This window comes from Zootoca vivipara, chromosome 4, assembly GCF_965207765.1.
Source record: "Zootoca vivipara chromosome 4, rZooViv2.hap1.1, whole genome shotgun sequence".
NCBI lineage: Eukaryota > Metazoa > Chordata > Lepidosauria > Squamata > Lacertidae > Zootoca > Zootoca vivipara.
Genome location: NC_142587.1, coordinates 56,814,257 through 56,958,435, shown reverse-complemented (window position 1 = coordinate 56,958,435; position 144,179 = coordinate 56,814,257). Strand labels below are relative to the sequence as shown.

Here is a 144,179-nt window from a genome sequence, read left to right as displayed (position 1 = left end):
AATAAATAGGTGAAACATTAGGTATAAAGTTACAGGAGCTGTAATTTTGTAGTTTCACTTCCAAAATTAAACTCATTTAAAACGTTTCAGAATAATTATGAATAACCGCAGTAAATCTCTTCCCTTCATTATTCAGGTTATACCCCACAGCAGTTCTTCTCTTATAGATGAATATTGATCTATATTTAAGGGGCTTATGGATCCTTCTCTAGGATCTGCATAACAAATAAATCAAGTCAAATTAAATTAAAAAACTGAAACATTTACCATGTCAATGTGAGGGAAATGGGACCATTTTCCTGTGACAAGAAAATACAACCATAAGTCTTGTAGTATCTGCAAAGTTCTATTTAGAAATATGGGTAGGGAAATTTTGTCCCCTTCCCCCTTTCACCGTGATACTGCTAATATTTGATGCCTAGTCCTTGGGTCAGTGATGTGCAATGTACTTCCTTAAGTTTCTTTGGTAAGACCAGTGTTCTTTCTCCCACCCCATGCACAATAGTTTGGTTAATGGGTGCTTTTCATGGGTGCTGAAAATGTTTCCAACAGATTGGCTACTTTTAACATGTGACTGATCATCTGTCTGGAGCATATGGAGAACTGGGTTTCCAACAGGATACAACCACAGTGTTTCAGGACTAGTCCTATCATATAACAAGCTGGGGGGCTGCTTCGGGTGGCAGAGTTTGGGGGCTCCTTTTTCAGGCCAGTGCTCTCACAGGACAGCAGCCGTTTTTAAAGTTCGGCTCCTTAAAAACCACTGTCCTCCAAATGTATAAAATATAGGAAAATGAGAACTGATGTCTGGCAAGTGTTAGCCCTTCCACGGTGGCTTCTGGCACTGACTATGTAGTACAGGTGTAGGCAACATCCACAGATGTTGTGGACCATGGATTCCAGCATCTCTGGGCATCATCTATCTTGGTTGGGGCTGTTGGGAGTTGTAGTCCACAACATCTGGAATGCATCATGTTGACTATTACTGATGCAGTCACAAGAAAACCAAAAGGAAACACACACACAACAACAACAACAACAACAACAACAACAACAACAACCATGAAGCATCCAGCGACGTAAACAAAAAAAATAAATGTATCTCAAAGATGCTGGAAAGGATGGATGTTTATTCTTATGAAGTTAGCCCATTTAGCTAATTTAATAACAGACACTAATTCTTTCCAGCAACATTTCTCTTTCTTTGTAGTGCAGAGTGTAGAGAAAAGATACATAGATAAACCCGAATTCCTCGATCAGCAGTAGGAAATGATCTTGGGTTATAGCTGCCATCAGCTATAGCCAATATGGCAACAGTCAGGGAAGATGGGAGCTGTGTACAAACATAATCTGGGGGGCACCACATTAGCTATCCCTGTAGATGGATGGGCTGTGGGGAGGTAGGCTGAAATATCAGCACATTTTAGGCACAATAGCCTGGATTTCTTGTGTTGCTAGTACTATCTATCTGGAGAAGCAAAAGCAGGGGAGGCAAGCATGGGGTGAGGTTGTCAATTGCAAGATGGTTCAGTTCCATCTGAATGCAGATGTCTGTCAGGGAAAAGGAGGAAGTTAAAATTATAGTATGCCTGGGCTCCAGTTACCCTCTCAGTGAACCTGTTCAAAGTAATTACTTATTTTAAAAATAGTCTGTTGGGATCTGCTTAGCAAACAGCGGCTGAAGCCTCTCCTCCCCTGATTGTAAAACTGTCTGTACAGAATGGTCTCTACTAATGAGGTGCTTATGTGAAAAAAGGTGAATGATGAGGTCTGTTCCCTTTGCTTGTTAAAAGAGATCCTTGGACATCAATCAACACTCCCATTGTTTGGCTTGTGGGCTATTTTTAGCTGTATCTCTGAAATGGTCAAGCATGATGTAAAACAGAAGGTGAATAAGTATGCAGAAGGATGCTACTTTTGATAGCAAGTTATAGCTATCAAATGGGACACGGGTGGTGCTGTGGTCTAAACCACAGAGCCTAGGGCTTGCCGATTAGAAGGTTGGCAGTTCGAATCCCCGCAACGGGGTGAGCTCCTGTTGCTTGGTCCCTGCTCCTGCCAACCTAGCAGTTTGAAAGCACATCAAAGTGCAAGTAGATAAATAGTTATTGCTCCGGCGGGAAGGTAAACAGTGTTTCAGTGTGCTGCTCTGGTTCGCCAGTAGTGGCTTTGTCATGATGGCCACATAACCCAGAAGCTGTCTGAGGACAAACGCCAGCTCCCTCAGCCAGTAAAGCGAGATGAGCACCGCAACCCCAGAGTCAACCGCGAGTGGCCCTAATGGCCAGGGGTCCCCTTTACCTTTACCTTATATCTTGATAGGGTATCCTATCCTATCATGAAGGAACTTTTATTTGCATGTAGGTGATTTGAATAGGAACATTAATATAATGCTTTTGAACAAAATTGCATAGTGAACTGTCCCAGGCTGGCTACCAAACACCCCTCTCTGTCCTCATCTAGTTCTCACCGTTTGTGAGAGGGTCCCTCTTTTATACAGACACAACTCTATCAAGTGTGCTCTAGCAGTCTGCTGCTGTAATGGAGGCTAACGTACCAGAGTTACATTGTATTATCAGGGTTCAAGGGCATGCTCCAGCCAGGCAAAAATATTTCCCACCAGTTTAATATTTATTCCATATCATGAAAGTGCACACATGGAAGGCATGGCTTCCAAGAGCTTGGGCCTAGAGTTATGATGGACCATGGAGTTATTGCCAGGTACACCAATACAGGGGGCGGACAGTGGAGAACAACAATAGGACAGAGACTCTAACTTGGATAAAAATGAATAAATAAAGCTTTGTATTTATTGAAAAACACAGAAGCAGTTAGTAGATAGTTACAGATATACATGCCAAGATTTCATCCTGATAACATTCTGCCGGGACAACCTGACTAGTTCTATGGAGAAGAGGAGAGAGAGAGAGAGAAGTGTGTGTGTGTGTGTGTGTGTGTGTGTGTGTGTGTGGGATTACTCTTGTCCTATAGGAAGAGGGGAGGGTGCTAGGAATCCAGCAGACTAATGAAGACTCAAAATGTAAATAACTTGGGTATAGGCCAAACAAGGTTTGAATGGTGAGATCAAGAAAATGAGAAAGAGAACTGGACAGACTGCAATGCCAATAAACTGGGCTTCAGGTTCCCTTTAGGTTCTTAGCTCAGACAGAAATGAAAAGAAAGAAAAGAAATGGAAAGCAGACAAGAGTACAGGGCCATGGGTTTGCCGAATGAAAAGGTAGAGGGGCATCATTCGTAGAACTGAGCACGGAGCCTAAATTCACATTGATCTTAACCATTAGCATCTGTCTAATGCAAAAGTACTTAGAGCAAAAGGGTTCTTAATTCATACCTGACAAGGAAAATCCTCAGGAAATGCAGATATGTTGACTGAATATAGTGGAGGTGGGGACAGTGCTTGTTGGAAGTGCTTTTGCTCTTTGGAGGGCTGATAAATGACCAACCAGGAGAAGATACTTGTGGTGGCTGTGTACAAAAGGAGTAGGGTGCAGAGTAAGTCACTCACATATCTCTGGATTTCTTGAACTTTGTAGAAAAGAAGGGTAGGTGTACTCCAGCCACCTTATCCAAGAGGAATAAACCATGTCATGTTGGGCTGTTATAATATGTAGAATGAAATGTCAGGAGACTATTTTAATTAGCAGATGATTATTATTAATGATTGTCTTTATATCCCACACATTTCCTCCAAGGAGCTCAAGGTAGCATCCATGGTCTTTCCCTGCCCCCCCCCCAATTTCATAGTCACAACAATCCCAAGAGGTATGTTATGTTGAGAGATAATGACTGACACAAGCTCACCTAATAAGCTTCATGGCTCAGTGCAGATTTGATATTGGGTCTCTTCAGTCCTGCCACTGTATCTCAGCTGTGATCCGGCTAGTAAGAAATGGCCTGGTCTTCTCCTTTTCCTTTAGATCAATTAGCAGCCGATTGATCTGTGGATATCAGCAGACAAAGCTTTTCATGGCACAAATAATACACATTATTACCACCTCCACACAATGCACACACGATGGAGGTCCACAAATAAGGCAGGGAACAAGGGAATGATGCTGGAAATCCTGCCTGAGATTTCATGCAGAATTCATACGCCTTTCCTTTTATTGTCAGGGAAAGATTTTTCTCTAATGCCGCATTGGAGCATAAATGAAAATGCATATGAAAAATTATAGCCTCCAGGTCCTTTATTAAGACCACCAATTTATTAGGTTCACCAATCACTATCCTGTATTGATTTTGGATGATCTTGCACCAGCGCAGTGCCTAGTGTACTCATAACTAAACATATTAAAAATAATTTATCAATTTTAAAAGAAATTTATATTGATTAATCTTCAATCGTGTCAGCAACTTTATTCATATTGGAGTCAGCCTTACACTTTGTTACTCCAAGCAAATCTTTGATGGGTCTAGGCCTCTCAAAACGCTGTCCCACAGTTTAGTAAGCCGCTTCCGCGCCTGCGACGGAAGCGGCGTTGTGGGCCGACCGACTGCACCACCGCGTAGGGGCTGCGAGTTCAGCCCCTACGCGATGGTGGCTTCCCGCCTGCGTCATCCCCGACCAGCCAATGAGAATGGTCGGGGCGGAGCCGGCAGTTTTAAAGCTCCCCGCAGGCGGGAAGCCGACCTCTTTTCTCCCTTGTTCGCCGGAGCGAACAGTTCAGCGTTGCGTTGTTGCGGCTTTGTTTTTCCCCTTTCGTTTTTCCTTTGTTTCAGCTAGCCTTGTTTTCGGCTAGCGTTGTGGAGGTTCGTGTTTTTGATCGCAGTTTTTGTTTTTCCTTGGTGCCTCGCTGTTTTTTCTTTCTTACTTAAGTACGAAGCCGCCCATCAGCTGTTCTCCGCTCTGCTCCACTTCCGGGTGCGGAGAAGCGGCCAGCGACCTAGCAGGCTCGGGAGCAGCGCAGGGGCATCGCGGAGCCGTGCCGAGGGCTCAAGCGTCTCTCCGCCGATCAGCGGATCGTGCTTTGTCCGCTCACCAGCTGTTGACGGAGGGCAGCGCCGGGGATACACGCCACGCAGCTGCAGCCTTTAAAAGCAGTTTGGAGCACCCCATTCACCTTACCGCCGCGGGAGCGCTGAGGCTACCGCCCATCCACCGCGGAGTCCTGCACACGGTCGCCTTTTTTGCCTGCTGGCAAGCTCGCCCTGTGGGTTTCGGCTGGGAGTGGAGGCGGCTGCCCCCCTCTCCCCGCCCTCGTGCTTGGGACCTATTTTCATCTCGGTGGAACTGGGTGAGTGAACTTGGCCCCCCCTTTTTTTGTGAAGCTTGGCGGTTCCTTGCCTCATCCCCTTTAAGTCGGGTGGAGGGTGTCTCAATCAGGGTTTGGTTATTTTGCTAAGGTTGTGGTTAGTTACCCTGTGCTTATTGTTGCGCTTGTTGTTTTGCCGGACACGTGTACCCTGTCCGGCAGCCATTTTGGGTGTGGGCTAGCACTGTCCCTCCTGCGGCAGCCATCTTGAGAGTGGCCGCGTGCGTACCCTGTCCGGCAGCCATTTTGGGTGTGGGCAAGCACTGTCCCTTCTGCGGCGGCCATCTTGAGTGTGGCCACGTGCGGTTCTCCTGCCGGCAGCCATTTTAGGTGTGGGTAATCCCTCTGTCCCTTCTGCGGCAGCCATCTTGAGAGTGGCCTTGTGCGGCCTGGCTGCATTTACTGCTATATAAGTTTTGTCCCTTCTGCGGCAGCCAGTTTGAGAGTGGCCACTTGTGCTGCCCGGCCACATTTACGGCTATATAATTCTGTGGCAATTGCTGAACTGGTGCATCCTATCGGCTGGCTGGGCTTTAGTGGTTAATACTCACTGTAAACAATTGAGTTACCATAGGAGAGTTAATCGCAAAGATAATAAGCCAGTTGATGATTTATAGGGAATAATTGAAGTTGATAGGTGATCGGTTGCATTTGGCGGCCAGCGCTGGTGGCCAGTGGTATATCCACAAACAACGATTAGAATCTTAGAATCATAGAATCATAGGGTTGGAGGAGACCACAGAGGCCATCCAGTCCAACCCCCCGCTAAGCATTAGCTGTGTGCGGGCCAGTGGCGTATCTAGGAGCAACTAATTAGGATCATAGAATCATAGAGTTGGAAGAGACCACAAGGGTCATCCGGTCCAACCCGCTGCCGTGGCATTATAGGTGATCTGTTCAGCGGGGGGCAAAAAGTTTTGCTGAGCTGAGTTACTTGGGACTTGTCTTTTGCTTATATAAATAGCTCATTCGTCCCCCTGTGGTGAGGCATAGCAATAATACATTATAATAGCAATAAATCGGTAACCTTACAATTATAAGCCCGTATATATATATATATCTAAAATAAACAAAGATATAAATAAAATAATTAAATAATTATAATTAATAATATATATAGATAAACAGGGTAATAATAATAAATAAATAAGCAAATTATAAATAATAATAATAATAATACTGAATAATTGAATAAATAACCAGGAGGACAGGTGATAAGCAAAATACATAACTCTGTTTAGCTGCAATCTGATAATGGCACCCAAGCGTGTGCGAGGTTCGGCCCCCTCCAAGAGTCCTGCAGCACAGGACAAGACTGAGGCCTTGGTACGTGTGGTCTCCACTCTTCAGAAGACCCAGCTTGATGTTTGCAAACAGCTGGCGGCCATTGCAAAATCTCTGGCCCCCGCGGCTGAGGCCGCACAGGATGATCCTCGTGAGTCGCAGGTCGAGCCTGCCGAGTCTCAGGATTGTATCCTAGATACTTATTTTTCAGAGGGCGGGTCGCCGGGCACCTCGGCTTCCTTATTTGCCAGCTCTAGCTCCGAGCCGGGAAGCTTTGCGAGCCAGGCCCCACGGACACGGGGGCAGAAGGCGCGATCTAATGCTCCCAACGCCCAAAGCCTGGGGGCCGGGGCTCAAGCAGCAGGCTCGCCCGGGCAGTCCTCACAGTCTATTGCAGGTCTCCAAGGGGCCCAGCCCGCGCAACCAGTGGTGCAAAGGGAAGCTGGGGGTTCCGATACATCAGGGGACGATGACAACTCCAGGCCGGCGAGAAGTGGCGAAGCGGCGTCGCGGGACGGAGAAGAGCGTCATCGGAGCGGAAAGGCGAAGAAGAAAACCGACAAGCGTAAGAGAGCTAGGGATGACGACTCCTATGACTCAGGTACGTCTGATTCAGATGGTGAGATCCCAATGGAGGATTATTGGGGGATTGCAGAGGATCAGATGGGTCTTCCTTTGTGGGTGCATAAGAGGAGAGCCAGCACCCACCGTAAGGGTTTCAAGGGGACGTTAGAATGGAGGGACGGTGCTTTGATACCGGACTCAAAGTATTCTACCAACTCAGACACGGATATCATTCTAGGATCCCATTTATCAAATAAAACAAGGGAAAAAATCTTGAATGGCGATTTTATAGACATTTTCACCCTCTTACCATTGTCCCATACGCTGGGAAAGGGCGAAAAGAGAAAGGAGTATGGCAGGCGCAGACATAGGACACCGCGGGCTGACCGCACATTCGAAAATTGGCTGGATGGAATGCATATTTGGATTGCAGTGATAACAGCTGCTTATCCAAAAAGGGCAATGCACCTTATGGCCTACATAGCTGATGTTAGGATGGCCTACAGGATGGCCGGGGAGGCGGCTGCACTGAATTACGATGAAGACTTCCGTAGGAATGCTTCGCAAAACCCAAAAACCAGGTGGGATCAGCGCCACCAGCATTTTTGGAGCAATCACGTAGTCCCATATGTAGAAAGGAAACATACGGATCCACCTAGGTCCACCAGGTTTGAACCCAAGAGGGACCCGCGACGCAGGGTTTGCTGGGAATATAACAAGGGCCTTTGTCAGCGACCCAACTGTAAGTACTCCCACGAATGCGAAAAGTGTTTGGGTCAGCACCCGGGAGTTTCGTGTTTTAAAGGGAGGCAGTCCTTTCGGGGCGCCAGGGGCAACTCGCACCAGGGCCCCAGAAATACCTCAGGTACCCCCCAGGGATCAATCTCGGGGACTAACAAATATTAATAGATCACTTGCTCTGGCCCACTCTCCTGTAAAGCTTCACCCTCTGAAAGTACTGCTTGACTGTTACCCCGATAGAGATGCAGCTAAATACCTTTGGGAAGGGTTTTCAACAGGTTTCCGAATTCCCGTGCGTACCCCACCTAGCACGGGTGAACCACCCAATCAAAAATCTATTAGGAAAAGACCAGACATAGCCATTAAGAAAATTAACAAGGAAATCTCGGCAGGACGCGTGGCTGGCCCGTTCGCGTCGCCACCAATACCTGATCTCCACATCTCCCCATTGGGAATAGTCCCTAAGAAGGCGCCCGGGGAATTCAGGCTCATACACAATCTCTCCCACCCGATAGGCAGGTCAGTCAATGATGGAATACCCCAGGAGCTATGCACGGTGAAATATGCCTCATTCGATCAGGCGGTGAAGTTGGTAAGGCAATTTGGCAAGGGGGCGTTAATGGCTAAATGTGACATTGAATCAGCATTTCGCCTACTCCCAGTTCACCCGCAGGACTATAAATGGTTGGGTTTCAGATTCAATGAGGCATATTTCATCGACAAGGCCATGCCGATGGGTTGCTCCGTGGCATGTGCCGCGTTTGAGACCTTTAGCACATTCCTGGACTGGGCCCTGCGCTTTAGGACAGGCCTTCCAGGGGTCTCGCATTATCTGGATGACTTTCTCTTCGTGGCTGGGGCTCGCAGTTCCTCTCGCAGAGGAGTTAGGGGTACCATTGGCTGCTGAGAAAACCGAAGGGCCCGTCTCACGCCTTACGTACTTAGGCATAGAACTGGACACGGTCGCACAAACCTCACGCCTGCCGTCTGAAAAACTACTTGCCCTCAAAGAGACCATTAGGCAACTCATTCCCCTTAAAAAACTTACCCTTAGACAAATGCAATCACTGCTAGGGCACCTCAACTTTGCCTGCAGGGTTATTTCACCTGGTCGCCCATTCTGCCGGCGCTTAGCTAGGCTCACGGTAGGCCTAACCAAACCTTTTCATAGGAAGCGTCTCCCCCGCGGGGTCAAGGCCGACCTTGAATCCTGGCTGGTGTTTCTGGAGAACTACAACGGGGTGTCATTATGGCAGGACACCATGTTGCTGCGGGCTGATTTCCAAGTGCAATCCGATGCGGCAGGTGCGTTAGGTTTCGGGGTCTACTTCAGAGGTAAATGGTGCTCGCAGCGTTGGCCGGCCAGGTGGCAGGGTACAGACATCACACGCGACTTAACATTCTTAGAATTTTTTCCTATAGTAGTAGCCGTACACCTATGGTCTGAAGATTTCAGGAACCGGCGGGTCTGCTTCAGAACCGACAACCAGGCGGTGGTCAGCGTCCTATCTCGGCAATCCACGCGGTCGATGAGGGTGTCCTCCCTCCTACGCCACTTCGTGTTACTCAGTTTGCAGTTGAATATGCATTTTTCTGCCAAATTTGTGCCAGGGGTCAATAATAATATCGCAGATGCTCTGTCTCGCTTCCAGATGGATCGCTTCCGATCGTTGGCACCGGAGGCAAGCCAGTCGCCGGAGCCGTTCCCGGAACATCTATGGAACCTTGGGAGCGAGAGATCCTAAAGGGAGTATTAGCTTCCGTTGCCCCGTCTACACTGAGCTCGTATAAACGGGCTTGGTCAGACTTCACTAAGTTCAGGCAGAGAGAGTCCTCTGCTTCCCTTCGGGCCCCACCTTCCCCGGAGGAGGTCATGCAGTATGTAGTGCACTTGAGGAACCTGGGGCGCGCACCAAAGACTCTTAACATTCACACAGCAGCCATCACATTCTTTTCAAAATCACTCTATTTTACAGACCCGTGTGACAATTTCCATTTGCGTAGAGCTATGGAGGGCTGGCGCAGGCTCCAGCCGCCTGCCAGCGACCCCAGGCGACCCATTACCTTTGACATGTGGGCTCAGGTACACAGGCAGTTGAGGTCCCTCTGTTGGTCCAAATTTGAGGCGCGCCTTTTCTCCGCAGCTTTTTCTATAGCGTACTTTGGAGCGCTAAGAGTGGGCGAGGTAGTATGCGAGGACTCCCCCCAGGGCATCACACGCGGCATTCTCATGCAGGACGTGTCACTGGTTGACTCCCAAATGCAGGTGCTCATACGGTGTTCCAAAACGGACCAGAGGGGAAGGGGCGCGACTATTAAGCTCCCCGCCACTGGTACCCCAGGTCCATGTCCGGTTAAAGATACCAGACGGTTTCTTTATCTCCGGCCCCCCGGCCCAGGCCCATTGCTGATCCACCAGGATGGCGCTAGGCTCACCCGCCACCAATTTACCAGGGTTCTGCGCAAGGCCATTGCCTCCTGCGGCCATAATCCCAATGAATTCTCTGCTCACTCTTTTAGGATTGGCGCGGCTACGTCAGCCATGCATTTGGGCCTTTCATCCGAAAGAATTCAGGACTTGGGGAGGTGGAAATCGAATGCGTACAAAAGGTATATTCGTACGTAGCGTCGACACGGTGGCCTGGCTGATCCCTGGTTGTCATTCTTGATTTTCAGGTTCTCGGATCGTGCGGGTCTGGATAGCCGGGCATAGCATAGTCCATTGGGCTCGTGAAAGGGCCATCGAGGTGGGTCTAGGGAACAGGCTGGGCCTTCCAGAATTCGTCCAGGTGTCTTGGATTGCGAGGAGAGGCATGCTGTGGGACGAGTTGCTGCCGGCAATACAAGATCGGGCTGCTTCACTCGGCTACCCTGACCTACTGGTGGTGTAGCTTGGAGAGAATGACCTTCCCTATCGCAATGCCGTGGACTTAAAATTACAAATATTCAGAGATTTTGATACCCTTTTGGACACCTGCCCGAGGATGACGCTGCTTTGGTCCTCCTTGCTTGAGAGACGCAGTTGGCGCGATGGACGTTGCCCTATCGCCCTGAACAGAGCCAGACGGCTCCTGAATTCCTTCGTGATCCGCAGAGTCCTGTCTTTGAATGGACGTGCCATTTCGCATCCAACTTTAAAACAGAGTGAAGCAGCCCTTTATCGTGATGATGGTGTTCATCTGTCGCCCAGAGGGAATGATGTCTGGCTTGAGGACGTAATAATGGGAATCAAAGATTGGTTACGTGTTAGAGAATTTAATTAGGTGAATAAGAGAGGAGGATCACGGCCCCTTAAACAGTATATGAAGTCCCTAAAATAATCCAATTAATCTCAAATTATTGGTTAAGGCATGAGAGCGGATTGGCGGCGAGCCCAGGGGGGGGCTCGAGTGGCGGTTAGGCGTTGGAAATTTGCATAACAATAGAAGGAGGAGGGGCAGATTACGTCAACGGCTGCCCAAATTGGGAGAAGTAATTCCGTTAAAGGATTCCGGGGGCGTCGCTTGGTCCTGAGCCTGGAGTTGCCTGGGCCGTAGGGCACGCCCCTTCGGTGGCCACAGGAGGAGCTCTAGTAGATCTACATCGCGGGGCTCCTTTCTGGTGGTTAACTTCTCAAGGACTCCAACACACGGGTTGGAGTCGGATATAGTCTGTTAGGTTCCAACGCCTAAGCCAATTCCGCTCAACATGCTTATCAATAAAGTTGTGGCCTTAACCACCCAATTAAATCTTAATCTCTGTGTCATGAGTCTTGATTATGTGGGAAGGAGGGACATTGCCACACAATGAAATATGCAAGTCAACACACAATGCTAATCAAGAATGTTGACACATATTTCTAAAACTGCTTCTTTCAACTCATGTTCAAATGAAACTAGCTTTAATTTCAATGGTGTATGGATAGCTGTTTTTATGCATGTTTCCAAGCTAAGCTCACAAATGGGAGAAATGAAAGATAAATCAATCAAGCAAAATTCAGTTGTGCACTGAAACACACACCCTGTGCACAATGACAATGTAAAATAGGATAGCACAGTGCAATTTTATTTCTCCACCCTTCTCTTCTGCCTCTTATTGATCTTCTAAACAGATCTGTGCAAATGCTGTTACACAAGATCAATAAGCCATGCTCAGAACAGGTCACAAAATATATTGACATTTTCATCTTGGCAATTATAAAGAAGCTGCTTAATAGCAATCAGGATGATTGACATTAAACAAAGAACTGGAAACACAATTGTGTGAGGTTTATCATCTGGTACGAGGCTTATTGATACATTCTTGGCTGTGCTTTGTTTGGTTAGGGATGTAATATTGGCTAATTGCTCATGATGCACAAAAGATACTATAAGAAGGTAGCACACCAGTCCCATTGCCCAGATAGGATAATGTAACTGTATGCTATAACTCTGTGTGGAAAGACCAATAGAAGTATATTTTTGGAGCAGAGACTGTGATATAGAGAGAGCTGAGATGGGAGCTGTAAGCTAAAACAATCTGGGGGTGCAAAAAGGAGTCATTTCCCAACCAACCAATTAAAGTCTGTTCTGTTAGCCACAGAACATTACAGTACATTCAATAGAACTAAATTCTCTTCTTTTAAATCAACATTGTACTCTTGATTCACTTCAATTTGTAAAGGAAAAGAAAAGAGAGATAGAAAGGAGCCATATTATTAATTGTGTAGATTATTACCACTTTTCTTAATACTTTTAGAATTTAAGCTGCTCTGACTGTGGAGTAAGTCTATTGTTTGAAATATATGTCACTGGGAATGAGAGGCTGTACATTTAATATGACCTTTGCAACTTTTGAATAGTTTCCAGCTGACTTCCAGTCTTCAGCAATTTCTCTGAGAAAATACCTCCTGCTTAATTAATTGAAGAAAGTGTTAAAAGAAGCCAGTTGCTTGACCCTCAGTTTTAGTAGGTTAATACACCTTCTGATAAGAACCACTATCTGCTTTTCTGGTATATCAATTTATGGTAATACCACATTATATTCAACAGTTTTCAAAATTAATCAGAAACATTTGGTCAACACACATATTTCAACAGATTTCATTATTTGATTGCTTTTCTAAGTCAAAGTTATTGTTGTACTTTTTTGTTGTAAAGATCCTCAGTCTGTGACTCTAGTTACTAAGTATGGTACTGAACACCATATTTTTTTGTCATTATACTGTCCTTGACAAAATTGGGTGCCTATTTGGGGTCATTAATGTACTCCATTTATGCGGGAAACCTTTTCTTCAGTTCATCCAGTGGTTATTTTCCACTACATGTGGAAATGGTGCAATGAACATAAAAGTATTCTAAAAATATGAATATTGGAACATTATGAGGATTGCCTTTGTGTCTTTCATTCAAGGAAAACATTGGAAAAGCTAGTTCATATTGCACTCTTCTTTGTCCTTTGAGACAAGATAGCACCATTGGTTAATACTTATTGTGGATGAAATTGATTTTATCTCTGTCATAAGCAAAACCTGCATTTTGGGTGTGAGTCCTGGAGGACTTGCTTCCTGCCCTGACTGACTGACTCCAGCTACAAAAGCTGAGGCTCCTGAACAGAATATTGGGCAGGGGTTTTGTTTGTGGGTTTTTGTTGCAGGGGCATTGTTGATGGTGTTATTTGTATCTTTATTTTGGATCTTATGATTTATGTGGACGCTGTTTAATTTGGTTGTGTACTTTTTCATGCTTAGTTTATCGTTTTGTTATATTTGTAGCTATGCATTTTTTAAAATATGTTGTCAACTGCCTTGAACATGGCTTCAACTTTGGAAAGATGGCATACAAATAAAATGATTGATTGATTGTTTGGTCTACCGAATGCACAAGATGCATGGCATCCTTTACCATGACAATGACTAGAATTAAAGCAAAGTGTAAAATATTTAGGCTATTATTTCCTAATTTATTGACATTGTGCCCTCCCATCAGAGGTCAAAGAGATTAAAAAAATTTGCCCGATATTTAGAAAACATCTGAAGGTATCCCTGTTTAGGGAAGTTTTTAATGTATGACATTTTAATGCATTTTAATCTTTGTTGGATTCCAACAAAGTGGCTAGGGAAACCCAGCCGGATGGGCGGGGTACAAATAATATATTAATAATATATTATTATTATTATTATTATTATTTATATCATTTTATTTTTTCAATTATATTATTGTATACATTGATCATAGTATATATGGAACAGATTTTTGAAAGCGCTGTGAAGTGAATTGTGGTCTGAAAACCCTGAATCATGAGTTGGAGGATAAGATTAGATTCAAAACTTACATTCCCCATTTGTATACACAGTCATACCTCGGTTTAAGTACGCCTCGGTTTGAGTACTTTCAGTTTAAGTACTCCGCGGACCCGTCTGGAACGGATTAATCCACTTTCCATGACTTTCAATGGGAAAGTTCGCTTCAGGTTTAGTACGCTTCAGGTTAAGTACAGACTTCCGGAACCAATTGTGTACTTAAACTGAGGTACCGTACCACTGTAGTCCTCACCTATGCAAGAGGTTAAAATTTAAAACTTTATTTTGGAACTTACAAGTTGAGAGCTCAAAATCCGGATCTGGATTTTGAAGCTGAGCCCCACTCAAACACTGTTAAATACACATCTTGGCATTGATTAAGAAGTCAAAGTTCATTCAAGTTATGTGTGCTGAAAATCGAAGGACTGGTGCATTTCCATTACGGCTCACATTTCTTCAAAAAACACTTGTCATATAATCTCACACAGTGATGTGAAGTGAGAAAACAACACTCAATTAGATATATTGTGTAAAGAAGTGGAACAATGTTTCATATAATGTTCTTCCCTTTAATTTTATGGAAGGAAGTTTATCAACCTCTGATGGGAAATCATTTTTAAGTCATATAAAATCTGTGCAAATAATTGACTCCCTTCAAATTCCTTTCTGGAGAAATCTTTGTGTCAAGCATTTTTTTCATAATATATTCCATAAATTAAAAGTTAAGTGAACTGTATTTGAAGAAGCACTGAAAACACGTGACCACCAGTGTCAAGTATTAATTGAATGGTTTCTGTTTCCTAGTAATTTGATAATAAATCTCCTGGCTTTTAAGTGGTACAAGCTAATATCAATGAAAAAAAATCATTTAGTTTTCAATAAGGAGAGGTTATTTCTTCTGCTCTAGGAGGTAATATCCTGACCAATACAAAGAAGGTAGTAAATATTCTTCTTTGTCTATAAAGCTTTAGCAGACCAATCACTCACTGTCAACATGCGGACTTTGAACACCAATCTTGAATGATACATTATTCAACTGTCAGGAAAGGAAGACTGTGCCCATCATGGGCTGAGTGATGTCCGTCTGCTCAGCCTTGCTCCCTTGCCTCAAAGAATTTTGGCGGAAGTTGCTGCCTTGTGTGACATTAGGGAACAGCAAGGATGAGGTCTGGAAATGCTGTGAGTTCCATATGGGCACCATGCAATTTTTGTTCCTGTACTAGATCTGAGTGTGATTTTATGCTAAGAATCTTCTGTAAGCTGTTTTGAAAGTCTCTAGCGGCTGTAAAACAGGCTATACGTACATATTTTAAATAAATGAATGAATAAATAAACATTTATTTATTTCCATCCAGCTTATTCAGAACCAAGAATTTTCTGAGTTAAACGATTAGTGAAAGGTTAAAATCTAGCTATTCATTTTTAGTATAGAATATATTGTACGGAAGACAGGAGTGCCTGGCGTGCTCTGGTCCATGGGATCACGAAGAGTTGGACACAACTAAACAACAACAACAACAACAACAACAACAACAACAACAACAACAACAACAACATCTTGTACTGTGGACACAGGCCCATGTTTAGAAAGCATGTAAGTTATATTTGGGCATGTCACTCATTTGTAAAGACTACAAATGAGTGGGGATGAATGTGCTAAGGTCCTGCATACTATGCCTGTTGCTCTCCATGACTTGAAGAGCCAAATCTGAAGTGGGGAGCTCAACCACTTGTGAAGGATCCCTATGTGATATAGAACCCCATTTTTTTCAGGCAGTTCCTCACTTCAGACTTCACTCAGCCACTTATGGAGAGCACCAAGTACAGCAACAAAGCAGGGTGCAGAGCTTAGAGCACTTGTCCCCACTTGGTCTGTTTCTGTGCAGACAGCCTTTACCCACAAGTAACATACCCAAATAGGACTATATCTGGGGCCTAATATGAGGCCTGCGTGCCCCATTCTATGCATGGACCTCCTTCACACAAATAATATGTGCTTTCGTCTCCTTCACTTTCATTGTGAACTGAGTTTTCCATTCTTGTAACTGCCACACCAACAAATAGTCTCAAAATCTTCTTGCTGACAATGAGTGATCACTAGAAATAGCCCCACACTTACAGTATTTGACACCCTGATTTGCCCAGTATATACTGGCATCCAGGGAACAAGAGCACATTGTAAGCAAACTGCAAACTCTTCTAGTTGCTTCCTATCAGTTAGGGTCCCAAATAGCTCAGTTGGTTAGATCATGGTGTTGATAATGCAAAGGTTGCAAGTTCGATCCCCCTAAGGAGCAGCTGCATATTCCTGCATTTCAGGGAACTAGATTAGGTGATCCTTTGGGTTCCCTCCAACTCTATGATTCTATGAAATGTCTGCTGACCAATTGAAGAGGTTAGATCCAAAAAATGCTTTTGCTGGAACAGGTAGAACACGGGGAGGTTCACCAGTTTAATGCAGGGCCTCTGGAATCCACTCTTTTCATATGGATCATATCTTAGCCGATAGACCTAGCCAACCGCTGCCTGACACTTCTAGCATCACTGTTAAATGAAGGGGTAGTGGAAGTTGTTCGGTAATTATAGTAATGCAAGAATGACCAAGTTGTGACTCATAAGAAGTGTTTCTCTCAAAATGGAATCAGCACTCTATTAATCAAGAATGCATTTGGGTGTATTTAAATGTTGCAAAATCCATTAATTAGAACATTACTGCAAATATGTAGAGGAATTAATTGGTCTTTTCTCCTCAAATATACGGACAATGTTTCTTGTTCGCATTTCAGGGAAATAAAATCATTAGTCTCCTATGCACAGAATTATATATGTGGTTTACTTATTACAATGATTCCCAAACATTTCCAGCCTGCAGCAGGCCTTGAAATATGGCATGGAAGATTCCTGAGCCACTTGGCTCCTAAGCAATTCGTCTCAATGTCTGCTCAGATCTCTGCAAATTCCAAGTGGGAGTTTATGGCTGAAGTAGGGGATACATATATAATACGTTTATAAGGCAAACTGTGAAGCTCTCTTTCTTCTCATCCCCCTTTGTGAAACCTCAGAGGCTACAACAAATTGCTGATTGATTATGGGAGAGGAAGGAAATATTTGTTTTGAGGGAAGAGAGCACGGCCTGTGGGGACATCTGTCTACCCTATTCTCATGTAAGTTTAACACACATTAGGGTTGTCTTTAAGGGACTTGTCATGACACAACAATATCTGAACTTCCTTTAGTCTCTTATCTGTCACATTTTCATCTTGCTCTTTCTCCATTTATCACATCTCACTGCAGCCTTTTGAGGTTGCTTAAGATACATTCCTTAAGCCATCAGGAAGATCTATATATGAATATGGAATTAAAGCCAGATTTCTCTAGTTGACAGTCCCCGCTACACCTTTTTGTGAGTGTATTCTGCACCATGTCATTGACACAAGAACGCTGCATGGATACTGGACTGTCAACACCCTATTCCACTTTAATATTTGTTATGTGATGTTTCTCCAGTGTTACTGCATTATTGCCATTTGGAGGGGCACTCCAGGAAAGATTCGAGATTTTAACAGGAAGCTACAGGACATGCACCAATTGGAAATGAAGCAGTATGACCACCCAACACTATTGCAGGTGCCAACATTATTTATAACCGGATTACATATAATTGCCCCAATATCATTGTGAGAACAAATCATTACGAATGCACAATAAAAAGGTTGTCTGGAGGCTACCCAAGCTCAGCTCTCCATCTTCTACACTGTTATCAAGTAATTTCATGAACTGACACAGAAAGAAATACTATTTTTAGGTCAAATATTTCTTTTCAAGCCGGCAGCGAGATTTAGCCAAAATGTAAATGCTTACTGGTCACACATTAAAGTGTGTTCAGAGGAATGGGCATTAACTCACTTTCATTTGAGCCACAGATATTAATTTGTTGGTAATATTTAGTTATTGAAAAACATGATTCAGTTTAATATCAGAAATCAGCTTCTCTCCTGCCTCTAATTATTTACATGAGACTGATATTTTGCTCCTCTAAACTGAAGTTATAAAAATGCAATCTCAATACAAGTTTGAGCTAGAGTTGGATTAAAGTCATGACTATAAATCCTAATACCTATGGTTAATCAGACAGGATGAACTCACGTCATGCAATTGTCAAAAGAAAATGCTGAACAAACACCTGTGTCTAACATTGTTATATTTATTGCCTGAAAACAGATGGTCGATATTAGCCTGCACATTAACTAATAGCACCAAAGATGCCCCTGCCCATACAATATCATAGTTAATAGCAATCATAATGTCTTGCTACCACAATAATTGGCTTCCTCAGAAATCGATGGACTCCATTTCTGACGCAGACAGAACAGTTGAAAAAAAACATTTTGCATTTAGAAAGGGTTGTTTATTCAGGTAACATGGAATTTAGAGAAAAAAATAAGATGGATTTATTGGGCTGTGTGTGTGTGTGTGTTTTTGTGTAAAATGCTACAATATTGATGAAGCCAGTGGCAGTGCAGTAGGGTCTGCTAGATTGGAAGTCCTGAAATACACTGAAATCCAGGCATACTGGATTGGTTGCCCCATCTATTTAAAAATCATTTTAGTTTTAATAATATACTGTTTGTTTTAGACTGTACAACCACTTAGAGATTCTTGAAATATTTTAATATTTTTGAAATATTAAGTGTTATATAAGTGCTGTACAACAAAAAATAAACTAAAATTGATATTTCTTGGGATCTAAGGTCTGAATTGACACAATTTGTTCTCATTCAGGTTTTGCCTACTTTCCCTCTTTCCTTTTGGACTCATGGCAGCTGAAGAAAACACAGAGACACAAGAAGAAGAAGAAGAAGAAGAAGAAGAAGAAGAAGAAGAAGAAGAAGAAGAAGAAGAAGAAGAGGAGGAGGAGTTTGGATTTGAAGAAAGGTCTTTCTGTCTGTCAACTCTGCATGTTCATCTAAACAAAAATTCCCAACTTCACATATACATTAAGAAGGTATGAAATGATGATAACTAACCAGGAATGAGATCTTGGGGTTGGGTCAATACCCCAATGAAAATGTTCACCTAGTGAGCGACAGCTGTGAAAATGGTGAATTATGTGTTCTATAAAACTATCAATATTGTAATTCCATTAAAGAAATCTATTGCGTGACCACACCTGGAAAATTGTGTACAGTTCTGGAAGAGCTGGAATGGTGCAGAAAAGGTACTGAAACAACTCCCTAGTGAGGATATACCTTACAACATTTTGGACTCCTTAGATTAGAAGAAGGCAACAGGGAACATGATGGAGGTGTGTATACATGACGTAGAGAAAACTGATAAGAGACATGCCCCCCCCACAACACTAGAAGCTGGTCCTGGGGTCATCCAGTGAAGCTGAATATTGGAAGATTTTGGATGAAAAAAGGAAGTACTTTTTCACACAGCACAAACTTGCTTCTTGACTTCTCTACCACAAGATTTAGTGATGGCTACCTACTTGAGCAGCTTAGAAGATTCATGGATTGTAAGCTACCCATGCCTAATAGCCATGAAAGCTGTGTACTGGAAGTGTGATGCCTATGAACACTAGCAGCTGGGGGACACAATCGAGAAGAGTGTTATTGCCCTCATTTCCTAGCTACTGGTGAACTTCTCCTTAGCATCTGGTTGGTCACTGTGAGAACAAGATGCTGGACCAAGTAGGTCTCTAGTCTGATCAAGCAGGGCTCTTTTTATGTCATAACGAAATCGATGCATCCATGCAAATTTAGAAAAAGTAATCATAATTTAAATGGAGAATGCTGAGTGATTGCTTGGTGTGTGTGTGTGTGTGTGTGTTTATTAGCTTTCTGTTATGTTACAATTCGTTGACATACATTGCATTAGAGAGCTGTTAATTCCACCACCCTTTCCCACCTCCCCTTCTCTTTCTGTATCGTCATTCATTCTTGCTTGATCTTTTCTTTCCCTTCCTACTCCCCCCACCCCTGCTCGATTTCCTTCTAATATCTATATTCACATTAATCTTTTCATTCTGTAATTTTCCCAATATTCTCTTTCTATTTTCTTTCTTTACTGACTTGTCTTCTGAGACAGAAGCATTTTAATCTAGGCATATTAGCATGTCTTTTTCTGAGCAGTGCTTTACCATATACCCCTCATAACATTCCCATTCTTTTTTTAATTTTTGATTTGACTGATTTCTTATTATCACAGTTAGCTTTGCCAAAATTAGATATTCATTTAACTTGCAAATCCATTCTTCCTTTGTAGGTATCTTTTGCGATTTCCATTTTGCGGCTATCACAACTCTCTCAGCTGTGCTTGCATAGATAATTTTTTTTTCTTCCCTTGCAGTATTTCCTCATCTAATAGTCCAAGAAGATATGCCTTTGGTTTCTTTGTTAAAGATATTTTCAACAGCTTCTTCATTTCTTCATGTACTATAGACCAAAAATTTCTTAATCTCCTCACATCTCCATGCTTGGTGTGTTGTTTGGGTGCTAACTGTTGATGGGCAATTTCCAGGCCTATGTTCTCCCTTCTTAAAGATCTTTATCTACAAACTGGGCTTGGACCGCACATCCCTTCAAACTGGGGACTATCCTTTACAGATGGCCATTCTCTAATCTTCTTGAAAAGGAAGTAGGACTCACAACATGATGTGGGGAGAACAGATTTAACATAAGTGAGTGGGCATCCTCACCAAGCTAAATGATTTTTTAAAAAAAATATTAGACCTTAAAATGTTTAACCTATCTGATATAGGAGCATGATTTGTAAAGGATGCTTGAAAAGATCATTACATTCAAATTAAACCATGCAGTCTTCTGCAAACCTTAATGGACAGGCTTCAAAACAGATGATGGATCTGAAAGACATGAAAGACTTCCATCACTGTCTCAGCAGCTCTTAGCAGATGATGACAATAATTTGCTAACTGACCATATTTTAAAGTTCCTATCATCTTCTCTTATCCATGTTTCCACACTATTTATTGAGATTTTAATTAATTAAATGCTTAAGTGCTGAAGTAAATCGACATTGATTTTTAAACTGGAATAGTAATTCCAAAAATAGGGGAAAGGGGATATTTATGAAAAGCCATAGCTTGATTCATTTATAGGTACTTTCTGGCACCAGCTCGTATGCAAGTTGTTAACCAGCAGTGCTTTGATTATTGATAGTATTGGAAAAAGAAAGCTTGCAGCTTTTTAAAGAACATGTAAATGAGGTTTCTCTGGCATAAACACTAGCAGATATTTTTTTTTTTTTACAGTCATAGGGCTTGTCTATATATACATTTTAGTCAAGATGATCACTCAGCATTTTCCCACCAGCTGGTAATCATCCAAATGCAGCAGTCCCCCTCCCCACTTACTTGTATTACTGAGGTCCTGGTGGAAAAATAGGTGCAGAAAAATATACATAGACAAAATATGTACACATTTTAAATGAAACATTTCTTCAACAGAGCTTCCATCCTGTCCTTAATACGCCCCTCCCCATATTCTCTGGCTTGGCCTCTGTTGCACAGTGGTGGGAGCTGCTTCTCTGTGGTGCAGATTTCAGCCAGACAACAGCAACAGGCCAGCCAGATGCCCGCCTGCCCCCTAGAAGTCATCTTAAAGTGAGAAGTTAATGTCAAATGGGGTGGCAGCTGTCTAGCTAGGAGCTATTCTTCCTATTGACCCAGTTTTCCACCTAACCCCGATATGGCAATAATGAGGAACAGCTTCCCCAAATAAGCACTCCTTCCCTGGTTCAGGTATTCAAAATCTGATGGGACAAACTGTCCTGTTGAGGTTAGCAATCCTTGGCCATGATGCCTCTCCATAATGAAATGTTCTGTGAACCGCCCTGAGACCTCTGGATATAGGGAGGTACAGGGCACCTCGGGTTAAGAACTTAATTCGTTCTGGAGGTCCATTCTTAACCTGAAACTGTTCTTAACTTGAGGTACCACTTTAGCCTCCTGCTGCCGCCACATCCTGAGGTAAAGTTATTAACCCGAGGTACTATTTCTGGGTTAGCGGAGTCTGTAACCTGAAGTGTCTGTAACCTGAAGTGTCTGTAACCCAAGGTGTCTGTAACCCAAGGTACCACTGTATATAAATTCAGTAAATAATAATAATGATAACTTACTACAGAAGATGCTAAGGGATGGTCGGGAAAAAACGAGGAATGCCTATTTAATTAATTAAATATTTTGATTGACTAAGACTGTATCTCAACTAATCAGGCAGTAGCTTCTTTTTTTAAATGAGAATAGACAAGTAGTTATAAAAACTGCAGGTAGCAAATACCATTTAAATCAATGCATTTCCACTTTTCTCTCACAATGGAAGAGATGCCTTTTCTAAAATGATGTCTGGTGTGACTCATATGTGTCTCACTTAAAAATAAATACGTATCCAGTATCAGAACTAATGTTTTTACACACATGATTGATAGATTAAACAGTTCCATTGCAATCCCATGCACATTAAGAAGTAAGCCCCACTGTTTTCAGGTTTACTCCTAGGTAAGTTTACTCCCAGGTGGCGCTGTGGGTTAAACCACAGAGTCTAGGGCTTGCTGATCAGAAGGTCGACGGTTCGAATCCCTGCAACGGGGTGAGCTCCCGTTGCTCGGTCCCAGCTCCTGCCCACCTAGCAGTTCGAAAGCACATCAAAGTGCAAATAGATAAATAGGGACCGCTCCGGCGGGAAGGTAAACAGCGTTTCCGTATGCTGCTCTGGTTCACCAGAAGCAGCTTTGTCATGCTGGCCACATGACCCAGAAGCTGTCTGCGGACAAACACCGGCTCCCTCAGCCTATAGAGCGAGATGAGCGCCGCAACCCCAGTCGGACATGACTGGACCTGATGGTCAGGGGCCCCTTTACCCAAGTTTGCATAGGATTGCAACTTTCATCAGATAAAACATATATGAATGATCAACTGATATGTCATTAATCGGGTGACAGCACTAGAATAAAGCTATTCACATGAGCAGTGGAAAAAGGCGACCATGAAAACATGTGAGATCATGCTCCCATTTTTTTTTGTAAACATAAAAAGCATAAATTGTCACCTTTCTTTTTGTGGCAGAGAAGGCGTGATTTTGCATTGAGTTTGTGCTTCACACATCACACTGTTTATATGAACAGACCTCCCTTGTGAACGCAGCCCCATCACCATCATCAGCCTTGGCATTTGAGCAAAACCAAACTCTCAGTCACCCTGTCTGGGTGGAAGGATGGAAAGAAATACTGACGTGTGCACTTTGTTTGTGCAATCAAGTATTGACCCTCATGGAGAACAAGCTTCTGGGAGGCCAGATAAATCTGAAAGCATCTGTATATAGTATTCATCCCATTTCCCCCAAGTATATCAAAAGGTCTCCCATGCTGTATGCAAACATCCCATGTGCTGAGAAACACTTTCCGATTCCACATGTCCCATTGCAAATCTTATGCACTGCAAGAGTATCATCCTCTTTGCTCCCATTTAGGCAACTGCAAATGGAATGTGCAATTTACTTTGCCAAAGCCTGGCATAAATCACCAAATGGAAAAGACAGAAATTTATATTTATTGAAATCAGGATTAAGCTGCACAAGTGCCAGATTTCTGGAAGCCTACAGAAACTGGCCGGCAGCCAAAGACGTTGAATTTCTGCTGAATACAGTTTTATGTGACTACTGTTGTAGAAGTAAGCTTGCCCACAGTTACTGTATATCACCCATAAGACTGTCAGATCTGTTTCTTTGCACACTCTTCACAAAAGCATCCATTTCTCCCATCTTATACTTCTTTCTTTTAAAATAGCTGATGTCAGGTTAAGCCATCAAATCTGGTTCATTTCCCCCCCCCCCCAAGGGGGCAACAAAGATCACTTCTTTGCTTGTCAGCAACGAGACTCCTTGGCAAAGTTTGAGGCACCTGTAGATCAATGAATGTAGCACATCTAAATATGAATGACTTTTTATCATAGCAAGAGAAGTACATCTTTCCTTTCTTTTATTACATTTGTACACTTCATCCGTTTTTGGAGTAATCTGTTGAGAAAAAAATTTCCATAAAGAGAAGCAGTCTTGATAAGCATGTCTGATGCTCATAATTACAGTGATTTTTCAGGATCATTCATGTCTTCTCTCACTTGCACTCATGTTTATTTTGCCATATTCTCCTTCAGCTGTAACAGTAGATAGTAAAACTCCTTAGCTGAAGGTAATCTTATAATCAAAATATGTGTTGTATGACAGTAGAAATAATGCACAGTCGCTACTTGAATGTTCCCTTTCCTTCCACTAGAAGGAAAATTCAAAGCTGCAGACATAGGCCAGGGGTGGGGTGGGGGCACTGGGTGGGTGTGGATTGAAGATTAGGCTTTGTATCTTGCTGATACAGTCTCTGATATTCCTGCATCACAGGGGGTTGGACTAGATGACCCTTGGGGTACCTTCCAACACTACAACAGCTGCCCTAAAGAATTTACACCTAACATGTTTAGGCTCCAACAACTCATTCAAGAAACTTTTTTAAAAAGCACCTCTTATGGTCTTTTCCTTTCTAATTTTTTAAGCCATCAGTGCACATCAGGGAATGACTTGTACATCTGCTAAAATGTATAGGCTAGCCCTCAAATGTTTGTATAATAAAGCCCATGAGCAAACACATAAGGAAGGCAGAGTGATGCGTAAGAAGTGGATGAATGACTGAGAACAGCCCTCCCACCAGGCAATCCACAATGATTTGTCCTTGTTGTGTTTGGAGTCGGAACATCATGATGTGAGTATATTTGCTATTGCAGCAACATATGGAACCGCCCAATCAATACAATCGACTCTTCATAAGCTATTTGTTAGATTTAAAATTTCCTTTGGGGATTTGATTTCCCTTCACTACAAAATTTGGGGCTCCATGAATATGCTTCTGTCAGACAAAAGGTAAGCGATCTTGACATAAATTAACTACTGCCTGTCATTGCAATCCTATGGATCAGCTGAACCACAGTGCTACAAATAGTGAAATGTGAACCATTCCTATGCTTAGCCAGGCCAGCATCAGCATCAGCACCTGGTATCCTCAGGAAGAGGTTGAGGCTTCTGAACTCTGATGCCCCATCATTGATGGGTGCCCTGGGCTTTCCCTTAAACTCTGATGAGTGCTGGGATGTAAACATCCCACAATGCCCTGGAGTGCCCCCATTGCTCCACCCATTCCCAGGGAAACATGCCAAGGCTAATGGAGCGCACTGAAATAAAAGAGGCCTATCAGAGGACACAGCTCAGAGAGTCTTCTTCAAACTTCAGATCAACCTGCTGCCAAAGAATCAGGGTGGTGTTGACTGGCAAACAGGGATGGGTGAAGAATTCATGGGGTCTGAATTCACAGGGGAACTCTCCTTCCTTACTAGTGTGCTAATTTGGATGGAGTTCACCTGAGGAATCTGTACCACAACAAATAGTTTGAGGTGGTCTAAGGCTGCCTTTCAAACCTTTCCATTATTTTTTCCAACCGGGGATGCGGGTGGGGCTGTGGTGTAAACCACTGAGCCTTGCTTGCCGATCGGAAGGTTGGCGGTTCGAATCCCCACAATGGGGTGAGCTCCCATTGTTCAGTCTCAGCTCCTGCCAACCTAGCAGTTCAAAAGCACAGCAAAAGTGCATGTAGATAAATAGGTACCACTCGGGCGGGAAGGTAAACGACATTTCCATGCACTGCTTTGGTTTTGCCAGAAGCGGCTTAGTCATGCTGGCCACATGACCCAGAAAAACTGCCTGCGGACAAATGTCGGCTCCCTTGGCCAGAAAGCGAGATGAGCGCTGCAACCCCAGAGTCATTCGTGACTGGACTTAACTGTTAGGGGTCCTTTACCTTTACCTTAGTACCTGCATGGAGCAGTGAGCATGGGGATCTTGGGTGGCAGCTGCCTTTCCCTCTATACGATGCTACAGTTCATCATATCTTCCCATCCTGGACCAAGGACATGTTGAGCCCCCATTTTCAGGATATGACAAGAGCAGTGTTTGCTAGTTCCTCCAAGTAGCTGTTAACTGCTTTAAAAAAAGTAGGAAAGAAGATGCAGAAAATAGACCACTATGTAAATGTGAGTGATTGATTTTGTTTGGGGAGTGAGAGGGGCAGAATATAGTGGTGTCATTGTTTTTTTTAAAAAAATCCAACAACTATAGAAATACAGTACACCGCTTGATCGTAAAAAACCTCAAAGTGGTTTACAAAATCAAGAAAAACACAACCATACTTTAAAAGAAAATAAAACTTACCTCAACTTTCTAGGCATCTGGGTAGGCTTGTCTAAAGAAGAATGTTTTTAGCAGGCACTGAAAAGATTAGTGCAGTGGAACTTCTTTGTGAGTAGATACTACACCAAAGCCATGTTCAGGTCCAGACAGTGGTGTGCAGGGATGAGCTGTAATGGTCAAAGAGTCATGGTTCAGTCCTCAAATGATGAACTTCAGAACAGCCACACTCCAGCTAGAGTGTAGCAAAGCACTTTAGCTGCTATTGTTTCCCTACACCGCAGGGACTGAATTAAACATGCAGCTTGCCAAACAGCTCTGAACACATCTTGGCAATCTTCCTAAAAACGTCACTTGCACGTTTCTTCTTTTTATGCTCTGATTTATTTATTTATTTAAAATAAAATCTAGGAGTTAACTGCATAGCTGTTGTTGTTCTTTAGTCGTTTAGTCGTGTCTGACTCTTCGTGACCCCATGGACCAGAGCACGCCAGGCACCCCTGTCTTTCACTGCCTCCCGCAGTTTGGTCAGACTCATGTTGGTGGCTTTGAGAACACTGTAGAGACTGAAAATAGCATAACAGAAGGCAATGAATTGAAGCATTTTCCTCAAAGGGGATTTACCATAAAATGGAATTGATAATTTCCAAGGGATATATAAGGAATGGGGGAATCATATTAAGTAAGCAATAAGGGGGTCCCCATATGGTCTTAATCTCCTGTCCCAGTAACCTACTGCAGAACTGAGGTCTTGAAATTAACTTGGGAGGCTTATTCCAAACTCTTATTCCAGCTCTGATTAAAATTGCAGAAGCCCTGGGAATACTATATCATACACCATGATCTTAGCCAGTATGATAGGGTGATAGAAAGTAGAGGAGGGAAATGTTTATTTTCTATGTGTGCATTCACTGTTACACCTGCTACTATTGATTCAAGGTACGGAAATAAAGGTTTGGAGTGTTTTGGAGGAGTAAGGAATATTGAGGGTTGTGGAGAGAGAGGCAGAGTTTATCCAAGACCCTCAGACTGGAGTGGAAAAGTTCGCCAATAACTCCCCCCCCCCCGCCCCTCTCTCTAATCTTCAATAATTGCTGAGTTAACCTGAAGCAAGTTTGAACTGCTTGTCTGATTCCAGCAAAAAATCCTCTTGAGAAACCTATATTTATTTCAGTGGACCTTGTGTGGGAGATGGCCAAGTAGCCTGACCCTGAGTGAAACCCTTTGACAATCTGTCAGTTTGTTAAAATATTCCCAGACTATGAAAAATAGATTATAGTGATTTCACCACTACATACCAACTTTATTGCTCATAAGTGCTTGATACAATGTCAACTGCTTCTGACTTACTCTAGAGGCTTTCAGTTCCTTAGTGACACGGTAGGAACATATAATTGGTGGCTGCTTAAATGTTGAAGAATGTCAATGAAATGGAAACCGTTTTACCATATTGATTTGCTTAACAAGAGGGTGGCACAGCATTAATAGTACCCCATTACATGTGACAAGATGTTCAGAGACCAGATGTTATTGTAAGGCTCTGTCCCTTTGGCTGTAATAACTTTGGGGCTTTGAGCATTCTAGCTGTAGAAACTGACATGGTAACTATTACATTATCCTTCATGGAGAAAATCTTGTCACCATTTCCCTTCTTGAATGTGTCTGGCAGGGTAGATGGATTATAAAGTGGCTGGCTAGGAAGGAATAGGACTTTCAGACAATGAGTTTTCAATTGGACAAAGCCTGGACCAAGAGTGGGCAAAGCCTGCCAAATTACAGGCAGTTAGGCCCATGGGCTGCCATGCTACCGGTAGCTAGACATCTTGAAAAACTGTCTGGGTGGTGTTCAACTAAGTTTTACTCAGAGTAGGCTCATTGAAATTAATGGATATGATTAAGTCAGGTCCATTAATACCAATGTGTCTACTCTGAGTAAAACCTGAATTTGAACCATCCGTATTGTCAAATCCACAATATTTTACAGAGAGTGCATTTGTTTCAGAAAGCTTTTTTAATTCTAGTGGCTTGAAACTGAACAATTCTTCAGAGAAAATGTCAAGAAAATAAAGATTTTTTAAAAAGCCTATTACTTAAAGTCCATAAAAGCGTATTTAATAGAATGGAAGCTTTCAGAACCATTGAGAGTGGACAGCACATCTCATTACTTTGCTGATTTATAAAAAGTGCAAGAATTATTGGTATTTTACAATCCGTTAACCACTTTATTGTAGTAATAGCAGGGATTGTACAATCCTCTGTGTCTTATAGCAGTAATTAAATGAAGCCTGTTTTACAGCCCCTGTTACTAATGCTCGTACAGGCAGCTCTAAGTGTAATTTTCCATATGAATGCATGATTCCTTATATTTCACTGGAGCTATTAATAAAATTTGGACAATTGATACTCTAGAAAATGATGTGAGGCATGCATATTCAAACATTTTAACTCACAGTTAATGCCAACATGTGTGTAGCAAGCAGGGCCATGCTGAATGACTTTTCTTCAATGTTTAATACAAACATCTAAAAATGACTCTTGGTGTCTACGCCTCCTACTTGATCTGGAACCCTAATCAATTGCTCATGGTTCGAATACTTCCATGGAAGGGCCTGTTCAGTAAGTCTCCCCTTCCCATTCATATTGGTTTTAGCCATGTGTAGACCATGTGATCAGGGCTTCCACTTGAGGTATAACCCCCCCAGTCATGCAAACTGGGTGGAATAGCAAAAAGGGAACAGAAAAGATCAATGCAGACAAAGTACAAAGTAAATCATGCTAAGGGGAAACAAGCTAAAACCCTCAAGAGCTGATCAGATCTGAATTTGCTTTGACTGCTGAGGAAAGAGATATCTGAGTCATGATAGTTCACTGAAAGCATACAGTGTTCAGTGGTAGTGAAAAAATGTAAACGTGGAGCAAAACCTATGTGCACATGAAAGTAATTACAGCAACATTCAGTGGGACTTACACCCAATTAAGTGTAGACATGATCACCACCTTAATGGAATTATTAGAGAAAAGACTGAAATTAATACAAGGATTATTTAGATAAATTTAAAAATGTAGCCAAAAGTTGATGTACTTTGTGCAGTTCTAAGGGCCCCATTTAAAAAGGGACCTTATAAAGAATTTACATGATCAAGTAGTTCTTTCCTTTTGTAGATGCAAAGTATTTACTGCAGATGAGCAACCTGCAATGTTCTCTTCCGTTACAGAAAGAGTTTTGATGTAGACTAGTCAGTGTGCAAGACAATATGGGACTTGAGTATGTCAGATTTAGGAACAGCAAATACATGAGCTGTCACATCGGGAATCCAAGGAAATGCAGCAAGAAACAAATACAACCAAAGTTGGATTCAACATGTCCTTAAGATATTAAATATATCAAATTTTAGATGTCTGCTCATTAAAAAGATTTCATCAAAGAACTTCCAAATACAAATTTGTCTCGTCTCCCACGTTTCAGGGGATCTAGACGGATGCCTACAACTAACCTAAGTTGAATGCTAAGTTGAAGGCTAGGGGCATGAAAATAGACATTTTGTCAAGGCCACTGAACAATACTCCCATAGATCCTTCTTTAGTGTGTATGAAGGCAGTGCTGTAACATGCTCCTTAGTTCAGTAGCTTGAATCCTAAGATTCTTTTCCCTTCTCTGTCCCACAATGCTCAAGGTGTTCCCCTGACCCTGTGGACAGGTGGGTGGCACAGGTGCAGACTGAGGTTTGGGTGGCTTGAGCTTATAATAATAATTCCCCAGTTCAGGCCGATAGTGGCTTGAGCTGCCTCTTTTTTGCTCTTCAAGTTATGGCAACCCTAATATATGTAATATTTTCTGTTTTTTCCTCATAATTCACAGTTTTTAATAAAAACTTTTTAAAATGAACAACAATGAGTGGGAGCTATTATCATAATCTCTGCTCCTCACTCTGACTGTTGACTTCACACCAATAATGGCACAGGGAAATGATACCTGTTTGAACTAACATTTATTTGGGTTAGTTACAAATGTTAGTATCTGTTTCAACAGCCACAATATCTTACTGAAAAGAGCAAAGCAAAAATCACACATGTTCTAGGCTGTCTTAAGAGTCACTTAAGGCTGAGTGCTGCTTGAAGATTGAAGAATACTGAATTTCAAAGAGGGGAATGGATGAGTGCTTTATCTAAACACCCGAGGGGATAAAAAAATGGTGTGTGTACGCTACCTAAAATGCCCTTTCAGGTGCAGTGGATAGTTTCCTTCACTTCAACTTCTAATAGTCTCAGGTTCAGTGCAAGACTGCGTGTATTGTTAGAGTTAATAATTCATCTTCTAATATAAAACAACTTTCTAAAGAGAAAAGTGGAGATTAGGGAAGTTAATTCCATAGTTAATCTAGTATATTCCATGTAGTATCTATCCCTACTGGACAGATGTCCGCAACCCAATTGGAGAGTGGTCCATAAAGTAGGAATTGATCCTTTAGGGGTGTGGCACCTTCCCCACTGGAGTCCCTTCCCCTTGACTGTTAGACAGGCACCATCTCTGTTGTCTTTTCAGTACCTACTGAATATCTTCCTCCTCCAGAAAGCCTTTTGAGATCTTTCCCTCTCTGCAACTGTATTGGAATGGTTATGCATTAACAGCTGTGCCAACTCTAGGGAGCTGAGGCATCTTCAGCCCCTTCCATATTTGTTTTAAGGGGGCCTGGCCCCCTCAGTGTTGATGGGGCCCAGTGCGACATAACAGAAGGCTGCACCGGCCTGCTCAGCATTGGGAGAGGTGTGTGACTTCCCATGTGCAACACACACTGGGGGCCCCCAATCTTGGGGGCAACCTGGCGCCTCTGCCTGTTAAGGTGGCTGTATTGTTTTAGCACTTTTGCTGCTGCCCTGGGCTTCTTTGGGAAGAAGTGAGGGATATAAATGTAATAAATAATAAGAAAAGCAATAATTGCTGTCTTTGCTTTACTTAAGAGTATTCTTATAAGTTTCCATAAGCATGCTGTGATTCAATTCTCACATCCAGAAGGCTCCACAGAAGACTTTAATAGGTATAGTTGACTTGTACTTTCAAACAGTGTGTTTAAACCTCAATTCTGCAATTCCCTCAAAGGCAAGAGAAAAATAGGAAATGGGTGAACATAAACAGAGTTTTGTGAGAAAGAACAAACTTAGGATGTGTAGATAGATTTGCTGAATCCAAAAGCTCCCCCTCAAATAACATGGCTGTTATCTCTACAATTTATCCTCTGAACCTTCAATGCTGTTCTTCATTGTTGGAATCATGGGACTATTCAGCTTAATAATGGAGGGGCTAGGAGGGCTGCAATGTAGGACACACCCCTCAGTTACTGGGACAGGAGACAGAGGGACAGGCTGTGTAGTTAGCACTGAGTCCGGGGCCTCCACAGTTTTTGCTTCAACATCGTGGCCAGTATCCTCAATGGCCAGTGAACAGCTGTCCTTGGTTTGCAGTTGCTTAGACTTTTTGAATCTCAGGGCAGGGCCAGAATAATTGTATTCTATTGTATCATCCAGGTTATCCTCCCCAAGACGATAATGTCTCTCTTTCTTTGTAGAAATCTGAAAACAAATAAGAAGTTAGTTAAGTTCCATTTACCCCAGTTCCAAGAGCTACAGCATAGATACCAGCACACACTCCATGAGAAGTAGAGAGCAGCATAGTCATTCCTCTCCTCCCAAGCACCAGGGGAGACATTTTAGGACCCAAAATAAAAAGGAGCTGTTGCCCACCCCCTACACGTCAAAGTTCATAGTATCCAAAAGTGGGGAAGTTTGGCATCCAAAGTGGAAAATCCAGAAGAACACCTCCCTGGGAGTAAAAACACCACAATTAACTAAACAATTTGCTGTCATGGTGCCAAAAATCAGCTGCTCTTTCATGACACCCAATATCAGTTCTCAGAAGTGGTAAGGCCAGCCCTGCATGGCAGTAGATGGCATAACATGGGAATAGAATACTTCATAAGCTTTGATTACAAAGTGCTGCATTTGCACATTATCCTGGCTTTCTTTAAAGAAGTAGATTAATTTTAATAAATCTTAATTAAAATAGGATGGGAGTCCGGTTGATCTCCACAGGTAGAGCATTTAAGAGATTTGGTGCTACCACCGAGAAGTCTCTGTCTCTTGTACCTGCACATCTGATCTCATGTCAAGACAGCACAAAGAGCAGGGCATCACACACTGATCTCAATGTTTGGAAGGTGTGAATGGGAGAAGGTGGTCCTTGAGGTAACCTGCTGCATAAACACTCGTGGCTTTAAAGGAAAAGGATACTGCTTTAAACTGATTTGAGAAATTAGCCAGCAAAAGCAGAAGAAAGTGCTCCTGGTCACAGTTGCTACCAGGTTCAGGTGCCTCTTCAAAATGCATATCTGCTTCTTCAAGGGAACATAACTCTATCCCAAACATGTTGTAAGTCTTCTCCCACATCACAAGAACCCTGCAATGCCTCTAATTAACTTTTAACACCAACCATCAAAGTATCACTCTGCTTCAGTTCCATGGAATGGCTGCTACTGTGCAACAGATGAGGGAAAGAGGAGCTGGTATCATATTATACGTTTTCTGGAAAATGTGTGCCATTTTTGTCTTATCCTATGAATGGTAAAAAAAGAAGATGACCTAGAGCACAATTTTATCCCAAGTGAATGATTACACTTCCTTTTACAGCTGCTAATGTTGGATAATCCTTTTCCTGGATAGGATCCTGCATATGGCAGGCAGAAGTTAAAGCTTTTGCTACTGCTGCAAATTTTAATAGCTGAATGTCTGTTTTTGCCTTATTAGGATATACTAATAGCAGATCCTCTGTCCCAGTCCACTAGCCAGATACCCCTTCTATCCTAGTCCTTAGAGACCCTTTAATCCTTGGTTCAAGAGGGAGGGAGGGGAGAAAGGATTCTTACTTCTTCATCTGATGAAATATAGTCAGAATCCTCCATTTCCGTCCAAGTGGAAGCAAATTCTGAGAAAGAAGAATGAGGATAATTAGGAGAACTAGAACCAGGGCTTGGTTCCAGCTGGAACTCACCAGAACTCAGTTTCGGCACCTCTCAGGTGGGTACCATTGCCATTATAAGAGAACAAGGGAGGCGTTCATGGTGAGTTCCGGCACCTCTTTTTTTCTAGAAAAATACCACTGCCTAGAACAGAAACATTAAAACTCAAACTCTCAAAGCGTAACTTTCAAATTCAGTCCTCAACTATTTAATATAACAGTCCTAATAGGATCTAAGGCTCCATATTAAATATAACACAATGGAGAGTGGGGCAGGAAAGAAAAGCAGGACTGAAATAACAAGGATAACAGGTAGCATAAAAAGCCGTCACAGAAATGTGAGTAACAGTGCCTGCGGAACACCCCACTTTTAACCTGGGCCATTGCTTTTTAGTGGAAGTAGAATAATAATTTCACCCATACAAACAACTAGGTATAAATGCCACAGGGAGGCTAATACCTCTACTGAGAGTTGCTGTCCTTCCTATTGGCTTGTAGCTGTTCCACAAGGTTAATTATTTCAGTTGTGTGAAGTAATAACTGATAATTTCCTTTTGCAAGAGGAACCTACTGCCTACAGATCTTACAAATACTTATACACTGAAGTTAAATGCTTCCACCTGTTTTGTGCTCCCAGCTCTAATGACTTTCACATTCCAAACATCCCACAGAGTTCTCTGTACCAAGGAATCGGGCGTGTTCAAACTAGCACGTACACCTCAAGACATCAAGGCAGGAAGAGGTTGCAGCCACCAACCCTAGCCTACCAGACCCCCTATTCTACATGTTTGAAAGGCAATCATGTGTGGACTGATGGACATGGGTGAGAAGTGTTTCTCCATATTGGAGAGGATCCTGCAACTATTCAGATTTCCCCCCTCCCTTATGTAAAGGTAAACACGTAAGTCCCTGCTCATGTGTGCTGGCTATACAGCCAGAGTGTTTCACATTTGGTGGGCATGTCAGCAACAACAGGCAGGGCTCACATGATATTTTAATGCATTATGGGGTTCATCTTAATCCTCCTCCTCAATTAGCTTCCATGGAGAGACATTCACTGAATACATTTGAGCCACGTATAAGCAAAGGGATATGGTCATCAACTATAACACACCTGTGTGCTGTCAGGCTTGGAATCTTTTGAGTATTTAGCTCATCCCAAGTTTTCAGCCTTTTCTTTGCCTGCATAAAGTAAAATGGAATGCCACTGATTCCTTGTACCTCCATATTGACTGTAAGCCACATGATGTGCAATGAGAAGGAGATGTGAGGTTATAGAACTAGTTCCATTCTGTTCCAGAGACTCTCTTCCAGTCTTGACTTTCAATACTATTATAAGGAAACATAAGATAAGGTTAAGATTCACAGGATGCAAGCTAGAGCTGAAATTAAATACCCTTAAAATTTCCAGTTTGACAACTTTACCCAAATCAATTTTTTAATCTCAAAATATTACTATTTTTGATTGCAGTCCTGTAGACATAATTTACACTCAATGAGACTTATTTCTGATTTGACATGCATTCGATTGTTCTGTAAAGGAATGTTTCCTTTACAGAATGAATCGCTAAGGCTGCAATCACAACTCTAAATACTTGGAAGTAATCTCTATTGAATTCAATAAAATTTACATCTGAGTAGACAAGGCTAAGTTTGTGATGTAAGGCTGCAGTCATAACCCTGCTTGCCTGAGAGTAAGCCCACTGAATAGGGCTTACATCTGAGTAGACATGGTTAGGATTGTGTTGCAAAATTAGCACTAAAGACCACATTCACAAAAGGCTATTGCATGTCAGGTGTCAGATACTGAATAAACCTCAAGTGAGCTATTTTAAATGTATCAATGATTATCAGGTATAAAACATTGACATGAAATATAAAATATCCTTAGATTTTAAACTTAAAATCCATTGTTGTATATTGTTTTAAATGTTTGTTTTGCTTTTGGGATTGTAGTTCCATTTGTGTTTCACAAGCTGGTCTCTGACCGTAATAAATTTCATTCATATCCTTAGATGTCACAACAGCCAGAAATAGAATTTGAATGAACAGAACTTTGAGAATCCATCTGTTCATCTATTAAATATTAAACTATTAATGATTAAAATCTCTGTGCTGGATCTTGAAAACCACAATTTTCATTTGGTATTAAAGCTAGATCTAGACACAGATATAGATATGTTATTATATAGATTATATAAGAATCAAATTCCATAACTCATGAGATCTATTATAAATTTGAGTATTCCCAATAGAAGTGCAGTATTTTAAAGTATCAGCAAAGATGCCAGGCTTTCATGAGTACTGCTTTCATATATGGTGCATAACTTACTAATGCAGAAGAGAGGACAGCCATTTCAAGATTGAAAATGGACATTATGTTCAATGTGCCACTTCATTTAATTCACAAGCAAGGTGAATTGGGATACAGATTTTATTGTTGTGTGTCAAAAGACACTGGGATTGGCTTAGCCACATAATTTTCCCTGTGTGAATTTGTTTGAATAATGTTATAATGCTGAAACAGATTAAAATTACCTCAACATGCTAAGCCTCTGAGTAGGCTTGTCTAAACAGGAATGCTTTTAGCAGGTGCTGAAAAGACTAAATGGAAAGCACCTGCTTGCTGTCAAGAGGCAGGGAGTTCCAAAGTTTAGGCACTGCCACAATAAATGTGGAGCAGGTATTATGAGGCACCTGCAGTAGTGCCAGTTCCTTCATGGTAGAGAGCTGTTGCCTTTCTTTCCTGCTTGTGGGATTTTTTAGGGGATTTCGGACAAGAGATTGACAAGAAATGGTCTAATACAGCAGTTCTCTTACCTTCTGCAGGCGGCATAATGATGGTTTATGGTTACATTCCTAAGGAAGGTTCACTAGAGCGGGCATAGGCAAACCCAGCACCTCCAGGTGTTTTGGGACTGCAACTCCCACCACCCCTGACCACTGGTCCTCTTAGCTAGGGATGATGGGATTTGTAGTCCCAAAACATCTGGAGGGCTGAGTTTGCCTATGCCTGCACTAGAGAGTCAATAATGCCCACTGAACACAGTATGTAACAATTACGTGTAGGTAAGCAGGCATAAGATACAGTTGCCATCAGGAAAAGGTCTTTTCTGGGGCCTCCACTGGGGAAAATAAAGTCTAAACTAGTGCATTGTTTCTTGATTGTTAATCATGCAATGAGTGCCAGCAGCCAGGGACCATTAGTAGTTTCTTTTTAATTACTTGGTTGGCTTCTTGGTTTATCTTGAAAGCACCATCCTGTGCATCAGTGAGAACTTCAGATATGGCAATGAGCGTAATAAAGATTTTGGTCCCCAAACTATTAGATTAGTCCTGTTGGTTCTCTGTGGCTGTTCATAAAAAAGGCAGCTGTTTCATTATCTCAGTCTACCCATGGAACCATAAAGAGCAAGCTAGCATTTAATCCATTTTTTTTAAAGTCTTGTAGTAGGAGGATATGTTAATATGCATTTGAGATGGAATATGCACCTTAAGTTTAAATGAGTCAAAACTGCAGATTCTCATGATTGTGGGAAATCCCGGGGGGCGAGGGGATGATTACCCACAGTCCCATTAACAAATGAGGGGTTTTTCTATGTATTTCTTCTACAGATGAGGGAGCACCATGATAACACTGAGCTCCAGTTTTTCCTCTGGTTGGCAGTAGGTAAGTTCCATTTATCAATATCTGTCCACTATATGGGTCCAAACCCAGTGATCGCCCTCTGCCCACAAGTACAAAAGTGACTCTGCACACAAGTGACTTGATTCCATTTCCAAATTATTATAGCATTGCTTGGAAGTAAATCCCAGAAACAAGTACTTAGAACTGCATTACAGAGACACCTCTTGTGAGACATTTTGTGCTTTTGTGCAGAGATCCCTGAATACAAAAAGCTCCCAAATGCATTGCTTCAGGATGAAGGGCACACACCCAGATGCTCAGAAAGTGGATGTCAATCATAACCTGTTTTAGTATTTTAACTTTTTGTATGTTTAAAATCATTATTGTATCTCCCCCGCCCCCCGATTTTGTTTCATCTTTTTGTAAACTGCTTTGAGGGTTTTTTTAAAAAATAAAAAATGATCAAGCAGTGTATAAATTTTATGAAATGAAATAAATAAAATATTTAAACAAATGCATTTCCCCTTCAAATACACACAAGTGGTGACTAGGCAATAGTAGTTTGATAGGGAAAGCTTGGGTTTCTCCATGTGTGTTCTTTGCACAGGACTTAGGTCTACATATATTTTTGAAGTGTATTTGTGCCGGTCTCGGTGCAAAGCGCCACATGAGAAGTGGCCCTTAGCTTTGGCCCTTCCTTGCCCTACCATTAGGCTGACTGAGGAAGGTGCTTCAGGTGACAGGTGCTGGGAATGGGGAGTGGCACTGTGCTGTTGGAAAAAATCAGGGGTGAGGAACCTCCACCCTGTGGCTGTGGGCCAGACTTGGTCCACCAGTCCTCCCCATTTGGCAAACAAAGCTGATGTCATCCATGATGCCAGGTGTGTGCGGTTTAGGGTGGGGCTTAAAAGGAACAATCCAGAGCTTGAAGTGGGATTCCAGTGGCTCATTTGCTAAAACTAGGCATGTTCCCAACTGCACATGCTTAAAACAAGGTATGCTACCAACTCATGGATGGTAGGAGCATGTCTAGCTCGAGTTTTTTTGGGGGGGGGGAGCTGCTCCATGCCAACCCTCCAATGTCTCACTTTCTTGGGTTTCCCACAGCAGCAGTGGGTGCTTGAACTGTGCAATGGATTTTGACAGCTGGGTGCATGGGTGTAGCTAGGCTTTATGCTGGGAGAGGCAGAACTTCAGTTAGTTCTGTATTTCTATATAATGATTTAGGGGCAGCTTCCCTCCTACTGCCCATTTGGGCTATGCTCATGGATGGGGAGGCCAATACCTTTACTGAGAGTTGCTGTCCCTTCCTATTGGCATGCAGCTGTTCCACAGGGTTAATTATTTCAGGGTGCATTTATAGACGCCTTTCAGCTGGCCCAGGAAAGAGCCTTCTTGGATTCACGTAATGAACAAATGGCAAAAGCTCAGCCTAAAGGCAAGGCGATGCCAAAGCTCCGTCTCCCCTCTAATCCTATAGAGATGGGTGCTGATACTTATGCCTACACCCCCAGTAATAAGGGGAAGGCGCTCTGTATATGCGCAGAAATAGTCTCCCTCATCACCACCACCCAATCTCGCCTGGCTGCAGCGGCGCTACGACCGTGTGCTAAAGCGACAAGGAAGCCCAAAGAGCCGGCAGACTAAAGCCAGAAATTCACGCTGCTTTCCCAGAGAGGGGTTGGTGGTGGGATTCGTGGGAACTCAGGAGGCATCCGTCCGTTACCATCTTCTGCGCGGTGCCAGAAAGACAGGGAGGCCAGTCCACCCGCTCCATTCGCCAGACGCGGTTTGGCACCGTCGCCCTCTTTTAATCGCCTCTGCGGCTCTGGAAAGCCCTCTGCCTTGAGGAGGGGGCTGCTGAATCCGCGGCTTTCAGGACCCCCGCCCTCCAGCCCGGCCCCCTGCCTCGCGCTCGGCCCCCTCCCAAGCTGCAGCTCTGCATTTCGCACCAGAAATCGATAGTCGCGGGGCTGGCCCTGCCCAACGCGGAGGCTCAGGGAGGCTGGCCGAAGCCCCTATATAACCAGGAGCCAGCAGCTTGCGCCTTCTTTTTCCCTGCGCGTCCAGCGTCGCCAGGCGCAGGCAGACCAAGGAGAGGAGAAGGAAAACCTTGCAGTGCCTCCTGCTCCTCCTGCTGCTGCTCCTCCTCCTCCTCCCTTGGACAAGACGCTTCTCCTTCTCGCCCAAAGCGGTCCTGCAAAGACGCGCGCGCTTCCTTGGCGCACGGAGATGCGCGCAGCGGCAGCGGGCAGGGCAACAGCTGGCTCTCAGGGATCTCAGCGAGGCGGCTGCTGCTCCTGCCGCTGCTTGGCGCTTTGAAGGGACCCGCTTTGGAGCATCTTCCCCGCGGATGACCGGCCGTTGCGCAGGCGCTGGGGGTGCCTGCCTGCCTAACCTTCTGCTGCTGTCACTTCGGGGACTTTGTTCAGACGCCCCCTGCCTCATCCCTCGGCCGCTGCGATGCTCCCTTTTCCGTGCGGAAGGCGTCCCCAGCTGCTGCTGCTGGGCTGCTGCTGGCTGTGGGCTCAGAGTTGCCTCTCGCTGCGAGTCCTGAGTGGTGAGTTGAAGGGCGGGATGAGGAACCTGGTTTCGTATTTGGGGGAGAGGAGCGAGAGAGTTGGGACCCCCTCCAGATGTTTCTGGACTCCACACTCCCATCAGTCCTGACCATTGACCATGCTGCCTGGGACTCTTGGGAATTGGAGCGCAACAACCTCTGCAGGGCCCTTTCCAAGTGCTTCGGATTTTCGGGTGCAATCATTCCACCTCCCCCAGGCGTTCCTTCTTTCATTGCTTTTCAACTTCATCATTGAACAGTGGCTAGCGATTCCCAAATAGAAAGTTGGCTCTTTCTGGCGGGGATCCTCTTACTTTCAAGAGGGTGGCGCTCTATTGATTCAGTAAGGCAAAGGAAACTCAGGGAACGCAGCCTTGGCATTGTGTCACTGGCACTAGGGACGAGCTGTTTCCTAGCGAGTAAAAAAAAAAGGCTCAATTTTTGTCCCAAGTTGATGAATTGACTTTGCGGAAAGATCACAGCCTCCATCCTGGAAACTCCAAAGATGAGATCCCCAATTCATACCTTTAAATATGGGAATGGAAAGTTTGATGTCCCTCATATTGTGTTTCCTAGGTCAAAAAGGGTTTGCTCTGACTTGTCCTCCATCTACAGAGAGTCTTTTTGTCCCTTCTTTTTTAAAAGTTCAGAGACTGAGAAGTAGGATTGTTGTTGTTTAGTCGTTTAGTTGTGTCCCACTCTTCATGACCCCATGGACCATAGCACGCCAGGCACTCCTGTCTTCCACTGCCTCCCGTAGTTTGGTCAAAGAACACTGTCCAACCATCTCGTCCTCTGTCGGCCCCTTCTCCTAGTGCCCTCAATCTTTCCCAACATCAGGGTCTTTTCCAAGGATTCTTCTCTTCTCATGAGGTGGCCAAAGTATTGGAGCCTCAGCTTCAAGAGAAGTAGGATAGGGGGCTCAAATAGAAGATACAGAGAGGGGTGATAGAGATGCTCACCACATATGACAACTTTCTCAGTTCCTGCTTGTCTGCAGTAACCACTGAAATCCACATTCATGTTTGTGGATAAGGATGTGTGTGGCGTGGTCTGTGGTGGGAACGATATCAGTGGAAGAATACCTCTGAAGAACCATGTGCTACCAGATGGAGACTTCCACCCTGAGTAGTGGGTGGTAGGGGTATATGGGTGGTGTCCTAAACTTCTGAACTCGTACTTCTACTGAACTTTGACGTGAATCAGCATTGGAAAATCCTACAGCTTCCTCAGATGATCCCAATCTGCAGAGGGTTGGACTAGATGACCATTGGGTTCACGTTCTATGATGTGATTGTCTTGCCTTGAATATTTCTTTCCAAGGAAAGAGCTTCTCAAGGAATGTGCTGAACTGCTTGATTATTTATAATCAGGAAGCCATCTTCATTTATTGAAAAATTCCTTAAGGAAAAATATTTGAAAATATTGATTAACGTATGCATTGTTTCAAATGTGGTGCCCTCCTTCCTTCCTTATATATTTGCCATAAATATGTGAAATATATATTAAATGTGTGAAATATACTGTGCCTATCCATTCACTGCATGCAAGTGGTGGAGGAGCTGGAACCTGCCCTGAATGTCCTGCACATAATGACACTGTGTACATAAGCAATAAAAAAATCCATTTGTATCTTTAAGGCTAACAAACTTACTATGCAATGAGCTTTGATAGGTTAGAGTTAACTTTCTCCAGTGCAGATTCAGTGTGTGCCTATTTTCCTAGATGGACCTGTACAAATTATTACCTGAGTGTGTTCTATAGGGTACATTTCAGTCCAATTCCAATGGTTTCCTGAAAGGTCAGGTAGGGAGCAAGGGGCTAGAAATTGGATAAGGTGATAGTTATGTTCTAGTTTTCCATAATTATAATAGAATCATGAAATGAGAACACAAGAAGCAGGAATCTTTAGACCCCTCGTCATTGGACACACCACTTTTAAAATGGAAAAACATTCCAGGGACTCTCCTAGGAATTCACGTAACCTAGAACCAATTCTGATCCTTTTCAGCTACTGATCACATGCAGCACCAACCCTAAGGTGCTATGTGGGCACCAGGGGGTGTCAGTGTCAGGAACTTGCCAAGGCTGCCACCACAGTTATGGGGACCACTGCAGATCCCCCCCCATCCCCTGTCTCTTCTTATCTGGCTCTTGTTTCTTGTTCATTCAGTGGCAACAACAAGAAGGAACATTGCCCCTCTTCCTCAGGGAGAGGAAGAAAGTCTCAGCAGTCACAAAGAAGCAAGTCCATGCAGGAATGGGAAAGTGTTGAAGGCATTTTATCCAAGGGCTGCTCAAAATCTGGATTGTGATAACCAGCTGAGGGGAGGGAGTTGCAGGTAGCAAACAGGAGATTAATCCATGTCATCTCTTTTGAGCTTTGTGTCTGGAAACTGCTATATGAATAGAACATTAATCAAATCATAGGCAATAACACTATCCATTCAAATGCCAGGCAGAACTGTTAAAAGAGATCTGTACCATCTCCAGGTAAAGACTTGCAGATTGCAAAGTCTTTACCTGAAGACAGTGGCCATCCCTTTAAAAGTTCTATAGTATTAGGCAAAGTACTGCACTAGTCCCTTTGTCTACCCATCTCTTTCCTACACAAGGGGAAGAAAAGGGGAGTGGGCTTTAGTGAATTAACTGTACAGGAGGTGCAACAACTGTAGTCTTGGTGTAGAGCATTTCAGGAGCGAAGTGCAACCTATGGATGAAGACCTTGAGATACATTTGGGGACTGAATCTTTTGGTGTCTTCAGATAAGCTGTTTATGACATATCCAACCTGATTTGTTTGCAGGAAGCTTGTGCTGCAGTCAGACTATGTCTTGTCTTTGTTGAGCATTTGTTCAGATTTGTTTGTGGTGATGTTATATGACCACGAGCATTCTTCCAAAATTCATCCTGATTTGCTTGCATGATGTTTATACATCTTCCCATGAATTGTTCGTTCGTCCGACACTTTTCAGTGTAGATTTCTTGTGCCAGGGTAACAGAGTGCTTTGATCCACTTTAATTGCAGAAACCTAAATTTCTGGTATGGTTTGACTCCATTCCACAAAATGCTGATACTCAGGAGGTGTCCATCGCCTGTAACAACCCAGGACAAATGTAAGAGTGAGAGTATCTGATGGAGAGAAATGATCAAGGGATTTGGCGAGAGGGGCATTCAATACATTGGTAACGTGGAGCTCTATTTCGTGTTCCTATATTATTCAAGTGAAGCTTTAGAAGTGCAAAATATTGATGTCTGGGATTTGGGATGGCATGGATGAGGGCGAGTGAATTGAAGCTCAATTGAGATATGATGGAGCTGGTGTTGCTGGGTAGTTTGTTTGGCTCGGGTTCAACTCATTCTGGGAGGATCACACCCGACAAGAGGATCATATTTGCAGTCTGGTGGGTGTTGATTGACCCAACTTTGTCACCAGAGGCCTACGTGGCCTAAGAAGCACAAAACATTCCCCATTAGCTAAGGCTGGTATACCAGCTGTGGTGCCTTTTAAACAGTCATCCTTACTGTCGGTGATTGCCTGAATAGATTATGGTAATATGTTGTATGCAGAGCCGCCTTTGAAACTTTCTGAAAATGTATGAATGCTGCTGTTTGACTAACTGAGATCAGCCATAGGTAACACATCTTGCTGGTTCTGAAACATCTTTGTTGTCTATCAGCCCCCAATTCTAAGAGCAATCTAAAGCCTGATAAGCAGTGTTTGAAATCCCCCAGGCACCAGGCGCGTTTTGAGACTGGCATGGGTCCAGCTATGACTATGTGGATGCCAGGCTGGTGACTGACATCTCCATCTGGCTGGCCCCTCCAGCTCTCTTAAGCAGGTAGGCAGAAGAGCTTATTTACTGCATTTATATCCTACCTTTTTCTCCAAGGAGTACATGGTCATGGTTCACCATCCTCCTCAGTTAATTCTGAGAATGACCCTGTGAGGTAGGTTAAGAGGCTGTGACTGGCCCAGGGTCACCCAGTGAGCTTCATGACTGAGTGGAGATTTGAACCCTTATCTCCCAGGTGCTAGTCCGACACTCCAACCACTACACCACACTGGCTTCCTATAGTATTTCTGCTATGGGGTTGCAACCTAAATTAAGTAGGTAAATAAGTATGGGAAAAGCAAATATGTTACCCAGAGAAGGATCTGAAATATTTTCTTTGAAGCTTGAATTTCTTTTATTCTTGATTGTTTCATTTGATGTTTTAATGTGTTGTAAACCACTTTGAGCTTTTTTTTCTTTAAAATATAAAGTGCTATAGTAAGGAAATGAATAGTAATACTAAATTTCACTGCAAAAAAGAAAAGATGCCTAGATATGCCATTGTAGTGACCATGACCCAGGTTTAAGGTGAACATTTGGTGATTAGCTGATATATTTGAGTTTCTAACACTGCTGATGAGCCTTGGGACCTCAGGGTCCTCTTCCTCTCACATTTCCTGTGTTAACATCAGAGTAAATGGACCTTTTTGGGATTCTGCTGCTATTAGAGGTTAGGTAGGTGGCTCTCAGGGGAAAAAGCCTTTTCAGTTGTGATGCCTCACTTATGGAACACTCTCCTCTGCAAAGGTTACCTGGTGCCAATTCTTATGCCTTTTCTGCAGCAGTCTCTCTCTCTCTCTCTCTCTCTCTCTCTCTCTCTCTCTCTCTCTCTCTCTCTCTCTCTCTGTGTGTGTGTGTGTGTGTATGTGTGTGTGTGTGTGTGTATATATATATATATATATATATATATATATATATATATACACATACATACATACACACACATACATATACATATACACAGTAACTTTCTCCAGCTCTTTTTAAACATTAAGATAAAATTGATTTCTGCTCTCTCTCGGATAAACTTAACAGCAGCACAATGTACAAAATCATAGTCTATAACAAGAATGTACACAATAGAAAGAAGAAGAAGTGTTCTCAAAACTACACCATACAACCAAATTCCAAACAAAGTTAAGCACCTTAAGCCTGTTAATTTTAATGGGATTAGACCTGCCTATTTAATAGACTAATTGCTGTATGTGTGCAGGAAGACCAAATGAGAAGGTGCCAATCACAGAAGGAGACTTCCAGGTGCACAGGAAAAGGTTGATTAGCCCAATTTGTTTTTGAATAAATCCTCCTTCGGAAGACTCTTGAATCATTGCTGTCAACCTGTCTATGAACCAGTGTTGTAGCTTGTTCCACATATATACCAGTATTCCTAATGGTGTAGTCTTAAGCCTGTTTACTCAGAAGTAAGCACCTCTATGTTGAATGAGACTTGCTCTTTGCTGTGGAGGACTGGGGATTTCCAAGCCCCATTGAAAACAGAGCTACTTGAGGTTTTGTCTGAAGGCTTACCGGTATGTGCAAAGGATTTTTATTTTTTATTTTGAACAGTTGACTCCCTCCTCATTGCTGCATCACAGACTAATTTTGAGATGCCTCTAAAAAACAACAGTGTATTATGAAACATAATGGGGGAGGTGACAGCTGTTTGGGGGGGTGGGGAAAGATGTGAACCTTTGGGTTCAGGGAATGAGTTCCATGGACTTATGAATACTAGTTAGGGTTGAACTGTAGGCCACAGTAGGGATGGGGGAGAATTTCAACTCAGTTGACATTTAAGGGCAAACCCACCTCTTCTGTATTTGCTGAAGAATTATGTGAACCAAAATACAGTAGAGACATCCTTCAGAATTTGCTGTTTCCCAAACTTTGGAGGGCAGTTCTTCAAACCAAGTAACATGTAAAGGTGAAGATAAAGGGACCCCTGACCGTTATGTTCAGTCGTGGACGACTCTGGGGTTGCAGCGCTCATCTCGCTTTACTGGCTGAGGGAGCTGGCGTTTGTCTGCAGACAGCTTCCGGGTCACTAAGCCACTTCTGGTGAACCAGAGCAGTGCATGGAAATGTTGTTTATCTTTCCGCTGGAGCGGTACCTATTTATCTGCTTGCATTTGATGTGCTTTTGAACTGCGAGATTGGAGTAGGGACTGCGCAACGGGAACTCATCCCATCGTGGGGATTCGAACCACTGACAGATGCATATACTAGAGCGCATAAATTGCATGTATATATTTGTGAAAGCAACACAGAATAATACATTATATTAGGGGAAATTGCATTGCAAAAATGTTTATGGCAGGCAAAATAGCATATTAGGAGAAATTCACATTAAAACACTCAATAATTTCCAAGAGTACTTTTTTTTTTTGCTTTTTAAGGAAAAAGTTTAAAAATGAGAAACAGAGAGAAAATGTATTTGTAGTAACCCCTGATTCTAGTTTTCAGTGCACTTCTGATGTGTAGTAGTGCCATTATTTTCTCTTCTCACCATGAATTAGCTTCCCTAATTCACCTTTTGTCAATAGGATTGAAAAGAGACTGGTAACTTGGTTGTTATCAGCAAATATGATGGACATTTCTCCCACTATTTATTCAAATCTCTCTCTGCAACTGCAAGGGCTATAAGTATTTCTCCAAAAAAAAAGAAGAAAGAAGGAAAGAAAGAGAAAAGAAAAAAAGAAAAGAAAAAGAAAGAACCTTGGTAATAATGTAAAAATGATAGAATGGTGGAGATGAAAAGGATCTGTGGGCCTCATAAATGAGCTCTTGAGAACTGCATTCTCCTTATCCCTCAGCAGAGCAAAATTATTCTATTCTGTTCTCTTATCTCTTATCTTAACTCATGATGCTTCAGGGTAGCTTGCAGCATTTTTACATTCTACCATGTCTTATCTCATATCCTCATAATTGACCCTGTTACAATTTTTCTCATGGTGGTAATGCTATAAGAAGTGATAGGGAGACACATTATGTTTTTGCGTTCATATTGAATTGTCTACAATAGCTGTTTGCGATGCAGTAGTTCAGAATGTCTTGAGTTGGCTGAAGACCAGTCCTTAAAAATGGAAAGAAAAGTGAGAAGAGAGGGTTAGGAAAAACTGCTGAGTGTTACATAACCCGCATTGCTGTACCTATGACATCATAAAGCACATAAAGTGATGATAATGCAGTTTGCAAAAATGCAATTACTTTAAGTATCTGTTGGGCAGGAAACACGAGAGCTAATCTTTTTACTAGCCACTTAACAACCAATGTATTAATCAAAGCCATTATGCCTTAATGACTGCTGTTTGCTGTCAGTTTATTTTTGCCCTTTTATTTGTGATATTTTCTTGATTTTTGTCAAGTGTGCGTTCCAATATTTATGTGACAGTACTCAAAATAAGATCTCTGAAGATTGAAAATAATTCATAGGTGTGTGTGTGTGTGTGTGTGTGTGTGTGTGTGTGTGTGTGTGAAGTCGCCCTTTACTAAAATGGAACAGAAGTTAAAATCAGCAACAGAAGTGTGGCACAATTCCAGAGATAGTTGTTGTGTTAATAATGGGCAGGCAATAACTACAGTAGCCCAAAGAGTGGATGGAGATGTCATTTTGTTTCACAATGCGTATGGAATGGTAGATCTCTCTGTGTGGCATGAGCATCTGATCTGTGTGGACATTTTTCGCTTTTCTGTGAGCAGCTACTTTGTAGCTGATCACATGAGTTCTTGCCCAAGAAACAGGCACCTCATAGAATCATGGCTCTCAAACTACTGGGGTAATGTTCAAAAGTGCCTTTATGTCTGCACATGCTCAGGCGCACTCTTGCTTTTACTGTTACTTCACACATTCCAGAAGAGTGCTCTGGAAGTTACACAGCTTCTGGAGCCAGCCCCTGGCTCACATTAGAGCTAGTTAAAGGCTTTCCAATATTGATCCAAGACATTTGAATTCACATCACCACTTCACGCTGAATAGGAGGTTGTGACTTATGCTTCTCTAGGAAGAATTACAACTGGCTGAAGCATGAAAGCATTTACAACTTTGCAATAAGCAAATAGTTCAAGATGTTGGCAGCAAATTAGATGGGACTAAGGTAAAGGTAAAGGACCCCTGGAGGGTTAAATCCAGTCAAAGGCGACTATGGGGTTTTAGCACTCATCTCACTTTCAGGCCGAGGGAGCCAGCATTTGTCCACGGACAGCTTTCTGGGTCATGTGGCCAGCATGACTAAACCGCTTCTGGCGCAATGGAACACTGTGTGAACACAGATTGTGGCGTGCTTATTCTTTTAAGAGGGATATAAGGGAACTCACCAGGAACCTCATATTGAGAGGCTTAAACAAGCCTGCAACCAGCTATCCGCTGTGCGTTTAAAAGGGGAATGTAAAACTCTGCTAAGTAAAGGAACTTGCTAGCGCAAGTTAGGGAGGATGTTAATAAACAATATAGCCTCTCCTGCCTCCTTGAACATTCCCACAGCACTTGCCAGGCATCTTTGGATTGCCCCTGGTATAAGCAGCAGGACGTTAAAGAGGAAAGAGGCAGGTTATCCTGAGAAAGGCAAGTGAGCTGAACAGGTGAATTGGGTCCAGAGCCAGCTTCAGAGTCCAGTTTCAAAAACCATTGAAAACAAGGTCTCCCACTGATCAGAACATCCTCTACTAAAAAAAAGTGTTAAAAACATCACAGCAGAAAGAGAAGCAATTTCATGTGGATTTAGTAATACCATACAAACACTTTAATTATTAGTACAATTATCATGAGTGTCATCTGAGTGGCTATACAGAATTTTTTTTAATGAGTGTACACATATGTCTTAAAGTGTACACAGCTAGGGTGTGTTAAGTAGAAAACCCCCAAGGCTGAGATTAGCTCGTGTGCCACTTTTGACTAGACCAACAGAAGCCTGCACAGGAAAGCCATTGGTTAACCTTTAGCTTCATGTTTAGAGAGAGAGTGTCCTATCCTAGGTTTCAAGTTATGCTTCAAGATCTCTATGAAGCCACAGATACCACCAGTTTGAGACTGCTGGAACATTCTGCTTAGACAGAACTCTGGCTGTCTGCCAATACTGATCCTATAATTTACAGCTGCAGGGTCCATGAGATCAAATGGGGGCGGGGGAAGCATCTATTACAGAAACAACTAAATGGGTCTCAGCCTTACATTTTATAGCATATTAAATATATGGAGTGGAACTAATGCCAAAAAATAGACATTTTCTACTTAGAACGGTAAAGCTGTCAGAATTTTAATAGTTTGGCGCACAATTGCCTTCAGGAAATACTGTAAAATGCAGGGCTTTTTCCTTGATAAAGGCATACCACTTAAACCAACAAGTAAAACAGTGTTTCATTTGCTCCTTCAGCATAATACCAATTTGCTGGTTGAAAAACCATTTATCGTCTATTGATCTAGGTAATTAGACTTCTGCGTTTCTTCTGGAAATCTGTGAAAACTAAAATGCTGAGTCTGTTTTAGTCAGATGTGCAAATAAACTTTGATACTAATGTATGCTCAGGTCTGAAGAGCTCTGTTCTTTACAGATTCTTTCAGAGCTCACTTTGTCATTGCATTAAATTGGAAGTGTGACACTTTAGGTTATGGGTGATAGATGCATACCGCTCAGAACTGGTTTACACATCCATGTACATAATTTGATTTATCTGTATTTATATACCACCCGACTTTATCAACCCCTTACTAGGATGTGCGTCTTCTGGGACGTGCTCCTGGGTGAGTTACATGACTCACACCTCGCTTTTGCCCTGGGTTAATGTGAATTTTGCTGAGGAAAGGCACTGTGTGTATGAGACAATGGGACCTGGGCAATAACAAGGGAAGGGAAGGGATTGTTACAGTATTTGATAAGAGGGTGAGAAAGATGATCATGAGGTGAAGTCATAAGACGTTTGGTAGAGATAACTTTGAGAATATTCTGAGACAAAAATTGTTTACGAGATAGTGGGACAAATCAGAAGGACGGTGCTTAAACTTTCCCCCTGAATTTTTTCTTTTTCTTTTTGCAAACCAGGAGAGTGGAATAGTTCCCACCTCTTAGCAACACAGAAAGAATTAATCAATATTGATTAATTATATACCACTTAATGCCAAGATAGGCTTCCAAGCCATTTACTAAAAACCATTCGTAAAATCCTTAAAACATTCAACTCTGAACATCCATAGCTTAAAACATGCAGCAAAACAATACTCTTGCAACAGAGTAACTAGAACAGGGTACTTGGATTGAGAGATCAAGGGAATTCAATACAGTATAAGAAGTTGAGGACTAGAGAGTTGGGGTGTGCACTCTCTGCCTCTCTTCACAGGGGAGTAATGGATTGAAAAAGTTCACCAGGCCCATTGTAGTGGTTGACATGAAACTCAGAATGGGCTAGACTGATTTAACTTTTAATTAGATGAACTAGAAGGGAGCTTTGGATAAGAGGAAAGCTTGGCTACATTTGTTTCTTATCTTTTTAATTCTACATGGCTGTAAGGTTAAGGTAAAGGGACCCCTGACCGTTAAGTTTAGTTGCGGATGACTCTGGGGTTGCAGTGCTCATCTCGCTTTACTGGCTGAGGGAGCTAGCGTCTGTGACCAGCTGGTCATGTGACCAGCATGACTAAGCCACTTCTGGCGAACCAGAGCAGTGCACAGAAAAGCCATTTACCTTCCCGCCGGTGCGGTACCTATTTATCTACCTGCACTTTGACGTGCTTTCGAACTGCTAGGTTGGCAGGAGCTGGGACCAAGCAACGGGAGCTCATCCCGTTGTGGGGATTTGAACCACCAACCTTCTGATCGGCAAGCCCTAGGTTCTGTGGTTTAGACCACAGTGCCACCCACGTCCATGGCTGTACTGTTTCTTTATTTCTACAAAATTCTTTACTATCCTTATTGTTTTATCATTATCCCCCATTCTTCTTTGCATTTATAGTATTTCTCTTATTTTATTAAGTAGATACATAATTATTTCTTTACTGCCCCTCGTGTTTTAAGTTTAGTTCACATGAGTTATCATTTTTAGTGTATGGTCCTTTATTACTGACTCAGCTGTACCCCTGGGGAATAGTTTGAACTCACATTTACTTGCTACATTTGCTGGAAAAGATGGCCAGTGGGAGATCTCCTGTCATAAGACTTGTGTCTTATGTGCTTAAGGGAATCTTAAATTCTGGATGCTCGGGCAAGATGTTCTTAAATTCCAATTTCTCTGGATGTAGTTGGGTAGGACATTTGTGTACTTAGAAAAAATATATTGGCAATATATCTCCCCAGGGGATCTTGCACTGATTTAAGTAGTCACTGCCAGTCATGTATGGTAGCTTACAAAGAATTTGATCAACCTCCTTGTTTCTCTTCCTACCTGAGACCACCAAAAGTGTGTGTTCTCAGGCACCAGGCAGGCTACTATACCTGGCTGGTCATCAAAATTCAGCTTTATGGGTCACTTCTTGTGCAGGCTTGGCAAAAGATAACCAACTAGAGCAGGCATCCCCAAACTTCGGCCTCCAGATGTTTTGGACTACAATTCCCATCATCCCTGACCACTGGTCCTCTTAGCTAGGGATCATGGGAGTTGTAGGCCAAAACCCTCAAATGCTACATAATAGGCAACGGATTGTCACAGCTGCTGAAAATGATGGTAACAACTTCATTGATATCTCTGTTGATGTACCAAATCAAGCAAGTTATTTTATTCTTCCTACAAGTGGTCCTGACTTCCTAAATGCCACACAATTTCAGCTTGAGAGCTAATGTGCCACAGAAAATGCAAGAGTGAGCTGATAAATAGAAAGAACAGATCTCTAGGGTCGCATTTTGACCCATCCATGATGTATCATATGATTAGCAATCATCCTTTCCTATTATGTTGTCAGAACTTTGATCCGATTCAGAAGACAATCTTGTGATGAATTGCATTAAGTACTATTGATATTTCACTGCACCATACTCTTTTTTTTTTGTTGTTCCATCGATGGAATCTAATCTGCATTTTAGGATAAATCACATTACATTATGTCTCTTCAAAAACTACTGCCGCAGCATAATTTCATAATTGTACTCTGTATTCATTAGTAAGATAAATATATGGAAACTAACAGCTTCTACTTTGCTAAGAAACATCTTTCTGCTTCAATGTTTATGCTAATCTTTCATCCCTCTAGTTCAGGCATTCTGTCTTGGGCCCAATCTTATTCAACATCTTTATCAATGACTTGGATGATGGGCTTGAGGGCATCCTGAGCAAGTTTGCAGATGACACCAAATTGGGAGGGGTGGCTAACACCCCAGAGGACAGAATCACACTTCAAAACAACCTTAACAGATTAGACAACTGGGCCAAAGCAAACAAGATGAATTTTAACAAGGAGAAATGTAAAGTACTACACTTGGGCTAAAAAAAATATGAAAGGCACAAATACAGGATGGGTAACACCTGGTTTGAGAGCAGTACATGTGAAAAGGATCTAGGATTCTTGGTAGACCACAAACTTGACATGAGTCAGCAGTGTGATGCAGCAGCTAAAAAAGCCAATGCAATTCTGGGCTGCATCAATAGGAGTATAGCATCTAGATCAAGGGAAGTAATAGTACCACTGTATTCCACTCTGGTTAGACCTCACCTGGAGTACTGTGTCCAGTTCTGGGTACCACAGTTCAGGAAGGATACTGACAAGCTGGAATGTGTCCAGAATAGGGCAACCAAAATGGTCAAAGGCCTGGAAATGATGCCTTATCAGGAACGGCTTGGGGAGCTGGGTATGTTTAGCCTGAAGAAGAGAAGGTTAAGGGGTGATATGATAGCCATGTTCAAATATATAAAAGGATGTCATATAGAGGAGGGAGAAAGGTTGTTTTCTGCTGCTCCAGAGAAGCAGACACGGAGCAATGGATTCAAACTAAAAGAAAGAAGATTCTATCTAAACATTAGGAAGAACTTCCTGACAGTAAGAGCTGTTTGGCAGTGGAATTTGCTACCAAGGAGTGTGGTGGAGTCTCCTTCTTTGGAGGTCTTTAAGCAGAGGCTTGACAGCCATATGTCAAGAATGCTTTGATGGTGTTTCCTGCTTGGCAGGGGGTTGGACTCGATGGCCCTTGTGGTCTCTTCCAACTCTATGATTAATCCAATAAAGTCAGATTAAAATGATCCAACAATTTAGAACTATATGACATAATCAAAACCCAAACCTAGCAATTAAAAGGCCGCTAGAGGTGGCAGATAACTGACCCCAAAACAAAACAAAAAATAATGGTTAAGTGATCAAGTTATAGTGCAATTCTATGCATGTATTCTTGGAAGTAAACCCATTAAGTTCAGTGGGACTTGGGCTGCATTCAGGCAGCACTTTATTGTTTCCCTGGCATTTCCTTACCTGATAATTTCAATCTTTTATGTGATATTTTACATGACATAAAAGTCGCTTCTGGAAATCTGGTGGAGGTTTAGCACTAAATTCCATACTAATTGTTGTTTTTCAATCTGTTTGCAACCCCATTAACTCGCAAGCCTGTTAACTTGGAAAGCTGAGTTTTGTATTGTAGTTCCATGTGATGAAAACTGGAGCAATATCCCAGCAAGAGTTCTTCCCCACTGTTCAAAATTCAGCTTGACATGGCAGTATGTCAATCTAAAAGCCACAGTTCCAAAATGCAACTGATACTGAAGTGTAAAAGGAACATTAGAAATCGGGATAGAAGCTCTAGCCTTATAATCAGTAAAACTAACACAGGAAACCTCACATTTGAATGCAGCCTTGCTTCCAGCCCATAACCATGTATATCAGCCTAGCAAAGAAGTTTTGAGAAAGGCACTGGGAATATTGTAAGGTGCGGTGTGTGCGACATATCTACCTAGGCAAGGAGTTATATAAGCTGGGAGCTATCACAGAGCTGGTCCCCTTCCACATTCTTACTGGTTGTACTGCAGACAAAGGGAATATATACAGCATATAACCTTATCAGATGTGCTCAGTGATAGAGCAGCCTAAAATGGGAGGAGGAGGACCTTTAAGTATTCTGGCCTCAAGCCTGGTTGACTTCTGTAGTGCCAGCAAGCAGTTTGATTGGAGTCCAATAACTTATTGGTATCCAGTGCAGTTGGTATAACAAAGGTGTCACATGTCCCAAGGATCAGCCCACTTAGTGCTCTTGCTGCTGAAGTTTCTGAAAGCTTCTCTAAAGCAGCCTCACATAGAGCACATTGCAGTAGCAGTCCAATCTTGAAGTAACCATGGAGCAATGTAGTGTAGATAGATGTTCTTTTCAGAGTCCTTAGCAGGGCTTTTTCCCCCATCTGGAACTCGCCGGAGTTCAGTTCCAGCACCTCTCAGGTGGATGCCGTTGCCGTTATAAGAGATGTTCTGGCACTTCTTTTTCTAGAAAAATAGCACCGGTCATTCGGAAACCGTAGTTTCACACTATGTCTGCTATGAACCTGTGTGAGCATTGGGTTCATGCCCTTCATCCTCTCATAATTTTTCACAGGCACAAGGAGAGGATTAGAAACATTCATTTCTGTGTTTGAATAAATCACAGTTTCTGGTTACTGGTGTTGGTTTTAGCCTTTAAAGCCCAAAGCAGTTTGGTCCAAGGATACCTGAAAGACAACCTTCATCCATATGAGCCTCACCAGATGCTCAATTCAGCATCTGATGTCCTGCTGTCTGGCCAATCGATAAACCAAATACTTATATGTTTATAATCTTACATTTGTAGCCTACTTTCCTTCCGTTATGGAATCCAAGACAGCATTCATGTGCTTCCCAAAGACAGTCTTTCATCTATTCACTGACCAGAGCCAGAGCTGCTTAACTTCAGCAATGTGGTAGCCTCATGATTCTTCAGATCAGACCTTGGGCAGGCACCTTACGCAGGGCATTCTCAATGGTGTCCCCATACCCATGAACTCTCTCCCCATTTCTGTTTTTGGTAACTTAGTAAAAGGTTTTGCAAGAACAAACCATGCTTTAGATCCTGAAGGCTGTATTAGAAAAGTATTTAAAACATGAATACTGGGGAAACTGGTTTGTTCTAATTAAACCATAGTTTGAGCAAATCACAACTCTCTGGATTCATAATGGAGAACTGTAGTTTGTTTAAAAGCTGAAAGGATGCTTCCATTGAAACTCACTCCATTTAACCTTCTAATGAGGTCCTTTCCAGTTCCATTTTAACAGGACCAGCATCAACATTTTGATGAGCGTTCAAGTTACCCTTGTCTCAGGATTTATCATGTGACATTTGCTCAGGAGACAGCTTTTGCTCATCAATCTCTGTAGTTGGATAAGAGCACAGCAGTTGGCGTAGAGAGGATCAATGGAGGAAATATGTCATTTTCACATCATTCCATTTCTTCCATTTTCCACAAAAAAAGTTCATGACTCCCACAAAAAAACCAAAATGTAATGAAAATGTATACATGATTCATTGATTTCCCCTCCTTTAGTCCGCTCTTGTGGGTTGTAACCTTCACTGATATTGTACCCATTGCTTCTCAAAAGTTATCCTATCAGATTCTTACATGTTTAAGGCACATAACATTTTTTGAGTTGTTTATTAATTTTTCAATCATTAGCATGGAATTCTGGGAAAAGTTAAATAAAAGATGGCGTGAGAGTAGGGGAATGTAACCCTGATGTCATTCATACGCTGTTTTGTTATGAAATAAGTCTCCATTAACCTATAACTGCATGTCTATATATTGGTGTGTGGTTGTTGTTTTTAGGACAAAAGATATGTTATGGTGATTCAACACACCCCTGCTACAAGATAGCCTATTTCCAAGACTTGTCCAGACGTCTGGGATTCCAGGAGGCTCGCCTGGCCTGTGAAATAGATGGTGGAGTTCTCCTCAGCCTTGAAAGTGAAACAGAACAAAAGTTAATAGAAAACATGCTGCAGAACCTCACAAAATCAGGCCTCGGCATTTCTGACGGGGACTTTTGGATTGGGCTATGGAGAAGTGGTGAGGGACAAACCACATCAAGTGCCTGCCCTGATCTTTACAAGTGGACAGATGGAAGCAATTCACTCTTCAGGTAACTATTTTGTGTCATTTGCTGCTGTTGTTGCTGCTGCAAACAGAGACCAAAGATTTGGGGCTGCTAGGCAGACTCGATATTGGCCTAGGGTCCCATAATCCCCAAAGAGAAAATGGAGCTTGTGAAATAAGAATAATGAATTATGTATTGGCAATTTATAAAGAAAGAAAGAAATGCTTGCTAGTGAGATACCCACCAAATGTTGGCAGCATGTATGGAAATGTGACTAAGTAGGTAGATAAACGCTAATCTCAATTTTCTCTGGTTTTCAGGGCTGGCTCTTGGTATAGTCCCGGCGGTGCGGGGCGCCGGGGCGGCTCGTGGGGCGCTGCACGGCAAAGCCGCGCGGAATCCATAATGCACACTGCGAGGGCAGGGGCGCCGGAGCGATCTTCGCGCCTCAGCGCCAGGGCGCCCGACCTGCTCGAGACTGCCCTGCTGTTTTTGTCTCACTTCTCACATTCCTCTGCTCCATCACTCAATCTAGCATAGTATTATCTATATCCAGGGTAGTCAACATGCTGTCCTTCAGATGATGTTGAACTGCAGCTCCCAGCTTCCTTAGCCATTGGCTATGTAGGCTGAAGATGATGGGAATTGTAGTCCGACAACTTTTGAAGGCACCATGTTGGCTACCTCTGGTCTTCACAGACAGTCAGTGGTTTCCCAGAGCTTCAGAATGAAGTATTTCTCAGTCCTTGCTGGGAATTGAACCTTGAATGTTTTGCATGCAGAGAATGTGTTTTATCACTGAGCTACTCCTGCTCTGCTTTTTAGATCCAGCAAAGCAAAAATGGACTCACAAGCAATAATATAGTTTTCAAACTAAATTTTGCTGTATTTGTGTATTGTTATAGAAATTGGTATACAGATGAGCCTTCCTGTGGGAGCGAAGCTTGTGTTGTGATGTATCATCAACCAACTGCAAATCCTGGCTTGGGGGGGCCTTACCTTTATCAATGGAATGATGACAGATGCAACATGAAGCACAATTTTATCTGCAAATATAGTCCAGGTAAGAAATGCTGAAGATGAGTGTCAGATGTTATGTGTGATTTCTGGTTGACTTTTCAAACCCTTGAAGTCCTGGTGACTTTACCCTAGTGCCATGCATGTCATTAAGACAGGTGAAATTCACAGTTTAGTTGTATTAGTGTATAGAAGCGAGATAAATTGTAAACAAGGGGGTACTATGTTATTCTGTTACTAAGAGGCAACACCACCCCACTTCAAATTTTAACAGAGGGCCTAGATTTTAGCAGAAGTTCAACTAATCATTACACACTATGTTATTTTCTGCCTCAAGCATGGGATCTTGCATTAACTATCCGTACAGTAGTAAACATATCTCATTATAAATAAATTCCATTGAGTTCAATGGGACTTATTCCAAGGGAAGTAGGTATAGAATTGCAAATCTAATTAAGTACTTCTTAAGATGCTACAGGATGTATTGTGTCCTTAAGTACAAAAATCTATCCCACTGAACACAATTGTCAACATATGGTTTAAAGTATCTGAAAAGCTGCTTATTTAAATTTAGGATTGCCTGAAAAATGTAAACAACCTATTCCTCCCTGCCTTGTTTATATATTATTTTAACAGATGACATCCTAGAAAAAGAATTAGGAGACAGAGCAGATCCAGATTATGGTAAGAAACGTTTGGATTGAGTTGCAATGGTAAAGCAATAGAATCTCATCCATCTTTTCCAAAAGCAAAACAATCCATAGATTGGAAAAGCAGAGTAGCTGTGGAACAGCTTGAACAATGAATCCTGTAGAGAATAATAGTTACCATCTATGTTTTAAAAGTGTATGGATACATTTTGGAATATTTCAGTTTGTAACTCTTATTCCAGATGTTATCCCTATGTTACAGTAAAGTCCTTAGACGAGTTTATCACCTACACGTATTCACGTTCAAAACTGATTACTCCTGTTGTCCTTGGAGCTTTTGCAAAGTGCAGGAATATGTGCAGATGTCCCAAAACGGGGATTTGATTTTGTTTTGTTAAAATATGTAATTACTTTCACAGAAGCCCAGCCAACGGTGCCAGCAGGGAAGCCACATGATTCAAGCAAGCCAGAAGATCATTTTCCGGTGGTTGTTACTGAAACTGGTAAGTGATGCATATGATTCTGATATCTGAGTAATATTTAAATATAAAACATAGACTGTAGACATGCAAACCCCACTTATTCATCATATGAATAAACTGGCTGAACTCCCAGAAACTAAAATGAACCTGAGCTCTGGGATTTTAAAAGGAAGAAAAATTCAAGATGTCATTGCTGCAGGGCAAATAGCTCTACTTGGGTTTTTAAGAGGAAATGCTTTTTGTCAAGGATAGACATCACATTGCAAACAGCCAGAGTCAATATGCCAAGTATTTTCTCCCACAGTTTCCTCTCATTCTTACTCCAGAGCCACACACAGTGAATGAATTGCAGGGGGTTCTGCATGTTCAAGTCTTAATCTAGTCCATTAAGCTTAATGGACCGCAAAATAACTAATTAAAAAAAATGATCTAACATTTGGTTAATGAACAAGTTTTTGGAAAGCCAGCTTTTTGCTAAAGTTCTGCACCTTTCCATTCAGGTTCTTGTTTTGTTTGTTTGGCTTTTATAAATGGTGGCTGGTGAGGTTGTTTGCTGAGTACAGCTGCCTGAAGCTATGATGCTGAAGTAGGGGGCAGTTGTGCTTTATGTGGAAAGGTCTTTAGAGGTGGGCAAGTTGTCTTTCATGTCTTTGCTATGACCAGTTTTTTCACTGAGGCCTTGAAAGAGCCTCAGGGTGGTGTTCTGCAGTCTACAGTTTGAAAATTGGAACAGTAGAGTCCTTAAGGTTGGACACCTCTTGGGTTGTAAGATTTCATGGACTAGATCACACTAGTTCATATGTGTGAGCCATTGGCTTAAGAGATCTCTGATTGTTGTCATTAACTGGTGCGGTACAAGAGAATCTGTGCAAGCAGAGCCTATGATTTCAAGCAAAATACAATAATGAAACCCTTTTTTCTTATAGGTTTAATTCCCAATTTAATTTATGTTGTTATACCTACTATACCACTGCTGTTGTTGATATTAGTGGCTTTCGGGACTTGCTGTTTCCAGATGCTGCATAAAAGGTAACTATTACGACTGGACAGAAAGAGAGTCTTGGAACTTAAGCTCATGTATTATAAAATTAATCCTTCCAACTGACTCATATTCAAGGCCATTCCACACACAAAGCAAGGCCATTCCCATTCCCATTTGAAAATGAATATTATTCCAGTGTTATGCCTTGACTAAAATGGCAGGAAGTCCACATTTAATAATGTAGCCACATCATCAAATATAGAATGTGTCCAACATTAATAGTAGGTATATTGAGTTTGCAAAACCTTTTGTTCTAAGTAAGTTAATGCTGCTCTCATGCTAGTGTAAAGAGCTCGTTGCTTTTGTAGATTAGTCATGGAGAACCTTGGCCTTCCTAATGTGATTGGACTACATCTTGCATTTTTGTTGCTCTTTGGCCATGCTGCCTGGGGCTGATAAGTCTAACAACATCTGGATGGCTGCTGCTTCCACACACCTGTTGTATAGTAAAGCAACTAGAAAACTAACATTTAAACCCAATGCCTAAGCAAACAGCCCTTAGAAAGAAGAAAAAGGCCCTTGTTGTGTGCTTGACTACAATGCAAAACTGAACTTTTTCTACCCTGCTCTGACACCTGCCTAGCTTTTCCTTTCAAAAGTCTGTTTAAGAAGAAATCAAGGTCAATCATACTCAGTGAGTTTCCCAGCTCTGAATATTTGGTTAGTTTCTATTATCAAAAGGAGCACAGGAACAGCTGAAACACCTACTCTGACACAGGCTGTGTACCTACCAAATATTTCAAGTACATGACATCACCTGAAGAATTCTGGGAACTGTAGTTTAACACATCACAGAGCTACAATTCCAGTACCCTCAGCAAACTAAAGTCCCCAGGGTTCCATGGGGGAAGTAATGTGCTTTAAATGTATGATGTGCACACAACCACAATATGTAGTCTTGGAATATTGTGGGCACTGTTCTCCCTGCACTGCAAGCGAGGGCGTAGCCACTGCTGCTACTGCTACCTATGCAGAAGAAAGAGCAATGGCAGGAAGAGAAGGATTTGATCCCATGCTGAGCTTTGTCCTCATCCCCATAAAGTTTAGTCAGACTTACATCATCCACATTTCCTTAACCAATCGGCTGCAGTCAATGATATGGAGCTGGAGTGGGTTGGGAAAACAACACAGGCATATCTGACTGAAAGTTGCAAGGAGAGGTAGGAGTTGACGCACAAATGCCATTTCAGCAGCAAACTTATGTCAACAACACACCAAGTTCTGCTCCGACAGGATGCTATATTGCTCTTGCTCTCATAGGAAGAAAAAATTATGATGGTCCCACTGGTAGTGCTAAAACCAAAGTAAGGCACGAGAAGCATCCATGTTGACCCACCATAACTGTAGCCACAACACCGAGCATTTCTCCTGTGCTTTACGGCAAACCAGCAACTCATTCATGCTTAGTGGCTTTCCCTTTCCTTTCTTCTAGGGAAGCAAGGAGAAACTGCTTCAATGACTCATCTCCATTATCATCTGAATGCCTTGCAGAAAGTTTAGATTCTAACTTGGTATATTTCTCAGTTTCTATGATTGTATTTTTAAGGTAGAGCTAGGAACCCTGGCAACTCCTGTGATCTACAGAACGCTCTCCCAAGAAACTTTGCACAGGGACAGAACCTCCTCACCAGGGCTCAGTTGGCACCATTTAGTTGGGTGGCCTTGAAATTATATTGATCTATATCTATGGATTTAGTTCAATCTATGCACTTGGTTCAGAACATATTCTTGCTACCTTTGTTCAGATGACATCCCACTCAAATTGTCCTTTAACAGCAGCAGTACTGGAGTGGGAGTAACTTTTCCTTGCTTCATTCCATGGCACTGTGGCAAATTCAAAAGGTTTGGCACAATGTGGTTGGGATCAATTGTGCTTTTATTATCAGATTACTAGCCCAACCCATGCATCTCAAGACAACTAACAGTTGTATGGGAAGGACTCAAATGTATTGCCACGTATTGCTAGGCTTTTAGCCACAGTGCATTTGAATGAAGCCATAGAAAAGAAGCTTCCACATTATGGATGTAGTGCCCTTAGGTTAGCTGAGAAATAAATACATACCGCAAAACTGGCTTCCAAGCATAACACCGCTAATGGTGGATTGAAGGAGGACAAGCCACTTTTTCTTTATGATTGTGGGCTGATTCAACAGCTATGGCTATTAACTATCATTAGGAATTTTTGACTCAATACAAAAAAGCTACAGATCAGTAATGAATAAATGTAAAAGGTAAAGGGACCCCTGACCATTAGGTCCAGTCGTGACCGACTCTGGGGTTGCGCGCTCATCTCGCATTATTGGCCGAGGGAGCCGGCGTATAGCTTCCAGGTCATGTGGCCAGCATGACAAAGCCGCGTCTGGCAAACCAGAGCAGCACATGGAAACACCGTTTACCTTCCCGCTGTAGCGGTTCCTATTTATCTACTTGCATTTTGACGTGCTTTCGAACTGCTAGGTTGGCAGGAGCTGGGACCAAGCAACGGGAGCTCACCCCGTCACAGGGATTTGAACCACCGACCTTCTGATCAGCAAGCCCTAGGCTCAGTGGTTTAACCACAGCGCCACCTGGGTCCCTAATGAATAAATGTACTGTAAGATAAATATGTAAAAAGTGCACCTCCGTACCATATGAAGCTTACTGGATCTAAGCTTTAGACTTTAAAGCTTTGCCTGAGGGTGGGTATAGATTTTGAGGATCATATAGATGATAGATCACAAGGGTCTGTGAGAAAGCACAATATTGATGGACTCATCTTGTATACTTATCAAGAAAAACATCCTTCAAGTGTGAGGTCACTTTCCAGCTGCTAAGTGCATAATCTTTTTACAGGAGGCCAACCAAGCAACATTAGTAACAAAGACCATTTGGAAAGCCTTTACAATTGTTTATTGTGCGCCATCACCCATCTTTCATTGCATACTTACATAAACATATGAAAGGAATAGATGCATCATAAATGCATGTATATACAATTGTGTTTCTAATTTTCCAGTAAAGGAAGAACAAAAACCAGTCCGGACCAGTCTACGCTATGGATTTCTAAGAATGCACGGAAAGACAGCAGCATGGAGGTATAGAGATATGACTGAAAAGAAAGCAGGAATAACACTTTTCCATTCAGGATCTATTATAATGTCATGTCAGATATTAGCTTGGAATGGCTTGGAATTGCAATGGATCAGCAAAATGGACTGGAAGCTCCCCCTTGAGGCAATTGTTCAGATCATTTTTATATGCAATGTTTGATTTTGAATTCAATAGCAAAACATGGCACTCCAAAAGAAAAAAAGAATGCATTTATTTTGCTAAGGAAAATGACTCTGCTACAGATAGTAATGAGATGGAAAGAGCATTTGGAATATATATGGAAAAATGTCTACTGTATATGTCACTTCTAAACAGTCATTTCTAGTTTAAATTTTAACTCCCTCCTTGTTACTTTCTCATACATTGTATTGTCTCTTATTAATGGGTGTACTGTAAATTCAGCTAATATAAATTTACAGTGTAACAAAATAATTTATCTTTGCATAAAAATTTGATAAAAATATTGACTGTAGGATTATTTATTTGAAATAGGAGGTGATTTTACTGTGGTTCTTTGACTTACATTACTAAAGACAATGGGCAACACTGTGCTATTCTGCAAGGATAAACTTCAAAACCACGGAGAAACAAACTGATGAAGTGTAATGAGTATACTTTGGTAGCAAAAAGGGTACAGTATTTTGATGTTATGCTTGGCCAGAGGCAACTTGAGTCATTCTGCCCATGGCAAGTTATTCATTCAATCCTTGGAAACAAAAACAAAAAACCGGGGTGGGGAGGCAAAGAACGCTAGTTATTGCTGTGCCAAGTAACTAGATTTTAAGAACAATTGCTGGCACTCTAATAGAAATAAACTGTCCCCACCTGTGTTCTGCTATGTCAGGGAAGGCAGAAATGTCCAGGGTCTAGTATAAAGAAGCTAGCTACTGGCACAGGGGGGACATTTTGTCTCCTTTTTTGGTGTTTTTCTCTTTTCTGCACTGGGAGAGAGAAGTTACAGGTAGGTAGCCGTGTTGGTCTGCTGTAGTCAAAACAACATAAAAAAAATTCCTTCCAGTAGCACCTTAGAGACCAACTAAGTTTGTCATTGGTATGAGCTTTCATGTGCATGCACACTTCTTCAGATCAGGAGAGAGAAGACACTGATCCAAGTACAGCACAGTTTCTATGTTACTGATCCTTTCAAGACTCTGGGAAGCACAATGGCTATTCAAAGACAGTGGCAGTTTAGGGAGACATGTATGTGGCAATTGAGAAAAAGATTATAAGAATAGCTTCTTACAGTGCAGTATCAAAAAAGCACAACCACAGTCATTCTAATGATCAAACACCAATGGAGGTTGTGTGTAGATATATACTTGCAGTAAGGAAGTGAAGGTGTGTTGCGTTTTGACCTTCAGACATGGATGGCTCTGCCAAAGATGCCTGTTCCAGGGACATTTTCTGACAGCAGAAATCTCTGCTTCTACCTCAGCATCTTAAATAATACTTCAGGATTGAGATTTCCAGTAACCAAAATCAACAGAATGAAGGCTTACTTGCAGCGTCTTCAGGACTTTATTTATGATGAGAAAGGCACAACGAAAGTTAAGCAGAGAGAGCAGGCATGCACAATATTCAGTATTACAAAAATACATTTTAAAGATTATGATTCTTTCATTGCAGGGGGTTAGATTAGATGTCCCTTGGGGTACCTTCCAACTCTACAATTCTATGATGCTACGGTATACATGCCACAGTTGATGTTCCAGGGTAAAGAGGTGCATTTATAGCATACAGTGATCGATGAAGATGCAAGACACTTCTCTCTTGGGAGAGAGTTCTACCATTTAGGGGCTGCCATGGAGAACACTATCTGAATGTACTTCTGAATGTGGAGCCCTTCTCTGCTGATCTTGTAGCCCTAACAGGACACTGTTGTCCTGTTAAGTTTTCCCAGAACATACTTATTGTGGTGGGTGGAAACACAGGGGGAGAAGAGTCAGTGGAAGTTCTTCTGAACAAATGGAAATCCTTGTATTAATGGAGTGGCTTTGTTGAACAAAACCCTCTAGTTTTCCATATATATATATATATTTAAAATGGTGCTAATGGATAGTCTTTTTTATCCAGTCGACAAATTTTGAAACTTTCACATAAACGCCAGGACGATTTGGCAGCGCACACTGACGTCCAAAGGATATCACACCAGCCAGTAACCACCTTTCATTCTCCTGACACATCAGTGGCCCACCAGAATCTCCCTGGAATGACAAATATTGTTACATACATTTGTTTTTAATTGGAGACAAAATGCTATGTAAAGCTAGAATGGGATTTGCTATGGCCTTCAGCATTCACTGAGATGCCTGTCAGTTATACGCAGTATTAGCAGAACCCTGTGCATGAGCTTCTACTTTAAGCTAAATTCTTTGAGCCAGCATGAAAGTTGTGTCAGAAGGGTTTTTGTAAGCATTGGAGAAATAGACATTGCCTTTCTTAGACGGCAGGATATCTTTAGAAACAATCTGAGGATTACAGTAGCCCATGGCCTGCAATGATATCAGTAGTTGCTTTGTATTCCCTTGGAGGTGGCAGGGCCTAGAGGTTGCTGTTTCTCTAAATAAAATCAAGTATGCTAAGGTCATAAATGAGAAAAACTGAAAGCAATAAGATAATGGTGCTGCTGATAATGATGCTGTCCTTAAAGAAAGCTCCCAAGTTAAGTAATGATTTCCCACATATTGGTTATCAAATTACTATATAGAACATTTAGCACCATAAGTAATGATCAGAGAATAAAAAATGTGCCTAATAATAATAATAATTTATTTATACCCCACCCGTCTGGCTGGGTTTTCCCAGCTGTATTGTAGCAGAGAAGACATATGTTATCAATTTTACCTGACAGGAATCAGTTCCTCCTTCATCATATCCTGCACATATCATATTTTCAGTAATATTGTACTCAGGCATCAATTGCTGGCATTTCTCATGTGTTATAAGAGGGACTTCTGCTTCCTGCAATATGCTTGCCACAGAACCTGTTTAAACATATGCATTGAATGAGCCTGATGCATAATGTAAAACAAGTTCTTCAAGCAATATTTTCATTCATTCTAACATTGCCCGTTTCCAACAGATAGTTTATAGGTGCCTTATACCGCCTGTGTTACCATGTTAATAAATCCAGTGAAGTCTATGAGCAGCTAGCAGTTATTCATATATTCTGCCTGCAGAAAATTAGAATACTCGCTTTCCATAATGAGTAGAGAGTTTCATAATTGCTGCAAGAAACAATGTATATCAGGCATTTTCTGCTGAAATGAAAATATGTATGCACACACACACACACACTTTAAATATCCACATTTGGGAAACCTGAATAATTCTTTTAGAATTACTTATGTCTGTACATTTGGGGTTGCAGCAAGACTCTTAGAATGTCAACAAGATGAGCTTGTAGCAGATGTGTACATGAGCATAGCCGTGATAATGCACAGACTGGCTTAAAGTTTGGACTAACATAGTCAGGTGGTATTCTTCAGTCATCTCCTTTTAGTTGTTAAAAACAAACATTGTCACAACTATTAACATTCACACAGCTTGGGTGGTGTTCAGCTATGCCAGGCTTCCCCAAACTGCGGCCCTACAGATGTTTTGGCCTACAACTCCCATGATCCCTAGCTAAGAGGACCAGTGGTCAGGGATGATGGGAATTGTAGTCCAAAACATCTGGAGGGCCGAAGTTTGGGGGTGCCTGAGCTATGCTGTGATTCCTGCGTTGCAGGGGATTGTACTAGATCAGTGTTTTTCAACCAGTGTGCCTCCAGATGTTTTGGGACTACAACTCCCATCATTCCTGACCACTGGTCTTGCTAGCTAGGGATGATGGGAGTTGTGGTCCCAAAACATCTGGAGGCACACTGGTTGAGAAATACTGTACTAGATGACTCTTGAGTTCCATCCCAACTCTTCAATTCTCTGATTCACATAGAGTCTTAGACCCATTGAAATTAACATGTTAGGACTGAGTGGGGTGTCAAAGAAATGCTTTCATTGTTGGTTTGCATTTTAGCTCCATTTGACCTTCCATTGAAATGAGGTTGCTGGCTGGTCCCAACTGCATCTCTGAGCCTTGGTAAAGGGTACTCTCCCCCAAATGTTTGGGTCCTAACATGCAGCCACTTGCTCAACCTAAGCAGGTTTTGGTGCAGTCAGTACATAGATGGTACTGCATAAAAATTTAGCCAATATATTTCTCAATGAAAATTATCTTTAACTTCTTGCAAATCACAAATAATTCCTAAAGGATAACTGAATATCCGTTTGAAAACGTGTGACACATTCAAAACAGATTTATTGTGGCACGAGCTTTTGTAGACTAGAATTGCCCTCGATTTACAGTTTTTATTGTTTGTAAACATTTATGTGTTTGCCAAATGAGGAGAATACTTGATGCATCGAGTGAAATAGGCTCAGGTCCATAAAAGCTAATGCGACAACAACTCAGCTAGTATTTTTAAAGTGCCAGAAAACTCTTTGCTGTTTCTGATTTATTGGTATCTTTAAATACTGTATAGCCCCTTGTTTATACATATATGTAATTGAAAGCATAGTCTAGAACAGAGGGTCTGTGGGCACATTTGCAAACCAGAGAAACTGTTGTGGGCACCCCTCCTCCTGCAACCAAGCACAGCACAACCTCTTCCATTGTCTACAATAAAATGCTTCTTTCAAGATGAACCTCAGTGGGGAGAGATGCCTTGCGAATGACAGAGAAGGTCTTTGTAGGCGCATGTGCATCTGCTGGTGGTGAACCATGGTCTAGAAGCAGAGGCCAACATGCAAACTAACATATCAGAATGGAAAAACAACTTTCTTCTCCATGGAGCAACTTGTCGGGATTGGTGGGCATTCGTGAGAAATGAGGCATTATGTGTTTGCACCATGTATTGATGTTTCCTGATTTCCTTAACCCTGGCCTTGACTGCATTCTGTCCTTTTTAACTGGTGCAAATCTATGCATATTGCTTGCAATGTGCATTACTTATTCAGGGCTAAACTACCGGTACATGCCATGTATTATTGAAAAGCAGTCACCTTGATCTGCTAATTTGGTGGCTAAATTACTAATTCATTTTACAACATTTTCCAGATAAAAATCTCCACACCCAATCTGCTGTTTGCCCCACACAGGAAAAAAAAGGGGCTTATCTTTTCTTCTTATGGCCCACGCTTTGGTCCAACAGCTCTCCTGGGTGGGAGGTATAATTTGTTCCATTGCATCTAGTGCTGTGACAGTTATAAGAAAAATATTTTTCTGCATAGAAACATATATTTACTCCAAGTATCTTGTATTGATTGCATCATGAAAATACCAAAACACAGAGACAGAAAAAGTTCTGCTCCGGATTTTAATGGGGCCTTTTAACAGTGTGATGACGTACCTTGATTTGTAGTTCTCCCCCAGCCAGCAATGGAGCAATTAGTTCCTGGCAAAAATTGTTGGCTTTTTTCTGGGAAGCAAATGGGCTGAATGTAATCTGTGAAAAATAAATGATCAATCAGTTTCAATTCCAGTGTCCAGTCTTTTATGATGTCATTACAAAAGCAGCTCCTCCATAGCAGTGAGTCCAGAATGCATCAAGTACTCAGGTCTATTTTATTATTTTATTGGAAACATGTAGTATCTTAACTTTCCAAAGTTCTTCCAGATTTGACTCTAAATCACTTCACCATTTGAAAGAAACCAGGAAAAGAAAATGATCCCACCTGTGTAATTCACTCGGATTTGAAGATGCATTAAAGCAATGTCACTATCTTTCGTTCGCTTATTGTAATGGGGATTTATGATGATTTGATCAATCTCTTGAATGACTATTTGAGGATATGACAAATTCAGGTTGTTATGCGAACCAAGAACGGCTTTCCACTGAGATGGTTTTAAATTCCTCCTGAGGAATTACAAAGAATATTCTGAGTCAGAACCAACTGTGATCAAATAACAGATCTGAGCAATTTGTGATACGTAATTTCTGTTACTTTCTACTATTACACCACTTTGCACAATGTACTAATGCACAAGTCTCAGTCATTTGAATGCAGCTGGACCATGTAATGTGCTCTTATTATATCATTTGAAGCATTTAGTACAATTTATACCTAAGTAATTAAGTATAATGTGATGTTTTGATGCAACACATAATATGAGTGGTGTTTTATTGTTTAATGTTTATGTTTACTTGTTTAGTACACCGTTTGCTTAATTGTTCCATATAATTTGTTCAAAACCATTGGTTTTTCATGTAAATTATCAACATGTTTTATCTTAATTAAATAAATATTGCAGAAAATAATAGTATAATATAAGATCAAGGGAGGAAACATTTTCCAAAAAAAGTTTTTTATGACCCACCCTATTGCGGGTGGCACCAAAATGCATAAATCGCTGCCCTCTTTCCTGGGTCAGCTTCTATACCCCCTTCCTGCCTCTATCAAAGTTTCTGTTGCTTTTTATTTTCTTTAACAAAATGCTGCCTTCAATAGAGCTGACACAAAGCAATAGCTTTATTTTACTGACAGTTACACTCTGGGGCTGAAATCACTATGAGCTGATGTGTTAATGAGGTGTTAATGGTTTTGGGGGAGATCTAAAAGATTGCTAAGGTAGTACCTGTATTAGAAGCAACTGCATTGTTATCTTGTTGTAAAGGGAAACTGTGTGTGGAGTCAAAATTACCCTTAGGTTCTTTGGAGACAATCAGTGGATCGACTTCACCCAATTTTGGGCATGACAAGCAGAAACTCAACACTATTCATTTAAAAATCACAATATTTCTTGGTTTTTAAAAATACTTGGGCAGTGGCAGGCATTTCCTTCTAGTATTTATATATATATATATATATAATATTTAACATTTTGCTGATAAACTGTTGATTATTTTTCATTTCAGTTCAGTTTTTTTAATCAGTGTTGATCAGATTACATGTTACTGAAACCTTCAACAGTCTATCAGAATGTGAACATATTTATTGTAATGTATCTAATACAGTCAAAGCTCTTCACTTCTAAAAATGGAATCCAGTTTAATGATTCTTCAATTTACTTGCAACCTTATATCTCATCAGTTAGGGGATATAAGCAAGTAACGAGTGATTAATGTAAAGTTATCTACATGAAATATGCTACACCAGGCTAAGTGTATCTGCATTACTCATCCAACATGTTGCCAGTGGTGTCATTAAGAAATGACCTCATATGTTATAAAGGTAGATTCAGCTTCACAGCCCAGTATACAACCCATCCATGTAAGGCAAAATAAGCCCAGGTATTCGTGTTTGACCACTAGAGCAATGAATTGCACTCTGCAGTGTAAGTGGTATTAGCAAGCACCCCATTTGTCACTGACCAAGCTGTCATTTAGCCTTTGTCATAAAAGCACAATAATATACTCCTGAGCCCTCTTCCTTTGACTGCTATAAAAAAGACCCCTCTTTTCTCAAAGCTGCATAATCACAACAGGTGGGTGAAGATTCCAGGAGACCCCAGAGGGACATCACCATTTGTTCTCTAGGGAAGGGAGGGAATCAGTAGTGTCTCCTATACTCCAAGAGGCCACTGGTAGCAAAGGGCTACAAGGGAGGTGGAGGATCCAGCCTCCAAGGAGTGTGCCGTAGCTATTGTTGCTGGAGCAGCATGGGTGGGCCAGCCCTGACTAGAGCTAAGCTTCATCACAAGAAACACAGCATGCAACAAGGATAATGAGCCCTTTGCAGTGCCAGGATTAAATGTTGATATAATGAAATGATATAACATGAAATTTCATATGATCCCTAACCCTGATCATTTATGTTGCTGAGTTTGAAGATTTTTCAGCTTCAAGCTGTAGGGCACCCCACCCCCAATGATTCAAGATCAGAGTGACATGGACTAAAACAGGTAATGGGGTCCTACACTGCGTCATGGCCATTTCCCCCAAGCCACATCTACCTGCTCCATACCTGATGCCATATGACATCAAGTGTGGGGCAAGTAAAGCAAAGGCTGCAAAGAAATCTTTGGGAGCCTTAAAGTTTATTCTTGATATTACCCAGCAAGAAGGGCTGTTTTTGGTGTCAAAAACCTAGCCCTGCTGGATTTATGCAGGAGCTCCCAATCTGAGCTTCTGCAGTTGATTTCTGCAGAAAGTGGTGCTGAGTTTTGACAGGAATCTTTGCAGCCCCAGCTTGAATTCAAGCCATGGCTGCAAAGATCCATCCTTTGCAAGCCCAGTTTAGCTCAGCTGGTAGAGCATGAGACTCTTAATCTCAGGGTCATGGGTTTGAGCCCCATGGTGGGAAAAAGATTCATGCATTGCAGGGGGTTGGACTAGTCCTTTGTGGCCCCTTTCAGCTCTATAATTCTATGTTTCTATGAAATTAAAGCTGGGGTTGCAAAGGAAAGAATGAAGAATCAGGCATGTACCTGACAAAAGTGGCCTCTGAAAGATGGGCCAGATTGATTTATCCACTCAACCCCAATTTTATGTTAGCTTATGGCTCTCCCCAAAATGGCAAATTAAGCGCCATAGTTCAGTTGTAGAGCACTGACCTCTATGTGCAAAAGGTCCCAGGCTCACGCCCTGCTATGTCCCCATAGGGTTGGGAAAGACCCCTGTTTGAAACCTAGAGAACCATAGCCAGTCAGCATTGACAAATTGTTTATCTATTTAAAGTATTTTAATACCACCTTTTATTTGAAATCACAAAGCAACATGCTAAAATTGCAATAAAACAACAACATAAACAGAATCTAAATTAATAAACAGCGTCATACAGAAGCCAAGGAATACTAAGCAAAATGCACTAATGGTCTGACTTGGTATAAAACAGCTTCCTAAATTCCTAATTCCTGCTAAGCTACCAGAAGTAAAAGAACCCGGTACATATTACAAATTAAGGATAGAATTAAGCTTACCCATATACACAATGTGCAGCAGAGACCAGCCATTCATTGCTGACAAGAGATGCTCCACAAACTGGCCTGGAATTGAAACGTAATGAGACTATCCAAGGCCAAGCACCTTCTGGAGCATCAGAACCACCTATAATTTTCATTCCATGTTCCTGAGTAATCAGCCTTTCCCCACATGCTACCATTAAAAGAAAAAGTTAAAGTTAAATCCAGGTCATTTGTGGGGCTCAAAATCAAGAAGGAAGTATAATGACTTTCCAAAGTGTTGGAATTTCATTTGAGAGTGCCTTCTTTATGATCAGTTTATGATCTCTAGCACTACCCAGAGCTACATTATTTGAGTCTACTATACATACAGATATCTGAGGCAGATATTTGGGGCAACTGCCCATAGTGGAGATCCTTTCTCTTTCTTAGAGCCTTCACGTAGCACGAAGATGGTTTTTTTCTGGAAGCCCTTAAATATTATTTTATTTGCACTGCCTTTTGGTGCCCTAACTTAAGCAAAGATTGACAATACATTTTGCTCCCGTGAAATCTATTTTATACATGTTAACTATAAAAAACCATATTGTTACATATAATATGGTAAGAGAAAATGTACGTGGTGCAGGCATTATGTGCTAAACTTTTGAATGTTCAAACACTCACGTTTATTGTTGCATTGCAGGTGAATCACTGAATTATTGAGACAATTTGCCCTAGAATGAGAACACAGTAATTGTATTTAAGGTGTTTAGTGAAAACAGATTTTCATTACCTGTTGGAACACCATAAGGTTAGTGACATGGTGCTTCTCACCAGATACATTTAATTTTTTTTGTTAAAAATATGCAAGTATCTTTAAGGATTATGTAAAGTCTACACTGCTGGATAATCTACAAAAAAGCCACCTCAATCCCTGTACTCCCTTAATCATTAATATTAGGGAGTATGCACATTTTACAATAGTTTATAGACTCTCAGTACTCTAGTAAGAAAACAGTATTGCTTTCTTATATGTTTACACAGTCATTTGCCACTAGAGATCAGTGTGACCAAAGATTTTAAAATGTTAGCTTGCTAGGAAGCAATACTTACATAGATCTAACTCTGCTCTGTCAGGACTATCTTAGCTTTGCTCAGAAGATTGAGAAATATTTGGTCAAGAAAAAAAGAAGATAGATTCCACAACAGTAAAAGACCACAGTTCAAAATGACTGTAGTATTTCTGTGATCCAGGGGCTTGAAGAATATTTCATTAGCCTGCAATTCATCTGAGCCCCAGAGGCTGTGACTGTGCCTTTAGTTAACATATCACAAATCAGTAAATATCAACAAGCATCATGCATAAAAATTTGCAGATAAATAGAAGACAACTGCACAAATGGAAAAAAAAAGAATACACACAGTGAGAGACTAGGGGCTTCTGCCCCTGCTTGCATTGCTTGCCAAGGCTGCCTCCTCCAACCAACCCCTCACTCTATTGCCAACCCCCTACTCACCTATGCCAATCCCCTAGAACTTCCCACCTGATGCAACTGGTACTATTGGCCCTGGAAGCTCCCCTCCCACCCTATCCCCAACCACAGGGCCGTCTCAAGCAGGTCGGGCGCCCTGGCACGCAGATCACTCCGGTGCCCCCACCCTGGTGGGCAGGCGCAGCGCGCAGCATGGCTTCTGCGCGGCTCTGCTGTGCAGCACCCCCCTGCCGGCCCCGCGCCACCAGGACTAGCCCTAGAGCCAGGCCTGCCCAACCGTATGCCCTCAACCCAGGCCATACCCCTCACTGGCCTTGCTTCACACACTGCTTGTGAGGAGAGTGCTATAAAAGGAAGATGAAAGGCAAAGTCAACGGGGTCAAATCTCCAGAGGACTTGGAGGTTGTTCAAAATCACAATAAGCTCAGGTAGACTGCATACCACAATTCAAGAGTTACTACTAGGGCCAAGAAGATACCAGCATAGTTAACAAGCAGAGAAAAGGTAGCTGTTAGAGGCAAGAAGGCTTCCTTCAGGAAATGGAAGTCTTGGCCACATGAGAAGAAAAAGGAAGACTAACTTTGGCAGAAGAGATGCAAGCAAAAAATAATGGATGTAAATTATCCACTATACCATTGGGACTGACCTGCAGATTCTGCATAGCCCTCTCCTAATGCCACTAGCATGATCCCTTTTTATAAAAGATGAAGGAATAATATGACAAGCTGAATTTAAAGAAATAATAAGAATGTGCCCTAAGCACAGCTTAAATTGTTCATTATCATAAGTTTAGAATACTTACTTGGGTGTTAGTATTAAATTGTTGTTGGCTGCTTTTGTAACTTCCACATAAAGTCCTGCCTGATCAAATAAGACAGGATACGATCTATTCACACTTCTACAAAGGAAAACAATGCTTGGAATATATTCTTTAATAATAATAATAATAATAATAATAATAATAATCCTTCTAGAAACAATTATGTCAAATGCCTTAGTAATAATATAGCAGTGGCTTTAAGAAATGGTCTGATGGATTTCTTCCTTCCTCTTCCTCAATGAATCTTCCCATTATAGATACATGTCACTCAACATCTGTGATGTATGGAGAAATATGGCCAGTAAATTGAGCAGTCAGAATACGACAGCCAACAATTCCTGTGATCACAATGGTACTTTGTCCAGCCATCACTGTGTTGTACTGTTTCTGGAATGGGACTACACATGAACTTGCCAGGCACAATCCATTTGAGAGAAGGGAATCAATCCACTTACCTTCTTCCTTCAACCAGTGATGATAGTAAAATTTATTACATATTCTTAAAATGTTCAGTTAGGAAGGATGCTCTACATGGACCAATGCACTCCCTGGTTTCAGTCCAACCATATCAAATGAAGTATTATTATTATTTTACTGTACTTGACTGTAGTAAACAGCTACAGTCACATGATCTTCTGTGGATGTAAGCATTACACATGAAATCATGAGCTTCTATACCTAAAGCAGGCTTTGGGGACCAGAGCAAGAAAGTACCGTGCATATTTTCTCCATGAAAGCTAGAATATTATTCCTGAACTCCATTCCATTTTATAAATCCTAGCATGTTTTAATTTAGGTGAGCAGGAGAGAAAGTTAATGTCTAACCCTTAGGACTTTCATTTTACTTACTCATTAGGTCCAGTCGCGGACGACTCTGGGGTTGCGGCGCTCATCTCGCTTTATTGGCCGAAGGAGCCAGCGTACAGCTTCCGGGTCATGTGGCCATCATGACTAAGCCGCTTTTGGCGAACCAGAGCAGCGCATGGAAACACGGTTTACCTTCCCGCCGGAGCGGTATCTATTTGCACTCTGACGTGCTTTCGAACTGCAAGGTTGGCAGGAGCTGGGACCGAGCAACGGGAGCTCACCCCGTTGCGGGGATTCGAACCGCTGACTTTGTGATCAGCAAGCCCTAGGCATTTTACTTACCATTGACTTAAATAACATTTAATTGACTTAAATAACATTGACTTAAATAACATTTAATTTTAGAATGACGGTTCTGTATGACATGATTTGCTCTTGTGCATTGTGGTGGCAATACCCAGTAGGACTCTTCATGCCCATTGTGATAAAATATTGAGGAAATGAAAATATAGGCCAAATATCAGCAGAGCTCTAGAATGCAAGGCTAAACATGCAGAAGTCATTGGGCGATTGGCAAAATATCCTGGAAGCTAAAAACTAGGCTAGCTAACGCTAGTGTGGAAATACAGCTGGAGAACAATCCCACACTTGGCAGGAAGATGGACTAAGTGACCTAGCAGGTCTTTTCTATCTGCAGTTTCTTTGATTTTATGATTGACTTTGCTCTTGCCACTTTACCAAAGTGCTTGGAAGCAGCAGGATATGCGCAGAGGTTTGAGGGTCTGGCAGAATACAATACATTCATTATAAAAAGAATCCAGTACAACATAGTCATCTTCCCCAAAATTTCAAGCAACGGGGATGCTGTTGGCAGTTAGCTGAAGCACACACACTGTGAGCTAAAGACGGCCCTAAACCACTCTTTCTGTTAAGCTGGTCAGTTTTACACACTGTTCCTCAAGTCATTATCAAGAAGAATGATGCTGAGCACATGCACAGCCCCTCTGATTTACTTCTCCTTGTCACCATGGGAAGACCAGACATTTCCAATTTGATCAGCGGTTAGTCTTTTTCCTCAGGAAAAGGCTAAGTAAAAAGTGAATTTCCTCATAAATCTCAACTGAAAAGAATGAACTCCTTTAAAAGATCTGCCTGCTCCACAAGCTGTTTTAGCTGCTCAATTCCGTGCTATTTCCAGTTCAGTGCAAGAGAGAATAAAGCTACAGTGCATTGCTTGCAAGTCTCATTAGGTACTGGACAATGCTCAGAAGGACATCACTAGCATCAAATGACAACTCCCTTTGCTCATGCCCATGCAGTTTTTCAACTATTAGGGTGGTATTCAGCTATATTTTATTCAGAGTAGAACCATTGAAATGAATGAGCATGGTTTAGGGAGTAAACCAGATCCAAGATCTGCCAGGATGTGACTTAGGATCCATCATACCATGCAGTTGGGGACCTAGGCTGAATCTTAACTCTACTCAATCACATTGCCTGATACCCTGGCAGAAGTGAGGCCAGCAAAAAGGATGGAGTAGTTCAAACCACACAATGGAAGTCAATAGAGAGGGCCTAGTCCTCAGAAATCTGGTCCTAGCTCACCCTAATGCCCCACACCACTCTGAAAGAGCACTTGGGTAGAGGTGTGAACACTCCAGGGAACATACTTCACAAATAGTGGGCACTCTGAACACTTTCCCAACAAAGTGCAAATAGGGAAGAAACAATATTGTCATGCTCATGCTAACATCTCTTTCCCAAGCGTTTTCTCCCCACAGGAATGCACCAGCAGTAGCAGCTGCAATTTGGAGATCCAGTAACAGCAGCATCTGCCCACAAGGAGCAGCAGCCACAGAAAGCAAGGTCAGTTCAGGTAAGGGGATCTTCAACAGAAGACCAGGCAACACCCCCATTCCCAGTGAGGAGGGTTGCCTGCTAGTGTATCTCACCAAACATCTCATGGTTGCCATCGCTGATCTTAGGGAAAGCCTCTCTGGCCACAGCAGCCCCACTGGTATCCTAGAAGAGGTCCCTCCTCTCCCAGCTGGTCACAGCTGATGCCAAGATAATGCTGAGTGCCTGACAGGTGCTCCTGCCAAGCAGTGGTGTTGCAAGTGTCTTGCTGCTACTGCTGCTGTGAAAACCACTGTCCTTGGCAGGCTACCCTACTTGGCTTAATGGCAAGGACTGAAATGATACCTACAAGAACATTTAAGGCTGCCCACCCAGGTGGCCATCGTGCAAAGCCTGTCTCAGGATGAGGTGATCATCGGTCCAATCCTGTCAATGGAAACCATCTGTGGGGTGGATTTCCTAACAGGTGCATGTCCCTGTAGAGGAGATGGTGTATAGAGGGGGAGCTGGGCCTCTGAGTGCCTGGCAGCTACAGGATGGAAGGGCAGCCTCCTTCATGCTGATAGCATCCTTAAGGTTAAGATGATGATGGTGATGATATCATCAATTGTATGTTATAGCGTTCTATACTTTTCTTTAAAATAGAGCTACTAATAGATGGTGGTAATACTCCATTTAAGAAAATGTCTTCTAAAACTTCTAAAACTAAAGAAAGAAGGCAGAGTGCATTGGCCAATGCAGGTTTTCTGAACAATTCAGCATTTGTTATGAAAGTTTCGTTTATTTATAATAGACTTTGAGGAACTAAATCAGCTATACTCCACAACACATTCAAGAGGGTGCCAGTCTTAGGGCCCTTCCTGCATCCCTGCTCTTTCTCAAAGCAGTGTCATAAGCTGTAGTAGAAGAACAAAAATATAAAAATGTAACCTCATAGTATTGATCCACTAAAAATGATGCTCTATATTAGGGAGGGGAACCTGTGGCCCTCCAGATAAAACTGGACTTCAGCTATTATCATCCATGATGATTCAGCTAGGGCTGATGGGAACTGAACAATAACTGGAGAGCCATAGGTTCCCCATTCTTCATCTACATTTTCATTGGATAATCACACATGTATGTATACTGTCCTTTGCAAAGTTGGCCAATCTTCTACCAGATATAGCTATTGTGAAGCATATACAGTAGGGTGATGACTTTTTCATTTTTTTTCTCAAAAATTATTTCCTGTAGCCCAAGTGGATGAACTTTTGCCTATTAATGACTAAAAATATTTTAAAAGGTTACGCACAAACCTTTTTTAAATTTTTTTGTTTGCCATTTTACCATTTCATAAAATTGTATTAACAATTCTATATATATTTCGTATCAAATTTCGACACAACACACATTCCACAATGGGGAGTGTTCTTAGCAACATAGGGTATACAAATGTCACACCTGCACAAGGTAAAAGCCCCCTTTTGGGACCTCAAAACTCAGCCAGCAGACCCTGCCAGACATGCTAGCAAAAGAACCTACAGGAGAGGTAGCAAAACATCGTCCTCTAGCAGTGTCTATACTGTTACTGCAGCTAAAAAAAGCTTCCTTGTGTGTTTGATGACCCTATATAATGTTGTATATATGTGACTCTAAAGCCTGGGTTCAATTTTATATCTGCTTACAGTGACTTCAAAAATGGTCAAAAAACTGATAAATAATTTTTTTAAAATCATTTTGTGCATGAGGTTTTTTTTAATCAAATCTTTTTGAAAGTAAGATTTTATCTAATCTTTAATGAAAGCTCATCAAAACAGGGAAATGAGGTTGTAAAAAAAGTCATCACCCTAACATACAGTCTGAAACATAATGAATTAAACAGCCTTACTTACCCAAGTCCCAACCAGTGACAGACACTGCTTGACAATGGTTCATCCCATGCATCTGCACAAGCTGTGTACCATTCATTCTCAACCTTGAACTGGACCAATCCATTGAAGCTGAGAGAACCATTGACCAAGCGCACTGTTGACAAAGTAAATAGACTCAGAAGTAAACTTCTGACAGTGCACTATAGATTGTAGAATATTTCAACTCATGAAGAGGAGGCATGGGCTCAACTTAAGGAATCCTAGCCAAGAATGGGAAAAGGGAACTAAGACTTGTGCTCCTTCTCCATAATTTAGGTGTTTAGAAAGCTACTCTGAAGCCAGCCATAGTGTGTGTGTGTGTGTGTGTGTGTGTGTGTGTGTGTGTGTGTGTAAGTTTGGGTCCTGAAGCAAACACCATTGTCATCATGAACCCATTACCTGTAACCCAAACAGGATGGCTAGCACTGTACCATGGTTACTCCTGAATGGCCAGTAAAAAGCTTCCATCTATGAGCTTATTGCAACTGTATGTTGCTTAGCATCCCTTAGGTGCATCTGTGGATGGTATGATAAGTACACTGCTAGAGAAAACATGTGGACAGAAGATTTTACAGACGTCTTAACCAATAAAAGAGGAACAAGAAAGGTCACTACAGTGGCAAAGTACATGCAAATAAAGTATTTCATATTGCGCTTTAGGGATTGGTGTTCAATTTACTATAACCACAGCCACAATTTTATGGGAGTAACATTGAGCAAATAAATACTTGTATTATTCAGATTTTAAACCTTCTATAGAAATGACGGCCAACATTTGCAGGTTCCTATTTGTTTTAAAAATAATAAAATATAGTTGTTGTTGTTGTTGTTGTTTTTTTTAAAAAAAATAAGCTTCTGCTACAAAAAGTAGACTACAGATAAAAAATTCCTCTTCAAATATAGCAAGTTAAGATGTATTGGGAGCTTTTATTTGCCTTTGGACACATATACCACTAATGATATAGCCCAAGATACCTGCCAACAGATGTCTAAGAGTTTTACTACTACGTAACAGTTATGATTTATCTAACATAAGCCAAGGAAATACGTGTCTCCAAGTCTAAACATCCACCCACAGAAACGATTGTGTCAGACAGCTCTTTGTCTGTGAGAGCAATTTCGTTTTTTTTATTAAAAAAACCAGACCCTAGCATCATTTTAACATCAGTTCTGCATATAAATTGGTGCACAGAGACCATTATTTCTGTTTTATGAGAAACAGAGCTATGTATGGAACATTTAATTTTGGAAATAACTACCTCCACAGATGGTACTGTGACAACAGCTGTCATAGTTGTCAAAGTAACCCACATATGTGTTGCAAAAGAGTTGAAATGGTGCTCCCCCGCAGCTGTTTTATGCTCCTTTCAAACAATTTTATCAGGCCTACACTTGATCCTAAACTCGTTTGCTTGAAAGTGAGCTTGAGAATTTAGTCCTAAGCATGCTTTTTAAATAAACATTGAAGTGAATAAATAGGATGTTGCAGAGACAGCAAGTCCACAGCTCCTACGTGTATAGGGAGGCCCTGTATCAGAATGAATACATTCTGGTTGAAGATACTAGGCTGCAAGTCTCAGTCCTCAATAGTTGCTTCTTTCAGTTCAGTGGAAACAGACCTGCACAAGGAGTCTAAGGTTCTAGTTCTAAGTCTAAGGGATATCATGTACAGATCTCCCTTTGCCACTAAAATGAACAGAGCTCATAAAAGATCATGTGTATTCTCTGGCCCAGGGCATACTAATTCAGAGAGGGTATGTGCATAGATACTGAGTACAGAGCTCAGAGTATACATTTGGATCTTCACTCTGGGCCTCAGTCTGCTTTAAATATTGTATATGTATATACAGCAGTATGTAACATGGTTTACATTTTGGTTGAGAATCTTGGCCTGTGTGAAAGTTTCAGTAGGGTCAATGGAATGAAGCCTATTACAGTAAATATAAATCAATGGGTAGATTGTTCCCATGGAGATAAAGCAGTTTGTACTGCTTCACATACAAAAAAAAAGGCCTTCACCTACCAGAAAAGTAGATGTGCAAGCAGGGCACATCTACCGGTACTATGAAACAGTACATCTTTCCAAATGTACCCTTGCCTACTTATGCCATCCAGTTTGGTTGTTGTTATAATTCCTTTGCTTGATCCTATAACCCACTCTACAGGTATAAGAGCTCAGGAGTTATAGCACTTGTCCAGTGAAAACAAAAATTCCATAAAGAAGTATTAGGTTGACTTAGTTTTCTAATTAGTGATCTCTGTAAACAGAGTTCTTAGTTCTTCACATTTTCTTGAGAGATATTAGCACAGGCAAGGCTTGGTGATGTCACCATCAAACAAGATAAAGTAACTGCTATAGAAGATCAAGGATTGTTCACTGCACTTAGGTAAGAAAGGTTTGTGAACAAGATGGGATAGTAAAGCAAAGTTGCTAAAATCTACTTTCCTCCCAGAAGATATTCTATATATCACAATTTCTTATTGAGTTTTTAAAAACTTATTCAAGAATGTCACATGTATTAGAAGTGGGTAGCTTGTTTTAGTTTTTGAAATAAATACTTACCACAGTCTGATTCATCAGAATTATCTTTACAGTGCTGTGATTGATCACAAAGGTAAACCAGCGGGATGCATTCTCCACTTCCACACTGATAATAATTGGGACCACAGGGATCTGTAAAATAAAAATATGTATCATTGGCCATAAAAATGTAGCATTTTAATTATTGTACTGAACTCAAATTCTACATAATGTTAATAAACACTATCTGATTCCATTTTATCTTTAGAAACTTGAGGCAATTTTCTGGTCTCTCATGTGTAAGGGCATTCTTGCAACTCCTGTGATAAGGGCTTACAATTCAAAATGGGGTTTAGCTAACCTCTTTTTGTAAAGAGCTACTAGATTACCCTGATAACCAACATTAGCTCAACAGCCACCTCTTCGTTCCCCCATCTGTCATCAGAAGAAGGTGATTTGCAGTGGGGAAAGAGCGGGGGGGACGCTTAACCCTTTTCTTCATACTATTTCCTCTCTGAAAGCCCATGCTTTCTTAAACCCATGTTTTTAAGGGAAACACAGCCTGGCATCCCACAGGAAACAGAAGTGTATGGGTTGACAAGGAATCTCAGGGGAAAGTGAGAAGAGGGCAAAACTGGTTCTTTGCAGCAAATCATTCCTACTGAGCTTCTTTGGAGTACAGAATTAGCCATTTGGCTAATGCTAAAATGGACCCAGGTGGCGCTGTGGTTAAACCACTGAGGCTAGGGCTTGCTGATCAGAAGGTCAGCGGTTCGAATCCCTGTGACGGGGTGAGCTCCCGTTGCTTGGTCCCAGCTCCTGCCAACCTAGCAGTTCGAAAGCACGTCAAAATGCAAGTAGATAAATAGGAACTGCTACAGCGGGAAGGTAAACGGCGTTTCCATGTGCTGCTCTGGTTTGCCAGACACGGCTTTGTCATGCTGGCCACATGACCTGGAAGCTATACGCCGGCTCCCTCGGCCAATAATGCGAGATGAGCGTGCAACCCCAGAGTCGGTCACGACTGGACCTAATGGTCAGAGGTCCCTTTACCTTTACCTTTTAGGCAGAATAACTGAAAGTTAGTGTGTAAGATGTAGATTAGCCCAATAGAGGTCCTGATAAATGTGAATTACAATTGAAGGCTTTAGCCTTGTACACTGTAATAGAGGAAGCTCCATTAAACCCAATGAAACTAACTTCTGAGTAGACATGACATGCATAGGATTGCACTGAAACAAATCTTTGTGCACAGTTTCATGTGCCCTTTTGAAATGTTTGATTAAAAATGTGTAAGTGTGAATCTCACCTGGCATGCCTAAATGGTATCCTGTAGTGAAATTGGCTGCAAATCCTTTCTTAGTTACAGAATCATCAGTAATGAAGAATACAGTCATCTGATGAGTCATAGAGAATATATCTGGCACTGGGGACTTTCCTGTATATACAGCTACCCATAGAGAAAACAGAAATATGTATATTTTAGATATAGGTCAAATGCTTTCTGCTTAGAAATTGTGTGAAGTGTTGTTACACATAAAAATAAGACCAAAAAACCCCAACCCCATAATTTTATGTGTAAAAAGAATGCCATTGTCCTTCATCTATATCTAGGGGACACAGTTTTTCAAGACCAGTCTAGAAAAATTATCCTGAATTCTTTCAATATGTTTCATCCACATATATTGGTGAATTCTACCCAAACTGGAATTTGTGGGGAAATGGGCCTGAAATGGAACAAACCATCTGTAATCTATTAGCAGTTCTGGTTCAAGCAAGTTGTGGGTTCACTACTAGAATCTGCCACATATGCAGGGAAGCCTATCTACCACATTGTGGTAAAACATGGTACAATGGTGCTACAACAATGCCTGACACACTGAAGGCCTTACTACACAGAAACCTATGGAGCATCATGGGATAAACGACATTTCAGAGTCCAGAATGAGCCCTCTGTAATTCTTTTAAACTATACCAGCCAATTTGGAAGTTTCAGTGAAATCTGTGTGAAAAAGCCCACCAAATTGTTTCCATGGTGGAACCTGCCCACTTCTAGTTTCACCTGCATTGTTGAAGCTAGTGTTATTGATGCTATACTTTTAAGTCTAGCAAGGATAAACCATCAAAATATTATCTCATGCTCAGCTCAGTGAAATTGCCACAAATGTACTACAAGCAACTTTCATTGTGTATTTTTTTTTGTAAAAAACTAACCAACTAAGGTCACCTGTGTTTTCCAGAAAAGATGAAATACTGCTCAACCACACCCAATATTCTAATTCTGCATAAATCTGTGGGTTATACTTGCCTAAAAATAAAGAACCAGTTCCTGTGCCATCTCTGATTTCTACAACGTCATTAATATTTTCCAGATCAAGGTACTGGAAATGAAGTTGGATATTTTTTCCTTTCTCTGCATTTAAATACCATACACCTAGGAAATAAAAGACAAAGAAAAACAGTCCCCTTGTTTTATAGATATACTAGAGCTTCAATTTATCAACATCTTCACATACAGAGATAGGAGTACCGGTAGCAGCTTACGCAAAGAGGTAGACGTAACAACATTCTCTTCTAGTCTGAGGATAAATATAAAACCAATTCCTGCCTCATGTGAAGTCACTTCGGCAAGTCACTTCTTCCATTTTTGCTCTACCTTTCAGTATGAATATCTTTGAACATCAATACATTTACTTGGAATTATCTGTGTTCTATGTAATAGTGTGCTATTTCACACTAGGGATAGTGAAGAAAATTTATTCAATTTGCATTTAGAGGCAATCATGCCTAATTCATCCTTTCTGAAACAATGAGAACCAAAACACAGGAATCCTTGAAATTCATACTTTTCTTAATTGTGTGATGCAGTTCTCCAGTCAAGCAGTGTCTACAAAAATGCATATATTCTGTGAGTATACATAAAAATGCATATATTGGTGAAAATAACAAACAAAATGCATTTTATTAGAGGAACTGCTTGCAAAAATATGTACATTAGTCAAAACTGCATACAAAAATGTGTTTATTAGAAAAATAAATGCTCATAATTATTATTAGTTTTAAAATAGCAAATTACTGCAGAAATGTGGGGAGGAGTTTAAGATTGGAAGAATGAGAAGCTGAGAGAACTGAAATTAACAGTCCAGTCCACCCCTATTCCACATCAAATAAAAGAGGGAATGCAGCCATTTTTTGTGCAGTGTTTAAGCACTGTGTACCTTTCTAGGCTCCTAGTAGGTTCACAAGATTTTCATCATGTATAAGCACTGTTCATGACCACATACGGTATTCCATCCAGTCTAATAACAGCTTATGATGTAAATTGCTTAACAGAATTTTGCTAAGTGGTATATAAATCTTGTCAAACAAACAAACAAACATTAAGTTCTGAAGTCACAGTACTTACAAGAGGCTAGGTTGGGGTAATTATTAGGATAATTCATGGAACTAAATGTAGTGTTTGGTTCCCACAGATCAAATGGCCCACCGCAGTCAGCTGAAAGGGGGGAAATTATAAAGAAATGACAATTCATTCATTTATTGACTAGTGTGTATCAATACAGTTGCTTACTCGGGTGAAAATTTAGAAGCTGTGCTCCAACCTTGCTCCCTCTTCCATGTAATGCCATTTGAACATATCCTTATCCTTAGAAAGAGTATATGAACCATACATTGCTGTGCACTTCCTCAAAATGTGTGCATTCACATAGGCACAGGATACATGCTTGCATTCATTCATTCAAATGACAAAAGCCCCATGCTTTCGCGAGCCTTTGGTTTCTAAAACTATAACTGGATTAAGATATTCCAAAGAGGTGGAATTTCAAGAGCAGTGTTGCTAACAGAGACACAGCCTCATGGGCTTTTGGAACTCTTGGCTTGGTGTCCATTCTTGCACTTCTTAAACACTGAACAGAAAGAGATTTTTGGAGAGTGGCGTTGCTGACCTGGCTGTTTTCTGAATTCCAGGACATATCTTGCTGGGGTAAGCTTAGCCTTATGACTTGTAAACTCTCACTTTGGTTTTCTGTGCTCCTCCTCATCTACTGATCCTTGACTGGCAAAGTCTTGACTGAGGAGAACTGCCTCCCTTTCGAACTTTTCCTGATGCAGAGGAACCTTGCCATTGTTAGCTTCCCACTGCACCACTTCAATGCCCCTCCTTTCCCTTGCACTCACAGCCTTCTGGACATTACAGTCATCTCAATTCTTATCCTCCCTCTACCTTTCTCTTCTCTGAGAAAGCCTTCAATTTATAAGGGTATCCCAGTATCTAGACTAATTCCTTAATTGACACACACTGACCTATGCATTTTTTAAAATGTCTCCAAACCCAGCTCTACCAAATGGACCTCTGTTCCAGCTGAATGATGCCAGGCATGCAGTAGAAAAAGGACTGCACTAGACCTAACCCCCCTCTTGTGTTTGATAAGGGCTTATTCCTGACCACAGGAAAGCATTTTTGGATTTGCGTACAGTTATGTATCCCAAGAAGAGTCAGACATGACTAAACGACTAAACAACAACAACAACAACATGTACCCCCAAGTAAACAGGTCAAAATATTATTTTGGGCTCCATAAGTCCTTTTGCCTAAGACATTCTAATAAAAAATAAACATTTCTCAAGGGGCTAAAAAACACAACATTGTGTTTATAATAAAATCAGCAATGTCACAATCCTGTCTACTGATTTAAAATCAAAATTGGGGATTGCTAACCCCTCCCCTGGAAAATGGATTAGGTCTCCACACTAATTCTTCTGTCCTTGCTAGACACCACAGAATTTGGTGGCAACAGCAGCAAAAGGGAAATTAAAACAGACACAGAGCTGGTTGAGCAGAGAAGTTTAAATCTCTGCACTCAGCCGAGGGCCCTAGAGATGTTTAATTACATAGAAAGAACTTGGGAAGTTCAAAAAGTAGTCTGTTTATCTTATGATGGTTTTTATGGTCCTACAGAAAAAATATGGAGAAGGAAAGAAATGTCATGGGCATTAATGAGCCTGGCAAAATTACTAAGCCTCTCCAATATCTATAATATATACTAAGTAGAAGATGTATTCTTAAATAATGAAGACCCAAGTTTTAGAATAAAGTATAATTTTACACTGAATGCCTCACCAGACAATGCATCTTTTATTCTTTTTCTAACAAGATATATTAACAACTGTCTAGGTACAGATGGCTTGAAAGAAGCACTTACAGGATCAGCTATTATAATTATACCATTAAATCTAATGATAATTTGACAACTCTGTGTGGAACAGATCTTCGTCTATAATATTGCTTCATGCATCCTCTTATACTATGCTATTAGATATACTAATCATACAGGGGCAGAATAAGCATTCAATGGAGAAAGGTTGAGAGCTACATATTTTAAGAAAGAAGCCTCACTCTGGACTTTCTGCCCTAATAACCTTCAAATGTCAAGTCACAAGGTGATGGGGCAAAGATCAGTTTTTAGTACTTCAGGGGTTGGTGCTGAAGACCAGCATGCTTAGCTCTAAAACAGGCAGCTTGTGTATCTGTTTCAAAATAATTTGTTTTCTTTAAGAGAAGTTGAGAAGTGAATTAATAAGTTTAAGTATTTCACAATTGCAAGGGGTCCAAATAAGAAAACTTTTTGGAGGATGCGCAGGACGCATGCGTTGTGCACGGCAGAGCCACCGCCGGACCTTAGTGCCATGCGGGGATGCTGCCACGGGATCCTCCACTCGCAGCTGCAGTGGCTTCATCCCTGCGCAACGCTGGGGATGTTTTCCAGCGGTTCCGCTGCGTAGCGGGGCGTCAGTGAAGGTAGGGAGAAGGCGCTGCCCCCCAGAGAGGAGCCTGGGACAGAGCGCCCCTATCACCCCTCCCTTCCTACGCCCCTGTCCCCACCCAGAGCACCCTGTTTTCACCCTCCACCCACCTATGGAACATGACCACCAGGTGGAGTTTTCTACTGCTGGACCAAGGGACCTCTGGTGATGGATTCCCTTTCCTTGACATTGGAGAGATAGGATCAGTAGCATCTTTCTGTGCCTCAGTCACCTTCCCTGGGGCACAGGATTGTTCTCACAGTCTATTAACCAAATTACTCCCCCCCCCAATTTTCTGGGACAGAGTAAGATTTGTGTAAGATACATTCTTTTTGTTCTCTTATGCCAAATGCAGAAGATCACACCCTTGTATGTGGCACTAAACAGAAAAGCTACAAAGCCCTAGTGACACATTAATAACCATTTACACAGCACTCATCATTCACCTACCTGTATCATACGCTTGACATGCAGTAGATCTATCTATGGCTGCCAAATGTTTGTGAAGGGCAGTAAGCTACAGTTCTAAAGATATTGTAGTTATCATTGTTATCAGCTACTGTATCACTGCTGAGGATAAAACAATAATAAGGGATATTCTAGGTATGTGCATTTGATTCTAATATATGGCTAAAGTTACTGCTATCTTCCATCCCAAAGAAAATATACCCTTATTTTTTAAAAATAAATAAATAAATATATGTATATGTACAAATCCCACCATTTTTTCTATGCATTTGTGGCACATTGAGGCTGAAAGATGGCAGCACTATGGAATCAATCTATGTTTTACATTGAGTGTTAGCACTATTTGCATGTATCACATATTTCAATTTGGCGGAACAATTGGATATACAAGCCACAGAGGAAACCCTCAAGAAACCTGACATCAAACATAATTTAAGCAGCTCTTGGTTAATGTCATCCATGGTTAGAGCTATAGAGACCAAGGTTATCTGAACTGTTTTCACTCTCCCCATATTGGGACATATGGTGCTAAGTGAAGTGTACTCATACAAACAGCCACAAACTTGTCTCAACAGAATGCTCTCTTACATCTACTGAAAGTTTAAAGAAATTTGGAGTGTGGTCCTGTGAAGACTGTGCCTTGATTGCCTGTCAGTTTTTTTGTTCTGTGGACTGTTGGGTGCTACAGTAAAGAATAGTTTGTTTTCATTTTTCAATGTTGGCCAATCTATATGGTTTTCTAGTTGACTGAATTGCTACGTCCAGAGATAGCAAAAAGATGTGCAATAGAAAGAAGCTACACATCAAGTGACATAAATTTAATGAAGATATTGATAGAACTAGAGTCAAGGGAAAACCTCAAGTGAAGTCTATTCTCAACGGATATAAATCACTGGCATTTTGTTTTGGAGCAGGTTTTTAAGGCTGGATAACAAGATGAGGAAAATAGTGCCTCTCTGTGTGTGATCTGATGATTTAAACAGAATCATAGAAGAAAAGTCAAAACCTGAGCTTGGCCAAGATTTGATTGTGTATGATTCCTGTACACTAGATTTCCTATTCATTAATAGGAAACATAGCTCTATTGGCAAAAATAATGTAGAAAAATACTTCTGCTTTTATCTTGAAATGTACTTTCAAGATTGTTCATGGGACCTTCCAAGCCATCAGACTGGAAGATACATCACTTTTCTATGTTTATTTTGAAATTGCGAGGCAATCCAAAACTAAATAAAGGAGTAAGAAAATGTCAGGTACGTGCATAGTAAATTACTTAGGGACAAAAATAAATTCCCAACCAGATGCATGCTGAATGGATCTTCAGTGTCTGTGGCCACCCAGAAAAGCCATATTGGATCTATAGATGGAAGCTCGCTGAAAATGTCATCTGACTTCAGTGTTAAAAATTATTACAAAAACAGAATCTCAAGAATGACAAGGCCACATAGTCAGATTTGGAACACTGTGTAAATGGAGCAGCTTCCTTTCGAGGAAAAGGCTAAGGCACTTAAGCGTTTAGTCTGGGAAAAAGGCTGAAGATGGAACATGTTAGAAGTTTATAGAACTACGTAAAATGAAAATGAATAAGAGAAAGATAACAGATGCTGCCTAGTGGGGCTGGTTGGGGCATTTAAGAGCAGGGGTAGGAAGAGCCAGAGATCACAGTAGGTAGAGCAACCCCACCTTCTCTCTCACACACACACAAATTTACACAGAGTTTAAGCAATGGGAAGAGAAGAAAGAGCAAAGCGAATGGCTGGGAAGAGTGTGGTGAAGAGTGCAAGCATGACCTGCCTTTATGTTCAGTAGGCGAACCAGAGTGAAGACCAGCACATGAAGTCTTCATTCTGGTCTGCCCAGTAGACCATACCCGTCTTTCTTAGAAAGGAACTGCAGCAGCAGCAATGCAAATGGTTGAAAGCATTTTGAATGAATTCTGATTGGTTCAGCGACGCACTCAAGAGTAACATTGTGGGAAACATTTTGAAGCAGACTAGCTGTGGAAATTAGTTTGCAATGGACTATTTTCTGAAAATAGCAGCAAATAACTATGGGTGATGTCCAACTACAGTGGTACCTCGACTTACGAACGACTCGACAACCGAATTTTTCGACTTATGAATGGGGCAAATGGCTGCACGCTTACGAATTTATCGACATCCGAATGGAAACCGCGACACTTTGATAGGATTTTATCGACTTACGAATTTTTAGTTGGGGTTGCTTCGACTTACGATTTTTTCCGTTTCCAATGCATTCCTATGGGAAATCGTGTTTCCAATGGCGCTTTTCGACTTACAAATTTTTCGACCTATGAAGGTGCCTTCGGAACGGATTAAATTCATAAGTCGAGGCACCACTGTATATAGTTTTGTTACTGCAAGGACATTTTGTCTGCAATGGAACTTCCTTCCCCTATCCTGTCCCCATGTAGAACAGAATCCGAAAAAAGAGCGATAGATATTAGTGATATACTAAAAGATGGCAAGGGTGTCCCCCTCCAATGATTTTAAATACCTTGCCATGTTTTAGAATTTCACTAATATCCATTTTTTAAAAAAAACAAAAACAGTGGTACCTCGGTTTACAAACACAATTGGTTCCGGAAGTCTGTACTTAACCTGAAGCGTACTTAACCTGAAGCAAACTTTCCCATTGAAAGTAATGGAAAGTGGATTAATCTGTTTCAGACGGGTCCGCAGAGTACTCAACCTGAGGTGTACTTAACCCAAGGTATGAGTGTAATTGGTTCCGGAAGTCCGTACTTAACCTGAAGTGAACTTTCCCATTGAAAGTAATGGAAAGTGGATTGATCCATTCCAGACAGGTCCACGGAGTACTTAAACTGAAAATACTCAAACCGAGGTGTACTTAAACCGTGGTATGACTGTATTTCACATCTGGAAATGGGAATATTACAGCAACGTGTAAAAGACGGCCGATCCAATTCCTTTAAAATCACTGATGCTTTGCTGTTGTCTCCAGTGAGTGCTGCATTACAGCTAATGTCTATTGGAGTAGGCTGAGGTAGGCTCAGGTCCTTTTGGTCTGTTGTTTTTGGCAGAACAGATTTAATAATATCAGCAGCATTATAAAAATGTGACAAGTTGAAAGATTGAATTTGATGGTATTCAAGATTTCTGATAGCTCTCCAGGGAAAACAATTTCCAGCATCCTTTAGCAGAAGAAGGAATATAATAAACCTAGACATATCAGCCATCTTTCCCTGGCCGGAGTTAGTATAGAATATGCTATTATTTCATTATGTGAAGCAATCTGATCCTGCATCAGAAACTCATTAACAGTTTCATAAGTATGTATGGCTGACCCTTTATCCTTTCCACCCTTGTTATTATTCGTCAGTTCACTGAATGTTCATGAGATATAGGTTAGTGTTTCTTTCTGAAACGGATAGAAATTACTCATGTGCATCATCAGCTCCTTGTCTTTCAGCATCTAACACAACAGCAGCAGCAAAATTGGAAAATATATGAATTTAATTAAGACATCCTTCTCCCTCCCCCCCCCGCCACAAAAGTCATATCCTATCAATGCTTTAGCTCAGATTTCCAGTGAACATCATGTTGTAACATAATGCAATTAATGAGATTTTACATTAGATGACCTGCAAATTGATGCCATGGATGAATTTGCATCAGTGTGTGACGTTAGTAGGAAGTCTGGATTTTAATAGGCTACAGTTAATTTGGGGGTGCATTAGAAATATTACACTTTCATCTTAAGGCCAGCAGATAACTTCCAGTTCTGTACATTGGCACCACATAGTGAAATATCCCTCCTTGCTCAAAAACTGGCTTCTGTGTGGCATAAATCAAACAGAGTAGCCCTGCTATTCCCCCCCATCATCTGCCATGCCAGAAGGTTGAGGGCTAGCATGGGACTAGCTAGCTGTTTGGAGTCAGGGGCTCAAATGTGCTAAATTAGCACAGCCAGTCCCCAAAGAAAGTCCTGGGCAGACATGCCATTCAAAATTTAAAATAGTGGAACAGCAGAGCATTATAACCCCTTGCACCACATAATTGTACAGTGCAGAGGAGAGCTATAGTGCAGCAATGCTGATAAGAGTCCAGCCCTGGCAGTGCTAAATCCTTAATCCTCACCTTGACTGGCTGCAGCAAGCAGAACAGCCAGCAGGAAAGAAAGAGATAACATAGGAATGGCTGGTGAAGGGATGGTATTCCTTCTTCATATATTATGCCTCTAGGTTTGCTTTGTTTTTCTGCCATCAGCTGTTCTACTTGCTACTGATAGCCCCCTCTAAGAATACAACATAGTAAACCAACCTATAATGAAATGCTTCTGTGATCACAGGAAACAATAATACTTACTGGGCAGCTGAGGGGTCGTAGGGATTGTGGGGACCAAAGTAGGCTCTGGATAAACAGTTTCATTGCAGCCTCCATTTGTCAGGCCAATATCATCAAGGGCAATGCCATCCCATCCCGGTCTTTTAAAGGCATCAAAAGCAACCTTTAAAAAAAAAATTGCACAAAATGTTACACATGCCGTTTCATTTTAGATTTTACTTATTTATTTTACTTATTCTACTTATTTATATATAAATTATATATCACTATTCATAAAAAGATATAAGAGCTATCATATATAAAACTATACAACACAGACACATTTTTAAAATCAGACACACGTGGGAGTAAGACCCCTGGGATTCAGTGATAGGGCTTGCTTCCTAGACATGTATGGGATTCCACTGTTATAGAAGGAATCTTTCTACATTTCTACTTTTAATAAGTAGAAATGTGAGCAGTCATCTTTGTGAACCTTTTAATGGCTTTACAAGGAATTCTACCTCCCCTAAAAGGAATTACTACACATTCAGATTCTCAATACATCTTTAGTCATTTTTGCTAGCGACATTGTTAGTGAATGGAAAGATGACATATGAGTACCTACAGTAGAACTTATGGACCGAATCCATTTTTCAGTACGGGAAAGCTGAAGGAACAATTCTTCAATAGAAAGGTTCTGTTGATTTATTGGACATGTTAGGCCAATAATTTATAAACTAGATCTAAGCACGTTCTCTTTGGAAGCCAAATTTGACAATGTAAGCATAACCAAGTCCTAGAATTGTTGTTTTGGAATTGAAAGGTCCCTGGTGTGAGTCCCAAAAGAAATGGGAAAGTGGGGGGAAGAGACAGAGACTTCATATTGCATTCCTATATGAAGTACTTCCAGTAAATCAAGTAAATTTCAGTTGTAGATATATTTCATCACTCTAGCCAAGGGTTCTTAACTGTTGACAAAGCTGGCTACCCAAGACAGAGAGAAGTTTCAGTGTTCCAACATAATCATAATAATTTCTTCAGTCTGCTTATACTATCTAGTCTTGTGTGCTCTAACCATTTTTTTTGCCAGACTGTAATGATAAAAGTATTCTTTTTGCAGATATGAATATTGGGATAGAAGATTGGAAATGGCCATAAAGGCCCACTGAACTCAGTGACTTGACTACATTCTTTACTAATGATAGATAGCTTGACATACTTTAAAATTAGTTGTTTCATTTAGTGTTATTTGTCCATAGTTCCAGTTATTTCCATAATTTCCTTCTTTCTGGAAAACTGTCCTTTCAGTGTTCCGATCGTATGTGATGGTAATGCTCAAACGATACACATTAATACCATACATGTGATACCTGAATTGGAAAATGATAGGTAATTATTTATTCTACCATAGTAAATTGAAATCCACCTGATATCCACCAGCACAGCAGACCTCTGCTTGTGCAGTGAGCTTTTCCTCTCCTTTGCAGCCCCTCGTGTACCCTCAAAATCTGTTCCAGAGTTTGAATTTGATATCCTGCTTTGTCTCAAAGTGGCTAACATTCTCCTTTCCCCTCCTCCCCCACAACAGACACCCTGTGAGGTGGGTGGGGCTGAGAGACTTCAGATTAGTGTGACTAGCCCAAGGTCACCCAGCAGCTGCATGTGGAGGAGCGGAGACACGAACCCGGTTCCCCAGATTACGAGTCTACCGCTCTTAACCACTACACCACACTGGTGTGGTGGGTTGGGGGATTCTCTGGAACAGATTTTGAGGATGTGTGGAGGGAAGAGAGAAGGTATGTTAGAGAACTGACTTTGCTATTAGTACATATGGTATGTTCACAATACCAGAAACTTAGGCAGAAGACTTCTGAAGAGGGGACTAAGGATAAGCTTAAAAGTCGAACTCTCACAGGTCCGCCTCCAGACATCATTGGTGTTGAAATGTAATAGCCTGCAAGAAAGATAATAATATATAATAGTTAATTATTAACTCCTTGTTCCACCAACTACTTAAGGAAGTACACTTGCTAATTTGCTACCCTGAACTTCTACCCTGAACAATGGAATATACATTGAATAAATAATAATAAAATAATTTATACCATTGGCTTCAATGGAACACTTAGTTGTTGTAGTTTTATAAAAAGAGACACACATAGTCCACTGGCTCTAATACAGATGACTAAGCATGATGGATCACTGGGCTCAGGGGAAAGATCCAAGGAGCCCATGTTTTGTAGCCCCAGGCCCGACAAGCTAAAACTCTCAGTTTTTAGGGCAGACATAGTTTCCTTTGCTAAATACAGTACAAACAAACATTATTTATTTTGCAGATATAGCAAAAAGGGGGGGGGACACAAATCATTGCTAACTCACATGAACAATAAATATAATCCATCAGTCCTGACCTAAACATTAATATTAATATATGTATTCCATAGGTCCAAATAGGTTTCCAAATGAGAATGATGATTATAAGATATATTGTCAAGTGTACAAAGAGTAATGAGATCTTCAAGAGGGGAAATTATCCCTCCTGCCTTACAATACATTTCTATTTTATTTTGCAAAAATACATTGGTTAAAAAAAGAAAATTCAAATCAACGGAGCACATTCATGCTTTGCTCATATCTTAATTATTACCTGATAAATTGCCAAATGTATGATCAAAGTTCGGGCCAGATGTAATAGGGAATGTGGGACCACTAATTCTTGCCCATTCATCATCGTCATCTAAATCTTGAATCCAGTAACAAAAGCCATCTTCAAAAGTGCAGCTAAGTTTCTGACTGTCTTGAAGTGAAATGTGAATAAATAAATGAAACGAAATTTAATAAATTAACGCAATGGACTATGAACAATGACATTCCACCATGTACTGATTTATTATAATCTTTTTCATATCACAAGCAAAGTGACTGTGTTGAAAGTGCTTCCCATCCAACCTGGAAATACATCACCCAAATGTTAGCTTCTATGAGCCTTGGCATGGTTTTCTGTAGATAATCCACACACACTTAGGTATTTTCTGTACTAGTTTCATGGTAGGTTTAATGGCCTTTCCCCATTCTCAAAGCACTAAACATGAGTACTATTTCCTTCAACCAGTATTAGGGGGATTGGGGTTCGACTGGATGACCCATGGAGTCCATTCCCACTCTGCAATTCTGGGATTCTCGATATACAGTAAGCCTGTAATGAAGACGCAAATCTTCCCCCCATCGCCACTGTAATATTCAACCATGGACTTAGCCACACTTGCATTTCTTCTGCTCGTTCCAGGGATGGTCCACACTTTAAAGCTCCATGTCTGAGCACCCCACCCTTTTTTGCTCCGGAGCCTTTTCCCACAAAACCCCACTCTTTAAATCTCAGTTGGAACAAATGGCAATCCGTGGAAAAGCCAAATTGATATTTGCCCTGATGGAGCGCTCAAAAAGTAGGTTTTTGGTGGGGAAAGCTTAAGGGCAAAAATACCCTCATGCTCAGACACAGAGCTGGGTCGGAAAAGTGTGGGGGGAAAGGTGTCTGGCTAAGCCCTAGGCCCCACTGCAAAGGAAGACGGAAATGCCTAGGCAACTGGACAACTCTCCCTCTCTTCAAGATCAGTGCAGCAACTTGTATCTTCTATGACTGCAAGGTTTGTTAACATCCACAGAAGAAATGAGCATAAAAGATACAGGTCTATGTTTTCAGGGCCAGAGGATATTTGCTTCAAAACAACACTTACATGATATTACAACTTGGCAGTGGTTCTTATGCATGAATGCCTACGGTATATTTAGTTTGAACCATGTGTGTTCCAACAGGGTATCTACTGTATTTATATGAAGAAAGAAGACTCAACTGAAAACAGTTAATGTCTTCTTAATGAATATAGAAGTTATGTTTTTGTTTTTGTTTTGTACTACATGCCAGGCAGAGTTTTTTTCCAGCTCTGACTTTTAAAGCCACTTAGGGACCACTTGCAACCATACCAGACTACCCATTTCATGAAAGCTATGCCAGATGCAGCCAAGCACAAGAATCAGGGCCTCCTGTGCCATGCTTCTTCTTATGGTTTTCAATTTTGGAGGAATTAAAATTTAAAAGAATTTAAAAGAGCTGTCAATGCACATTTTAAAAAAAATGTCATTTGGAGAGAATAGTGTGATGCTGGATTGAGGTAACTGGATATTGCCCTAAAATGTGCTACAGAAATTTTGTAAACAAGGAAACATATTCTTGCATGCCACTTGTCAGACATTTCAATCAATTTAATTTATTTTTTTCCAAACGAGGGGGTACTAACATCTAGGGAAAAAGTAACATAATATAGTAATTATCAAGGTGAAATGGGAATTAGATGGTAGTAATGAAGAAGGAAATCATCTTTATTTATCTGTAAATCCTGTTACCTAATTATGTATGTTCATGGGTAATATCTCTAGGTATGGATACATTTTTCCTATTTTTTTTTTAAGTCTAAAGAGTTCAAAGCTGAAATACAAGCAAGTAGCCTTGATGACACACCACCTCTGGTATCTATAAGCAGCAAAAGGGGTAATTATATCAGGCCTGACCAATATAGAAAGGGATAATGGGATGTTTGGACGAGTTAAGTGGCTAACAACACATTGCTACATTAGCACTTCAAAATGGATTTGATGAAAAAATACAGTGTCTGTACATAAGGCTACAGACACAATGTAAGATTAACATTTATGGGAGCTGATATAATACATCCACTGCAAGTCACATGTGAAATCAGGTGCATTTGTCTCCATATCAGAGCAATGTCATGGTTTTGCTAGCTGTGGCTAGATCTCCTCCCACCATGTGTATACTAACGATGTGATAGTTAAACAGAAGTTAGAAAGAATACTTACTTGTCAGTTCACTTGTGTTAAATGCAGTGTAGGTTGCATTAAAGCCATTATTATTTTCAACGTAGTCTGTAACAAATTCTACAGTGGCTTTATTAGAAAATATGTAAATTGTACCAGGATTGGAACCTGAGAGGAAACCTAGAAAGAAAGAGATGGCAAAGGTATCTAAAGGGTATAATGCCACATACATGCAAATAAACCAGCTCAATAGTCTTCAGTTTGCAGAAAAGTGAGCCCAAACACTTATGCTTTTTCTACTATTATCCATTTGTATACCTAAAAATGAATGGAGTTACTCATATTTACACATCAAGCTGTGAGCAAGATTACAACAATAGCAATTTGCCATTGAAATTGTTTCTGCCCATAGAAGAGTTTCAAGTGTTATCCTAGAATAAATCGGATTATCCTTTAGAATCTCATGATGAAAATAGACAGCAATTTATAATTAGAAATAGAAACACCATTGACTGTAACTTCATGGAAAACAAACAAATCATTTATATATTGACACATGAAGAGTTCAGCTTTATTGTGGCCACTGGTTCCCCATGGCTTTGGGCATATAGTAGTGGTTGACTTCTGCATAATCAGAACCTCAACTGACAGAGGCTTTGCATTTGGTTAAAAGTGCAATCTGGAATGCTTTTAAGCAGAGATCCTGCAACAAGTGTTGCACTTTCGTCCACAGGGAAAGCATAAGCTGGACATTGCATTTATTATAAAAGTAATTCTTACTTCTCTTAGAACTTTTGGGAAATGCAAATAGGACACATAACAAAGGTGTGATCAACTAAAAGTCTATTGAACTCACTAGCACATTTGCAATTGTCACATGGTAGAATAAAACAATGAAATTGTTGAAGGGAATGTACACAAGGTGCTATCTCCTTCATTCAGCTGAATGGGGAAGCCTGCTCACAAAAAATAAATCCCTGCGTATCTTGAAATACAAAGCTCTGGATGAATAGCATCACTCTCACCATATGGGATTATAAAACATTGCATTGTAAAAAGAACAGGCTGCCTGGCTGCTGTATCACAGATTTAAAACAGTATTAAAAAGGTGTCTTACCTCTTAAAATCTTCTCTGGGCCTACACCTTCATAAATACTTAGAGTGTCGGCATACTGTTGTGTATCAAAAGCACTGAAATTCAGCTTAATAGACAGTTCCTGATTTACACTAAAAGGGGCAAAATATTCTGTTAATAGCTGCGCAATTGCTGAATGCAGTAGACATAATACACAGAAATGTGAGGACATATCTTGAAACAAATCCCCTCCACCCAGCCAGCAGCAATTTGGCTTTCCATTGCAAGCTAAGTGCTGGAAGAATGCGGCTCATGTAAAGGGTATTGGAGCTCTGTCCAGATGTTCAAATAGTTGCTTGCACATTTTATTTACTTACTTTATTGCTTCCCACGCCACCTTTCTTCCCAAAGGAGCATATAAAGGTGCTCCTTGAATTGTATCCAAGAGAAGCAATTCAGGGATAGTTATATTTTGAAAATTACACACTTCATTTATTTATATTTAGGAAAGTATTTATATACTGCCCTATCATAAAATACCAGAGTGTTGTACAGCAATATGAGCACATTTTAAAAACATTTAAAACAGTGCAAAATGAAATGACTGGCTAGTGGCTACTCAAGAAAATGTTAAACAACCACATAGGCCTGGTGGGATAAAGCAGTTTTCAACTTGTTTGAAAGTCAGTGTCTGCGGAATCTCTGTTGGAAGAGTGTTTCAAAACATGGGGCTGTAGACACTAATGCTCAACTTCTGATTGAGGCCAGTTGGGCCTCTGGTTGACATCCCATTCTAAACATGCTCATTTTGAAGCAAGCCCTAACAAATTCTACGAGTCACCTAGTTTAGGATTGCAGCCTGAATCTGAATCCCATTTAACTAAACTCTCTCTGGTTTTTTTCAAGTTTGTGCAAAATTAAGTATAACTTGCTGATTTGTATAACAAATAAATATAAGCATTAATTGTGCACTCTCTGCTCTGAAAGTTCATGACAATTTTTTAATTATTTGTTGGAGAGTATTGTTTAGATTATATTTTGTCAACTTGGAACTTAAGGCAATGAATTTAAGATATCTGGTAATACCATGGCCACTTCACACATTACCACGTTAGAAAGTGTGCTCATATGATGACAATGTATCCTGTAGAATGGGAGAAGATTGCAAATTTATTTGAGCAGTGCATGCATACTGGGTGGTGCTGATATACAAAATACAAATGCAATGTATGCAGAGTTTTTAAAATAGGATGCATTGTATCATTACATCTAGGAACTTGCACTATATTCATTAATTATGTAACATGAAATGGAACTATACACACACCCCTTTATTTTAGAGACATGCACATTCAGAAAATGATATAAATCTGCTCCAGGGTGTCATGTCCCCCAGTCTTCTAGAGCAGATTTGGGAGGTGGGGTATGAGGGCTGTAGGGGGAAATTCAGTTATGCAAGTGGAACTCTGTAGCATGAACAGAACAGCAGTGCTGGAAACAATGAATAGTAACTTTTTAAATAAACAGTAGCATCATCCCAGAAACAGTCCTTATTTCCATTGTCATGTCTTCCTCATTTTAGAAACTAGAAAATCTGGAATACTCAGGATGTGAATATGTACTTAAAACTGGCAAACTGTTTTGAATTTACTAAATTACAGTACCTTTTTTTCCCTGGTTGCAGTTCCCAAAATGAATTGAAGTATTTGACCACAACCATTTCAACATGCTTGTCAGAATCAATTTGTAAAGTGCAGTAGAGCACATTTTTAATGCAATCTGTAATCCTTTCTATTTATTCTTTTGTTAGCACTTGCGTAGATAGAAGAAGCATAGAAAATTATATCTGACAATAAAAAAGCTCAAGGAAAATGCAGGGAAAAGTAACTCAGTAAGGCGTATTTGGCTAATTTAATATGATAGGGTAATTTTGACAACAATCAAGTTATTTTTCTACATTTATTAAAAAGAATAACAATATTATATATTTCTGTTCAGGAAAGAAGCACAAAATTGGATGAGGAAATGGAAAATCTTCATAAAAGCTTAAGTCAGAAGAAAGCAAAAAAGAAAACAAAAAAACCTAACAGATTGTCTTTGTCCTGCTTCTGATTTACTTTTGAATCACTGACAACAGCACGTGCAGGAGTTCAACATGTTTATATCATCATTCAAGGACAGGAAGTGCCTGAGTAATTTGTTGAATCCTTCCACAAATATCCCACATGCCACTCAGCTCCTTCAAAATATACCCCTCCAGTTTTGCTGGAGGAGAGAACTGGGGTGGAAGGGGAAGAAAACATCTAGGATATTTCATCCTATATCCTGAGCTTGTGCTTGTTTTTCCCACTACTCAGGTATTTAGCTGGGAGATTGAGAACTAAAGGGCTCTTAGCCAGTGGATCATCCATTAGCCAATATTGGCCCTATACTGGAAAAAGCATAGTCCTCCTCTGCAAACAAGACAAGCAACAGCTGTATTTTGGAGATCTATTTTCATCAGTAAGCCTCCCCACCCCCTGACCCATGAGGTGCTCCTAGAGATGTGTCAGTAGTCTCTGATGGCGACAACAGTTGACAGCTAGGTTATTAAGGAAAGAAAAGGAAGTCAATCGTTGCATGAGACAATGTTAATTGACTGATGCATAGAAGCAGGTAAACTGGATGCAACCCACCCTGAGGTTATGTATCAAGACCAGGGTCAGCCCAAGACATTTTGACACCTGAGGTGAACCACAAGATGCTTTCCTGCCAGAGAAGAAGGCGTGAGTAAAGATCTACATCAGGAACCAGAGAGAGAGAGAGAGGTGATCTACATTGGGAACAAGGTTGGGAGGAGACCAGCAACGCCTCCTATTCACAAAGAGGCTACTGCAGAGGTGAAAGGCTGCTGTAAAGGTAAAGGTAAAGGGACCCCTGGCCATTAGGTCCAGTCGTGACTGACTCTGGGGTTGCGCGCTCATCTCGCATTATTGGCCGAGGGAGCCGGTGTATAGCTTCCAGGTCATGTGGCCAGCATGACAAAGCCACTTCTGGCAAACCAGAGCAGCACATGGAAACACCGTTTACCTTCCCGCTGTAGCGGTTCCTATTTATCTACTTGCATTTTGACGTGCTTTCGAACTGCTAGGTTGGCAGGAGCTGGGACCAAGCAACGGGAGCTCACCCCGTCACAGGGATTCGAACCGCCGACCTTCTGATCAGCAAGCCCTAGCCTCAGTGGTTTAACCACAGCGCCACCTGGGTCCCTTGAAAGGCTGCTGAGGAAGCAGCAAATCTGGCCTCCAAGGAGTGCACTGCAGCTGCTGCTTGGAGGCCAGATATGTTGCCACTGTAGATTCTGCCGCACAAGGCAGTTGCCTCACCTTGTGTTAGAAATGGGCTGTCCCTGATCAAAACAAGGAGAGAAGCTGGGCATGTTGCAGACAGTGGGCTGCTCAGTGATGGCTCAGTGCCTGTGGGAATCACCTTGAGGAGGAGACAACACAGAAAATGGCCCTTCTGGGGTTTCCCCTTCTGTGGTGCCTTTGGGGACCAAGAATTGCACCCCCATGGAGTTTGCAGATAGGTGGTGGAAGGATCCTGAATGAAAGAGACCTCCGGGTATAGGGTGGTATATAAATTCAATAAATAATAATAAATAATAAAAGACAGGAAAGTGAAGATATTCCAGGGTGAGAGATGCAGAGGAAAGAAAGGCTACCAGGTGAGAGCAGAGAGGGCATATTTCTTAATGTTTTATTTATTGTTTATGACTACTTTTATGCTGTAGTTTTTTTTATGTTGTAAGTTGCTTGAGCATTGGTTTGTACTATGGAAAGGTGGCATCCAAATAAAATTATATTGGTGCATATTATGCCCTGCATTAACTGGAGTGTACAAAAAAAACATTGTTGAGAAAAAAGTGTTTGTATTTTATCTGCAAATACAGTCTAGTTGATAGAATGTTGTCAGGTGACTTACTGTATAATCCATCGGCAAGCAAGGTTTGAAATATAAGGCTCTGGATAATGAATAGAGTGGAAAGATCCAGAGGAGCCAGTCAAAATAAATTTTCCATCACAGGATGTAGCTGTAAATAAATAATAATATCTTTTCAAGAAATTCAGTCTCAGAAAGATATTGCTCCAGTCCTTGATTATAATGAACAATTGTACTTTGTTTTCCAGCTATGTTGTCTCAGTAACACATTATGGGAAGAGGAAAAGCTTTACAGTTTGAGATAAATTTGGTTATATTAGCAGACAGAATATAGATTTGGTATTCCTCATTTTATTTTTACTGTCTTGAAGGGGCTAGGTTTCTTATTTCCACGGCTCCCCCTTATACATTAAATTGATTTCTGGAGCATGAAAAATTACCTCACACGTCAGCTGCAACCATTATTCTAAGACAGCGATAGTAATTCATCCACTGCTGCAGTTAGAGCCTCCTTTCTGGATATGCCTTAACTATCACTGGCACCATTACAAGGTATAGTTAGATAGAACTCAGGATACTAGAGAAATGGAGCTCATTCTTATGAAGGGCCAGCTATACAATTAGCCACAGTCACAGAGTCATGTCAGGCAGCAGATGGTGGGAAGTGGTGTGGTATTCGAGAGAACTGCTTTTGTGCCACTTGCTCTACTCTAGCTTTCTATCCTCAAATTCAGTAGGAGATGCTATTCCATCACTACTGTTGATGACCCCATCTGCACTATACATTTAAAGTCATATCATACCACTTTACACAGTCATGGCTTTCCTCAAAGAACCCTGGAAACTGTACATTTTTCAAGGTGCCACAATTCCCTGGGAAGTTCCCTGGGACCCTCACTGAACTACAGAGCTCAGAGTGCTTTGCCAGTCAGTTACTCTTCCCAGGGAACTTCCCAGGGAATTGTGGCACCTTGAAAAATGTACAGTTTCCAGGGTTCTTTGAGGAAAGCCATGACTGTGTCCATGGGGTCTCCTAAATCAGTGTTTCCCAACCTTGTGCCTCCAGCTGTTTTGGGACTACAACTCCCATCATCCCTAGCTAGCAAGACCAGTGGTCAGGAATGATGGGAATTGTAGTCTGAAAACAGCTGGAGGCACAAGGTTGGGAAACACTGTCCTAAATAACAGCTCTCAGTACCCTTAACAAACTACACTTCCCAGGCTTCCTTGGGGAAAGCCATGACTGTATAAAGGCTTATGATAATGCTTTGAATGGCGCCTAAGATTCAACTCCCAATCTGGTTGGCTTTTGTACATGGAATGGGGGAGAGTGCTATCTTGTCTTTTGCCTCAGGCAGCAAAAATCATTGTGCTAGCCTTGTGCCCATGAGGTAAATCCTTGTGTTGTGGATGTGAGGAAATACAAATCTGGTCACTTTTTATTCCAAGGGAGATCAATCTCTGGCCAAATGAGTTCAAATGCTCAGAGCATATTTTGTTTTCACTTCTTTGCTGACTCATTACAGCAATCCAAGCACATTTTCTAGAATTTGTCCTTAGGATAATGAGGAAGGGTGTACATGTCTTCACAGCCAATCCATGCTAACCAATATATTTTGTTGACAGGTAGTTTCAGATACAATATTAGTCCTCTTCAGGCATTAGTAAATGGTGACAGTAAACATGCAAGGGAAGGCATTGGGGATGAGTGTGCTAGCATTACTCACTGCCCATCACTGTTTTCTTAGTCTTCATGGAAGATGACAATTTGAAGCTGACACTCTTTGGTATCGATGGGGGCTACCCCCACATTTTACAACCCTGATTTTGTGTCTACATTCACTGTTTAATAATGCCTGCAGAGGGCATATTCCTGCAGAGGGCATATATATAAACAGTATATAGCTGTTCAAATTTGTTGTGTTTAGACTCAGCCGACATCTCTGTCTTGTTATTGCTGTTGTTTAGTCATGTCCAACTCTTCATGACCCCATGGATCATAGCAAACGAGACACTCCTGTCTTCCACTGCCTCCCGCAGTTTGGTCAAACTCATGTTCATAGCTTTGAGAACACTGTCCAAAGATCTAGTCCTCTGACGTCCCCTTCTCCTTGTGCCCTCCATCTTTCCCAACATCAGGGTCCTTTCCAGGGAGTCTTCTCTTCTCATGAGGTGGCCAAAGTATTGGAGCCTCAGCTTCACGATCTGTCCTTCCAGGGAGCACTCAGGGCTGATTTCCTTCAGAATGGATAGGTTGGATCTTCTTGCAGTCCATGGGACTCTCAAGAGTCTCCTCCAGCACCATAATTCAAAAGCATCAATTCTTCGGCGATCAGCCTTCTTTATGGTCCAGCTCTCACTTCCATACACCACTACTGGAAAAACCATAGCTTTAACTATACGGACCTCTGTCGGCAAGGTGATGTCTCTGCTTTTTAAGATGCTGTCTAGGTTTGTCATGGCTTTTCTCCCAAGAATCAGACGTCTTTTAATTTCGTGACTGCTGTCACCATCTGCAGTGATCATGGAACCCAAGAAAGTAAAATCTCTCACTGCCTCTATTTCTTCCCCTTCTATTTGCCAGGAGGTGATGGGACCAGTGGCCATGATCTTTTCCCACATAGAGATTTCTAAGGAGACAGATGAGATGATCAGGCACTCCCATTTCTTTAAGAACTTGCCATAGTTTGCTGTGGTTGACACAGTCAAATCATTTTGCATAGTCAATGAATCAGAAGTAGATGTTTTTCTGGAACCCTCTAGCTTTCTCCATAATGCAGTGCATGTTTGCAATTTGGTCTCTGGTTCCTCTGCCCCTTCGAAATCCAGCTTGCACTTCTGGGAGTTTTCAGTCCACATACTGCTTAAACCTGCCTTGTAGAATTTTAAGCATAACCTTGCTATCGTGTGAAATGAGCGCAATTGTGCGGTAGTTGGAGCATTCTTTGGCACTGCTTTGGGATTGGGATGTAGACTGATCTTCTTGCTGGCATATTGAGTGTTGCACCTTAACAGCATCATCTTTTATAATTTTAAATAGTTCAGCTGGAATATCATCACTTCCACTGGCCTTGTTATTAGCAGTGCTTTCTAAGGCCCATTTGACTTCACTCTCCAGGATGTCTGGCTCAAGGTCAGCAACCACACTACCTGGGGTGTACAAGACATCCATATCTTTATGGTATAATTCCTCTGTGTATTCTTGCCACCTCTTCTTGATGTCTTCTGCTTCTGTTAGGTCCTTTCCACTTTTGCCCTTTATTATGGTAATCATTGTAATATTCCTTTCATATCTCCAATTTTCTTGAACAAGTCTCTGGTTTTTCCCATTCTATTGTTTTCCTCTATTTATTTGCATTGCTCGTTTAAGGAGACCCTCTTGTCTCTCCTTGCTATTTTTTGGAAATCTGCATTCAATTTCCTGTATTTTTCACTATGAGTACTACCTGAATTTCAGTATAGGACATGGTTCTCACTTTCGAAAGCTGAATTAAGGAATGGGGACAATGGTGGAGTCACTTCATTTCATGGTGATTTTATCATTAAAACTAGGGGGCGGAGGGTTGCAATGTCACCTGTTGTCTGCATTTCAGCTGAGAAGCTAAATGATTTCACTGAACTATGACAGCATTGGGAAGAAACTGTCAGAATTACACCCTTCCTGTGCTGCGGCTTTATACCTCTAGCATATGCTGAACTCAGTAACACTAAAGGGAATTTTAATGGGGACCGGATGGTGTTGGACATAGTTCTTTTAAAGGAAATTGGTTCTTTTGTGGACAAGAGTAGTTATAAAATGACTATAAATCCTGTTGTAAAATTTTCCAAACTTCAGAGCCCCCTATTATGGAAGAGGTATTGTCCCTTTGGTAATGGGAACCAAGTGAAAAATCACAGACCTGGAAAACTTGGCCTGCATTCTAACAGTGTAAGTGGCTTGGTTCACCTTTTGATGGTCTTTCTGCTAATTCTGCTAGAAGAATTAAAGCCTGGCAGAACTCTTCCTCACTTCCAACTTTAACACCGTAGAAATAACGGTCAACATGTCACACTGTTATCTCAACAGAACCCCATTCTCCTAAATTTTGTGGAGGGCAGGTTTTATCTACTTTTATTATTATCATCACCACATTTATATACCACCTTTGCTCCATGTAGCCAAAGCTAATATACCCACTTTTCTCTCTATTCATTTTATCATCACAACAATCCTGCAAAGTAGTTTAGGTTGAGAGATAGTGCGTGGCACAAGGTCACCCACTGGACTTCATAGGTGAGTGTGACTTTTAATCCTGCTCTCCCAGGTCCTAATTGAATACTCTAACTGCTGCACCATGCCGGTTCCTTTAGGGAAACAATGAGCTGAAACTTAAACACTTTGGCCATGCAGTATGTTAGCATCTTATGCACATTTAACATGTGTCATTTCAACCATCTGTGGCTGAAGGCAGGCTGGTTGAAATTCTCTTGGGGTTACCTGCTGCAGAATGACCTTAAAAGCTCTTTTCACATTGGGTAGCCCAGCTTAAAGGGAAAGGCCCGCTCTGATTGCCAGTTCTAGGATGCTCTCGTGGGATCTTGAGAGGCAATCTAAGTTCCAGAATGTGAAGATTCTTAGGCTTCCAGAGCCAGTGTGCTGAGATGGCCTTGCCTGGCAAACAAGGCAGTGAGCTTTAAAAGCTCTTTTCATGCCAGTTGAACCAAGCAGACCAGGCACAAAAATAGCTTTTAAGCTATTTGCCTGGTTTGCAGGGCACCCAAGCCCATTCAGCTTGAAAGATCTCGCTGGGTCATTTGAGCTCCCAGGAGATCTTCTGAATACATCTTTAGCCTTCCAGATCCAGTATGCTGAATGGGCCTTGTCCCTCACATAAGGCAGAAAGCTTAAATGCACCAGGTATCCCCAAGTGGACCAAATGCCAAAAAAGCAAAAAAAAAAAAAAAAGCGCTTTTAAACTTTCCGTCTTGCTTGCAGGGCAGGGCCCACTCAGCACACAGGACCTGGCAGTACTGAGGATTCTCTCTCTCTCCCTGCCCCCCTCATCCTCTAGCTGCAGGGTGGCTCCAAGTGTTTGATTATAGGTAATTTTCATGTATAAGCAGAACCCTTGGAACCAAATCCCCACATAAGATGGGACCGTACTGTATATGTATTGTGATGCGTCATTTCAAAAAGCTTTTGTACACTGAGTAATAGCAATAGTCCAATAACATCTCCGACTGGCAGTAGCTCACTCTGGCTCAGAGCTATTGGGTTTATTTAACTAGAAAGCTCAGAGGTTTATCACTGAACTGAATACATGTTAAGCATACCATGGGGATATAGAGCTAAGCTTAATTTTTCAATTCTATGCATATGGATTTTTCACAGAGTCCCACTAAGCTGAAAGCTGAATTCTATAGGTAGGAAACTGGGGGGGGGGGGGGAATCCTTGTGTATTGGCTTAACATCTTTCAATGTTCCTACACTTGAGGCTGTGATATATTAATCTTGCATCTACATTGTTGACATACTAGGAAAGAGACTGTATTCATAGTTGCTCCCTTGATGGTTTTTGAAGTTTTGTTTTAATTGTCAGGAAAAGAAATGGGTTAAATGAGCAACTTGTGTACAGTACGGTACATGCTAGCTTCTTAACATCTTATTATTAACACCAATGCTCTTGCTATATTGTCAACAGCAGAAAACTGAAATTTGAAAGAACAAAACAAATATAAATATTGAACATAACCAGCCACAGAGAAACATGACATTGGAGCTGGGGAATAATATTTAATCACATGTAACTAGAAAACTTCCTGAAGGCACTTGCTGTAAAGTTTCCCCCTCAGGGACATCAACATGAGTTGTGGACATAAGTGAACAATCTCATAACCTTTGATTGTGTAAGCAAAATACAGCTCTGGGGTATGTGAATATGCTCAGAGTAGTTGTAGTGGCAGAAGGTGAGGGTGTGCTTAACCAGCTGCGTTAGGTGCAAAGACTGAAGAATCAGATAGAAATACTACTACAAATGGTAGTGGATGTCAGGGGGACTCCCTACAGGGAGCCTCCCCCCCATCATCCTGACCAGTACTTTGCCCAGCGACAGCGCTAGCAGCGGGTCAGGGGGAAGCGGAATGGAGGAGAGAAAGCTCAGCGAGGCATCAGAGCCCTGGCAACGCTCTGGGGAACAGACGGTGGAGGAAGGGCTCAGTGAGGCATCAGAGCCCCTGCACCACAAGTGGAGGAGGGATGGCTCAGGGAGGCGTCTGAGCCCAGGCACTGCCCCAGCCGGCCAGGGGAAGAAGGGGCACCGCTCCTTCCAGCACCCAAATTGAGGCATGCGCCCAAACGCAGGGCGAAGGGCAGCATTTCGGGGTGCCCAGGTTAGTATGCTGGCCCCAAAGCCGACGGGCGCCATTGCCGGGTTCTGAGAGTGACTAGGAGGTCATGTTTTCTGCTATCTCTGCACTGTAAATAGTATGCACAATAAAAGCTTTAAAGACACAACGAACTGGAGCGTCTTTACTCGGGAGTAGCCGCAACAACTCCCTGACAAGGTAGTAATTCCCCGTCCAATTGGACTACTCTTGTTGGTTTATTTGTTTTAAAAAAATCTTGATCTCCACTGCTTTTTCTTTTCAGAAGGGGAAAAGAGACCTCTATCATTTTCTTTACAACAGAAAAGAGGTTGTGGGAGGAGGGATTTTGACTGAGAAAATCATCTGCAGTGAAACAGTTAAGCATCTTCCTACCACTCTCCCATTCAAATTTCTAGCCCTTCCCTGGTTGTATTCCAATAACTACTAATAACAACCACTGCTAGACTGTTCCTGTTGTCTCCCATGTCTTAACTAATTTGGTGCTTAAAGTCCCAACTGTTGGAATGTGATTTATTTCCCCACCTTATCTGAATGCTCTGTTGTTGGCCTCCTGATATTGGAATCTCAACACAAACAGCCATCATACAGTTTCAAGAGAACAACCCAGCTATGCACCATAGACTGGCCTGCACATGAAGGTAGGAGCATAGGAAGCTGGCTAATACTGAGTAGGACCTTCTAGTTCAGAACTGTCTACACTGACTTGACAGTGGCTCTCCAGGATTTCAGGCAAAATATTTTCCCAGCCTTCCCTGGAGATGCCAGGGATTGAACTTGAGACCTTTTATATGCAAGGCAGATGCTCTACCATCGATCTATGAGCCTTTCCCTTAAGAATGGGCTTGGAAAGAGGTGGTAGACTTATAAGGTCTACACAAAAGGAATTACAGTGGTACCTCTGGTTGCGAACAGGATCCGTTCTGGAGGCCCGTTCGCAACATGAAAAGGCTGCATCATGAAGTGCCACATCTGCACACATGCATGACGCAATTCGGCGCTTCTGCACATGCGCAAAGGGCAATTTAGTGTTTCTGCGCATGTGCGCGTGCTGAACCTGGAAGTAACCTATTCCAGGACTTCCGGGTTCGGCACGTCCGTAACCTGAAAAGACATAACCCACAGCGGATGTAACATGAGGTATGACTCTTAATTTCTTAATGTTTGCCTGAAAATCAACACAAAAGCAGAAAAACACACACAGCAGTGACTGAATTGGGCTACACCTTTCAACTTGGTGTGTTAGGGTTTTGAGACAAGAAGTATGCCAGATCCAAACTTCCCTTTCATTCTGGAAGGCCATCAAGGGAACAGGAAGGGTTGGGAGCTGCCAGATTCAAAACCATCCCCAGTCTGCCACCCCAAACACCTCATCTGTGCCAATACCATAGCTGCCAAGTTTTCCCTTTTCTCGCGAGGAAGCCTATTCAGCATAAGGGAAAATCCCTTTAAAAAAGGGATAACTTGGCAGCTATGGCCAATACTACAACTAGAATTCCAATGGTGGGCTGGCAAGGGCAGCAGAGGCCTCCATGCTTGTAAAATGGAGGCATCAACTGCAGATCCACACCCTATCATATAGTCTCCAGGATGCCTAACATGGGAGACCATCTCATCTTACATACACAGCTTGGCTTTTCACTTCTATTTCTTTCTATTGTAGTCTCTTTCTGATAGGAAGCAGACCAGACTGAGGATATGAATACAATATGAATTTAGGGCAGTGAAAGCTGGATCTTTGTTTCAAAGCAACACCATATCTGAGCCTTTTAGATAGCATAAAACAGCTATCCATGGTTAATTGCATAAATCTTTTTGTAGTCGGAATATTGCTTTTCTGTAGTATTTCACCTATAATTTCTTTATCATTATTCTTTTATTTTTTTAAAAAAACTGGTAACTCAAGTTGCAAGAATTTCTTTCCCCTGATGGGTTAAAGAAATAATATGGTATGACCTTCCACATATTGTATTACCTTCCACATAACACTGCATGATGTTGAGAGATTCTGGAAAGGGTCAGAGGTTAATTGAAGGAACTCAAATTCTTACCACATGTTTTTTCATTTTCATCAGAACCATCTGGGCAGTTTGGTATTCCATCACAAAATGATTCTCTTCTTATGCAGCTTACACCATCAGCACAAAGCTCATCAAGAGGTAAGCATTTCACTAAAATAAGTTTTTAAAAGGAAGATGGCATTATTCAGAAAGTTTCTTTAATCATATACAGTTTGTTGTTTAGATTGTGCACCATTTAGAGATTTTTGAAATATTAAATTACACATCAAGCTTTAAAAATAAGTAACTAAATATAGCAAGGGTGGTCTGGGATGCCCAACCCAAAATACAGTATTGACACAGTGTTCTCTATACTTTCAGTGCAAACTCTTCAGTGTACAAACCTGGAGCAAAAGGCAGTCATGCATTCTTCTCCCAGATGTGCTACTCTAGTCTTTCCAATAAGATTGCTAACTGGCCCTTTAACAGCAGTTTGGTTCTGCAGCAATCAGGAGGTTAAAATGTTTAGCTGTGAAGGATTGAACCTAGGACTGCATCAGTTTTACCCCTGAGTTACAAGCCCTCCATCCTCTTAAGGGAACTTTGTGCCTTCATACTATTCTGTGAGCCCAATATTACCAGTGACAGAGACTGATTATAAGTTCTGAGATACTTCAAGTAAAGGCATAATAAATCCTGTGAAAAAAAATCAGTAGTTGCAAAAACTCAAAGAGCTTGATTTTTTATTGACGTTAGAAACTGTGCTTATAAAGGACAAGTTTAAGTCCTTTTTGAATGAAACTTCAGAAAACTAAACCACATTGCCACCTACTGGAGAAAGAAAATGTGCTTTCTTCCATTACGGATTCTCTTTCCAAGACAGAATACTGTAACAAAAGTATATCCAATCATCAACCTTTTTAAGCACAAATGTTCCTTACTTGTTCCTAATATCCACTAATTAGTACAGACACAGGTTACTGAAATAGATGTATATTAGCGTAATGTAGCAGAAAGTGCTGCTCATAATTTGAACACAACCTTTTAAAGCCGTATCTGCACAGGCTCAGTGTGGATCTTGTGGGTAGAAAAGCATATGATTTACTTGATTACAAAAAATACCTGGAATCTTTGATACAAAAAAACACTATATCTTGCCATTTTTTAACTACTAACCTGATGTTGTCAAAGGACTCGTACCAAATGTTCTGAAGTCTTCAAAGCAAAAAACAAAGACAATTGGGAGGGGGAACAGAAAATTATTTATAAAGCAAATGTTCCTTCCATTCCTATTAGAAGCTTGATAGTGCAATCCTATGCATGTCTACTCAGCAGTAACCCCAGGGCCGTCTCGAGCAGGTCGGGCGCCCTTGCGCTGAGGCGCGGAGATCGCTCCGGTGCCCCCGCCCTCGCAGCGTGCAGCACGGCTTCCGCGTGGCTTCGTTGCGCAGCACCCCCCCTGCCCGCCTTGCACCACCGGGAGTGCACCTAGAGCCGGGCCTGAGTAACCCCCCCCCTGAGTTCAATGAGACTTACTCCCAAGTAAATGAGCATAGTATTGTAGCCTTATGCAAAAATGTAGATAATGATGTGAGCAGTATATTACTTTGGTTGTTCCACTTCATCAATGACTTTGTCTAGATTTCTTTCAATATTAGATTATATGCTTTGTATTTACCAACCTGATGTCGAACCAGGCAGAGGGCCTTCTCAGTAGTGGAATTCACCCTGTGGAATGCCCTCCCATCAGATGTCAAGGATATAAACAACTATTTAACTTTTAGAAGGCATCTGAATGCAGTCCTGTATAGGGAAGTTTTTAATGTTTTATACTTCGTTATGTATTTAAGAATTTGTTGAGAGTTGCCCAGATTGGCTGGAGAATAAAATAATAATAATAATAATAATAATAATAATAATAATAATACATATCAGAATTATATTGAAAGTGTGGGAGTATATTGTTTAGCCATTGGAGATCATCAATTACTTTCCACAGATTTTCCTTTTAATTAGGCTGATATAACCTTTAGACCATATTAACTAAATTAATTGAAATTATGTTTATGTTTTCATTGGCTTGCTTTTTGGTGTTAGCTTCTGTGTTGTACCCATCTCTGCTATTTATTATTGTTAAAACGGGATGTTGTTGTTTTATAAACTAACTCCTCAGTGTCTCTCTATCCCTGCTTTATTCAAACCTCAGTCATTGTTTAAAATCTCCATTTCCCTCAGTGTCTCTTCACCTTTGCTTTACTTCTTTCATTGTTTAAAACTACTATTCCCCCCCCACACACAGTGGAGAAACTTTCACACAGAAATAAACTCTTCTCTCCTCTCTCCTGCCTTGCCTCCACAATACCTTCCCATAACCACCCAAAGTCATTTATTACAGACATGATTGTGCCTTTTCCTTCCTGCCTCTTCCTCCTTTCTATGTCCCTCCTTTAGATCAGGCATCCCCAAACTGCGGCCCTCCAGATGTTTTGGCCTACAACTCCCATGATCCCTAGCTAACAGGACCAGTGGTCGGGGAAGATGGGAATTGTAGTCCAAAACATCTGGAGGGACGAAGTTTGGGGATGCCTGCTCTAGATCCCTGGGAAACAGCCAATGAAAAGAGAGTGATGATGGACTAATGCAAATATAGTATATGAGAGAGAGAGAGAGAGCGTAAATTTCAAACCATCCATTAGGAAAAAATAACAAGTAGGAAATAAGAAAATCACTCCAATAGTCTAATTCAGCCACTTACACACTGGTCTCTCAGCTAAGACTGGAAGAGAATGACCACTCTCATGAAGGACTTTGTTTCTTTATTTCAACACCCCAACCCTAAAGTACTGTTACTAGAGGTGTCTTGAAAAACAATTCGCTATGATTTCAAAATGAGAGATCCACCACCTCTCTATCCAATTCCCTTTTTTCTACATCTTATCCCCTCTCAAGCTCTGGTTGTTTGTCCAATCAGCTTGGTTTCATTTCTGAGAAAATGCTATATGATTTGTAGTTACTAACCTGATGTTGTCAATGGACTGTTTGTGCTAAACATTCCTGAATCTGCAAAGCCAAAACAAAACTGAATATTATTTCAGAACACAAAAGGAAAGGGAAAAGAATAAGCTGTGCCATTTAAAAAATTTTTATTTTTTTTTGGAAAAGAACAAGGAGAAAGACTTGGGTTGGAGACTCCCTGCTCCAATTTAACATGCCTTGTTAAATTGCACGGTCCAACTTGGGAATGTGAGAATTTGCCCTGATTTTACCCCGATTCACCACTATCAATTAAACACAAGTTCTAGCCAGTAAGGCTGATGCTAATTAGATGACTGTGCAATGAACAGCTGCATTTTCAATTAGTGGTTTCCATAACAATGAATTCCAGTTTGGACTTCAATTTCTGAATCTAAAACACATGAGGTTTGAAATATTTACACAGAAAATAACCTCTCAAGTGCAAGCTATTTTCAAACTCTAGTTTTACTAAGTGAGAAACTTAGAAGGAATGGCTGCTGAGGGGTGGGCAGCACTTGTGGCCTGTCATAGACTCCCCCCCCCCAATGCCTGGGATGCAAAATCCCTTTTGGTGTGACTAGCCGTTGGGTCCTCCCCTGGCCAACTGTTTTGGATGGTGGGATAGCCTGCCAAGACTTAAAGACCTGCTGCACGCATTTCACTCAGCACAGTCACCCCAACCCAAAGAAGGTATAATTTTAGGGTACCCCATTAGAGGGGGCTAAGTACAAGTCTCTGCCCAGAAGCCAAGTATGGGGCAAATGGGCCATAGAACTTCCAGCGGTGGCCAAGGATGGGCCCCATCAGTTGATCTGCATCTTGTCATGGTCCAAATCCTAGGCACGACCGTGCTTAGGCTTCATCCCTCCCATCAGGTGGCTGATAATAGATACACCCCCAATGCCTGAGTCAAAACCTAACCTACACCTGTAATCAATAAAGTTGTAGCCAATTTTTAATCCCAGACTGTTGTCTTATCAAGTTTGTTCCACCACACCATTGCTATTTGCTTCACCCTTCGAAGTTGGGTGGGGGCTCTGTAAGTGGCGTCCACAATTGATATTGTATATGTAATATCCTGTACTAATTTTTTTTTTACAGTATTTGATGCAAGCTATTAAATATTGAACAGTTTTCTAGTCCTGTCACTTATGGAGATGGATTTGGGGGTTACTTTGGGGTGGGAAAGCAAATGAATTGGGACACCAAATTTCCCCATTATATTATACTGTAGATATGCACCCCCTTTTGGAAACTTTCCCATCCTCTCTCACATCTTCAATGTACACAGTGCCTGAATTTCACTTCTGACTCATCTTACTGCATCTCACAAATTCAGTCATTGCTTTGTTTTAAGTCAGCCTTGTTGTGGCTGTTGTAGGTAAATACCTTAGGATGAGGAGTGTTGCTGACTAGGATCGACACAGAAAGACTGGTTGGCAGGAGCAAGGGTACTTTGGAGAAGATGCCATTGTTGAATAGGAGTTAAAAGAATAGCACAAGGCAATGTTTCAAAAGGAAATACAGTAATGATTACCTGTTATTTCTATGCTGTTCACATCAATGTTGAGAGTCTGCAGAAGATCACTTTTATTTCTTTCAATGCCCAATGCAAGTTCATTCTTTATTGTTACATCAGGCACCCATTGTACAAAGAAAAGGTTGAATAGTACAATAATGCTGCCATTTCTGCCAAAGAACAACAAAAATTAACAAAATTAAAGTCTGCTAAAAACCTTTTTGTTTAGGTAAATTAATTGTAATACAAACATTTGTTTTTTTAATATATTAAAATTGTTTATTTCATTGATAATTTTATTGTCTATCTACTGTTCTTCTCACTGCTTTGATGATCAGTGGGATCATGGAAGTTTAGGCACTGGGCCAGAAGTGGTGCAAATTTCAAACTCCAGATCAGGAGATAGTAAAAAAAAAGTCGCCCCCCCCCCATAAAATGTCACCACACCAAAACTACATATAATCCTTGCTTATATAGTGCTATAATGAAAACTCAAGATCTGAAATAAGGGAGAGGAGATCTTGAAAAATATAGTTTTGTAAGTGACTGCAAAATACATGGGTGTTGACTCTGATAGCAAAAGGGGGGAAAGGATGAAAAGAGGTCTGTAAATGAATGTGGTGAATAAATAGGTGTACATTCAATCAGGCTAAACAAATTAAAAAGAAACTAGTGGCATATTTTAGAATATACCCTTTATAAGCAGAGAGAGTGAACATGACCTAAAATGCTCCATCCTTTGCCGTTTAATCTGAGTATTGGGATTTTTGACAACATTAGTTTACCCAGTGGAAGTTTCTGCTTGGTTTCCTTCATTTTCTTTACTCTCAATATAGATGTCTCTACTTGTAGCAATATCTGGACTGGCAATGATGTGTGACTCTATAATAATGCTTACTGAAGTGAAGAAAGTTTTCTCGTGGTTAAAAATCAGCAGTGACCTTTCTTATTTCAAAGAATTCCTGCCAGCAGATTGTCACTGATACAGCTGTGCTTTGGGGTAAGAGGTGATTAATCCTATCATGGAGCAAAGCAGAGGCTGCGGCAATGTAGTGAAAGATTCTTCCCTTTAATTTCTTAAATGATTCTAATAACCTCTAGGCCACGCTGAGTAAACAAAAGCTTTTGATGCTATCTTTGTGACTCATCTGAGTTCCAGGGATGAAATGAGAAATCAGATTGCCCTGAAGGATAGGGCAAACACTTTTCTTAGGAAAGCTGCACAAGGATACACTCTTTGAATCAAAGTAACAATTGAAGTTGGTCGGCATGCAAACAATGCATGCTCTTGTTGTCTAGGAAAAGATAGGGCTATGCTGGTAAGTTTAAGCGCTGGATTTCTGAAGTTGTGCCTCCTCCTATATTCCCCTGCCCTGTTGTAAGGTTGTGGGGTTGTGGAGGACCTCTTCACAGAACCATCACCAAATGAAGCACATAGGTGGGGCTTCTTGGTAGTAGCCTCTAAGTTGTGAAATGGATTTCTCCAGTTGCATCTTGTACTTGCTTTCATAAGCAGGTGAAGATACACTGTTTTTGCTCAGGCTTTTGGAGCAGTGGGGTGAAGTGATGGTTCTCTTACTTTTTTCTCTGGGCCACACTTTCAGAATAATTTTTTTTCTCGTGCCACATGACATTTTTTATTGATAAGAAACAACTCCCAACGGTGCTTGATTTATAACATAGAACACAGATGCTTTGTAATATGATCGTGGCACATCTAGAGAGTGTAAAACAATACAGCTAGGTAAGAACATGAATCATTCTCAAAGTATAATACTGACTCTTCATGAATCTTCCCACCACACTTGCCATCCTCTCCGCCACACACTTTGAGAACCACTGTTTTAACTGATTCCACCTTCTCTGTGGTATTGATGTGCTTGCTGCTTGTACCGTATATTTACTGCAGGCATCCCCAAACTTCAGCCCTCCAGATGTTTTGGACTACAATTACCATCATCCCTTACCACTGGTCCTGTTAGCTAGGGATCAAGGGAGTTGTGGGCCAAAACATCTGGAGGGCCGCAGTTTGGGAATGCCTGATTTACTGTGATTCTAAGGCACAATATTTTATGGCTTGTATCCAATGCATAGTAGCTTTCTTGTGAGTGCAAGGATTTTTGCCTGCACAACAGGACTCTCCCTGCTCTCCTCCTCCATCATGTACCCTGCACCTTCTCCAAAGCTACTCTAGAGGGTTGGAGGAAATCCCAGAACAGATTTAGAGATGTGTGGGCAGGAGAAAGGGTTGCACCCTTATGCTATTGGGAAGGCTACTTGGTGCTTCATAGGATTCAAGCTAATGTTGTTGCATTTTATCCAGCATGTCCTGGTAATCTTGGTAGAGGGGCAAAAAAAGAAAAGAAAACGGGTGGGTAAAGTGAACCCCACACCTCAGAGAAAGCCAAGGCTTATAGGTCAAGTGGAGAGTGATTCATCAGCATTCAGGAAGTGCTGATTAGGGATCATTTTTCAGTGTTGATTTGAGCAACCATTGCCTGTGTATGGGAGGTGCTTGAGTATACAAGTTGGCACTTTATCAAATGTAATCGATAATCTGAAATACGGTGGGGGTAGATGTTCAAAAGATCTTAATTGATACTGCTTTGGTTACTAAAAACATTTATGTTGTATTCGGTTTCATTTCATTTCTCAGATTGCAAGCCAAAAGGTTCTGGTTTTACTTAATTTGAATATAACTTGACAGCAAATGTTATTAAACTTGGGAATGGTGATTCTGTGCTTCATTAACATTGTCAAAGGCATCAGACAGCTGCTGTATTTAGCAAAGGGAAAATGCGTCTTATTTCTTGACAGATCTGCTGGAGAACTGATTAGAATGGCAGTCAGATATGCTATGAGGAAACACGGAGTAACAAAAATCTCGGAAAAATCAAAGAAACTCTCAGAAGAAATAAGCAACAGACGTTCTATGGCAGCACAGCTCCCTAGGCCTTCCTGGAAGTGTTATTCCGCAGCTTATTATACAGGTCATGAATGAAACTAAATAAACAAATTCAGGTGTTAGGATCCATTGCTAAATTTGGAAGGTGTTGGTAGAGCTAGCATGCTCCTCCCCACATCATCATTCCTGTCACCCTCACCTTGTGGAAGGTATTTGTATGATATGGGCAGCATCCTGTATCTGTGAGGTTCCATGTGCCTTATGGAATCATGTGAAAACTCAGGTTTTTAAACCACATTGGGGTGTGTGGGTAGGGCTCCATGGATACAGGAGACTGCTTGCTTCACACAAGAACTCCCACAAGTTGAATGTTACAAACATGAGGCAGGGTGAAGCTAGGATGCTTGTCTCTGCTACCCCATCTCAAATGTTTAATACTACATCGTCTTTAGTGGGCTAAAGAGAAGCATGAAGAGGAATATAATATGCTGTATTATCATCAAAATAATTTAGCCTCCTTTCATGCACACATTTGCATATATTTCAATCTGTATGATTTTAGCATTATTTAATGTACATAAAACTTGTAATCCCCTTTTCTCTTTTTTTGGGGAAAAAATACACCTTACCTGAATTGCAGTATTTTACAGTTCTTGTAGTCATTTTGAAGTTCACTTGACTGAAATATATCATCCACCTAGATAGAAAAGGATGGCATAAAATGTTGCAGCTATCTAAAGGGGGACAGATGACAGGCAATTATGACAAAATATTTCATTCGGTGACTGCATGCAAATTTATGAACTTTCAAGTGAGGTAAAGGTAAAGGGACAAATTAGGCTTGCTTTTATTGAATTACGGGATAAGGAGAATCAATTAAGACTCAGGAATTTGCCGGAGCTGGAGAAGGGAAAAGGAGACCTAGGAGATTTAATCGCACAAGAATTTTCTGATTGGTGGGGCCTAGACAAAGAAGAGATAAAAGCCACTATTTTGAGGGCCTACAGAGTAGGCCCAAAAAAGAAAAAAGACTCTAATTTCTTGAATGATTGTATAGTGGTCTTTCAAACAAAGGAGCAAAGAGATAAGATACTAGGTCACCACTACCAGAAAAAATTGGAAGTTCTCCAGCATACGATAATTTTGTTTAAAGAAACGCCTAAATTCTTTTTGGCTAAAAGAAATAAATATACAGACCTGACAACGATTCTGACAAGGAAAAATATTTTCTTCAAGTGGAAATTTCCAGAGGGCCCGGCATTTAAATACAAACAAAAAGAATATAAGATCTGATCGGTTGAAGATAAAAGAAGATTTTTGGAAAGTCACGCAGAAGATTTCAAATCACCAACCGGAGGAGGCCAAGGTTTGGGAGCAGGAGCTGGACCAGGAGCATTCGATTTAGAACTGCTGGCAGGAGCAGGGGCGGGGATAGGCGCTGGACCAGGGGAAGAAGATTAAATTACAAAGCAAGACAAGATGGCGTTAAGAGTACTTTCGTGGAATGTGAATGGGCTAAATTCATGCGTTAAAAGAAGGAAGATTTACCATGTAGTTAAAAAACAGAATTTGGACATTATTTGTCTACAAGAGACCCATGTAATTAGGACCCACAGAAAATTTTTACAAAATAAGTTATTGGGCCAAGAATTTATATCCTCTGATAAAGTTAAGAAAAGAGGGGTAGTCATTTATGTAAAGGAAAAATATAACCCTAGATTGTTGTTTAAGGACGAAGCAGGGAGATATATTGCAGTGGAAATATCTTTGCAAGGCGAAAAATGTTTGATACTTGGAATTTATGCACCAAATGAAGCTAAATCAGACTTTTTCAAAAACATTCATACTGCGTTGTTGGATTATTTGGATTACAAGATTATAATGATGGGAGACTTTAATGGGGCTGTATCGACTATGATGGATAGAACTCAAAGACAAAAAATATCTAATGATGGTAAGCTTCCAAAAACATTCTTTGACTTGGTGGAGAATTTAGACTTAATAGATGTTTGGAGGCTAAGAAATCCATTAGAAAAAGAGTTCACTTTCTTTTCGGACTCACAAAAGTCAGGAAGTAGACTGGACTACATTTGGATTACAAAGGACTTATGTCCAAAAGTGACAAAAAGCGAGATATGCCCCAGAACCTATTCAGACCACAACGCAGTTTTAATGGAGTTAAAACAATATCTGCAGGGTTCTTTTAGATGGAGGATGAATGACTCTTTATTGAGAAATGAGCAGATAAATAATAAGGCCAAGAAGATGTTGAAAGATTATTTCGAACTAAATTTGAATAAAGGACAGAATATTACAGTGGTTTGGGATGCCAGCAAAGCAGTAATGAGAGGATTTTTGATTCAGCAGAATTCAATTTGGAAGAAGAGGAGAAATGAAAAGAAGGAAAATATTTTGGGCAAATTGAAAGAAAAAGAAAAAAAACTGAGAGATAATCCGAAAAGTCAAGAAGTTCAAAAAGAGATAAAAGCTTTGCAGGTGCAGTATTCCCAAATAATAAATGAAGAAATTGAATGGAAAATTAGAAGAATGAAGCAAAGATCTTTCGAATCGGCTAATAAATGTGGGAAATTGTTGGCCTGGCAATTGAAGAAAAGACAAAAAGAGAATACAATTATAAAGATCATGGATGAAGGAAAATCTATTGAGAACCCTGCAGAAATACGGAAATGCTTCACAAAATATTATAAACAGTTATATAAAAGGGAAAAAGAAGACTTAGATGGGATAGAGAAGTTTATAAAAGAAAATGGACTGCAGAAAATTCCAGCACAACAAAAAAACCTACTGAATGGACTGATTACAAGACAAGAGGTTGAAACAGCAATTCAAGAATTGAAAAATGACAAAGCCCCAGGACCTGATGGACTTACCTCCAAGTACTACAAAACATTAAAAAATTGGTTGATACAACCATTAATGGAGGTAGCAAATGAGATTCTAGGGGGGGGGGGCAAAGCACCAGAGACTTGGAAAGAAGCTTTTATCTCTCTGATACCAAAACCGGATGTGGATAAGACTCAGGTTAAAAATTATAGACCAATCTCCTTACTAAATGTGGATTATAAGATATTTGCTAGCATTTTGGCATCAAGATTGAAAAGGGTGTTGAAAGACTTAATTCATAAAGATCAGGCAGGATTCCTGCCTGGTAGACATATGAAGGACAATGTAAGAATCATAATAGACATTCTTGAGAGATTGGAAGTGAAAATAAACACCAAAGCAATGCTAATTTTTGTGGATGCCGAAAAAGCTTTTGATAATATTTCCTGGAATTTTATGAAAAGAAATTTTGCAAAAATGGAGGTTGGCCAAAACTTTGTTAATGGGATTAATGGTATTTATTCTGAGCAAAGAGCTAAGATTATTGTAAATAATGTGGTCTCAGAAGAGATGAGAATTGAGAAAGGAACAAGACAAGGGTGCCCACTCTCCCCCCTGCTATTTATTTCTGTCCTGGAGGTTTTGCTGAATATGATAAGGAACGATGAAGGTGTTAAAGGGGTTACAGTGGGTACAAAACAATATAAGTTAAAGGCCTTTGCAGACGATTTAGTATTGACTTTGCAGAACCCTGAACAGAGTGCGGTGAGAGTACTGCAGATAATCCAAGAATTTGGCAGTGTGGCAGGCTTTAAGCTAAACAAAGGAAAAACTAAAGTATTAGATAAGAATTTGACATCACAAGAGAGACAGAATATAGAAGATTGCACAGGACTGAAGTGTGTAAAAAAGGTGAAATACCTAGGAGTTAATATGACGTCAAAAAATTTGAATTTGTATAAAGATAATTATGAGAAATTATGGAAAGAAATCCAAAGAGATTTGGAAGCATGGACAAGGTTGAAATTGTCTTTAATGGGTAGAATAGCGACTGTTAAAATGAATGTATTGCCAAGAATGTTGTTTCTATTTCAGGCCCTACCGATAGTTGACAAGATGAAATGCTTTCAAGAGTGGCAGAAGACACTGTCTAAATTTGTCTGGCAGGGGAAGAAACCTAGGATTAAATATAAACTTTTGACTGATGTAAAAGAAAGAGGAGGATTCTCCTTGCCAGACTTAAAGATTTACTTTGAAGCCGCAGCTTTTTGTTGGTTGAAGGAATGGTTTCTGTTAGATAATGATGACTTGTTGGATTTAGAGGGCCATGATAATGCATTTGGTTGGCATGCATGCTTATGGTATGATAAAGTAAAATTGCATAAAGGTTTTAAAAGCCATATAATTAGGAAATCATTGTTCAATGTCTGGATTAGATACAAAGATCTGCTGGAAAGAAAAACTCCTAGGTGGATCTCACCACTTGAGGCAAAGAAGCCTAAAAGGACGAATATGGATGAGAACAGGCTGAAATACAAAGATATTTTGATGGAGGTGGGAAACCACTTTAAGTTAAGGCCATATGAACAATTGAAAGATAGGCTGAGTGACTGGTTTCAGTATGTGCAGATAAATGAAGCATTCAAGCTAGATAAAAAATAGGATTTCAAGCAGAAAAGTCGAAATTAGAAACGGAATTATTAGAGACAGACCACAAGAATTTGTCCAGAATGTATAATTTGTTGCTAGAATGGCATTTAAAAGATGAGCAAACAAAATCAGTTATGATTGAATGGGCCAAGGATCTGGGTCATAATGTGATGATGTCTGAGTGGGAAAAATTGTGGAAGAAAGGTATGAAATTTACGGCATGTACTGTGTTGAAGGAAAACTTGATGAAAATGATGTATAGATGGTATTTGACGCCGGTTAAGCTAGCTAAAATGTACCACAAAAGTGATAACAAATGTTGGAAATGTAAGCAGGATGTTGGCTCATTCTACCATATGTGGTGGACATGCCCTAAGATAAAAGGCTTCTGGGAAATGATTTATAATGAATTGAAAAAGATTTATAAAAACACATTTTTTGAAGAAACCGGAAGCCTTTTTACTTGGAATAGTTGGGGAAGAAATTCCCAAAGAGGATGTTAACTTGTTTATGTATGCCACCACAGCTGCTAGGATTTTAATAGCAAAATACTGGAAAAGAGAGGAATTGCCTTCGATGCAGGAATGGCAAATGAAAATGATGGACTATATGGAATTGGCAGAATTGACAGGAAGACTCCGGGACCAAACAAATGACAATGTTTTAAAAGATTGGAAGAAGTTTAAAATATATATAGGGAATGTGTTTGACAATTAGATTCTGAACATCCAGGAATATAAAGAAGTTAAGGCAATAGGGAGATAATAGAAGATTGAAAGTTAGAAATTTTGGTAGATGATTTAAAGATGAAATTAATTTTGAAGTGTTAAAGGGATTATATGATGAGTAAGAAAGATGACTTAGAAACTGCTATAGAAGTTATAAAAATGAAAATCAGATAGTAGGGAACTGGGGAAGCCAGAAGGCAATGAATATCAAGATGGACTGGGAGATGATATACTGTATATATATTTTTTCTTGTTATATGTTGTTTGATTTTTGTATCTTGATGTTTTTTGTATTTGTATTTTTGTATTTTGTATGTTTGTTGATAAAATGCTTAATAAAAAATATATTAAAAAAAAAAAAGGTAAAGGGACCCCTGACCATTAGGTCCAGTCGAGGACGACTCTGTGGTTGCGCGCTCATCATGCTTTACTGGCCGAGGGAGCCAGCGTACAGCTTCCAGGTCATGTGGCCAGCATGACAAAGCCACTTCTGGTGAACCAGAGCAGTGCACGGAAATGCCATTTACCTTCCCACTGGAGCGGTACCTGTTTATCTACTTGCACATTGACGTGCTTTCGAACTGCTAGGTTGGCAGGAGCTGGGACCAAGCAACGGGAGCTCACCCCGTCGCAGGGATTCAAACCGCCGGCCTTCTGATTGGCAAGCCCTAGGCTCTGTGGTTTAACCCACAGTGCCACCCGCGCCCTTTCTAAGCGAGGTATTCACCTAAAATAGCTCTGTTATTAAAAAAAAAAGTTCTGGAAGGTTCTGTGGGTGGAGAGAGAGGGAGATAAATATTGAGAATAGGATCTACAAGTACAACAAGGCTATATAGGACCAGGTAAGAGTATTGTTCTTGACTAGGCATCAAGCTTCAAATTTTCCCGAGCTCCTGGTGCTCAACAATTGCACATGTGTAAGCATGGAGGCTTCTAGACACCGACTTAATACTGTAAGTGGATCTACCATTTACCATAAATGGGTTTTTATTTAAATCAAATTTTCCACAGAAAGGTTAAATCTGGATTAAATGAAGAAAAAGTGTAAAAACACTCAAGGAAGATGCAGCGCCAGGGAGAATCCTGTGGGATAGATAGGGAGACCCAGAGGGCTGCATTTGGCCCCTGGGCATGAGATTTCCTATCCCTGCTTTAAACTAGGACACACTGCTAAACATCACCACTATTTGGCATTGGAAGGCATTCAGATATTAGTCCCAATGGTAGTTTTCCTTCTGTGCTAAATTGCATCTTTCAGGGTATAGGAGTGCTTTTGTCCAGACCATAGCATCAGCTCCCTCCCTACAAGCCCATGGTGGCTACTTTAATGATAGAAAACAGCCACCTAATACCATGTTCATGTACATCATTAGATAATATACATCACAATCAGTCGATTCCAATTAAGTTCTTTTTCTCCCCTTCCTGCAGGCCTCAACCATGAATCTACTCTGGAGGGTCCCAAACCCTCTGAAGCAGATTAGAGGTGGGCTGCACGGGGGAGAGGATGAAGGGTAAATTTCATTTCCACAAATGGCTGCCACAACTGGACATCTCGCACTATTGATATCTGCGTGTAAATGACAAAGAACTTGGATAGATTTAATACTGAAAGAAAATATAGAGCAGGGGTTCCCAAACTACGGCCCGGGGGCTAGATGCAGCCCAATCACCTTCTAAATCCGGCCCGTGGATGGTCCGGGAATCAGCATGTTTTTACATGAGTAGAATGTGTCCTTTTATTTAAAATGCATCTCTTGGTTATTTGTGGGGCATAGGAATTCGTTCATATTTTTTTCCCAAAATATAGTCCGGCCCCCACAAGGTCTGAGGGACAGTTGACCGGCCCCCTGCTGAAAAAGTTTGCTGACCCCTGATATTGAGGAACCTGTGAAAGCTATTAGCTTGTAATTTGGTAAAGAATGTATTGGCTGATACTTACCATTTGCTGAACATCAAAGGCAAGAGCTTTAAAGGCTGTTGAAGATTTATCTTGCAAAGCCGGACTGAAAGTCGCTCCTGACAGTATGGTGAATTTGCCCTGGGCTGTAGTTCTGCTCGCATCTGATATAATTAAAGGAGAGATATGCCAGCAAGTTTACATTTCTCTCATTTTATTTAGAGCTGTCCTTTGCACTTTCTGTGGATTCCAAAATGGAACCACAACATCAAGGAGGAATGAGTGACAATCCTTATGTTATGCTTATAAGTCTCCTCACAATTTTGAAGTATATCTCTGACAATGGGTTTGGTGTAAATACCCAACCTTGCAGTGGCAGACCTTGGGATCTCAAATTTCAGCAGCATTTTGTGCAATGCCAAAATTCTGCACCCTTCACCTCTCACATTCTGTTCGAAATAATAGTTGCAGTGTCCCCTGTGGCGCCGCTGAGGTTCAGCTACCAGTGCAGTCAAACTCCCTTAAATACATCTCTGCAACTGCAGCCTGGACATAATGCTCTCTTTGATATAGTTACACTTCTACTGCATAGGAATGATGGAAATTTCCTGTAGCAAAACACCCCCCCCCCCACACACACACCACACACCCCCACACACGATAGTTGGCATCAGCTATGGAAGTTGTGTCACTTCTGTCTAAGGAAGGCACAATGGCTAGGCAGCCAATTTCATCCCATATAGGAAATCATGCTGAGGAAATTGAATACTTTCAGGGTATTATAAGAACTAAGGATTAATGCTATTTCCTCTGGGCATGAAATAGATACAATTCTCTGATGTACCACTTTGAAAGAGGCTGCTTTGATTTGACACAGATATGTCTGACCTTTTCTGTCAGAACTCATGTATAGCTTTGGTGAATGTAGAGAATACCTTCCTACAGTCATTTTGATCTTTCAGTTTGGTAATCTTATAAAATAAAGTTCATTTCAGTCATTTGAGATCTAAAAATAGCACCTTAAATATTTAAATTATCTAATCCAGCCTAAGAATTTTATTTTTTTCCAGTTCTGAAAAACAGCAAGGATTGAAAAGCAATCTCTTAAATAAATCCAATGTTCCTCGTGTTGTCCCTTTAAATCTTTTCATGGAGCAATGCCTCTGCTTCATGTTCCTGGTTGTCACTAGCAGATGCAAAGAGACTGACACCATGAGGTTGGGCACGACACCATTAGTGAACTATGCTATCTTTTTGATGTTGTGAGTTGCCCTAAGCATGGGTTTATTATGGAAAGGTGGCATACAAGTAAATGATGGTGATGATGATGACACAGATCAATCACCCATGAAAATATAATATAATTTCTGGTGAAATTTTTGGTGTGGCAAATTTAACATGTTCTCCAAACGTAACATGGGACTGGGACTCAAAGTGTTTAATTAAAAGGTAAAGGACCCCTGACAGTTAAGTCCAGTCGCAGATGACTCTGGGGTTGCGGCAATCATCTCACTTTACAGGCCAAGGGAGCCGACGTTTGTCCACAGACAGCTTCCGGGTCATGTGGCCAGAATGACTAGACTGCTTTTGGTGCAACGAAACACTGACACCAGAGCAGCACACGCAAATGCCGTTTACCTTCCCTACCTATTTATCTACTTGCACTTTGACGTGCTTTCAAACTGCTAGGTTGGCAGGAGCTGGGACAGAGCAACAGGAGCTCATCCCTTCACAGGGATTCAAAACAATGTGTCCCAACCAAGAGTTGAATTACTTATTAGTAAACTGTACCACAGGGGCACTGCCTAATAATAATAATAATAATAATAATAATAATAATAATAATAATTTATTATTTATACCCCAGCCACTCTGGGCGGCTTTCAACAGAAATATTAGAATACACTAATTTCTTAAAGATTAAAAGCTTCCCTAAACAGGGCTGCCTTCAGAAACACTTAGCACTTTGCAGAATGTGGTGTTAAATATGCTTCAACAAAAGAACTTATTTTTCCTTCATCTGTCTTTTCGTTCAATGCACTGTAACATTCCATTGATTTAAGCAAGTGCCCTATAGCTCATACAATCAATTCTCAAACTTGTAAATTAAAGGAATTCACACAAAAGGGTAAGTACAAAAGCAACTTTCATATCAACTTTAAAGTCACCCTGTTCTATTCTGTCATTAACTCAGTGAACATATGCTTTAGTATTTAAATTATGGTCTAAGGGTTCACTACTTTTTCTGTATAATGATTCTTTTTCAAAGCAGCAGTACATCTGCCTAGCATCAAACATGACAAATAATTAAAGTAACATGAGCAGTTGACTTCAGATATTTACTTAAGAGCTCAAGGTTGAATCCTACCTCCTTACCTTGTTCGGCTGGTTTACTTTCGAACCACAAAAGTGTTAATAATCCAACGCAAATGCATAATGATACTGTAAACAGAGTAGCAAACAAAATTTCATAGCTGGTAAGAGGAATGCAGTTTTTCTTTGATCTTTTTATCAGGTTCATTTCAGGATGGAAAATGGTGACGAATTAAGGATTGCCACCCAATGCATGTAAGAATAACAAGAACAATGACCTGCTTGAGCAGATATTTATATACCGATGGTGATTAGGAACTAATTGCAACTTTAATCTTCATTTACACTCAGTCATTTCAGCTCAGGTTTCTCTGTCATGCAGTGTAATGATATGTCCTCAAGAACATATACATAGTATGGAAATGTAACTCCTGTTTAGAAAGATAATATTTTTCAACATAACATATGAAAACAAAACATCCAAGGTTATAAATGTTAATTGTCAACTTTAAATTATTATCATTCTACCATTTATCTGTCACCAGTGAAATTAATGTGACATTCGATATTGCTACTAGGCTAGAGGTATTGGAAGCCTTGTGTCAACTTACCTTTGCACCAAGAAGATATGAAATCAAAGTTATAAACTGCTGGAAACAGTGGCAGTCAGTTTGGAAAGGTTCATTCACATTCAAACCACTTATCTTCAAACCACACACCCAGTTGCCCAGGGTTTGCTGAAGAGATACTGTCACCTAATGCGAGGTTTTTTAAATGATCCTCCATTCCTGGATAAAGGTAGGGATAAGTGAAACCATCAATATTTTTTTCTGGTTATGCTGTTTTTGTATGAGTTCACCCATTAGTCTATCCCATCACATTTCTACATGTGAAGTTCACATGGGCAGATAAATCTTTTTTCCTTCTTCTTCATTCCGGGAGCTTTACAACAATTTCCTTTCCATTTAGTTCAATCAGAGTGAGCTTGAGGCCACTGGGGCTGGGGTGTGGGAAGCATAAAAAACGACAACATATTGGGATTGAAATGGCCACATCTTTATTGATTACAGAGGTAAGTAGGCTTGGGCAGAGGTGTTGGGCATGCTTCCTTTCAAGATGGCGACGGAGACAGCAGCCTGGTCAGACTCTCCTGCTTTCAATTAAGCTTTTAAGTAGTTTTTAGCCACTTCGTTATTTTAAACTCACAGTTTTAACGTTTTACTGGCTGTTTTACTACCTCATCGCTTCTCCTTGGTTTTAGTTTATTGTTTTAGTTTATTGTTTTATTGTTTTACTGCTCAATCTGTCCTACTGCAACAACGGATGCCTGATGAAGCCTGTTGCTGTGAATGACTTGCTGTTTTCTCTACTGGCTAAAAACTTGGATTAATACATTGCTGTGGAGACTTGGTTCTGGCTTGGATAAGGTACGCTTAGTCCCCCCAAAGAACTAAATTGCCGGGCTGTGGGGGTGAAGGTGAAGACGCCGACTTTCATACGAACAGGCAGTGAAACATATCCTCAATGCAAGTGCTGGTAGCCTCGAAGGAAATATTTATTACCTGAGTTTATCCCCCCTCTTCTTGATAATCTGAATTATGGGATATGGGAAACGTCTTAGAGATTCCGAGGAGACAGTTCCCTCTTCCTTTCCAAGATCAAAGCAAACAAGGGTTGAATCATGTCACTTTAAAGAAGGGAGTAATCTACTGGAATGTTCCTACACGGTAGAAACTCAGAACCGCTTCAACCCCCTGATTGATCACACGCCAGTACTTAAAGACGAAGAGCAATTTATGCCACAAATAACAAGCGATGTGGCCAACAGCAAAAGTGTAGTCTCTCTTCAGAAGGAGGAATTGGTCGTTGACGCAGCCAATCATATGACATTTGAACAGTTACATTTAATAATTAAAACCTTGCACTGTATATTCAAAAGAATAGATGATCTTTCCTCCCAGCTGCACAGTCTTCAACAAAAGCTAGTTACTACTACACTATCGTCAGCCGGCGTTAAGTCCCTTGAAGAGAGAAAGGCGACGAGGAGTTTGTCCTTAAATAACAAATGTACTGACAAATCTAAATACAACCTTAACCTTCAATTAGGTCATCAATCCTTGATTCTAAAACCAAGGCAAGTGAGCCTAACTATACAAAATGGGGACCCAAGATGGAGAACTCTGGGCGGTGCTAAGGAACTCCTGAAGGTGCTTTTAAATATTGAGGCAGCACAAATTGACCTTTGTGCAGTCCTCCCCCTTGCCCATCACCACAAATCCCAGAGAGTCCTGCTTGCGTTTCAATCTACAAGAATTCCCTCTATCATATTACGAAGGAAAGCATTTTTGTCTCGCTGTGGGATAACACCAACGAGAGCCTTCATAGACCCTACGCCTAAACCCCTATTGTTGGAGGCAATAACCAAAGAGGTCTCAAAATCTGCTAATCCTGATCCACTAGTGGATGACAGAGTAGGTGTTCTACCTCAGGAGAAGAGTTATGTGGCCTCCACTCCTCTGAAAAAGAACAATGACCATCTGGTAAGTGGCCTGACACCTCCAGAAGAGATCGAACTCATTGCCTCCTTTGCAGATTTACCAGCGGTGGAACAAAAAGAAATTATTAATAGGCTGGAATCGCTTAAACTCCAACTTATTAGGAAGCTCAGCACAAGAACACCCACATATAGCGAACATGACATCCTAGAAGAATCAGATCATATGGAACTCGAAATATCAAATGCTAAATGTATGTCGGTAATGGAGGATAAGATACAACCCCAAGTAGTAACTACTGGCCCTTCCGTCCAAGCAGAACAACCCGCCGTGCTCTTAATAGATTTACAAGACTCACCCTCGAAAAATATTCCTGAAGAAAGCACTCATGACATATCACAACAGGTAAAATCCCCTTCTACACATTCATCGATGCCCGACCTGGAACCTTCTTATAGCACTGACCAAACAAGAGAAGAGGTGCCTTTGCTAACTTTCCCAAACAGCTCACTCTCCCAGCCTCATCCCTCATTGCGGAGTATTATGGATTCAACAGCAAGACCAGAGACGGAACTGATCGAAGACCCAACAGGCCACATAAATCAAGTAGTCCAAAAGACCAGTAGCAGGCCACAGAGAGACCAAACGTCTGACGAGATAGCTGGATCGCATTTGGTGGCCCACCAAACCTCTCTGGAAAAGGGGACCTCCCCTGCCCAAGGTCCTACTCCTAGAGGTATGAGTGGCCAAGTTCAACAGTCAGATAACTTTGCAAATCCTCCCATTCAGCTTTTGCGAGGGATTTTTCATCAGAGGAAAATAACTGATTTTTTTAGTGGCTCCCCTCTTCCAGTATTAAAGTTGAACCAACCTTCTGAATGACAGTTACTCAGAAGAGAGAGGAATCCCCAGCCTACAATATTAAGTTGGAACATTGCTGGATGGAAAAGTAAAATATTAGATCCAGAATTCCAAAAATATATTAATTCCTTTCTTATCATATTATTACAAGAAACCTGGGTGGAGGAGGAAATTGAGATAAATGGCTTTGAGTCTATATGTCTGCCTGCTAGCCCGTCAGCGAGTGGTGGCCGCCCTAAAGGTGGCCTTACAATTGGTATCTCTCTTAAACTTCGGGCTAAACTTTCACTAGTGCATGCATTACCGCCTTATGCTATTACTGGACTGATCTCTGGTGAAAACTTCTCCTTATTGGTTACAAATGTATATTTCCCCCCGGGAGGGTTAGCAGCTGATCTGACTTCTAGATGGGAATCCCTAGAGGATTTTTTACTTTCCTGCTATCTTAAGTTTCCAAATGTCCCTTCCCTTATTGGAGGCGATTTTAACGCTCGGATAGCTTCAAATCGGGAGGCTCTTATAAAGTCTAAATGGTGGGTCGACCCCGGCACTCAAACATACGATCCAGTATATATCCCCACTAGAATATCAAAGGATGTAAAAGTCAATAAGGCTGGAGTGATGCTTTATCAGATGACTTTACGCCTAAATTTAATTATATTAAATGGTAGATGTCCTCCAGATATTCCAGGAGAATTTACCCATCTAGGGTTAAAATCAAACAGTGTCCTTGACTATGTATTGGTCTCCCAGGATCTATTTTTGAATGTCACCTCTTTTAAAATTGACAATGCTCAATTTAGTGACCATCTTCCCCTGTCAACCAAGTTATGTGTTGACTGGCAGTTGCTCGACCGTTCCCACCCAATCCCGGTGATTGAGGAGTCGACTACTAAAATAAAGGGGATTAAATGGTCCCCTGCCCTTGCCCATAGATATAGGGATTTTATCCGAGAAAAGTTTCCTGGCGACCAGCCAGACGTAGGAATAGCCCCGCATGATCCAATTAAGTGTATGAGGTTTTTTTCTTGCCTGATAGTAGTTTTAACTCGCTTTTTTACTTCTCCAGCCTATGGAGTTAAAAACCATTATTTTAAATTTGGCGCCCCTTGGTTCAACTCCTCTTGCAAACAAGCCAGACTCCATCTACACACAATATATAATGACTATAAACTCTCCGGTGCTCCTGCCTTACCTCCATCTTATCCCCTGGCTAAAAAAGCATACAAACAGGCCCAGAAATCGGCCAAAAGGGAATGGCAACTAAATCGTTGGCAGACTATAATTACTGCCTCAAAATCTCATAACTCCCGGAAATTTTGGTCTTTAATAAAGGGAAGAACGAGGAATTATCCCCTAACGGTGATCCCGGCCCCTACGTGGGAGCAGTTCCTGAGAAAATATTTCTCAGTGGCAGAAGCTCCGACCACTCACTGGAGACCTTCCTCTAATCCCCTTCCTGTCTGGCCCAACACCGACCCTGCTGAAATCTTAGAATTGATAGCTGAGCTGAAAACTGGTAAGGCTCCCGGGTCGGATTTGGTCCCTGTTGAGGCTATAAAGCTACACTCTGCATGGTGGGCAGGGATTTTAGCTAAAACCTTCGACGCCATAAATGCCACGGGCTCAATACCAGAAACATGGAAGGAGGCCATTATAATTCCTATCTATAAAAAAGGCCCCCCCGGTGACCCAGGGAACTACCGGAATATTAGTCTGCTATCATCCATTGGGAAAATATATGCCCGTTTTTTGCTCGCAAGGTTGATGAAGTGGTCAGTTGAGGCTGACCTGATTAAGCACGAGCAAGCTGGATTTAGATTAAACCGTTCCACAACAGATCAGGCAATTATTCTTCATCACTTAGCCCGGAAATACTCGTCACCTCGACGGGGCCAACTTTGCGCAGCTTTCATAGATTTGAAAGCTGCGTTTGATAGTATCCCAAGGAAATTACTATGGGATAAACTTGCCCGTTGGGGTATAGATAGAAGACTTCTGTGGCTTATCTCCCAACTTCATGCCGGGTCTGTGGCCAGGGTGAGATTAACCCCTGCTGGCGACCTAACAAACCCAGTGCCAGTAAATAAGGGAGTACGCCAGGGCTGTATCTTAGCGCCACTTCTTTTTAACTTATTTATCAGTGATATGAGGAACCCATTAGCTGACTCACAAAAATTTATCCATGCCCCTCGAATAGCTGATTATCGTTGTCCATTACTTCTCTATGCAGATGATGCGGTGCTACTCTCTTACTCCAGAGTGGGTTTAAGGAGGGCACTAAAGATTTTTGCAACTTATTGCTCTCTTAATCATCTGTCTATCAACCACACCAAGTCCAAAGTACTGATATTTTCAAGGAGTCGTAAACTTTATTCATGGAAACTGGAGGGTACGAAAATCGAACAAGTACATAAATTTAAATATTTAGGAATTTATTTTCAGTATAATTTAGGGTGGAAAGCGCATGTTGAATACCTTCAAAACAAGACAAAAGCCCTATCGCACTCCCTCCTCCGTTTTTTCTTTTCTGAGGGGGCCCTATTCATCCCTGCGGCCTTGAAAGTGTATAGCATTAAAGTGTTGGCTACAATGGCCTATGCTGCCCCTTTATGGGCTGCTTTTGCAAATCTCTCACCTTTAGAGTCGCTTCAAAGCCAATTCTTACGTCGACTCTTAAAATTACCAACATGCGTAAGTAATGCTGCTATTCGTTTAGAAATGAAGATCCCTTCAGTTGAGTTAGTCTTATGGAGGCGAGTTTTGATTTACTGGATATCCTTATGGCATAAACTCCCGAACCACTATCTTATTCAATGCATGTGGCGGGATGACTTCACAAATTTGTGGACCGGAAAAATCCATGCCAAATTGTTGTCCTATGAGATCTCTCCCTCTGAATTGCTCAAACTGGATTTAAATGCAGCAAAAAGGTGTATAAACCAAAGGTTGGATGATGCGGAGCTATACCAAAATTGTCTAGCTGGCGGGGGAGTCTGCTCACCGTTAAATATCGGCATAACCCCTATTTACCGTACTCCATCCTACTTAACAACGCTTACGGCCGCGTCTCATCGATATGCCTTCCTTAAAGCTAGGTTCAATGTTTTTCCAACTAATGTGCTGAGACATAGATTTACTAAGGGCCAAGTCTCTTCAATGTGTGCTTGCGAAATGAAATCAACTGAATCTTTACACCATGTTATGTTTATCTGCCCTATGTACAGTTCGGCTCGTGCTAGTATATTAAACTCCATAATCCAGCCTATGGCTGATAATCCAGTTGACCTTCAGCTAGCCTGGGTTCTTCAAGATGTGGACCCTTATATCACTCTACAGGTTGCTAAATTCCTAACAGCCGTCCTCTCGTACAAGAGACGGAATGGAATGTTAGCTGATTATTGATAGTTATAAGAATTTTTTTTTTTAATGACATCAGATATTGATTTTAGTTAGGCGGCTAAATTTTTAATCTTAATCTTAAACCTTCAAGATATGTTCTTTGAATTGTTAATATTTGTCCTCGTGAGCTGTGAATTGTGTTATATTATCTGTGGTTTGTATGAGTCTGTGGTTTTTATTTGATTTGTTTTGTTGTGTTGTGTTTTATGATGGGCGTACAGCCGAATAAACATATTTGATTTGCACCCCGAATCAATGAGCCCGGCTGCTGGCTGATTACTTCATCAAGGTTGGTTTTTTACTTCATCAGGGATAAGAATCCCCCCATGACACACATCAAATAGGGAGATCCCTCCATGATGTCATGTGGACATTCTGGACCAGATACAAGGGCAGGCCCACATAAAGCTTGTTATGGTAATAAAGTCATGAAGTCTACCAGCTCCATCTGGTACGCAGGCTGAGACCCTATCTGCCTGCAGACTGTCTTGCCAGAGTGGTGCATGCTCTAGTTATCTCCCACTTGGACTAATGCAATGCGCTCTACGTGGGGCTACCTTTGAAGGTGACCCAGAAACTACAACTAATCCAGAATGCGGCAACTAGACTGGTGACTTGGAGCGGCTGCTGAGACCACATAACACCGGTCCTGAAAGACCTACATTGGCTCCCACTACGTTTCTGAGCACAATTCAAAGTGTTGGTGCTGACTTTTAAAGCCTTAAATGGCCTCGGCCCAGTATAGGCTACCTGAAGGAGCGTCTCCACCCGCATCATTCTTCCCGGACATTGAGGTCCAGCGCCAAGGGCCTTCTGGCAGTTCCCTCACTGCGAGAAGCAAATCTACAGGGAACCACGTAGAGGGGCTTCTTGGTAGTGGTGCCCACCCTGTGGAACGTCCTCCCACCAGATGTCAAAGAGAAAACATCTGCCAGACTTTTAGAAGACATCTGAAGGCAGCCCTGTTTAGGGAAGTTATTAATGTGTCATATTTAAATGTATTTTTTAATCTTTGTTGGAAGCCACTCAAAGTGGCTGGGGAGACCCAGCCAGATGGACAGGGTACAAATAATAAATTATATTATTGTTGTTGTTATTGTTGTTGTTGTTGTTGTTATTATTCCACTGTGGTCAGACTGCTGTGGTGCAGGAACTGTCGCAGCTGGAGTACCAGTCAGAATTACTAAAAAGCACTCCTGGCCACAGAGGTCACTTGGGCCTTTAGTGACAGAGATTGGTTAAGGAATAACCCCAGACATACCTGCCAAGTTGCTGTCGGAGAAATAAGGGACCAGGCGGAAGTAGCAGACTGGAAGTAACGCGGCGGCCATTTTGGAACTGGGCGGAGCATGCTCAGAAGTGACTTTTGATGCTGCTTTGCCCAGTTCCAAAATGGCCACCGCACCAGAAATCGCACTGCAGCCATTTTGGAACTGGGCAGAGCAGCATCAAAAGTCACTTCTGAGCATGCTCCGCCCAGTTCCAAAATGGCCACCGCGCCACAATAAACCGGGGGGGGGGAATCCATTTTTTCAGCTAGGAACAGCTGGAAAAACGGGGATTTCCCAGGGAATACGGGAGACTTGGCAGCTATGACCCCAGAACAAGTAATTGACCCATCTCTTGGACACAGGAACCACCCACCCTCAAGACCTCCATTTTAATGGGATTCAATCTCAGTTTATTAATCCACAGTATTAACACTACTGTATCTGGACCAAAACTCCCATCAACATCAGATTGTAGAGAAATTAGCTTTTAAAGGGAAAGCTCACATTTTATAATGTTATAATTCATAATCCAAACCCTAGGGCAGGCATCCCCAAACTGCGGCCCTCCAGATGTTTTGGCCTACAACTCCCATGATCCCTAGCTAACAGGACCAGTGGTCGAGGAAAATGGGAATTGTAGTCCAAAACATCTGGAGGGCCGAAGTTTGGGGATGCCTGCCCTAGGGCATGGTCTTTCTTCCACTAAAGAAAGTGTGGTGGCTACTGCATCTTTTTTCTTTTCCAAAACTCTTGAGCTCCTGCACTCAAACAAAGAGCCATGTTAGAAATCAGAGGGAATTGTGCCAAGTACATAAATTAATCTTTTAAGGGAAGCTTGGAGACCAAAATTTTCTTGCTTTAGAAAACTGCCCAAATGGCAAGATTTTGTATGCAAAAGAATGCTGCCCTCTGTATAATTACATTGGCAGGGGTTGCTGTTATATATTTTTTTTTAATACGGACATTCAGCAATAAGATCTAGTTCAATAAGACTGTCAGAACCATTACACAATGAAAAGTTGGGAGCTGCAAAGAATTTGCAGGAGGGGGTGAGACATGTGAGGGTGAATTAGGGAGGGAGAATTAGGCCTTGAGGAAAGGTGTCCTCTGAGTAAAAAACCTTATCTGAGGTCTTATACATTGTGAAAACACATCATCCAAGCTTCTATCATCCACATTATTTTAAATGGCAAAGCAGAAAGTGGGGGAAAATTACTTTTACTGTAGATCTTTATTTTCATATTGATCATTGATATTGCTCCAACCAACAATACTACTACTACTACTACTACTACTACTAATTTATACCCCACCCATCTTGGTGGGTTTCACCAGCCACTCTGGGTGGCTCCAACAGAAATAATAATAATAATAATAATAATAATAATAATAATAATAATAATAATAATGTGATAAAACATCAGTCATTAAAATGTCTGTTACCGTACATGCAGAAGGGCTACCAATCTCTCAAGCACTGTTTTGTTAAGTGCTTTTCATAAACCTTGTCAGTGTCAAACTGGCCAGAAGTCTTGCTGGTTTCTTTTCTGAGAAATGTTTTACATATCTGAATCCCCACAGATTCATGTTTCGATGAAGTTTATGTTGGCTCAGCAGTATCTGCAGTTTCTTTGAGATTTACAGTTTCATTGTGCTGTTTTTATTTTCTCCTTTTAATCATGACTACACAAGCAAAAGAAGTTGCTGACACAGAATAGGAAAGCATAGTGGGTTATTTGGGGTTTTTTAAAGAAGAAGAATCCCTTTAATTCCAGATCTATGTGAAAAGAAGCTAGTGCCTGACATATTGCTAATCCATCTGTGGGGAAATGATTTGGTTACATGCACAGGATTGCCCTCCATTAGCAAGACAAAGTCAGACTCAGCTTTCCTGTGGCAGGTGTGTTAAATGATTCGATCCATTCTGCAGTGCTAGCTGCTGTGAAAAAAAGGTGAATAAACTACATCGACGGATCTGCGATGAAAACCTGGGGGGAAAGTCCAGTTGCTTATTTTTGCTGACACTTAGAGCCTATGCTTATGAAAAGAACTCTTAGATGGATATCCTTGCCTGCTGGGGGGATGTAAGAATTTTGAAATATAAGCAGGTTGGTCGTTTGACACACATCCAAATTAGCACAATGTCTTTTTAAAAGTCATATTTTAAAAGAGTATTAACAAAACACCAATTCTGCAATATGTTATATTTGTATCACACACTTCTGTTAAACTTTTAAGCACATCTGCTTTCTCTACATAACTCTCATTGTGACTATGTTACAACAACAAAAATGCATTTTGTGCCTCTGAATTAGCCTCCTGCTTATGAAAGTTAATACGATTATGACAACAACCACTAAAATTAACTGGTTCTTACGGTGCCTTTCTTACTTTGTTAACTTGTCACTGTATGGGAAAGACAAGATCCTATGATGAAGGGGTGATATATAAATCTAATAAATAACAACAACAACAACAATACATGGAAGATATCTTGCAATCACAAGAAAAAGTGGCATTTCAGCAGGTTCTCTCTCAGACCTTATACAGGGCTTCTATATTAACCTGAAACTATTTGGCTAATTATAGACTCTTTTGGGGCTGACTTTTGGTGTGCAGGAATATATAATGAGAAAGGACTGTGGTCTTTTGGTAAAACTACAGCATGAGAAAGTACAATCGCAAGGGTGGTGGGTTTTGCATATTAGCCATGATCCTTGGCCACTGGCCAGTCTTTGAAGCCACCAGTCAGGAGAATGGAAAAGTTGGGTGACCTCATCTTGAGACATTATAAATTCTATATAAAGCCAGTACAGTAGTGCCCTTGCTTAATTGAAGAACGCAATGGATGCTTTAGGCTGCATTCACATGGTTCTTTATTCCATTTTCTGACATTTCCCTAATGGTTAATTTATGCATTTATTTGAGCTCTCACACAACAGAAAAGCAACATAAAATACTGCAACAGAGGAATTAGAAAATGGGGAGTGACATGATACACTTAAAAAAGTTTCTCTGGGAAAATAATAATAAGCATAGAGGAATTGTTTACATTTTGTGGGGTAAGTCACAAAACTGCTTATAAAGTATGGATTGAAGTGCAACACCATGCATAGCTCATTTTTAGTCTTTATTCTCCCTTTGTATTGTTAAATTTGCTGGAATTGTTTGTTGTGGATGTTTGGCTTTTATGATTTGTGCAAAAATATGTGTTGCTCTACCAATAGACACACCCATTTCTCCACTTCTCTTTTATGTGGGTTATCTACTGATTGAATTGAGATCATATTTGCAATAAACCATGACTTGTTCTGCTTCAGTAAGTTGTACTACTCCAGTAAGTGTTTCCAATCTTTATCCTAATTCAGAGTGTCAGATACATGAGAGCTGTGGCCTTAACCATACATGCAAATTAACGGGAAGCATGCATATCTGAGAGAAGGCAAAAAGATTACGTCGGACATTGCATGAGAAATTGTGTGCATTAAAGCTCATCACACACTGCAGTAAGCCGAGACAATGACTGTAAGAATCTTGTGGTTGGGCCATCAGGAGCAGGTTATGAGCGATAAGAATGAAGGATGCCACAGAAGATGTAACTATGGACTAAGGTGGTCCATTCACATAGTAACATATAGGGCTCTGCACTGGATTTAGCTGAGTCCTGACCCAAATCAGTAAAATTTGGAGGTCAGTCATGGATCAGTGCAAACTGGGGTGGATGGCCCAGAGTAAACCGTGGCTTTCAGAGGGTGGAGCACCATCCCCAGGCAGAAAGAAGAGATACACAGGGCAGGAAATTGCAGGGAACGGCTGAGACCTACCTGACTGGAAGCTACCCTAGACGCTTCCCTGGAGATTGTAGACCCACTGCTGTGATTCTCCTTCCTGCCTGAGGCCTGTAGGATCAATGCTTTCACTCAATAGCCATCATGTGGAGGAATCAATCCCATTGAGTACAACTAGCTCCCCTGCAAAGCAGTTTCCCCCAATTTAAAGCATTTTTGTCTGGGTTTTTTAAACCAATAAGAGCATTTTAACATGTAGCTTTCCGTAATATGTGCATTTCCGCCCACATTACTTGGCTAGAGACCTGCATTTCAAAAGTCAGAGAAGCATGCATTTTGAAGTATGTCTGTCTTTCATGTTGCATATTCTGTCAGAAAGCATTATTTTTGTAGGTTTGCCTTTAAAATCAAACTTAATTGCATTTCTCCTCATCCCTCGCTGCAACCTTCTCTCTGGAAGTTCAAAGGCTTGTGCAGTCATATTTTGGCTTACTGTGCCATGTGCCAGTATAAGGCTTTTTTGTTTTCTTTTTTTTTAAAATACTTTATTAAGATTTAAAATTAAAATACAATCCACACATACTCAAAAATCGCAACCATACCAAACAAAATCAATTATACAAAGTCATATAAGTCATACCATACAGATCATACGAAACCATAAAGATTGTAATATACAAAATCATATAGATTGTGTAGTGATAAGAGGGGGAGAAAAAGAAAGAGAAAAAAGAGGGGGGGATAAGGGCAGGGAGTGAAGTAGGAAGAAGAGAAGAGAAGAAAGGAGGAAAGAGCAGAGGTAGAGAAAAGAAAGGCAGATGAAAGGGAATTAGGGGAGAAAAAGAAGAGAAAGAGAGAAAGAAGAAACATACATTTATTTCAACATTCTCGTCCAAAAACAATCAATAAGAATATCATCTAAATTCCTTAATAATCTCAATCTAATACCCTTATTTCTCCCACTGAAGACTTCCACTTACCCCTATTCTCAGATTTCTCTAGATATTATTTCCTATTACTGCATTCCCCAATAAAAATAATTCAGTACGCATGTCCAATATCATTTTCTTAACATATCAAGTCAATAACGTTTAAATTATAAAGTAAAATAAAATAAGATAATAAATCTCTCCTTCCCCTCAACACCATATGTTTTGTTTTCCTTTAACTCAATACGGGGTACTAGAAGTAGACCCAAGACTTTATCATTGGGCACTGTCCCCTCATGTATTCCCCAAACTTATCCCAGTTTTGTTGAAATTTTTTTTTGAATATCCTCTAATTAAATTAGTCAAATTGTCTAAATCCAAATAACTTAATAATTTCTCCTGCCATTCCGTTATGCTGGGTGTTTCTTTCTGCTTCCAATAGGATGCGATCAGAGTTCTCGCCGCTGCTGTTGCCTATAAGAACAATGTCTCATCCTGTGGTTTGATTGTGCTATCTGTAATCCCCAGCAGAAAGGATTCAGGACTTTTCTTTATGTTATATCTAAATATTTTTTTTCATTTCTTCAAAGACTTGATTCCAGAATTTTTTAATTCCTTCACAGTGCCACCATGCATGTATGTACGTCCCCGTTTCCCCCCTGCATTTCCAACATAGATTATCTCTGGTCTTGTACATCTTGTGGATTTTAACAGGGGTCAAGTGCCACCTATAGAACATTTTGACCATGTTCTCTCTGACTCCCTCTGAGGCTGTAAATTTCCACGTTGTTTTCCATAAGCGTTCCTATTGATCAACTTGTATGTTTTTTCCTATGTCAATGGCCCATTTTGTCATTGTCTCCTTACCCAATTCATCTTTGGTTTCCCATTCTAACAGCACATAATAAGGCTTTTTTGTTTTCATGTGGGTTATGGGCAATCAATTGTTTAAAAGCATTACTCAAAGCAGAAGGAAGGACGGTGTGGGCTTATTAGGGCTCGGTCTCTTTTCTGTGTCAGGTTCACCTAGGATGTGAAGCAGTTCATTGCTAGGAGAATACATGACTCAGTCCATGCACTAGGCACAGAATTCCAGGTCACAGAGTACTTCACCACTCTAAAAAAGGAAAGCACTGAAATGATGAGGGGGAGAGGTATACAAGAACTGCATTTATAAGATAAGAGGCATCATGGACTATGTAAATAAACATTCAGATGAGTCAAAGTCCTCTTTGCCAAAGGTAAGGGCACCAGTCACTGTGCTATAACTAGGAAAGAAACAGCTTCTTATCTCCACTGATAATGCTAATAGCAGAAGAGACAGGCACAGCAGGAAGAACAATAAGAAGCCACAGTAGCATTGGCGCCAAAATGTTTTTTACAGGTATCAGGACATCAGGAATCACAAGACAGAGAAACCAGTAGGAGAACACTTCCATCTCCCAGGACATTCTGGACAAGATCTCAAAGTAGCTGTCTTATTACAAAAGAATTTCAGAAATAGACTGGAAAGAGAAGTTGCTGAACTGCAACTTATTACCTAACTTAAAACCATGGAGAGACCTGGTTTGACTAAAGACATTGGATTCTTACCTCATTATAAATGATAAAGCTATCTTTAGCCATCTCACCCCTTGCTTTTTCCTGTAAGACCAATTGCAGACGTCAACAGGTTTACCACACCTATCAGCCATTCCCACCACCCTTCTGAGTAATACCCCTCCTCACTCTCTCACTATATATAAGGGTCTGGTGACTTCTGTTTCAGTATATCTGAAGAAGTGTGCATGCACACGAAAGCTCATACCAATGACAAATTTAGTTGGTCTCTAAGGTGCTACTGGAAGGAAATTTTTTTATTTTGTTTTGAAAATGTTTTTTTGTCGGTGAAAATTGGAGTGAGTTAATAATAACTTCGTAATGGGCAAAGTTCTAGCTTAGCTTTCAACAGGTGATTTTAACATACAGCATATTGCATTTTTTGTCGATAGCTGAGGCAGCAACCAAGGTTAAGTTCTCATCACAGATGATGCGAGCCCATCCCCCAAACCTAGGAATCTGAACAAATAAAAGTTTGGAGCTTTGGAAGGTAATCCTGCTCCACTTGCAATATACTTAGGGGTTAATGTTTTGGGACCAAGGCACTTAAAAGACAACTTATGTACCTATGAACTTGGTGGAAATTTGAGATCAGCTAAAGAGGCCCAGTTTGTCATGCCAGGAAGGGAGATGAGACTTGAAGGCTGGAGAAGTAGGGCCTTCTCAGCTGTAGAGCTATCTCCCCTGAGATTTACAATCAGTTCTTTCCTTGGTACTTTCATTGTTCCCACATCTGGCAGACTCCAAATGAAGGCTGATATAGCCCAGGCCACAGCCAATACCAGCTGCAAGTGCCTGAGTCTCCTCTAAAAGCCTATTCTCTTGAGCCCTTTACTTGTGCAGTGAACATTGGGCTCTCAGGCACACGCCATTGTTGGGTGGTTTGAATCTTCTGGAACTAATGTTCTCAAGGCTACGGTGTTTGTGTGTGACTCAAACTTCCCCTCTGACTTGGCCATAGCCTCATGTGTCAGAGGTGGATCAGGAACCCCCACCCCATGGGTCCTTCTAGAGCCCCTTTGGTAATAGACCTGGGATGATCATTCTGATGTACCAGGGTCTTCGGCATAACCGTTTAATTGTTAGCCACCTGAGTGGGTGGAAGGTGTTGATCTTTGAGCTTTTAATAAGGTAATGAATGGTAATGGATTGAATCTAGACTGAGTTGGTTGCTCTTACTTTGCATTCAAAATCAATGGGATCTAAGGTAAGCCATGACTAACTTGTCCCATTGATTTCAGTGAGACTGAAGTTCAATTTACTTAATCTGGATCCAACCCAATATGCCCAGAAGAAGGATCTGCCTCACTTTTAGTTTTAGTGCATCTTTTGCATAACCACATGAACCTTTGATTATGAAACTTTATGGTGCAAATCAGCAGTTATTACTGAAACCAAACCTTGTTTGTGTGCTTCCTGAGATACATAATCGTCATGTAATTTAATATTGGCAGTATGCTAACTAACTGTGTTAGAATGAGTCTCATAAATTCCTAAGTCATAAGACAGCACTGCTATCATTTGAGTAAACAAAGAAGCATAATAATTTTATGTTTTGACATAACCGACAAGAAAGAAAAACCCACAAATCAAGCCATCTTACAATGTTCTTGAATATTTTGTGCCTTTTGTGTGTAACCTTCCTCTATCTTCATTTTATCACTGGAAGATTGATGAGCATAGGAATGCCTGAGGGATCTATCTGCCACCCCCAGTTAATTGTGGTAATAAGATTACAGAGGTACATTTCTGGATCATCAGGCTTGCTCAATCTCACTTACTTTCTCTTCCTTGCAGGATCCACAATCAACAGGGGAGCTGAATGCTGAAGGAGAGATAATTTATGCACTTTTAAGCACCTCATGAGGAAAGACATTCAGGTTAGACCTCTGTGGTAATCCAATTAACTCCTTGCTCCTAATTAGCACTTCACAGTGGACACTTGACAAGATGATTGAGAAATAAAACGATGACAGAACTAATGTGGTGGGCTTTATGGTTTTCTTTTGGTCAGATTATGTGAAAAATGCACAGGAATTCTTAAAACAGGGGTCTCTTATTATATATTTGCCTACGGTTTTGCAAACTGTGTTATTAGGCCAAGTTTTTTTTTAATTCAATTTTTAAGATGGAATGCCCTGGGATGAAATGAAAATCCTGCAGGAAACACAAATCTGGCACTGATTATAGCAGGCTCTCTGTTCTTGCTTAGGAATACCTAGTGAAACTTACCACACCACACCACTATTTGATTAAATAATAAGAATGCAAACATGAGAAATAATTTCTAGAAGAAATAACAAAATACATGCAACATTTAAAACAAGACTAAGCACAAAATTAAGCTCCAAGCAATATAGAATAGGAATGTACAATCTGTCGCTCCCTAGTACATCCCAGTTCTGTGCTTATACAGCAACATACACAGAATCCGCTGAGTAGGTTCATCTGTTTGGTGTTCTTATTATGAATCTTAGTTTTACTGGCTAAGGAAATCTAAAAGGAATACTGATGATGCCTATTATAAAATCAAGTTCCAGTTAGGGTAACCCACAAAGAGGCACTCTTCAGGCACTTCTCAGTGTGGGTAGCGCTGTGGTCTAAACCACGGAGCCTCTTGGGCTTGCCAATCAGCAGGTTGGTGGTTTGAATCCCCATGGTGGGGTGAGCTCCCGTTGCTCTATCTCAGCTCCTGCCAACCTAGCAGTCCAAAAGCATGCCAGTGCAAGTAAGATAAACAGGTACCGCTGCGACAGGAAGGTAAACGACGTTTCCGTGCACTCTGGCTTCTGTCACAGGGTTGTATTGTGCCAGAAGCGTTTGAGTCATGCTGGCCACTTGACCTGGAAAGATGTCTGCAGACAAACGCTGGCTCCCTTGGCCTGAAAGCGAGATGAGTGCCGCAACCCCATAGTCCCCTTGGACTGGACTTAATCATCCAGGGGTCCTTTTTACCTAATTGAATTCAGCAGTTGTTCAAGGGAAGGGAGGAATTCCTGTTCTTGATTCCTCTGTAAGGGCATTGAACTGCCTGAAACCTTAATAGAGAAAGGTAGGTTCTAATTAGTTTACATTTTTTATTTAAATGAGGTTATACTATGATATATAGACTGAAAATGCGGCCTCCTGAGTCTACTGCAAATTTTTCTTAAAAGGAACATTATTTATTCATTTTAATAACCTCTCAGGATTACTAAATTTGGCAGACTGCTCCTACGATGTATGTCTGACTGATATTAAAAGAAGTAGGGACTGAGTAGCTCTTTATTTTGGAAGGTTCCCCCCCCCCCAAATCACATCTGTATCAAATGATGGACAGATTCTAAACTGAAGGGACTGAACTGCCAGCATGATAGATGATTTTAGATTTTCCAGATTGTATGTGGGCACATTAGTAAAAATTCTGACAAGTGTTTCTACCGACTGACTGTGCTGCAATGCTTCAATAAACAACATTGGCTGTGATATGCAATATTCCCTAATATCAATGTGGTCTCTCTGGAATCTAATATTTACTAGTTTCTCAAAGTTGTGTTGGTTAAGGTTTTTTAAAGGAAACACTACAGTGCAAAGAGAAGCAGAATGAAAAACCGGCTTTCATGTTTCCATACCAAAATCTCTGCTTGGTATGCAGCTTCTGCTATGTAATCAGTAGTGCTTGCATTTCTTTGTTTTTTATTTGGTGAGGAGGGGGGGGGCATCACAACTCCACCTGAAAAAAGGTGGTTGTAAAATATATATATTAAAATGAAAGTTTTATAGCTTTATTAAAAAGCATCTGGAAGCCCCAAAAAGTTTAGCAAGTGCCTCTAAGGGACTGGCCAAATGGGAAGACAACAGCAGACTATTCAAGATTCAGGAAGAATGGTGTCCAGAAGTTGTGCTGATGTTATAGTAGCATTTCAAGTCTTCAATCTCACTTTGCAGACCATCTGTTGTATATGTGGTAAACAAAACTCTAAGGGGGGAAAAAGGAAGTCGACACTATAAAAAAATTAAAGCTGTTTCCATGTGCAATAAAAGCCCCTTTAATGCATTCGAAAAGGCTGAGCAAACAGGTTGGGGATCAGGGAAGTGGCATCGCCATGGCAGGTTCCACCCCAGACCAACACATATTCATTAAAACCTGTGTTCAGAGTCCAGAGCATATTGGTATACGCTCTCTACATAGGAGGCTTCAGATGATATCCCTCAAGTGTTAAAAGCATGCTGGGTCACCCGTCTGCCATGCCTGCTGGCCATACCCTCACCACTAGT

At 41.1% G+C, this 144,179-nt stretch overlaps 2 protein-coding genes across 4 annotated transcripts; one reads left to right on the top strand and one right to left on the bottom strand.

Annotated features, from left to right (window-relative positions):
- The first annotated feature begins 38,758 nt into the window (after positions 1–38,758).
- CHODL (chondrolectin) lies at positions 38,759–62,147 on the top strand. Of its 2 annotated transcripts, XM_035114996.3 has the most exons (8): positions 39,044–39,563; positions 55,130–55,442; positions 56,303–56,460; positions 57,051–57,098; positions 57,484–57,567; positions 58,473–58,575; positions 60,021–60,099; positions 61,584–62,147. In XM_035114996.3, exons 1-8 carry the CDS (start codon positions 39,467–39,469, stop codon positions 61,584–61,586), a joined length of 885 nt encoding a protein of 294 aa, XP_034970887.1. In that variant the 5' UTR covers positions 39,044–39,466; the 3' UTR covers positions 61,587–62,147. The 2 variants fall into 2 exon arrangements, with proteins under 2 accessions (XP_034970886.1, XP_034970887.1); XM_035114995.3 differs by lacking the exon at positions 60,021–60,099 and having other exon boundaries at positions 38,759–39,563.
- TMPRSS15 (transmembrane serine protease 15) lies at positions 62,118–126,178 on the bottom strand. Of its 2 annotated transcripts, XM_035114992.3 has the most exons (26): positions 125,641–126,178; positions 123,307–123,428; positions 116,772–116,839; positions 113,256–113,407; positions 111,722–111,763; positions 109,880–109,918; positions 108,755–108,874; positions 100,383–100,491; positions 96,462–96,571; positions 95,387–95,524; positions 93,162–93,311; positions 92,363–92,468; positions 91,734–91,884; positions 90,554–90,695; positions 83,338–83,427; positions 82,240–82,365; positions 81,241–81,381; positions 79,974–80,084; positions 77,393–77,525; positions 72,837–72,932; positions 71,226–71,275; positions 70,578–70,752; positions 67,394–67,575; positions 67,069–67,164; positions 64,523–64,662; positions 62,118–63,882 (listed from the first exon to the last, which is right to left on the bottom strand). In XM_035114992.3, exons 1-26 carry the CDS (start codon positions 125,783–125,785, stop codon positions 63,727–63,729), a joined length of 3,090 nt encoding a protein of 1,029 aa, XP_034970883.3. In that variant the 5' UTR covers positions 125,786–126,178; the 3' UTR covers positions 62,118–63,726. The 2 variants fall into 2 exon arrangements, with proteins under 2 accessions (XP_034970883.3, XP_034970884.3); XM_035114993.3 differs by lacking the exon at positions 62,118–63,882 and having other exon boundaries at positions 64,529–66,941.
- Between the last annotated feature and the right edge of the window lie 18,001 nt (positions 126,179–144,179).

Coding starts and splice junctions, on each gene's coding strand:
- TMPRSS15 (XM_035114992.3), bottom strand. CDS start 125,785: ATGAACCTGATAAAAAGATCAAAGAAAAACTGCATTCCTCTTACCAGC. Junction 72,933..77,392: donor TGTCACTGGTTGGGACTTGG/GTAAGTAAGGCT, acceptor TTTCCTTTGTAG/AAGTGTGAATAGATCGTATC. Junction 70,753..71,225: donor CCTGCAATGCAACAATAAAC/GTGAGTGTTTGA, acceptor TTTTAATGGTAG/CATGTGGGGAAAGGCTGATT.
- CHODL (XM_035114995.3), top strand. CDS start 39,467: ATGCTCCCTTTTCCGTGCGGAAGGCGTCCCCAGCTGCTGCTGCTGGGC. Junction 39,564..55,129: donor CTCGCTGCGAGTCCTGAGTG/GTGAGTTGAAGG, acceptor TGTTGTTTTTAG/GACAAAAGATATGTTATGGT. Junction 57,568..58,472: donor GGTGGTTGTTACTGAAACTG/GTAAGTGATGCA, acceptor TTTTTCTTATAG/GTTTAATTCCCAATTTAATT.